Source organism: Mus musculus, chromosome 18 (genome assembly GCF_000001635.26).
Source record: "Mus musculus strain C57BL/6J chromosome 18, GRCm38.p6 C57BL/6J".
Taxonomy (NCBI): Eukaryota; Metazoa; Chordata; class Mammalia; order Rodentia; family Muridae; genus Mus; species Mus musculus.
This window is the reverse complement of record NC_000084.6, coordinates 4,563,926-4,708,104: the sequence shown is the minus strand read 5'-3', so window position 1 is coordinate 4,708,104 and position 144,179 is coordinate 4,563,926. Positions and strand designations below refer to the sequence as shown.

The 144,179-nt window shown below is 44.6% G+C and overlaps 1 protein-coding gene across 3 annotated transcripts; it reads right to left on the bottom strand.

The window, feature by feature from the left end:
• Positions 1 to 25,235: 25,235 nt before the first annotated feature.
• On the bottom strand, positions 25,236 to 117,313 carry Jcad (junctional cadherin 5 associated). Of its 3 annotated transcripts, none has more exons than XM_006525904.3 (4): positions 117,247 to 117,313; positions 58,700 to 59,030; positions 31,938 to 35,590; positions 25,236 to 27,879 (listed from the first exon to the last, which is right to left on the bottom strand). In XM_006525904.3, the coding sequence occupies exons 2-4, from the start codon at positions 58,972 to 58,974 to the stop codon at positions 27,845 to 27,847; spliced, it is 3,963 nt and encodes a 1,320-aa protein (XP_006525967.1). In that variant the 5' UTR covers positions 58,975 to 59,030; positions 117,247 to 117,313; the 3' UTR covers positions 25,236 to 27,844. The 3 variants fall into 3 exon arrangements, with proteins under 3 accessions (XP_006525967.1, NP_001075432.1, XP_006525966.1); NM_001081963.1 differs by lacking the exon at positions 117,247 to 117,313 and adding an exon at positions 73,074 to 73,176; XM_006525903.3 differs by lacking the exon at positions 117,247 to 117,313 and adding an exon at positions 71,219 to 71,565.
• Between the last annotated feature and the right edge of the window lie 26,866 nt (positions 117,314 to 144,179).

The window sequence follows — 144,179 nt, the reverse complement described above, 5'->3', positions numbered from 1 at the left end:
ATAAAGTCATTTTGTTGCTACTTCATAACAGTAATTTTTTATTGTTATGAATCTTAATGTAAACATTTCGGATTTCTGATGTTCTTAGGAGGCCCCTGTGAAAGGGGCGTTCAACCCACAGACTAAGGTGCTCTTGACTTCCATTACTGACTGAGGGCCAGGAACCCACAGACTCAAGACATTGAAGTAGAGGAGAGAGGCGCGTAGGGGCACTGAAAAGCCCTACATAAGAAAAGTCGTATTTTCATGAAACATTATAAAGACACTCAAGGATCCATGATAAAATACCAAAAATTTAAACATAAACAGGTTCATAAGTACATTCACCAGAATATGAACCAGAGAGTGCCCAGTTATTGTTGGCAGAGATGGAGAGAGTAAACACGAGGAAACTCTATACAATGGCTTCACATCAAGGGCTAGACTCACAGCCATGGAGGTCTGTGGTCAGGGCATGCTGGGCTCTCAGCCCTCACAAGCATCAGCTACAGACCCAGAAAGCACTATTCAAACAGACCTCTTCCTCTCCGGCCTCTGACCTCAGTCACACACACACACACACACACACACACACACACAACATGTGCCAAGGGGAAGAGAGGCCCCTTGGTCTTGCAAACTTTATATGCCCCAGTACATGGAAAACACCAGAGCCAAGAAGTGGGAGTGGGTGGGTAGGGGAGCCGGGTGGGGGAGGATATAGAGAACTTTCAGGATAGCATTTGAAATGTAAATCAAGTAAATACCTAATAAAAATTGGAAGAAAAAATGGACTATACCTCTGATACTGTAAACCAGCCACAATGAAATGTTTTCTTTTATAAGAGTTGCCTTGGTCATGGTGTTTCTTCACAGCAATAAAACCCTAACTAACACACAAACTATCTCTGAATGTCATTGACTGCTGGTGATGACTTTCTAGGGAGCTCCATTTTCAGGAATGCTGTCCTTCAAGGAAAATGGCCAAGATGTACCTTTTATAAGTCACGTTTCAGTGCTTACCTTATAATAAATCATAGAATGATGGGCCATTGTCCATTGCTCTAACAAAGTACCCGTTCACAGGAAGCAAAGGGGGGGGGGGAGGTCACGATAGCGTAAAGGGAAGCAACGAGGAAGCAGTACTGAAAGAGGGCTCCTCTGTCATTTAGTCAGCAGCATCGTTACTGTTGAGTTTGAGGTGCTGCTCTCCACTGAGCCTCCTCATTGCCTTATCTCACAGGAAGTAGAACTGCTACGAGGTTCTCCAGACTCCCATGTTACACCAACTCCACTGCTCCCTCTAAGACCCGCCTCTTTGCCCTTTGGCTTGGGTTGCAGCAAGACTAAATTGAGGGTGTGGAGATAGTCAGGGTCTGCTCACCAAGCAGAAAGCAGAACAGAAAAGTTCAAGCACATGTATATAAGAGAAGCAAATGTCTCTCTGTGGGAGAGTCAAAGGCTGGCCAGTCTGTGCACGCAGAACTGTGCCAAGCACTGGAGTGGTTCGTAAGCATAAGCTATAGAGACAGGGAGAGGGTGATTCACATAATATTACCACCAAGCCAGCAGCCCTGGGAATAAAAGTGACAGATGCCAGCTCCTTCAGTACAAGAATCCCCCTCAACACATTTTTGTTCATTTTCACTACACATCTAGGTTATGTTTTATTAGTACATGATTACATAAACGCAGACCCCTTGGGTGTCTTGAATGAGCCATCTGGGCTGTGTAGGTGACACAGGGTCATCTCCCACCTGGAGGAATTTCAAGCATGTAAGTCATGAATGGCCACTCTCCTCTCAAACTGACTTCATGTGTCTCCTGATGGGACACAGTGGGAAAGCACATGCTGCCTTTCCAAGAAGGCTGAAGGAGGCCTTGCCCTGGAACATGGACACACCTGAAATGTGGCCATTCCATAAGAAAGCTGAGGTGGGCTTCTTAGAGAAATGTCCTGAGGTTTGATGTCATAATGGCCCAAGTTGAAGAGCAGGAAGGAAACCCACCTTTTCAGGTCTGTGACTGGGACCTTCAAACTGTACTTTTGAGAGGTAGATTATCAGCAGAAAACAACTTAGAAATAGTTTGCTATTTATATTTGTAGATGGCATGGGGTTTTCAGAAAATGAAGTGGAAAAAAAATCAAAGATTTAGTCATGTAGAACCGGAAGCTTATATAGTATTATAACAAGGAACGATAAATCCTTGGGCTTAACAACAAAAATGTGTTAAGGGGGATTCTTGTAGTGAAGGAGCTGGCATCTGACAAGGAAAAGGGAGGAAGGATGTGAGTTAGGTGGAAGAGGCTGCGGACATCCAGGGGACACTGGTGGGAGGTAAGAGCTTCTTTAGAAGGCAAGTGCTCTCTGCTTGAACTGAGGAAGCCATGCTTCTCCTGGAGAATATGTATCCTCCATTTACTTACTTGTTATTTTACAAGGTCCCAGGTAGCCCTGAGCTAACTGTGCAACTAAAGATGTTCCTGAGCTCTTGATCTCCCAGGTGCTTTAGAGCTGAGTTTTGGTAGAAAGGAGGGGGCAGGGATGTCTGCTTCGACTTGGTGTTTCTTCAGATCCTATCAGCTGCAAATAATCAATGTGTTAAACTGACATCTTATGGGATGCTGTGTTCTGATATCCTTCAGAGCATACAAGACGAAGCAGCAACCATAGAACAGACATTGGGGAAGGGGTTGGGGAGAGGAAGAAATGGGGACAGGGGTGGGGGAGGAAGAAAGAGAACCAGTAAAATGGCTTAGCAGGTAAAATCATTTGCTGCACAATTCTGATGGATTCAGCCCCCAGGACCCATCAAGGAAGTTGAGAGCCAACTCCAAAGTTTTATTGTTTGACCTCCACACTCATGTTGTGGCACACACACACACACACACACACACACACACACACACAAACACAAACACACACACACAAACACTCACACATACACACATACATAGACACACACACTCACACACACATACACACACACATACACACACACACACACCACCAGCAGCAGCACCACTACCAACAACAATAAATTTAAAAACTAAAAGGAAAAAGGAAAAGATGAAAGTAAAGGAGGAAGGATGAAAGAAAGGAAAGAAATATGGGGGAAGGAGGAAAGAAGATAAGCAAAGAACTGTCATATTAAAACAAAATCAGCATGTCACCCAAACATAGTGGGAAGCTTTGATTAAACAGATTTAAATGACATGACTTAAGACTGTTTGGGTCTTTGGCTCATTGCATGAGTGTGTGCAGGTATGCCTGTGTGTATGTGCACGTGTCCATGAGCATACATGTGCATGTGCACGGGCTTGTGAGTGTGTGTGCATGAGTATGCGTGTGTGTGAGTGTGAAATGCCTCCACGAGATCCATCTGTAAGGCATCTTCTCAATTAGTGATCAAGGGAGGAGGTCCCCTTGTGGGTGGTGCCATCTCTGAGTTGGTAGTCTTGGTTCTGTAAGAGAGCAGGCTGAGCAAGCCAGGGGAAGCAAACCAGTAAAGAACATCCCTCCATGGCCTCTGCATCAGCTCCTGCTTGATTTCTAGTCCTGACTTCCTTGGTGATGAACAGCAGTATGGAAGTGTAAGCTGAATAAACCCTTTCCTCCCCAATTGCTTCTTGATCATGATGTTTGTGCAGGAATAGAAACCCTGACTAAGACGAATTGGTACCAGCATAGTGGGGTATTCCTGTGACAACCTGACCATGTTTTGGGGAGGACTGTGGAAGGACTTTGGAACTTTGGGCCAGAAGATCCATTCAGTGTTAAGAACTCTGTCAGATGTTGTGTAGGAGCTTGAAAGATAATGTTGAGAACAGTGTAGAAGATGGAGACCTGGTTTGTGAAATTTCAGAGGGAAGATTAAAGACTCTTTTCAGGGCCAATGCTATTTTGATTGTGAAGATTCTGTGGTTCTGGTTAGCTGGGGATGAAGAATCGGCTGTGATTAACAGATACCAGAACTACTAAAGCAAAACCTTTGCATTACTGGAACTATTGATGCTGGTTAGCTGGAGCTAAGAAATTAGCGGTGATTAAGAAGAGAGCAGCATCACTGAGGTGAAATCTTCTGGGAAGTGTTTTCTGAGAGCACAGAGGCTGTGTTCCAGATATAGCCAAGGTTGTACCTTGTGCTGTGGCTGGACTTGATAATGTGTAAGACTCACCCAAGTGGTATTGGTTTTGAAGGCATGAAGGGGTCATGAAGAGCAGCTGAGGCTTGGCACTGTGAGAAGCCATGGAATGCCATTGGTGAAGGTGCAGCCTCAGTAGCAATTGATGTTCCAGGACTGAAGGTGTCATGCAAAGGAGTTGAGGCTTAGCACCATGAAGAGAGCCTGAGAGAGGCTATTGGTGAAGCCTAGTTACAGCCAAAGACAGCAGCATTTTGGATATGTCATGAATGACTACCAAGAACGGCAGCAGCAGTGGAGTACAGGCATCTGGAGCCTAAAGGACAAGGTGTGTGCCACAAAGGGCAGAGATGGAGAAGTGATCCAAGCCCTTGGAGGAGCCCAGAAGATTGTGAGTAAATCCCAGAGATTGGACAGTTGGAGTTTGATTTTGCTTTTCATTGTGACTGTGCCCTGATGCTTTTCCCTCTTGAAGGAAGTATTTTAGTGGAACCCTCAGTTAAGAGACTTTTAATTGTAAAGACTTTGGATTTTAAGAGAGAGTGAAATTTTAAGAATTTGCAAAGACTGTGGGACTTTTAAAGTTATTTAGATCTTGGGGATAAATGAGAAACTAAGGGTTGAGGTTTAATAGTGATGTGTTTGTGTGTCAAGTTGACAAGGGGTCAATTGTACTGGTTAGTTTTGTGTCAACTTGATACAGGCTGGAGTTATCACAGAGAAAGGAGCTTCAGTTGAGGAAATGCCTCCATGAGATCCATCTGTAAGGCATTTTCTCAATTAGTGATCAAGGGGGGAGGTCCCCTTATGGGTAGTACCATCTCTGGGCTGGTAGTCTTGGTTCTATAAGAGAGCAGGCTGAGCAAGCCAGGGGAAGCAAACCAGTAAAGAACATCCCTCCATGGCTTCTGCATCAGCTCCTGCTTTCTGACCTGCATGAGTTCCAGTCCTGACTTCCTTGGTGATGAACAGCAGTATGAAAGTGTAAGCTGAATAAACCCTTTCCTCCCCAACTTGCTTCTTGGTCATGATGTTTGTTCAGGAATAGAAATCCTTACTAAGACAGAGGCTAAGAAGCACACTCTTTTCTAAGATTCCTTTTCCCCTTTCCTTTCTTTTTCTTTCTTTTTCTTTTCTTTTTTTTTTTTTTTTTCTGAGACAGAGTTTCACTGTTCAGTTTCGACTGGCTTTGAATTTGAGATCCCAATTGCTGGGATTAGAGGTATTCAGGCCCATGCTTTTCTATTTCAAAAGTTGACCCAAGAGCCAAAGCAGGCTCAGTGGGCACTGTTCTCATAAAGAGGCAGCCAAGAGAGAGGAAGACACTAACTACTTGGTTCTTCACAGAAAGGGAGACATATGTGAGCATTGGCTACCAGTCCTTTCAGTGTTGTTGCCAGTGAGTGTTGACCACGACACAAAAATCCTGCTGTCCCAGCCAGCACCTAGATTGCACTTGCGGCCCACAGCTCACTCTCTATAGGACAAGAGACTAGTAATACTGGCCATTTAATGTGAGTGAGGCTCCCCTCCCTACATCCTACATTTCTCTCTCATTAATAACGGCCTCTGCTAACTCAGATTGTTCAAACACCCATGTGACTTGGCCATGACTGTGTCCTGCAGTTTCTCAACTCAGTTCTCTGGGGTAAAGGAGTCATCAAGGCCTCTGCTCAGCAATGACTCACCCCCTTCTAAAGCTGAGCAGAAATAACTGTAAGAAGCTATTGTCTTGCTTACTTTTCTTGTTATACTGACAAAAGTGAGGAGGGACAGTTATTTTGGTTCCCAGTTTGAGGGCACTGTGGCTGGGAGCCTGAGGTTGCTGGTCACAAGGTATCTGCAGTGGGGAGCACAGAGCAATGAGTGCGGTTGATAGGGTCTCTATATCCTTAGTATTCAGTCTACGTATACAGTCTGGAGGGATGGTTCCAGCTCAGCTGTTCTCTCTCTGTTCACACCATGACAGCAGCAATTCTTATAAAGGAAAACATCTAATTATGGCAGGCTTATAGTTTCAGAGATTTAGTTCATTGAAATCATGGTGGGAAGCATGGCAGCATGCTGGCAGACATGGTGCTGGAGAAGGAGCTGAGAGTTCTCATTCTGGATCTGCAGGCAGCAGGAAGAACAGAAACCCTGGACTTGGAGTGGGTTTTCTAGATGCACAGATGTTGGGAGCCGCGCCCACATTCGCCGTTACAAGATGGCGCTGACAGCTGTGTTCTAAGTGGTAAACAAATAATCTGCGCATGTGCCGAGGGTGGTTCTCCACTCCATGTGCTCTGCCTTCCCCGTGACGTCAACTCGGCCGATGGGCTGCAGCCAATCAGGGAGTGACACGTCCTAGGCGAAGGATAATTCTCCTTAATAGGGACGGGGTTTCGTTTTCTCTCTCTCTTGCTTCTTACACTCTTGCTCCTGAAGATGTAAGCAATAAAGTTTTGCCGCAGAAGATTCTGGTTTGCTGTGTTCTTCCTGGCCGGGCGTGAGAACGCGGTTAATAACAATTGGTGCCGAAACCCGGGACGAGAAAAAACTCGGGACTGGCGCAAGGAAGATCCCTCATTCCAGAACCAGAACTGCAGGTCGCGGTAATAAAGGTTCCCGTAAAGCAGACTGTTAAGAAGGATTCAACTGTATGAATTCAGAACTTTTCAGCTGGGGAACGAGAGTACCAGTGAGTACAGCTTTACGAGGTAAGTCTGGTCTTGAACTTTCTAAGGAAATTCAAGACAGTCTATCAGAAGTAAAGTGGAATATGTTTGGCCTTGAATTTTTTCTAATGTTAGGAGCCCTTTTGTTCCTTTTCACATGTTATCAAGTGATTAAGATAGGGCTGAAAATTCTAGAGGAAATTCAGGACAAGCTATCAGAAGTAAAGTGGGGAGAGAGAGTAGGAACAAAGAGGAAATATGGTACACAAAATAAGTATACAGGCCTTTCCAAGGGTCTTGAACCCGAGGAAAAGTTAAGGTTAGGTAGGAATACCTGGAGAGAGATTAGAAGAAAAAGAGGAAAAAGGGAAAAGAAGAAAGATCAATTAGCGGAGGTCTCTAGGAAAAGGAGCCTGTGCTCATCGCTGGATGGGCTCGGGGAGCCAGCTCTTGGTAGCTCTGAATCAGATGATGAATTCTCCTCTGAAGAAACAGACTGGGAGGAAGAAGCAGCTCATTATGAGAAAAAAGGGTACCAGCCAGGTAAAGTGCTAGCTAATCAGTTAAGGAAGCCAAAAGCGGCTGGCGAAGGCCAGTTTGCTGATTGGCCTCAGGGCAGTCGGCTTCAAGGTCCGCCCTATGCGGAGTCCCCGCCCTGCGTAGTGCGTCAGCCCTGCGCAGAGAGACAATGCGCAGAGAGGCAGTGCGCAGACTCATTCATTCCCAGAGAGGAACAAAGGAAAATACAACAGGCATTTCCGGTCTTTGAAGGAGCCGAGGGTGGGCGTGTCCACGCTCCGGTAGAATACTTACAGATTAAAGAGCTTGCCGAGTCGGTCCGTAAATATGGAACCAATGCTAATTTTACCTTGGTGCAGTTAGACAGGCTTGCCGGCATGGCACTAACTCCTGCCGACTGGCAAACGGTTGTAAAAGCCGCTCTCCCTAGTATGGGCAAATATATGGAATGGAGAGCTCTTTGGCATGAAACTGCACAAGCGCAGGCCCGAGCAAACGCAGCTGCTTTGACTCCAGAGCAGAGAGATTGGACTTTTGACTTGTTAACGGGTCAGGGAGCTTATTCTGCTGATCAAACAAACTACCATTGGGGAGCTTATGCCCAAGTTTCCTCCACGGCTATTAGGGCCTGGAAGGCGCTCTCCCGAGCAGGTGAAACCACTGGTCAATTAACAAAAGTTGTCCAGGGACCTCAGGAGTCCTTCTCAGATTTTGTGGCCAGAATGACAGAGGCAGCAGAGCGTATTTTTGGAGATTCAGAGCAAGCCGCGCCTCTGGTAGAACAGCTAATCTATGAGCAAGCCACAAAGGAGTGCCGAGCGGCCATAGCCCCAAGAAAGAACAAAGGCTTACAAGACTGGCTCAGGGTCTGTCGAGAGCTTGGGGGACCTCTCAGCAATGCAGGTTTAGCGGCTGCCATCCTTCAATCCCAAAACCGCTCCATGGGCAGAAATAATCAGAGGACATGTTTTAACTGCGGAAAGCCTGGGCATTTTAAGAAAGATTGCAGAGCTCCAGATAAACAGGGAGGGACTCTCACTCTTTGCTCTAAGTGTGGCAAGGGTTATCATAGAGCTGACCAGTGTCGCTCTGTGAGGGATATAAAGGGCAGAATCCTTCCCCCACCTGATAGTCAATCAGCTTATGTGCCAAAAAACGGGTCATCGGGCCCTCGGTCCCAGGGCCCTCAAAGATATGGGAACCGGTTTGTCAGGACCCAGGAAGCAGTCAGAGAGGCGACCCAGGAAGACCCACAAGGGTGGACCTGCGTGCCGCCTCCGACTTCCTATTAATGCCTCAAATGAGTATTCAGCCGGTGCCAGTGGAGCCTATACCATCCTTGCCCCCGGGAACCATGGGCCTTATTCTCGGCCGGGGTTCACTCACCTTGCAGGGCTTAGTAGTCCACCCTGGAGTTATGGATTGTCAACATTCCCCTGAAATACAGGTCCTGTGCTCAAGCCCTAAGGGCGTTTTTTCTATTAGTAAAGGAGATAGGATAGCTCAGCTGCTGCTCCTCCCTGATAATACCAGGGAAAAATCTGCAGGACCTGAGATAAAGAAGATGGGCTCCTCAGGAAATGATTCTGCCTATTTGGTTGTATCTTTGAATGATAGACCTAAGCTCCGCCTTAAGATTAATGGAAAAGAGTTTGAAGGCATCCTTGATACCGGAGCAGATAAAAGTATAATCTCTACACATTGGTGGCCCAAAGCGTGGCCCACCACAGAGTCATCTCATTCATTACAGGGCCTAGGTTATCAATCATGTCCCACTATAAGCTCCATTGCCTTGACGTGGGAATCCTCTGAAGGGCAGCAAGGGAAATTCATACCTTATGTGCTCCCACTCCCGGTTAACCTCTGGGGAAGGGATATTATGCAGCATTTGGGCCTTATTTTGTCCAATGAAAACGCCCCATCGGGAGGGTATTCAGCTAAAGCAAAAAATATCATGACAAAGATGGGTTATAAAGAAGGAAAAGGGTTAGGACATCAAGAACAGGGAATGTCCAATAGTCCTACAATGTGCCAACTTTATGTGCAAGAAGCTCTTTTGCCAGTGAGGGAACAATTCCCCTCTTTAATTTTGCTCCTTTACATGGATGACATCCTCCTGTGCCATAAAGACCTTACCATGCTACAAAAGGCATATCCTTTTCTACTTAAAACTTTAAGTCAGTGGGGTTTACAGATAGCCACAGAAAAGGTCCAAATTTCTGATACAGGACAATTCTTGGGCTCTGTGGTGTCCCCAGATAAGATTGTGCCCCAAAAGGTAGAGATAAGAAGAGATCACCTCCATACCTTAAATGATTTTCAAAAGCTGTTGGGAGATATTAATTGGCTCAGACCTTTTTTAAAGATTCCTTCTGCTGAGTTAAGGCCTTTGTTTGGTATTTTAGAAGGAGATCCTCATATCTCCTCCCCTAGGACTCTTACTCTAGCTGCTAACCAGGCCTTACAAAAAGTGGAAAATGCCTTACAGAATGCGCAATTACAACGTATTGAGGATTCGCAGCCTTTCAGTTTGTGTGTCTTTAAGACAGCACAATTGCCAACTGCAGTTTTGTGGCAGAATGGGCCATTGTTGTGGATCCATCCAAACGTATCCCCAGCTAAAATAATAGATTGGTATCCTGATGCAATTGCACAGCTTGCCCTTAAAGGTCTAAAAGCAGCAATCACCCACTTTGGGCGAAGTCCATATCTTTTAATTGTACCTTATACCGCTGCACAGGTTCAAACCTTGGCAGCCACATCTAATGATTGGGCAGTTTTAGTTACCTCCTTTTCAGGAAAAATAGATAACCATTATCCAAAGCATCCAATCTTACAGTTTGCCCAAAATCAATCTGTTGTGTTTCCACAAATAACAGTAAGAAACCCACTTAAAAATGGGATTGTGGTATATACTGATGGATCAAAAACTGGCATAGGTGCCTATGTGGCTAATGGTAAAGTGGTATCCAAACAGTATAATGAAATTTCACCTCAAGTGGTAGAATGTTTAGTGGTTTTAGAAGTTTTAAAAACCTTTTTAGAACCCCTTAATATTGTGTCAGATTCCTGTTATGTGGTTAATGCAGTAAATCTTTTAGAAGTGGCTGGAGTGATTAAGCCTTCCAGTAGAGTTGCCAATATTTTTCAGCAAATACAATTAGTTTTGTTATCTAGAAGATTTCCTGTTTATATTACTCATGTTAGAGCCCATTCAGGCCTACCTGGCCCCATGGCTCTGGGAAATGATTTGGCAGATAAGGCCACTAAAGTGGTGGCTGCTGCCCTATCATCCCCGGTAGAGGCTGCAAGAAATTTTCATAACAATTTTCATGTGACGGCTGAAACATTACGCAGTCGTTTCTCCCTGACAAGAAAAGAAGCCCGTGACATTGTTACTCAATGTCAAAGCTGCTGTGAGTTCTTGCCAGTTCCTCATGTGGGAATTAACCCACGCGGTATTCGACCTCTACAGGTCTGGCAAATGGATGTTACACATGTTTCTTCCTTTGGAAAACTTCAATATCTCCATGTGTCCATTGACACATGTTCTGGCATCATGTTTGCTTCTCCGTTAACCGGAGAAAAAGCCTCACATGTGATTCAACATTGCCTTGAGGCATGGAGTGCTTGGGGGAAACCCAAACTCCTTAAGACTGATAATGGACCAGCTTATACGTCTCAAAAATTCCAACAGTTCTGCCGTCAGATGGACGTGACCCACCTGACTGGACTTCCATACAACCCTCAAGGACAGGGTATTGTTGAGCGTGCGCATCGCACCCTCAAAACCTATCTTATAAAACAGAAGAGGGGAATTGAAGAGATTTTACCCCGAGCACCAAGAGTGTCTGTGTCTTTGGCACTCTTTACACTCAATTTTTTAAATATTGATGCTCATGGCCATACTGCGGCTGAACGTCATTGTACAGAGCCAGATAGGCCCAATGAGATGGTTAAATGGAAAAATGTCCTTGATAATAAATGGTATGGCCCGGATCCTATTTTGATAAGATCCAGGGGAGCTATCTGTGTTTTCCCACAGAATGAAGACAACCCATTTTGGATACCAGAAAGACTCACCCGAAAAATCCAGACTGACCAAGGGAATACTAATGTCCCTCGTCTTGGTGATGTCCAGGGCGTCAATAATAAAGAGAGAGCAGCGTTGGGGGATAATGTCGATATTTCCACTCCCAATGACGGTGATGTATAATGCTCAAGTATTCTCCTGCTTTTTTACCACTAACTGGGAACTGGGTTTGGCCTTAATTCAGACAGCCTTGGCTCTGTCTGGACAGGTCCAGACGACTGACACCATTAACACTTTGTCAGCCTCAGTGACTACAGTCATAGATGAACAGGCCTCAGCTAATGTCAAGATACAGGGAGGTCTCATGCTGGTTAATCAACTCATAGATCTTGTCCAGATACAACTAGATGTATTATGACAAATAACTCAGCAGGGATGTGAACAAAAGTTTCCGGGATTGTGTGTTACTTCCATTCAGTATGAGAAATTTACTAGGACAGCTAATTTGTCAAAAAGTCTTTTTCAGTATATGTTACAGAATTGGACGGCTGAATTTGAACAGATCCCTTCGGGAATTGAGACTTCAGGTCAACTCCACGCGCTTGGACCTGTCCCTGACCAAAGGATTACCCAATTGGATCTCCTCAGCATTTTCTTTCTTTAAAAAATGGGTGGGATTAATATTATTTGGAGATACACTTTGCTGTGGATTAGTGTTGCTTCTTTGATTGGTCTGTAAGCTTAAGGCCCAAACTAGGAGAGACAAGGTGGTTATTGCCCAGGCGCTTGCAGGACTAGAACATGGAGCTTCCCCTGATATATCTATGCTTAGGCAATAGGTCGCTGGCCACTCAGCTCTTATATCCCATGAGGCTAGTCTCATTGCACGGGATAGAGTGAGTGTGCTTCAGCAGCCCGAGAGAGTTGCACGGCTAAGCACTGCAGTAGAAAGGCTCTGCGGCATATATGAGCCTATTCTAGGGAGACATGTCATCTTTCAAGAAGGTTGAGTGTCCAAGTGTCCTTCTCTCCAGGCAAAACGACACGGGAGCAGGTCAGGGTTGCTCTGGGTAAAAGCCTGTGAGCCTAAGAGCTAATCCTGTACATGGCTCCTTTACCTACACACTGGGGATTTGACCTCTATCTCCACTCTCATTAATATGGGTGGCCTATTTGCTCTTATTAAAAGGAAAGGGGGAGATGTTGGGAGCCGCGCCCACATTCGCCGTTACAAGATGGCGCTGACAGCTGTGTTCTAAGTGGTAAACAAATAATCTGCGCATGTGCCGAGGGTGGTTCTCCACTCCATGTGCTCTGCCTTCCCCGTGACGTCAACTCGGCCAATGGGCTGCAGCCAATCAGGGAGTGACACGTCCTAGGCGAAGGATAATTCTCCTTAATAGGGACGGGGTTTCGTTTTCTCTCTCTCTTGCTTCTTACACTCTTGCTCCTGAAGATGTAAGCAATAAAGTTTTGCCGCAGAAGATTCTGGTTTGCTGTGTTCTTCCTGGCCGGGCGTGAGAACGCGGTTAATAACACACATTTCCTCCAACAAAGTCACACCTTCTAATCTTTTAAACAGTGCCACTTCCTGGTGACCAAATATTTAAATCTATGAGCCTATGGGAGCCATTCTCATTCAAACTATCACACTTGGTAACTCTAAATCCATTCAAATTGACCATAAAGATTAACCATCAGAGTTACCAAGATGTTGCCTAGTCCCCTAGTTCTTAGAAGCAAGACTCGGAAGACAGCTTTTAGACAGGCCCCTAACAGGAGAGTAACAATGCCCTGCCTTGCTTTGGGGTGCTTGCAATTCTCACCCACCCATAACTGCAGACATCCTATGTGTGCCTGGTGTATAAAAGACCCATGTCTCAAAATAAAAATGTAAAAGTACATCCCTAGTTGTACTGGCTAGTTTTGTGTCAACTTGACACAGCTGGGATTATCACAGAGAAAGGAGCTTCAGTTGAGGAAATGCCTCCATGAGATCCAACTCTAAGGCATTTTCTCAATTAGTGATCAAGGGGGAAAGGCCCCTTGTGGGTGGGACCATCTCTGGGCTGGTAGTCTTGGGTTCTATAAGAGAGCAGGCTGAGCAAGCCAGGGGAAGCAAGCCAGTAAAGAACATCCCTCCATGGCCTCTGCATCGGCTCCTGCTTTCTGACCTGCTTGAGTTCCAGTCCTGCATCCTTTGGTGATCAAAATGTAAGCCGAATAAACCCTTTCCTCCCCAACTTGCTTCTTGGTCATGATATTTGTGCAGGAATAGAAACCCTGACTAAGACACTAGTGTAGGTGGATGCCTGTCTGAACCTGTACACTAAAGCTTTCTGATGCTTCCCCCTTATCCTGGGCATCCATTACTTCACATGTCTCCTAGGAAAGGATGGAAGGCAGCATGTCAGCAGAGCACTCTATCAACAGGGGAGGAAGACGCAGCTCATATTTACACGGTGAACAGCTACAATCCACTCTTGAGGCAATGTCTTGCACCAACCTGCAGTAAGTCCAAATAAGATAATCTTGGTCAGGGCACTGGGACTGTGACATCAAGGAGTTGCCCAACACCCTCCTTGTTTGTTTTCTTTCCTTTTCTAATCCCATCCCCTTTTTGTTACAGTCTTACATGGCTCAGGCTAATTTTGAGTTCTCTAGACAGCAGAGATTGTCCTTGAATGTGATCATCTTGCCTCCAACTTCTATCCCCCTAAATTCTGGGATTAAGGTCTACATCACCCTGCCTGGGTCAAGGCACAGGGTCTTTCCATCTTTAGCCTGCCTGACTCAAAGCAGTGGCAATAGCAGCATATTTAACCTGCTCAAATTTAAGTAAAGCTATAAAGGAACTGTAGGAGATTCTGAATCTGCCCTTTCATTGCTCTCAGGAAACTAATGTCCACAGGAGAATCATTAGTTTAAGGTCAGCATAAGCTCCGTGGACCTTGTCTAAAACCCAAATAAGTAACTAACAGCCTATGCCTCGGAGCAGGAGTTTTGGGGGCAGATACTTCTGTCTGTCTTATGTATTGTGGGATGTTGCATGTCATCTGAACTTCAGCCACTAGATCACATCAGGAGTCCCACTACAGTCATAATCAAAACTATCTCAAGATGTCAAATGCGTTATGAATTGCAAATTACCCAAGGATGATATGAGAGTGGGAATCAGCCCTGTTGTACGATGTCTCAGAGCCTGGGGCCTTTCATTTGACAGGAGCACCTTGGATGAGACCAAAACACATTTTCTTCTGTATATAGAAAGCTGTCCCACATTGGGCTCTTATCGTAGAGTGCTTTCCAAGGATCACCTTGGCTGTATGTCAGTTTCATCTGAGGCTTTAGTTTTGGAGGCTAATCCATCAGTGGGGTTTGGCCCCCTTTGCAGCGACTCTACTGCTCCTGGAATTTCAGGAAAGACTGGTAGGATTCAGTGTCTTGTGACCGACCACGTGGGCTGCAGAAGGGTGGAGTAGCACAGTGTAGAGCATATGTACAGAACTTCCTCAGCCAATGAGTGTGTGCAGGTGATGGCTGTGCTGCTATAACAGAGAGAGCAAGAGGATGGAGCCTTGAGAAACATGGGCATTCATTTCATCTCATGCAGCAGCAGCAGCATATCCTGGGGCTGGCTCTGTTGAGCTGGTGAGAACTCTGAGGGTTACTGCATGGTCCTGTGTGTCCCAGGCGTGACTCCATCATCTCCCGGTGCTGTATTTGGCTAAGGGATGAAGGCAGGTCATAAAATATCACCAAAGGCCAGAGGAGAGAGAAAGACAGAGACAGAAAGGAGCAATTTTCTCTCCTGCTCACAATCCCTAGGTGACACCTAGGTACCAAGCCACACTTGGTCACAAGAAAGATGGTCATTTCGACTTTAAGTGGGCACCTGGGAGTTTGAGGAGAAAGGATCAGGGAAGGAAACTGATTTCTACTAAATGGGAGAATGCAAATCAAATCCCAAAGGAATCAATCACCATTCAGAAAAGGCCAATGCATAATAAAATAGCTTCTATAAATTGTACCAGACTTCTTCAACCCTTCCGTCCATCCTAGACTTGGGATCACAGTGTTCAGATTCTGTATGTAGGAATCTTGAAACTTCCTGAGGCGAGACGCCTCAGGTGAGTCCTTTGAAAATAGAGTTGGAATTTCCCTCTCTAATTTTCAGAGGGGGCTCTCTAAGAACGCAAAGGTATGGTTGAAAGCGGCATATCACTTGTGGCACGTGGCACAGAGCTGAACAACAGACTGACTGATGTATACTTCCTCAACTCTCCCTGTAAGTTGGAACTTGCTATACCAAAAGCTCATTAAAACAGGAAAAATCCAGCCTTGAACCACCTTATAAACATATGTGTTTATATCCATAAACAACCGGCAACCTCAGCCTTAATCAGAAACCTTCACTTTGCAAAACAATGATGGATTGCAGAGACATTTATACCACTCCCCCCACTGAGCACTATTGTTGACACATTTCCTAGAGATAGAGTCAGGTAAGGGGGTGTTAACAGTTGCAAAATTCATAGTGTATATACACACAGGCACACACACCTCAGCATAAATATTCAGTATACAAGGCAGTTCAGTGTAACCCCTGTGACACACAATCGTTACTACAACACACAGTACACATGCACATAAGGCCTTCACACACTAAACCCACACCCTGAGCTTGAGGGATCTCATGTAGCATTTTTAGGAACCATCCAGCAGGGGACAGCATTGCAAAGGCTTTAAAGAGCATCCTAATACCCACAGGTAACAGGCAAGAAGGCTTAGGATGCCCACTATGACATTCAGGGCACTGTGTCTATTGGCTTCTATCAATGAAGAAAGAAGAGATAGTTTTGTTGTTTTCCAAGACTAAATTTCTTTTGGGGGTAGAGGGGTGCAGGCCTGTAAATGCCAGCACTCTAGAGGCTGAAGCAGGACAATAGGACAATCAAAAGGTCTAAGACAACCTGGGACAAGTTAGACCCTGTCTCAGAATGCCCATACTAGGGCTAGTAAGATGGCCTAGTGAGCAAAGGTACTTGCAGTCAAGCCTGACAGCCTGAGTTTGATCCCTGGGTTCCACAAGGTAAAAGGAGAGAACCAATTCCTACAAGTTGTCCTGTGGCTTGCTGTGGCTCACATGTGCACACATACAAAATAAATAAAATATGGAATAAAAATTTTTGACTCAAGACTAAAATTCTTCAAGAGAGAAGAAAGAAGACTTCATCCAGAGTTCTCCGTGCCACATCCAGCTTTACCCCTGTCCTGGGCTCTGATGCCCAGCAAGTTGCCCAGCTCTGGCTCTTTTCTCTCACATGATCTGCCTCCTAAACAGAATAGTCCATTATAAACAGGGTATACTCCAAGGAAGAGCTACACATACAATGGAACCCTCTAGCGATGGCATTCTGCAAGGTAAAAGCAACACAAAATTGATTTAGTAACAGACTTCAGCCCAATGCACTGAAAACAGAATTCCCAGGTGCAGTGTGATTTACCTCCCTTGGTCACATGATTTAGACCCATGCATGTCTGCACACTCAGCACTTTCCTAGCTGGGATGGCCACATCACTCGTCCCAGCCATCACCATCTTAGATGTTGCAGACCCAGAGATCCAAACCCGGGACCTTACAGCCTGTTTGCCTCATCTAAGCAGAGATTGGAGAGATGGCTGAGTGGGTGAAGTGCTTGCTGCTGCCCATGCTGTGTAAGTATGAAGACTGGAGTTCAAGTCCTCAGGACATATTTAGAAGCTGAGCATGATAGTATGTATGTGTAATCCTAGATTCCTTGTGGTGAGATGGGAGACAGAGGCAGGGGGATTCTTTGGAGCTTGAGGGCTGGCTAGCCTCATGTACAAAGCAGCAAATAAGAGATCCTGTCTCACATAAGGTGAGAACTGACCCCTAATGTGTCCTCTGACATTGATACATGCACCACAGCAATACATACACAAATATACAGATCCGAATATTTACATATTTTTGGAAGTAAAAGCCAATCAAGTGTTCACAAAATTAATCCCACTCTGAAAGTTTGATGTTATCATGCAACCATCAAACCCAGCCTAGCCTCTGTCTTCTCTCTTCAAATGTGTAAGCCCATTCTACACACACACACACACACACACACACACACACACACACACACACACAGTCTGAGGCATGGGACAGCCATGACAGTCTGACTCCAGGTCATCTGTCCCTTTCTTGTCCTCTGTGCCTGTGACATTTGCAAATGCCCCTTAGGAGATTTCCATCACTTTGTTCTTCTACATCCTGGGAGAGCCTTTTCCTCATTGCTGTTCCTCCGGGGCTGTGTTTTGTCAGCCTGGGCACTGGGGGGTGAGCATCTGTAATCCCTTTTGGTTGTTGAGAGAGCACGGTTGAACAAAGTAAACCACAGTGCCCTACCAGGCTGGCCTCCTGTGACATCACAGCCAGCCTCCCGAAGCTCACCTCTTAAGGGTCTGCAGCACATCTCAATTGCTCTAGCTGGGAACCAGACTTTCTCCACATGGTTCTTTGGGGACACTACCCAAACTACAGGAAGTCTCTTGTCCTGTTTAGCAGGATGGCTACATACAGACTAACACTGAGCACTTGCCGGGACACTGCGCTAAGCCCCTCCTGTACACTGTCAATCCCTGGATTTCCTTTCTATACATGTCTCCCAGCAGTACGCAGTAAATGGCCAAAGTCCCACTCCCTAAAATCTCTATCTGGCTGTAAGACAAAGATATGCTTACAACTGAGGACACACTTCCCTGGTGTAGTGTGTCGTCTGAACACAGGCAGGAGTCCCAGAACAGGCACCTTTGTTCTGTGTTAAGACTGTTGTGGCCAAACTCCTGCCAGGGGTGGGATCTTTAGTCAAGCCTGGGAGCTTGGAAGACAAGCAGCTAGCTTGGCCACATGCTCATCTGACACGAGCACACACTGCCCTCTAGTGTTTACATGCAGCCGGCCTCCTCCTCTGTGCTGGGTGCTGGAGGCAGTAGCCCTCCTCTCCCCAGGGTCTGCAGGGGGTCCCCACTGTCCAACTGAAGAACTCTCCACTTCCCAGTGTCTCTCCTTTATGAAATAGCCTGGCTTCCGTGTGTTGCACAGGACTGCTGTTCACCTTCAGAAATTCTGCTCTACAGACCAGATGTTTCCTCTGGAGGCGGTTTTTTGTACCATTTCTTGATACCTGTCATCTCTGAAGGCAGCTGTCCTGTTTACTTATTGTCAATTTGTCACAAGCTAGAGTCATTAGAGAAGAGGGAACTTCAGTTGAGGAAATGCCTCACTAGATTCGCCTGTGGACAGACTTGTGGACTATTCTATTAAGGATTGATGTGAGAGGGCCTAGCTCACTGTGGGCAGTGCTACCAATGGCAGGTGGTCCTGGGCCACAAAAGAAAGCTGGATGAGCAGGGTAGGCCATGAGGACTAAGCTAGAAAGCGAAACTCTGCTATGGCCCCTGCTTCAGTTCCTGCCTCCAGGTTCCTGCTTTGAGTTCCTGCCCTGACATCTCTCAATGGACTCTGATATTGAGTCAATTAAAACCTTTCTTCCTCAAGTTGCTTCTTGGTCGTGGTGTTTTATCAGAGGAAAGAAACCATAGCCAACGACACCAGGTATCCCAATGGCTCTCTGTTAGTAACCTAAAGGGGTAAGAGTCCATCGCCATCCTGGCAGGGACACAGGGCAGCAGGCTCCAGGCATGGCTATAAACACAACTCAAATGATCATCAATAAGTTGAGAGCACAAACTCAAAATGGTGCAAATCTTTAAACTCTCAACACGGTCCCCAGTGGCATACCTCTTCCAGCAAGGTGTCCCCAAATAGGACCACCAAGGAATAAGCATTTAAATGCCAGGGTCTGTGAGGTATTTATCATTCAAACCACACACTGTCTATATGGCTTGACAAATGGCTGCATTTTCAACTTAGATTCCACAAATTCAAATGCATGTCCTGGTCTCCATAGACCAAGAATTTCTTAATGCTGGATATAGTGCTCTCAGGTTACTGTGGCACTTGAGAGTCTGAGGCAGGACTGCTCCATGGCTATATAACAAGACTCTTCCTTGAAGCGTGTGTGTGTGTGTGTGTGTGTGTGTGTGTGTGTGTGTGTGTGTGTATCTATATGTCTGTGTGCATTCATGCTTGTGTGTGTGCATGTGTGTGTCTGTGTGTGTGCATGCATGCTTGTGTATGTATGCATGTGTGTGTGCATTCATGCTTGAGTGTGTGCATGTATGTATGCACATTTGTGTCTGTGTGTGTGTGAGTATGCATGTGCATGTGTCTGTGTGTCTGCATGTGTATCTGCATGTGTGTGTATATGTGTGTGTGTGAGTGTGTGTGTGTTTGTGTTTCAGAAGCAATCTACTGGTTAGCAGCTCTCTCTCTCTCTCTCTCTCTCTCTCTCTCTCTCTCTCTCTCAAGTTGATGGCAACAGGAGAAACCCAGACCAGGCACAAAGTGGTCAAAGTGTTCGATAAGCCCCACTTGGCCATGCATCTTCCATTTCTTCATGTGACACTGTTTCAGTATTGTGATACAGGACCCTCACAACAAGCAAGGGCTCTGACATTTGAATTGTTGCTTGACCAAGAAATAAATGAAGCCACTGAGGTGTCTGTTGGAAGCACGCAAAGTAAATCATGATGGCCGCTGTAAACGAAGCATTTGACAGAATTTACGGTGTGTCCTGGAACGCACAGGATGGAGCTGAGCAAGATACAATATAGGTGCAATTCTGATCGTCAAGAAGTCCTCAGGGAAAAACGTCTTTGCAGAAAAGCCACTTATAAACTTTGGTGTAAACTGTGTAACCCAAGCTCATTCATCCAAGCTCACACATAAAAGGCCTCTCCCAAAGACAGAGGTCTAAGACAGACCTAGGCTCTTGTTGTTCTTGCCTAGTTTAAGACAGAAAGGGTGAGACACCCAGGCAAGATGATGCATCCATCAGCATGCATGTTCTTCAGGGCAACTAGGGAGGTGGGTGGCTCAGTGACAGAACACTTAGTTAGCATAGGGCTCCGCGTCCTAGGGAAAGAGGTGGGAAGTGAAGGGGAGAAGGAAGAGAGCATGAGTGAACGCTATGGCCGTCTGTCCATACTTCTTTTCTCAGCAGCAGGGAGAGCTTTCCTTTTCATTTCTAAGTTTCTCAGGTTTAAGGTCAAACTTCATAAATATAACTTCTACTTCTGCAAAATTAGTGACCTCACAGAGCAGTTTAAAAGACAGTGACTCCTCTGGTCTGTTGCCATAATGTGAAGTGTTCATCATTTAGAAGCACCATCATCAAATATCTACATTGCTTCTGGGGTCCTGGGGCTTGGAGGTCTGGGTGAAGCAGCATTCAGGATGCTGGCTGGTTATCCGAAGTTCTGTCCAGTGATGAAGACCCCTGCCCAGTGTAAGCTGGTCCACAGAACTGCTTGAAGTTTTTTGTGACACAGCAGCTGGATTCCCTCAGCTTGAAGTTTTGAAGTGAGCAAGGTGAAAGCCAGCCTTTTTTTTTTGTTTGTTTGTTTGTGGTCATGATTTGCCTTTAGAATTCATGCACCAATATTTTGTGTCTTTCATGTCATTTGCAAAGTTTGGCCTTGTTCACTATTCACAATAACCAGGTTGTGGAATCAAACTAACTATCCATTAGTGAAAGCATGGATAAAAGAGGTATATATACAACAGAGTATTATTCAGCCAAAAAGAATAAGCCCTGCTGTTTACAGCAAGGTGAGTGGAATCTCGTTATACATGAAGTAAGCCAGACTCAAAAGGATATCTTTCACATGCATAAAAAGGCTAGGTGTGGTATTCACACCTTTAATCCAAATACTCTGGAGGCAGAGGCAGCTAGAGCTCTGTGAGTTTGGGGTCAACCTGATCTAACTAGTAAGTCCCATGCCAGCCAAGACTACACAATGAGACTCTGTCTCCAAAACCAATCAACCAACCCACCCACCCAACAACCAACCAACCAACCAAATCCCAAAAGATGCAAAGGCTGAGCGGTGATTAGAGAAATGGAGAGAAAAACAAGAAAGGGAAGATAAGCAAATAATGGGGGCTGGGCTTGCAATCCCAGTGCAGGAGGCTGAGACAGAAAGATGACAAACAAGTTCAAAGCCAGCATGGCCTAAATTGTAAGATTTATTTATTTATTTATTTATTTTTTTGGTATGGACCCTCTAACTTCCTAAAAACCCCAAAGATATTCTGATAACAAAGATTTAAGTGGTTTAATCAAAGTCACGTAAATTAATGCTAGGTGTGATGGTTTGTATATTCTTGCACCAGGAAGTGGCACCATTTGGAAATGTGGCCTTGTTGGAATAGGTGTGACCTGGTTGGAGTAAGTGTGCCACTGTGGGTGTGGGCTTAATACTCTCACCCTAGGTGCCTGGAAGTAAGTCTTCCACTAGCAGCCTTTGGATGAAGATGTAGAACTCTCAGCTCTGCCTGTGCCATGCCTGCCTGGATACTGCCATGCTCCCACCTTGATGATAATGGACTGAACCTCTGAACCTGTAAGCCAGCCCCAATTAAATGTTGTTTTTATAAGACAAGGCAAGTCTTATGGTCTTGGTGTCTGTTCACAGCAGTAAAACCCTAAGTAAGACACTAGGTTTTGTCTCTAACTGCATCCAAAGACATCACTCTATACTGAAAAAAAAAAATCCTAAGCCACTGTTATAGGAACTAGAACTGCAACCTCCTGATGACTCCATAGTGTTCAAAGGGAAAGGGCTCTGGGCCTTCAGGGACTGGATGGGCTAATGGATGTGACCTCTGCTTTTCTCTCCAACTCTGGGTCTCTTCTCTGGTCAGTCCACTTGACTCACACATGACCAGTGGCCTGTTTGTGTCCCACAGTCCCTGTGATCTGCAGTGGCAGGTGCTCAGAGATGGCACTTTCACCCAGGACTATTCCTTGCCTTCAGTGAAACACTGCCGAAAGTGTGTTTGTCTCTGAGTATGATTGGGTTTCAGGCACCCGTCTCACCAACTTTCCCCAGAGCCTGGCACAATTCTCCTCTGCCCTACTGGCCAATCAGTGTCCAATTTCCCCAGAGAAATTATGACAAACCTGTTAGGTCCCAGGCAATACCTATGGCTACTGTCTTCATTAGTGACAGAACATTGGCTGTCCACAATGGTGCCCAGCTAAACAGATCTTCCCAGTCAAGGCCTGAACTTAGAAGTGTGGTGCTTCCTGGGAAACTTTTTTTTTTTTTAAGGGAATTGATTAATCTGGGAGGAGAATTAATTCTTCTCAACAGCTACCTAGGAAGAATTGGTGATAGGTGGTATGCTAATAACCTTTTTGGCCCCATGAAGTTCTTTTAGGATGGAAGCTACTATATAAGAATTCTGGACCAGAATCATCATTGAATCAACATGCCAGGCCTAGCTGCTTATACTGCTTATACTGTTTGGCCTTTGTACTTCCTAATTATAGGGGTCCTCCTTTTCTCTTCTTAGGGTGCTGGAAGCTAAGATGACCAGCACGAATGTGGTTATAGATGCAGGCTTAGGGCCTTGCTCTGCTGCCAGCAGGGCACCCTTTCTGAGTCCACTTGGTGTCCCATTAGACTAGTCCACAGATATGATATACACAGTAAGGAACTGATAGTTTGTTTCTTTGTCTTCACCTTCTCTTCACATTGTATGTTTGATTTTAAATACCCCAACCAAGTGCTAGGTAGATAAAGGCAGAGGATCCCTCTGCAGAAATTGAACCTGCCATCTTAGGCTTGGACTGTTTCAGTAGGGCTGAACTGTGTAGAAATGCTAGCAGCCAAGACTAAAGGAAGAACAGAACATAGAAAGTGAAGAAAAGAAACAGCAAATGGAGTGTCTGGGCTCTCCCACTGAAACCAAACCAGGGGCTACTGGACCACCACTGTTCCTCAATGATAGCTGCCTCCAGAGCCCTACAACATTTACAGCCTGTAGACTACTGGCTGAACACCCAGGAAAGAAGCCACACATGGGGTCGGAGCAAGCCTCACTTAGGAAGTCCGAGGGGAGCATCTCTGCACGTAAAAGCATGTGAGGACCTCACACTTCACATCCAGGAGGGGCTCTCTATGGAGGCCACCGATTGCTGTGCTGTGGGCTGCAGCCAGACTTGTAAACACCGTCCACACCCTGTTCTGTCTGAAGAGAAACCATGGGCAAAATCGATCTCATGGGGGGCCTGGGAGAGTGAAAGGACCCCCCTAGTTGAGGGAACAACAGCAGGGCTCCAGTCCTGGGAGGTAGACCTGAAATTCCTGTCTTCTTCTCGGCCTCTCTGACAGGCTAAGGATCCCTATGAATTCTAGGCTTATCCAAAATGAGTCATCCAATCTCAGACCTGGAAAGAACCATCAGACATTCAATCCCCTTCTCCCATTTCTGGGTGGTGGCCAAGTTCGAGGCCTGCAAATTGTTCTCTGCCTGCCACAGAGAGAGGTATAGGGTGGGATTTCCAGTCCCTGGGAGTTGTATTTCATTTCATAGTGCTGCATTGGTAAAGGGACTTTTTATTTGTACCTTAATCTGTGAATTAAATTATCAAGCTAGTGGGGGAAAGGCCTTACTTTGTGAACAGAAATTTTGGATGGCCTCCAAGGCCTAAAACATTCAAGCTACACACACACACACACACACACCAAGGCAGAGAGGAAAGCAGCCTGGAAATGTCAATGGGAGAGACCGAGTTCTAGCTAGAAAGGAAGAATGTATTTCTATTTTAAATTGTTATTACATTTTCCTGCGTGTGTGCATATGTGTGCATATGTGTGCAGGCCAGAAGCCAAATTGTGGGAGTAAGTTCTCTTTTCATTAAGTGTCCCAGGGATTGAACTCAGATCATCAGGTTTGGGGGCAAGAATCTTTCTCTCTAATCATCTCCTTGTCCCATTGCATTTATTTGTATAGTGTGTGTGTGTGTGTGTGTGTGTGTGTGTGTATGGTGTCCCACAGCACATGTGTGGGAGCCAGAGGACAATTTGCAGGAGTGAGTTATTTCCTTCTACCATACTGGTCACAGAAATTGAAGTTAGGTCATTGGGCTCATTGGCAAGCACTTTTACCCACAGAGGCATATCTCCACCCCCCGTTTTTAAATTTTTATTCTTAAATTCAGGAACAGCAGCTTGGTTTATTGGTCTATCTATGGAACATGAAGTCTCCATCTGCTTGCAGAACAGTCATTCTGGGCAGGCAGAACCCCTGAAAAAAACCAAAACAAACAAACAAACCACTGAGGGAGCCTGCATGCTGTCCTAAAGGACCTTTGTCCGTAACACCGAAACTTGGCTACATTTTCCATGCCACCCACTCAGGCAAGGCCTGCTTCTATGTCCCATGCATCTATCCTAGCAGGAAAGGTAGATAAGAGAGCTAAGAATTGACCAGAGGAAGACTGGTCCTATGGTGGTGTCTGATCGTTTTCCTTTTCTAATTGAGGGTCAGAGTGGACCAAACCCCATTCTGGGACAGTCAAAGGCCATTTGGAATGTGTCTCTTAGAGCCTGTCCCGAGCCAAATTCTCTTCCCACACACAGGTGTTCAGAACAGTCTAAAACAATGCAGAAAGAAAACGGATCCACAGCTATAACAGCTTCAGCACGACCCACCCCCTGCTTTCAGCCGATCCCGGAGACCGTGCGCCCTAACACTAACAACTGTTAGTTCACCAGACCTCTGCTGCTCTCACCACTTTGGAACCACTGGACTGGCAGTGGTGTATTATCTAATCATTTCAAACAAACAATAAATTCTGGGAGCCATGGGGTGACACCTGCCTGTGCTGTTACTGATCCTTCTGTGGGTTTCAACTCTGTGAGACCCTAAATCCACCGTCCCAGTAAAGAAGACACAATACCAAAGAGGTGATGCACAATCAGGGTCTTTATTAATAAAGGAAATATGTATTTATAATTATGGAAATAATCCTGATGGTCCCTCCCAGGAACTGGTTGCATCTTTAGAGGTTTCCCAGGGCTTACAGAAACACAACTGAATGTGTAAATATTCATTAGAATAAGTAAAATATCTCATTTTCAGTCCTTCAGGAAATTTCCCCCGAAGAGGCCAAAGACAACCACCTCACTATCATGTCTTTAAGTTCTGAAACAACCACAGGCACAATTCCTCCTATACTTTTTAGCTCAAATGGTTGAAATTAGAATTTTTAATTTCACAAACTCCAAATTATTGAATACCAACATGTGTAATGAGAAAAATAATTACAAACACAGAATATGGAAGACTTTTTTTTCCACCAAAAGTCATGGGCACATCTGAAATTTACATAGGAAATGGTGGTTTGTATTGACCTTAAGACCTCAGCAAAATCATTTTTGGTCAGATATACATTACCTAGGAATATGAAAAGTTGTAGTCAAAATTTCAAGTTTCTAAGTTTAACGTTACTACTTCCTTCCAAAAGATTTGCTTATGGGCTAGAATATGGAAAACTTAAGTTAATCTATAATAGTCACTATGTGACTGACCAGCTGTGGGGAAGTATGATGCGATCTCAAACAAGACAAAATGGAAGTGCAGCTTGTTCCAGACTGAGATACATAAGGCACAACAGCTTTCCTTCAGGATCCTTCTCTCTGTCCTAGAGTCTTCAGACGGTAGCAGGTTATGTGACAGGAAGTCAGTACAGCACCAGTATGTACACAGGTACACAGGCGTGCACTGGGGTCTTCACATGTATACACATGCACACAGACACTAGTATACTTTAGCCTTCACTGGCCCCTCGCAGATGATTCAACCACCATTGCAAACCACTCACCTGTTTGTCCACTGCCCCAGGGAGATTTACAGCTCAAACCCCTCCCTACGTGAGCCAAGCTTTGGACAAGGACGGCCATGAGAAACAGGTTCAAATCAAGACTGTAGATGTGTGCATCTGGGAAGGTGTATCGAGACTACTTGGACTCTGCTTTGTGTAGTCCAGTCAGTGCATGTGAGGTTCTTAGGAAATAAAATGATATGGTGGAGATAAGAGACTGTGAAAGTCCTGTTTGAACTTAGGACCAGAGGACTGACCAGCCATGGGCTCATACTGCAGGAATTTGGCATGTCAGAAAATGTCTAAATGTCTCAAAAAATTAATCGAGAAAGAGAGGTGGAGGGTGAGGGGAAGAAAAGAGGAAAGGACAGGGGAAGAGGTAAGAGGGGAAGGAAGGGGACAAAGGCTTTGGAAAATATTAGTTAACAAAAACCTTTCACAGGCAGAAGGGTGAAATGCCACAAAATACACGAACTCTGCAGGCCAATCAATAGTGGAAACACGGGCCCCTTTATACTTCCGTCATGGTATGTGTGCACATAGAATGCCACCTAGGTACTGATCCCAAGCACTTTTCAGAATATGCAAGATTAACTAGTCATTCTAGACAAAAATATATGTTTCTTTAAAGGAGCAAGGCAGTAGGCAGGAGAAACGTCTCTTCTCGGGGAAGATTCCCCATAGGAATACAAAGGCAGAAGTATGGGGGTTGGCAAGTCTAGTGGACATGGATGCAAAATGACCGTGAAGTTGGTTGATTTCGAGAGCGGTATCTTCAAATGTACTCTCACAGCTCTGTCTGTGCAAATATCTTTATGAGAGCTAATGAACATGTGATTGGTCTTCAATGACATTGGGAAACACAGTGAAAAGGAACAGAGCTGACATTGGAGCAGGGACAAAGGCTTTAGAGCCAAGGTGGGCCCTCTTGGGTCCCTCACACACATAGGGATAGACTCTTAAATAAAATAGCACTTCCTTAAAAATCTGCCACCTAAGAACTGTTTATATACCATAGAAAAATAGCAATTTTATAAAAAGAAATATAGTTATTTTGTTAGCATGGTCTATTTTAGAACAGCAATTATTTTTCATATAAAGAATATCTAAACATTCACACAGAAGGTAAAACCTAGGGAAGACTGAGTGCAAAGCTGAGCGAGCACAGCACGTTTGCCTTGAAACCAAGTGGAGTGGGTAAGTTACAGCGAGTGCGAGCCTTCAGGAACACCAAGACGCGATTCTGAGTTCACAGCAGTTAACTCACACCTAACTCCAAGCTGCCGAAGGGTTAGTAATAAAAATGGGTCATTCTTACTCACTCGCTCGCTCACTCACTCACTCACTCGCTCATTCACTCGCTCGCTCACTCACTCACTCACTTACTCACTCGCTCACTCACATTCCCCTTACACTCAAAGTGTCCAAACTCCTAGGCCACACTCCTAACCACCTGGAAGGGAATTGATGTAAATACTCTGTTCTAAATATAGGGATTACATATCCATGCTATAGAGACAGATGGTGTCAGCAGATCACTGCTTTATCTTCGTAACAATTCTGTAGGGGTGGCAGGCAAAGGAGGAGCCGGGACACTGCAAACCCCACAGTTTCCAGCTTCTGCCTGAGCAAGACAGGTGGGCCAACCAGAGAGCTTTCCACTAGCAGGTGGTGGGGGCTCCACCAGCAGCCATCACACCCTCTCCACTCGGCTTGGATCATAGGAATCTGCAAACAAGAGAGACGAAAGGTCAGGGGGGGACATTCATCTGCCATAGTTTATGTTCAATCTTAAGGCCACAAGTAGAGAACTAAACTCACATGTATAGAAAACTGATTTTTAGACACATCAGCCAACTTATTTCACTAAGGAGTCGACAGCTGGGGTGTTTTCAGGGAACAGGCACCATCATTACCAAATACAGACAGCTATTCAGTTTATTGATAGCCCTTCCTGATTCTCAAAGTACAATATAAACAATAATAAATTTACTGACTCTTAACCAGCATTAATGCCCTGGCCTAATGCCGATTCTTTTTGTTGTTTTCTTTGTGTGTGAGAGAGAGTGTGTGTGAAAGTATGTATATATGTGCACACACTTGTGTTCCAGGAGAGGCCAGAGACTGATGGTGGCTACTGGATATCTTCTCAATTGCTTTCATATTGTTCTTAATTTTGTCCCTGTATGACCACTGTAGTTTCTGAGGTGAGGTCTCCTGCTGAAGCTGGAGCTCACTGGTTTGTCTCACCTGGCTGACCATTGATCATTACAAATCCACCGTCTCTGCTGCCGCAGCACTGAGCTCATAGGCACGCAGGCTTTAGGGCTGTGGAGTTCTGAACTCAGTACTCTGCACTCCTATGCCTCCCCTCAATCCAATGACAGCATCTTTATGAACAAATTCCTCCCTTTGAGGTTTGGGGAAACTCAACTGTCAAGTGCATGGCTAGCAAGAAGAGCTTTCCTCTCTCTAGCTGCCACCAGCCAACAGGTAGGGCCAGGACCAGTTACTCAAACTGAGCCCAGATGACATGAATTTCTTGAATGGAAGGAACACCATAGAAAGGGACAATAACTCCAAGCTGCCACTGGGATGGGCAATGTGGACAGTCTGACCCTTGGAACCCTGGAGACTGAGGCTCACCTCTGTGCCTCTGTCATAGCCTTATGACATGTTCCCTGCCTTAGCATTCCTAAATTTTTAAGAAAAAAAAATCGATGAATCTGTAAGAGTACAAGATAGCCTTGAAAAAGTAGAGATCCATGAAGGGTCTATGCCCCAACGTGGGGGAATGCCAAGGCCAGGAAGTAGGAGTGGGTGGGATGGTGAGCAGGGACATGGAGGAGGGGATAAGGGGAGGGGGTTTGCAGAAGGGAAACCAGGAAAGAGGATAACATTTGAAATGTAAATAAAGAAAAATATCTAAGTAAAAAAAAAATGTAGAGATCCCTCAAAAAATATAAACAGAAATAGAACTATTACAAAATCCAGCACTCTCACTACCGGGAAAGACAATCAGTCAGGATGTCTACATCCATGCTTGCTGTGTGTTGTGTGAAGAGGTAGAACAGCCCAAATGTCTGACAACTGATGAGTGAGGAGAGAAACGCTTTGTACATACAAATGTCCGCACAGTGAACTACTATTTAGCATCAAAAAGGAGCACTCTTGTCATTCACAGTGGCACAGATGATGAATTGTGGGGACACTGTGCTAAGTTGAGAGAGTACACAGTGTGATGTCACATGTGCGTTTGTTTTTATATTAGACCTGTAGGAAATAGCTTCTAGGAGCTGGGGTTGGGGTAGAGAGGAGACAGTAGAAAGAGTATAAAGTTGCAACTGTAAGGTGTCTTGAGGTTAGCACATCACAGGGGACGTAGTTAACAGAGCACACATGCACTTGAACTCTGCCAAGAGGCTGGGCACTGATGGATATGTTAATTAGCATGATTCTCATACTTCGCACACAATCTACAGTCACTCAAACATTATGTGCATCCTAAAGATGCACATAAGTGGGTAGGCTCTTACCCACTTACCGTCAAAACCTCAACGAGGACTGAAAAATCACAGCAAGGCTTACCATAGCCTAGAAGATGATTTTTAAAAATCAGGAATGGTACATTTTTACAGAAAACAATGCTCTGAAATGTACCATGATGTCCAACGATGGGTGTCCATCCCATCTCCTGCAGCCTAAGGTTTCACCATGTGCTGCTCCAGCTGGCTGGCACATATCTGGATGCTAGGCACTATGATGGTGAAAACTAAGACCATGCTGGGAGCAGTGTGTAGGAGCAACACAAGGAGGGACAGGCTGGCACTCAGGGGTGCCACTGAGCCTGCTCACTGATGGAGTGACTGTCCCAGACCCATCTGGCTAAAGGAAGTAGAGTTCCCATGACTTAAGACCTCTTGACACCACACTAGAAGACAGTCAGAGCTCAGTGCTGTACTTGGGGATCAAGGATGCTGCTTCTCATGTGCTGAGGATACAGTGGGCAGTCACCAGTGGAGGAAAATGCCACACTCCAAACAAGCCTCAGACTGCACAGGCACCTGGAATTGAACCAGTACCACACAATGTCCCTCAATCCCAAGACCCAAAATTGAAGCCCCCAAATACAGGGAGCCATGGAAAGAACTCTCTATAACACTGGGTTTCTCACAACCACTCTAGGGATTGAATGACCCCTTTCACAGGGGTCGCCTAAAACCATATCAGATATTTAATTATGATTCATAACAGTAGCAAAATTACAGCTATGAAGTAGCTATGAAATAATCTCATGGTTGGAGATCACCACAACATGAAGAATGTATTAAAGGGCAGCAGCATTAGGAAGGTTGAGAACCACTGTTCTAGAATAATACGTTCTGTAGCTCATAGACAGGCTAGGTCCAACAAAACTAGTCTGAGCCATCTGATGTTATTTTAAAATTTATGGTAAATACATTAAAACACATTGAAAAGAAACAGGTGAAATTATCTTTAATAATTTACTTTATTTCACCAAATATATCAAAAATATATTCACTAAATATGTCTAGAATATTATATCACGTAAAGATGTAACATTTAAATGTAAAATTTTCAAAATATTTCAGATTTTCTGAATTGAAGTTTCAAAACCTGGGTGTGTATTTTATACCTATACAACTGTGCCAGGGGGCTCTGACGCCCTCCTCTGACCTCTGTAGGTACTACACACATGTACAAAAGCATCACATGCAGAGAAAACACCCACACATGTAAAATAAAAATAAATGAGTGTGAATGAGTTGGGAAGTGGGAAGGGTCCTGAAGCAGTTGGAGAAGGGGAAACTAATCAGAATAAATTGTATGAAAAAAAGCTTGGGTGTGTTGGCACTCACCTTTAATCCTGGCACTCAGAAGGCAGAGGGTGGTGGATCTCCACAAGTCTGAGACCAGCCTGGACCACATAGAGAAACCTCATCTCAGAAAGGAAGAAAGAAAGGAAGGAAGGAAGGAAGGAAGGAAGGAAGGAAGGAAGGAAGGAAGGAAGGAAGGAAGGAAGGAAGGAAGAAAAAAAGAAAGAAAGAAAGAAAGAAAGAAAGAAAGAAAGAAAGGAAAAGAAAAAAGAAAGAGAAAAAGAAAAAAGAAAAGGAAAGGGAAGGGAGGGGAGGGGAGGGGAGGGGAGGGGAGGGGAGGGAAGAACCATCAGGGTCATTTGCATGGCTGTCTATTATTTTGGAAGAGAACAAGCTTAGAAATGTATCTGCAGCACATGCAGAGGTCTGAGTTGTTTATAAGGATAATTCTATATAGCTGCTTTCCTTGCCAATTTGAATGACACAGTCATTTAAAATACATGATAAGATCTTGATTCTTAATTGAGAAAACTGGGTAATTTTTTGAAAGTGAGTTCATTTTAAAGTACTCATTATTCGTGTGCCTGTGTGAAGATCCACAGCTCTGTAGAGCAGGTTCTCTCCTGTGACCTTTACCCAGATCCCAGAGATGGGGCTCAGCCACCAAACTTGCCCAGCAAATGCCCTGGCCTGCTGGAAGCCTTGCCACACACTCTTTTAAATTTTTAATTGAGGACATCTTGCTATGTAGCCCGGGCTGGCCTTCAAGTTCTTCCTGTGTCAGACTCCTAAATACAAAGATGGCAAGTGTGTGCCACCAGGCCTGCATGAAAAATCATCCTATGAAACTTTTTTATTGCCAGCGTTGAGGTGAGGATACCCATGCTTCTAATAATCACACAACTCCAAACTAACGCCAAGCACCTGCCCTCCAGCCCAGCTCCTTACCTGCACACCACAAGTCTTGGTCTGACATCTTGTCCCTCGGCACTTCGGGGTGTCCGTTTTCATTCTGAGAGACAGAGGGCAGGTGCCCTGCTTGCCAGGCTTCGTCTTTACCACCCAGGGAAGTAAGGCCTTCTGAAAGCCAGGCTGAACTTTTGATGACCTTTAAGGGGTCAGGCTCCTCCACGGAGTCAGCGCTCTTGGAGCTCAGACACCTCATCTGAGACAAGGAGTTGACCTCCCTCATTCTTATCAAGTGAACAGAGTCTGCCTTTTTTGGGGGTGATACCAGTTTTTCTTGTAAGTTCTCAACCACTTTGGAAGGGTTTCTGAGCCTCTTTTCAGGACCCACCACATTTGTGGACTTTTCCATGAAATGGAACAGAGTGGACTTGAAGGGTGCTTTCGCCTCCTCATCCTTTTTCCCAGGCTCAGGACTGGTGGCCTGGCTTGTAGGGAAGCCATCCACATCTGAGCATATAGAAGCCTGGGGGGCCCTTTCTCCTACAAAAAGAGGACTCTCAGTCCAGCCACACTTCCTCCTGCCATAGAAGGCGTCAGTGGCCACTTTGGGCCCCACTGGTAGTGCCAAGCTGTGTGATGAGTCCTCTCTGGATGAACTTGGGTTGCAGGCACTTGCATCAGGCTCAGGAAGCTGGCTTTGTTCTGTTCTCCTGGCACTTGGCAGAAGGGACTCCACGGCCACCTCTATGCCCAGGATCCTCTCTGCCCTTTCCTGCAGAGACTCACTTGGAAGGACTTCCACGGTGTTCTCTAAATCCAGACACTCTAATTTATAGGCATTCTGTTCTTGTCCCAGTGTGAGCTCTAAAGACCGAAAGTCTGGTGTTGAGTGGCCTCGATATTTGTCAGCCAGTGGCAGAAGGACACAGGGTAGGACCTCTGTGTCCCCACCATTACCCACCTGTGTGGGAGTCTCTCTGCCCAGCTGCACAGACCCTACAGCATCGCCGAATTTGGTGAGTTCTTGACTTCCTCTTGGTTCTGACAGACAGTATAAAGGGGCTGCTTTTGTGTCAATGGGTGCAATCCTGCTCACAGGCCTTGGGCTAAAGTCTCGCTCACACATCCCATTCAAATCCTCCTGGCTTTTCTGCTCTGCAGTCAGGCTTCCATCTGCCCATTGGACTGGAACACCTCTGCTGCCTTCCTCCTGTGATGGGCCCAGGGACTGTGGATGGACACTTGAGTGGCCAGGCTTTGGTTCTTCATTCCAGCTCTGTGAGTCATTAAGTCTTCTATCTGGGGAAGCTACATTCTCCAGCGCCAGCCCTGCAGGCTGCTGTGCTGTTCTAGTTCCCTGGAGAGCCCAGGACTTGGTTCTGGAATCTGCACAGTCCTCTGGCTGTTCTGCCTCACTGTCCTCACTACCACTACCACCATGGCTTTCTTCCTCTTCCTGAAGTTCCTTGTTAAAACTTTCTAACTGACTTATCAAATCCCAGGGCCGCCGGCTAACTGGTTTCAAGAGAAACTGACCGAAGAGTTGTGTGCTATTGCACTGGCCTGTTGTGGACTCCCCCTTCACCACCTCTGGCTTGGGAACAGGGTTGGCACCAGGGAGCTGGTCAGAGGTCCCTTTGGACATAGATGCCTGGTTTATGGCTGAGGAAGTCCTTGAGAAAGCACTGTTTCGAGACGGGCTAAGGGACGTTTGTCCTTGGAGGTGAGGTACACTGGGCTTCTGATTTTGATCACTGAATGCTAAGGCTGTATGGAGGCATACTTCGGAGGCAGTGGTATCTGGGCATGTTGGGGTCGGAGCTACATTGCTGGCCTCTCCTGGCTTTGTGGCAGGGAGGAGCTGTGAGCTTTTGGAGTCTTCATGGAAACTGGTTTGGGTCTGTTGATCTCTGTATTGGTGTCCTGGCCAAGGGCTGGAAGCCTGAAGTTCTTTGGGTTTGATGAGATGGAGGATTCTGGGGTCATCAATTTGGCCATCTTCTGACTCCCTCAGACCTTGCCTTGGAGATGTTCTTCTCCAAGCCATGCTTCCCATGAGGGCTTGCAGCTCCAGGTCAGTGGAAGACATACTCAGCAGACTCTGCTCCTGCAGGGCTGAACCCTGGCACAGCCCTCGGGTCTTATCAGCAACCAGCTTAAAGTCATTGTTGTTTGTATCCGTAGCTAGCACAAGTGACTCAGATTTAACTGGGATGGAGACCAAACAAAATATAGTTGCGTTACTTTTCTTCTTTGAACTTTTCTTGCTCTGAACCCCAGTTTCAAACTTTCTGAGCTTAGTGTAGGTTTTGCAGGTACCCTCACTCTGTGGCTGTGGTGAAGAGGCATGGCCTTCTGCCTTGATGTCTGTCACATTAGTTGTTAATCCGCCCATGACATGATGCTCTGTTTGGCCATGGAAGCCTCCAGGTCCAATGCCCAGGGGGAGCTGGCCCTGCAGCCACCGGGGACTGGAATGGACAAAGGCAGAGCTCTGCTCATTGACTGGTGAAGGCGTTGGGCCCCGTGGTACCGAAGGGGCATCATCGTACTGTCTTTTCCCAATGGCTGGCTCTTGGGTAGTGAGTAAACCAGGGTTATAGGATGTATCATCAAGCTTTGCCTCTTCATAGAATTCTGGGGGCTGAGCTAGTTTGATATGTCGGATCCGTGGATCATCAAATGGAATGTACTGAATAGAACCCCCATGGGTGGCAATAGGATAGGGTTGTGGAGGAAGACCTTGCGGAGGAGAGCCAGGCATTGCATCATAGAGATCCCTAGCTGCAAGAGAGCCAGAAGGAAGTGGACAGCTGGTCTCAGGTTTCTCAGGTACTTGCTGCTGACTCTGGTTGCTGCTCACATGCCTGGGCACAGGATCTTCAAGGTATGGGTTTGGAATGTGCTGAGGGGGTGACCTATATGAAGGTGGAGGCACATACACTGGGGGCTCCAAGCCAGGATCCAGCATACCCAACTCATGGCTGGGATCCTTACTTCTTGTTGGGTAGGAGCCACGTGGGTCCCTGTGCTGGTGGTCCTGAAATCCACCTTCTCCCCTGGGCTGTGAGTGAGAGCTATAACACGGAGTCTTAAGGGGTTTCCCAAACTTAGGCCTGGGAAAAGGGCCTGAGGAGCTAGCCTTCTCAAGGTTCCTCATGGGTTCCGAAGGGGATGGGAAGCTAGGAGGATATGGTGGCACTTTTGGGACACCTGTTATGTGACCATCATGTAGTGGAACAGGAATTTCTGTGAAATTCAGGCTCTTAGGAGAAAGAGCTCGGGGCAATGACTGGGATTTTTTTCTGTTCTGAGACGTGTGCTCCCCATGAACAAATGGGTACAGACCCTCGAACTTTTCCTGGGGCCTTTTCCGTCCATCCCCATCGGATGCCTGCCTCCCTAACTCCCTTGGCTTCTTCCAGCTTTCCAAGCTCATGTCCTGCATTCTCAGCTCTTCTTCCCAGATGGCATTCTTCATCACATGCTCTGTCCTTCCTGCAACTTCCCACAGATTCTCTCTCACATGGACGGGCAGACTGTAAGCCTGAGCCATTCCTCTGCTTTCCAGTTCTTTCCAGTCCCTGGGACACAGGGAGCCACTGCCCTCCTGTCTTCCTCTGCTCCAGTAGATGTCGTCTCTACCACTTTGGGGCTGAGAGGACCATGCTAAGGAGGGTTGATTTAAAAACCTGCAAAACAGAGAGGCAGATGTTATGTAAGACAAATGCACCCTCATCTGCTACAGTGATCAGTGCTCAAGGTTAAACTTGGGTTACCACCTTTGAAACATTGGTCCCTATGGTGGTTTGAATAAGAACAGTCTCCCACCCCCATAGGCTCATATAATTGAATGTTTAGCACCAGGAAGTGGCATTATTTGAAAGGATTAAAAGGATTAGGAGCTGCAGTCTGGGAGGGAGTGCACCACTAGGGTGACCTTTGGGGTTTCAAAAGCCTATGACTAGGCCAGAAGCTGTTTGTCTGTCTCTGTCTGTCCACCTAAGGATCAGGATGTAGTTTTCAGCTACTGCTCCAATGTCAGCCTGAAGGCATGCTTCCTACCATAATGATAACGGACTAAACCTTTGAAACTATAAGTCAGCCCCCAATTGAATACTTTCTTCCATTAGTCATGGTGTTTCTTCACAGCAATAAAACAGTGAGTAAGACAGTCTCCAACTGCAGGACTTTGCCAGCTAGAAAGAAAACACATCCTACCAGTCATGGTTGGGAGACAGCCTGTGTACTGTCATCAAGAGCCAAGTGACAGCAGCAGGCTATCCACAGAACACCAGGGATGCTGGCTGTACTAGAGAGGACACAAGTCTCAGAGCTTTAAAACACCTGAATTTAGGGAGCACCTGGAGGAGGAATATTCTCCCTGCAGTCCTAGACCACAGGCCAGGAATGGCCCAGACTAACTGAGCAATCTGAGAGAGTCTGATCTTCAAAGCACTGCATTACAACACAGATCAGAATCACTGGTGTTGGGGAGAGAGGGCATACTTCCAGGTCTCAGGGTCCCCATTCCCAGTCATGCTCTGTGTAACTGGATAGGGTACCATATTATACATGGGTTACATTCCCATAGGGTGATGCTACTCCAAGTCTTGGGAACTTAAATTGCTGGGGAATGCACATCTGAATCTAGGGAATTTTAAAGTCCTAATGCCCAGGAGTATCTTCAGAATATGGGCCCTTGGGATAACCTGGCACCAGAACCTTTAGATTTTCTCTGCAAATGAGAATCAATACACATCATGGGTGTATGTGTGCATGTGTGAACTCATGTGGGTATGTGAACTCCTGTGTGTATGCATGCATGTGCAGTGTGTGAGAGATAGTGTGTCTGTGTGTGAGAATTTGTGTGGGTTTGTGAACTCCTGTGTGTGTGTGTGTGCATGTGTACATGTGGGCATGTGTGAACTCTGTGTGTATGTGTGTGCATATGTGAACTCATGTGGGTGTGTGAACTCCTGTGTGTATGCATGCATGTGCAGTGTGTGTGAGATAGTGTGTGTGTGTGTGTGTGTGTGTGTGAACTCGTGTGCGTGTATATGCATGCACTCGAGCGCAGGAGCATGTGTATATGCATGTATATGGGGTTAAGGTTGATGTAGGGAATGCTCCCCATTGCTCTCCCCCTCACTCCCCCATGCTTGCAGGCATGGCTTGTCTTGCTAGTCAGTTAGGTCCGGGTATCCCCACTCTCAGCCTTTGAAGGCTGAATTGTGAGCAGTCCACCACAGCCACACGGCATTTCCTTGTGCTAGGGATCTGAACTCTTGTTTCTCAAGCCTGCAGGGCAAATGCTTTAACTGCTGAGCCACCTCCTCCCCCTTCCCAGGAGACTCTTACTCTCAGGTAATGCTTCTAAGTGGAGAGGTGAGGACTTTTTACTGCATGCTAGTTTCTTTTAAAGTCTTTAAAAAACCAAACCTACCAGTGGGGGCTAGAGAGATGTGGCTGTGGCTGTGGCCAAGAGCACTTGCTGCTCTTGGAGAGGATCCCGGCACCCATGTGGTAGCTTACAGCTGGCTGCAACTCCAGGTCCAGAGGATTTGATGCCCTTTTCTGGCCTTTCTAAGCACCTTTCTAGGTGAGCATACATACACTCAAGCCGCCCCCCCCCCGCCCCAACACACACACAGAAGCAAACGAACACCCCCAAATCAAAAATTACCAATGCCTAGGGCCCACTTCCAGATATGTGGATTTGATTGGTCTATGGAGGAGTCCAAAGTGATTATATTTCAAATCTTCCCAAATGACTCCAGTCTGCACCCAGGGGATTAGATCACAGTTTTAAAGCAACTGAAGATAGCACTGAGCAGCGCTGCTTGCTGAGCACAGGTTACAGATACTCCCCACAAAAGACCAGGGCTGGACACAGCACAGAAAAGCTGCTCCCTGCAAGGTGCTCAGGAAAGTCAGCTGTGCTGATCAGCCAAACGGAAGAATGTTCACACTCTAATGTCATTGTTTTAACAACATAAATAAAATATATTCCTTGTTGAAATTAATTGGAAGAACATGCACAAGGACCAAACCCAGACACCATGAGCCATCATCCCAGAGGCTGTGTGAGGGCCTGGGGTTGTGCAGGCCTCTCATCCTGTGCACCTTCCTAGAGCACGGCGGGGTGGGGGTGGGGGGTCAAGGGTCAAGCAGTGGGTGGCACTGGTTCTTTGTTGGCTGCCTGCCATGTTCACCATGTGTTCCCACACACCCACCTAAGCTTCGGGAGCAATGGCCATCATTCCCCTCTCAGGAGGAGTCTGAGGCACAGAAGTAACTTAACAGTAACATGATCTGACATTTGTGCTGTGCGATGCACAGTGATAAGTGTGCCAAATAAGTTACTTCACTTATACTCTACCAACACCACTATCTTCTTCTTTGCATGGCAAGAAAACCAAGCTACAGAAAGATTAATCAACTTTCCCAAATTATAACATTTGCAAAAATCTGGGGAAGAAATTCACCAGAAAAAGGAAAGCTGAAAACCCAACCAACTCACCACTGTACTCGACTTTTAGTCATTATTAGAGTTTTTGCTATATTTTGTTTTGATTATTAATTTTGTTGATACAAGGTCTCAGGCAGTATAGTCTAGTCTTGAATTCCTGATCTTTGTGTGTCTTCTTCCCAAGAGCTGGGACTACAGGCACAGACCAACAAATCTGTGATCACTGCATTTTATTTCCTCCATTTTAAGATAAATTGCATCCAGAATTCAATTGTGATGGATATATGGTAAGCCAGTAATACACACATGATTTGACCAGTGTCAACTGTTCATGTGGATTCTGTTCTAACATACTTTGAGGAACACTTTATCCACTAACCCTTGATGTAAGTAAGCCTCAGCTCGTTGAGAATAAATCCTTACAAGACGAATGAGTAGATGCTGGACGATGCTGTCAGATCAACCCTAGATAAGCCGCACCAATGTAGAGTTCCACCAGGTATGTGGCACACAGATGGGCTTGCACAACTGTTTCTTTCGGCTCTACTTATAATTATTTTTTCCTCGTGAGATAAGTGAAATCAACTTCTCATTATTTTAGTTAGCATTGTTCTGATTAATGCCCTGCCCCTGCTGTAGTCACGTATTCTCCCAACATCAGTCTTGGAGGTACAGCAGAGTGAAGACCATGGGGCCTGGGAGGGACTCAAAAGCCACAGTCCTGCTGACTACTGCACATGAAAACATGAAGGTCTAGGAATGGATGGAGAACACAGTTGTTATGCAAGTAGTCTTGGTAAAGCTGTATGTTACTAGTCTTCCTTGGGAGTAACTTCTCTGCCTCAAAGAGCAGAGTCAGTGTCCAAATAACTGACAAAGCAGCTACTATCTGCATGGCTTAGCCATTTTTGGAGGTCAAGGGTGTCTCACTGTGAGGCCTACATGCTTCTGCCTTTGCTGCTTAGTGTAGGCTGCCAATCTTTTAGCTGCTTTCTAAATCGTGTTCTTCACACTAGCTTGGCTTGGGTTCTACAAGGACTCATCTCTTTGAAATCCACTGCTAGTGGCCTACTTGAATGCCCCCTACCCATGCTGGTGAGCCAGCTGGGTAGTTCTAGAAGCTACAGTCCTACCCTGATGAACCTGCAAGACACATCAACCTAAGTGTCTGTCAGTGATACTGGCTGGAGGGCGGCAGACTGTTGTAAAATACCCTCCGAGGTGCAGTATGACACTTCTTGCAACATTCAGACTGAGCTGGCATGGAATGGAACAAGGACATGAGTGACTATAAGCTTGCAGCAGACACAGCCTTCTGCCCTCTGAGGTTCCTGACAGGGAGGGTCTTCATCTCCTATCATTCTTACTCCTCAGTGGTCTCACCATGTTCTATGGTGCCTGACTTTGTATAGGAAGCCACAGTGTGGCTTTGTGGTGAGCATGCCTTGTGCTTAGGGAGAGGCTGAGACCTCAAGGCACTATTGTGCATGCCTGTGCCATGGCCATGACCAAACGACAGATAAACATGACATAAACAGGGCAAGAATACAGACTGTGACTTCCTAGTGATGTGATGTGGTCAGTTTCCAATTTATGTAAAAAAAAAAAAATGCTATCATTCTCATTTTGTCAAAACTAATCAAAATCACTAAGCATTCTGGGTTAAATTTATTTGCACAGTACACCCAAATCCCAAGTTACAGAAAATGCAGGTCCATCTGGGAGATTTTAAACAATCTATTTTCTTTTTGTAATTTTAATTATGTTTGAATGTGTACATGCTACATGGGTACAGGTGTTCACAGGACAGAAGATGGTGTTGGACCCCCTTTAGTTAGGCCATTGTGGGCAGCAAAAAGTGGCTGCTAGGAACAGACTCAGGTCACAGGTGCTCTAACTGTGTGGCCAGCCCCCAGACTTACAAATAATCCATTTTAAATATCAGTCCACATGGCACAGACAACAGTGAAGCATTCCTGGACACAGCAGTGCACACCTAAAACCCCAGTACTTGGAAGTCTGAAGCAGAAGGATTTAGAATTCTAGGTAAGACATGACTACAGTGAGACTCTGTCTCAAAACACCAAACCAAGGAGCAGGGTAGGACTCAGTAAGTCACAATGCTTGCTGCCAAGCCCGATGACCTAAGTTTGATTGTTAGAAACCACACAGTGGAAATAGAAATCCAACTCCTGAAAGCTGTCCTCCACCACACACACACACACACACACAAGTATGCATGGGAGTGCACACATGTCCACACCAATAACTATCAATTATTTAGCAACTGTCTACTTTGAACTTAGCCTTAGCCAGGCCAGGCCAGGCATCAGAAGAACCCACCCAGGGGTTGTTCTGTAGTACCCCCTTCAGACAAATCACCAATTGCATCTTCTCTACAAGCTTTGAAAGAACTACTCTGTACTACATAAATCAAGTGCTACCTCAAATGGCTTCAAAGCTACAAGGATATTCACTAATGCTTTTGAAAAAAACAAGTTGAGATCAAATTTTTCTTTAAAAAATAAAAAACTAAAGATTCAACACAGAAATGTTTACAATGGACTCTGTATAAACCTGCAGGGCACACTGATGGTCAGTGTGAGCAGATGATACCCTCCATGCACAAACACTGAAAGCCCGGGGGAAAAGTCACACAGGGCTATGCCAAGCTCCCAGAGGATGGGGCATGAGGAGGCAGTGTGAGCCTCTGTAACAGTCTCACATTATCATGGGTCAGAGTCAGGAAGCCAATAGCATCACTGATAAACTGCCTGGAAAATATTTGAAATACAAACATTTGAAAAATAACATGTCTAAAGGAAATTGGCAGGCCTACTCCCAGGTTCTACAAGGCAATTAAGAGGAAAGTTAGGAGGAGTCTGTGTTCCTCACATGACTCCTTTTCACCAGAGAAAAGACTCAACTCCACTGTGTTCTACGGCATGTAGGACCAAATGTATGGTTTTATGCACAATAGCACTGAGCATAGCCCCAGCCTGTCCTTTAGAATGTTTCTCTTTATTCTGTGTGACTGTGTATATATGTGGATATGTACATGCAACCGTATATGTGTGGACATCAAAGGACAACTGTGGGAGTCAGTTTTTCCCTCTCTCATGTGTGTTCCTGGGATTAAACCCAGGTCAGCAGGCTTGGTGGCAGGTGCCTTTACCCTTTATTCACTGTGTCACCTTGCTGGGGCACCCTATCTTCTTTTAAAGAGTAAGTCTTAAAGCTAGGAAACGGGTTCAGCATCTGGGTTAAAGCACTTGCTGAGTAAGCATGGAGACCAGGGTTACATACATAAATGCATGGTAGAGGTGGCAGCCTGCCTGTAATCCCACTGGTAGGGAGTCAGAGCAAGAGATCCACAGGACAAGCTGGTTATCTAGACTAGAGAATCTGTGTTCACATGAGAGACCTGCCTCAATATATAAGGTGGAAACTGATCAAGGGTGACACATGATGCCAACCCTTAGCTTCTGTATATACATACATATGTACCCTTGCACAATGCCCCCCAACATACATACATACATACATACATACATACATGCATGCACATATATACGTGCACACATACAGGTATGATGCACATATGTAGCTATGCACACACATGCATGTACACTTACATACATACATATACATACATGGACACACACATATATGCACACATATAGACATGCATGCACACATACCACACATACAATCTAATAACAAAAGGTGAGTCACTTAGAATGGAAGCAGTGATTTTAATGGCTGTCACATGCTCTGATAGGATTATCGGCTCAGTGCATTCCACGGCCATTATGACTGACTTGTGACCATCTGGACACAGGATGTTAGGTGAGTTTAGCTGAGGAGTGCTGCCTTGTAGACTGACCTGGAGTGCTCTGTGCAAAGGGAAACATGAGCACTCTAGTCCCCTCTCCTTGTTCCATGAACATCATCCTGAACCTGACCATTGGGTGTCCAGTCAGTTGTCCTTCCATGTAGAGATCAGGGTGGGGATGTGTGATGATTTGTATGTGTTTAGCCAGGGAGTGGCACAATATTTCAGGGTGTGGCCTTCTTGGAGAAGGTGTGTTACTGTGGGAGTGGGCTTTAATACCCTAGTCCTAGTTGCTTGGAAGTCAATATTCTGCTAGCAGCCTTCAGATGAAGATGTAGAACTCTCAGCTCTGCCTGTAACATGCCTGCCTGGATGCTGCCATGTTCCTGCCTTGATGATAATGGACTGAAACTGTGAATCTGTAAGCCAGCCCCAATTAAATGTCATCCTTATAAGAGTTGCCTTGGTCATGGTGTCTGTTCACAGTAGTAAAACCCTAACTAAGACAGGATGGGAGTTCCCATAGTGATACATACATCTCCTGGTTCAATGGTGGCTTCTTGGTTTCCACAAGTGTCACCTGGTAGTACTGCAATCTACTGTTAAAGATCACCTGTATGTTCTGGACCGGGATAGCTGCAGCCACAGCCTATTCCTTCAAGTGATCTTCCTCCTTCCTAAGGGGTCAGTGGTTTGCAGCTAGCTGGATAAACTAAACATAAAGGTCATAAGCATCCATGCCTGCTCCTCCTAGAGTGGCAGAGGGTAGGTATCACTTCACAGTCTGTTCACATTTACCAGCCCCAGCATTAGGTACACAGCAAACTTTTGTGATGGGGTCCACCATCTACCCCTGTAGAATTTGATACAGGCCTGGAAGCTTATGATTTAATTTTTCAGCATGTTGTAGGCATTCAGTATATCACACAGCAAGTGGCCCTCCAACACAGAAGAGCAAATGGAAGGAAGAAACAGAATGTGGGGAGAACACAAAGACTGAAGGAAGTGTAGAGGCTAGCATGAATTAAAAATCAGTCAGATGGTCTGGTGGTAGTGGTGGTGGCGGCTCATGCCTTTAATCTCAGCACATGGGAGGCAGCTCTCTGAGTTAAAGGCCAGCTTGATCTATAGAGTGAGTTCCAGGACAGCCAGGGCTACACAGAGAAACCCTGTCTTGAAACAAACAAAACACACACAAAAATTAGTTGGATAAACAAGATAAGGCTGCTGCATAAGCTAACAGACTATCCCACTGTCCAGCTAGTGTACCTGGAAAGCTGTGTGGGCACTGTTCTAAGGAGAAAGGCTACCAATGGCTCCATACTGCTAGGCCTGGTTTTCACAATGTCAGCAATGGCTGCTATCACAGAGTGCCTAAAGTGCCTAATGACATTTGCAATATCTTTGCTTGCTTTTTAGTTGTATATGTTTAGACTTTCAAAGGATGCTAATTGTAGTGGCTATTCCTGGTTGTCAACTTGACAATATTTGGAATGAACTACAATCCGGAATTGGAAGGCTCACCAGTGACCCTTATCTGGAGGCTTGGAGATCCTTATCTGGATCTTGGTTTGAAGATCTTGAGCCATAGTGGCTATGGATTCCAGAAGATTGAATCTCCGAGTTAAGGAACACACCTTTAATCTGGGCTATGCCTTTCATCTGGGATTAAAGGTGTGGTGGAACACACCTTTAATCTGGGCTACACCTTTTGCTGGAGACAATATAAGGACATTGGAAGAAGGGAGTCTAGCTCTTGCTCTTGCTCCTTCGCCTGCTTGCTGCGTGAGACTGAGTAACTGCTAGATCCTTGGACTTCCATTCACAGCTGCGACTGAACCATTGTTGGGAATTGGGCTGCCGACTGTAAGTCATCAATAAATTCCTTTACTATTTAGAAATTATCCATAAGTTCTATGACTCTAGAGAACCCTGACTAATACAGAAGTTGGTACCAGGAGTGGTTCTAGAGTAACAGAAGTACAAGGATGAATCTTTTAAAATACTGGAACTGGCTTGTTGATCCACCAGCACTTTCAAATATTGAAACCTCTCCAGATTCTCTCCCTCCTGGGAGCTCAGAGAATTTTGAAGACCCATGGTTGAAACTATATTCCGAACTTAAAGAAGCTAATGCCCTTGATTTTCTTAATGAATTAGGTGATTCAGTGCACAAAGCTTTCTACAAGATGGGGAAAAAATCGAAAAATGATTTTACTGGCTGGCTGCTCTTAGTATCTGTGGAAAAAATGATGAATGAAAGGAAGGAGTTGTGTGATAAAATCGAAAGGCTCCAGACACAAGTAAACGATCTAAAAGTTGCTAAGTGTGTCCTTGAGGAGAATCTTCTCTCTTGTAGCAATAGAGCTCAAGTTGCAGAAAATCAAACAGAAACTCTCATTGTAAGGTTGGCTGAACTACAGAGAAAATTCAAGTCTCAGCCTCAGAGTGTGTCGACAGTTAAAGTAAGGGCTCTAATTGGCAAAGAATGGGATCCTACAACATGGGACGGGGATGTGTGGGAAGACCATGTTGAAGCTGAGAATTTTGAATCCTCAGATTCTCAAGGGTTTGCCCCACCTGAGGAAGTAGTACCCTCAGCCCCACCTCTTGAAATAATGCCTTCCCCACATGAGGAAATTAATTTTGCAGAGTCTGCTCACGGCCCACCAATAGTTTCTTCTAGACCTGTAACCAGACTCAAAGCAAAACAGGCTCCTAGAGGGGAGGTAGAAAGTATAGTCCATGAGGAAATTCGCTACACTACTAAGGAGCTTAATGAGTTTGCTAATTCATTCAAGCAGAAACCTGGTGAATATGTGTGGGAATGGATTTTAAGGGTGTGGGATAAGGGTGGAAGGAACATAAAACTAGAGCAGGCTGAGTTTATTGACATGGGTCCTCTGAGTAGAGATTCTAGGTTTAATACGGAAGCTCGCATAGTTAAAAAAGGTGTCAAAAGTTTGTTTGAATGGTTGGCTGAGGTGTTTATCAAAAGATGGCCTACTGGAAATGACTTGGAGATGCCTGATATTCCGTGGCTTAGTGTTGATGAAGGGATTTTAAGACTTAGGGAAATTGCAATGCTAGAGTGGATATATTGTGTAAAGCATAATTGTCCACAATGGGAAGGTCCAGAAGATATGCCTTTCACCAGCTCTATAAGACGCAAATTGGTGAGAGGGGCACCAGCACATTTGAAGGGTTTTGTTCTTTCCCTTTTCCTTGTGCCAGATCTTAGCATTGGAGATGCTTCTGCTCAATTAGATGAATTAAATTCACTGGGTTTAGTTGGATCCCGAGGTAACAAGGGCCAGGTGGCAGCATTGAATCGCCGGAGACAAGGTGATCCTAGTTATTATAATGGACAGCGTAGACAAAAGAATGTTTATAATAACATACCCAGTAATGGTCAGCACAGGAGAGGTGAAATTTATAATGGCATGACTCGCTTGGACCTTTGGTACTGGCTAATCAATCATGGTGTTTCCAGGAATGAAATACATAGGAAGCCTACTGCATATTTGTTTGATCTGTATAAGCAGAAAAATTCTCAAACAAATGAAAGAAAGGCTACATTAGATCGTGGTAAACAGCAATCTCGGCCAGTGAATCAATTTCCAGACTTGAGACAGTTTGCAGATCCGGAACCCCTTGAATGAAGGGGTGGCCAGGTTCCTCTGAGGAAGGATCTTGATAAGACACTCAAAGGTTTTGCTGTTACCCTTTCTCCAGTTCTTCCCCAGAGGGACCTACGGCCTTTTACAAGGGTAACTGTACACTGGGGAAAAGGAAATAATCAGACTTTTCGGGGTCTGCTGGATACTGGTTCTGAGTTGACACTGATTCCAGGGGATCCCAAGAAACATTGTGGCCCTCCAGTTAAAGTAGGGGCTTATGGAGGGCAGGTGATTAATGGAGTTTTGACTGATGTCCGACTCACAGTAGGTCCAGTAGGTCCCCGGACACATCCTGTGGTGATTTCCCCAGTTCCAGAATGTATAATTGGGATAGATATACTCAGAAATTGGCAGAATTCTCATATTGGTTCCCTGAACTGTAGAGTGAGGGCTATTATGGTTGGAAAGGCCAAATGGAAGCCTTTAGAGTTGCCATTGCCAAAGAAAATAGTGAATCAAAAACAGTATCGTATTCCTGGAGGAATTGCTGAAATTACTGCCACTATCAAGGACTTGAAAGATGCAGGGGTGGTGGTTCCCACCACATCTCCGTTTAACTCTCCTATCTGGCCAGTGCAGAAAACAGATGGATCATGGAGAATGACAGTTGATTATCGAAAACTAAATCAGGTAGTAACTCCAATTGCAGCTGCTGTACCAGATGTAGTTTCGTTACTTGAGCAAATTAACACATCTCCGGGCACCTGGTATGCGGCTATTGATCTGGCAAATGCCTTTTTCTCAGTACCTGTCCATAAGGACCACCGGAAGCAATTTGCTTTCAGTTGGCAAGGCCAACAGTATACCTTCACAGTTTTGCCTCAAGGATATATTAACTCTCCTGCCCTGTGTCATAATTTAGTTAGAAGGGATCTTGATCGTTTGGATCTTCCACAAAATATCACATTGGTGCACTATATTGATGACATTATGCTGATTGGACTAAGTGAGCAGGAAGTAGCAACCACTTTGGACTCATTGGTAACACATATGCGTATCAGAGGATGGGAAATAAATCCAACCAAAATTCAAGGACCATCTACTTCAGTGAAATTCTTAGGAGTCCAGTGGTGTGGGGCATGCAGAGATATTCCTTCTAAGGTAAAAGATAAGTTATTGCACCTGGCCCCTCCTACAACCAAGAAAGAAGCACAACGTTTAGTGGGTCTATTTGGATTCTGGAGACAACACATCCCTCACTTGGGTGTGTTACTTAGGCCTATTTACCAAGTGACTCGGAAAGCTGCTAGCTTTGTGTGGGGCCTGGAACAGGAGAAGGCCCTTCAACAGGTCCAGGCTGCTGTGCAGGCTGCTCTACCACTTGGACCATATGACCCAGCAGACCCGATGGTACTTGAGGTGTCTGTGGCTGATAGAGATGCTGTTTGGAGCCTCTGGCAGGCCCCTGTAGGTGAATCACAGAAAAGACCTTTGGGATTTTGGAGCAAAGCTCTACCATCATCTGCAGACAACTATTCTCCCTTTGAAAAACAGCTCTTGGCCTGCTATTGGGCCTTAGTGGAAACTGAACGTTTGACAATAGGACACCAAGTTACTATGCGACCTGAACTACCCATCATGAGCTGGGTACTATCAGACCCTGCAAGTCATAAAGTGGGACGCGCACAGCAGCAGTCTATTATCAAATGGAAGTGGTATATACGTGATCGGGCCAGAGCAGGTCCTGAAGGCACAAGCAAGTTACATGAAGAAGTTGCTCAAATGCCTATGGTTTCTACTCCTGTTACAATGCCATCTGCTGCCAAGCATGCACCTATAGCCTCATGGGGTGTTCCCTATGATCAACTGACCGAAGAGGAGAAGACTAGAGCCTGGTTTACTGATGGCTCTGCACGTTATGCAGGCACCACCCAGAAGTGGACAGCTGCAGCATTACAACCCCTTTCTGGGACAACCTTGAAAGACACAGGTGAAGGGAAATCTTCACAGTGGGCAGAACTTCGGGCAGTACACATGGTATTACAGTTTGTTTGCAAGAAGAAATGGCCAGATGTACGATTATACACTGACTCATGGGCTGTAGCCAATGGATTGGCTGGATGGTCAGGGACTTGGAAAGATCACAATTGGAAAATTGGTGAGAAAGACATCTGGGGAAGAAGTATGTGGATAGATCTCTCCAAATGGGCAAAGGATGTGAAGATATTTGTGTCCCATGTAAATGCTCACCAAAAGGTGACTTCAGCTGAGGAGGAGTTCAATAATCAAGTGGATAAGATGACCCGTTCTGTGGACAATCAGCCTCTCTCCCCAGCCATCCCTGTCATTGCTCAATGGGCACATGAACAAAGTGGCCATGGTGGTCGAGATGGAGGTTATGCTTGGGCTCAGCAACATGGGCTTCCACTCACCAAGGCTGACCTGGCTACAGCTGCTGCTGATTGCCAGATCTGCCAACAGCAGAAACCAACACTGAGCCCCAGATATGGCACCATTCCTCGAGGTGACCAGCCAGCAACCTGGTGGCAGGTTGACTACATTGGACCACTTCCTTCGTGGAAAGGACAGCGTTTTGTTCTTACTGGAGTAGATACTTATTCTGGTTATGGATTTGCCTTTCCTGCACGTAATGCCTCTGCTAAAACCACCATTCACGGACTGACAGAATGCCTCATCTATCGTCATGGTATTCCACACAGTATTGCTTCTGACCAAGGAACTCATTTCACAGCCAGAGAAGTACGACAGTGGGCTCACGATCATGGAATTCACTGGTCTTACCACATTCCCCATCATCCTGAAGCAGCTGGGCTGATAGAAAGATGGAATGGCCTTTTGAAGACGCAGTTACAGCGCCAATTAGGTGGTAACAGCTTGGAAGGCTGGGGCAGAGTTCTTCAGAAGGCAGTATATGCTTTGAATCAGCGCTCGATATATGGTACAGTTTCACCCATAGCCAGGATTCATGGGTCCAGGAATCAAGGGGTGGAAAACGGAATAGTTCCACTTACTATCACTCCTAGTGACCCTCTAGGAAAATTTTTGCTTCCTGTCCCCATAACTCTAGGTTCTGCTGGCTTAGAAGTTTTGGCTCCAGAGAGGGGAGTGCTCCTACCAGGAGCTACAACAAACATTTCATTGAACTGGAAGCTCAGACTTCCCCCTGGTCATTTTGGGCTTCTAATGCCCTTAAACCAACAGGCTAAAAAAGGAATAACAGTGTTAGGAGGGGTGATAGATCCAGATTACCATGGGGAAATTGGATTACCTCTTCACAATGGTGGTAAGCAAGATTATGTCTGGAGTGCAGGAGATCCCTTAGGGCGTCTCTTAGTACTACCATGTCCTGTGATTAAAGTCAATGGGAAACTACAACAGCCTAATCCAAGCAGGATGACAAAGGACGCAGACCCATCAGGAATGAAGGTATGGGTCAATCCTCCAGGAAAAGAGCCAAGACCTGCTGAGGTGCTGGCTGAAGGTGAAGGAAATACAGAATGGGTAGTAGAGGAAGGTAGTTATAAATACCAATTAAGGCCACGTAACCAGTTGCAGAAACGAGGATTATAAAGTAATATGAATGCCCATTGTAAATTTACTAATGCGTTTGCGATTGTACGAGGGATAGTTATATCATGTTAGGCGTATTTACAACCTTGTTATTGTTTCATGTGAACATGAGATATTATTTGTGTCAAGTTGACAAGGGGTGGATTGTAGTGGCTATTCCTGGTTGTCAACTTGACAATATTTGGAATGAACTACAATCCGGAATTGGAAGGCTCACCAGTGACCCTTATCTGGAGGCTTGGAGATCCTTATCTGGATCTTGGTTTGAAGATCTTGAGCCATAGTGGCTATGGATTCCAGAAGATTGAATCTCCGAGTTAAGGAACACACCTTTAATCTGGGCTATGCCTTTCATCTGGGATTAAAGGTGTGGTGGAACACACCTTTAATCTGGGCTACACCTTTTGCTGGAGACAATATAAGGACATTGGAAGAAGGGAGTCTAGCTCTTGCTCTTGCTCCTTCGCCTGCTTGCTGCGTGAGACTGAGTAACTGCTAGATCCTTGGACTTCCATTCACAGCTGCGACTGAACCATTGTTGGGAATTGGGCTGCCGACTGTAAGTCATCAATAAATTCCTTTACTATTTAGAAATTATCCATAAGTTCTATGACTCTAGAGAACCCTGACTAATACACTAATTGTAGACATCTAAATGAGGAGCGAGGGAGATCTATTCAATGGTCTCAGATAGTCCATTTAGTAGTTCTCAATGGCAATTTTGGGGAGTGCCTTTTGCTAATACCTGCATAAAGGCGGTGGAAGCCAGTTAGCAACACCACAGGCTGTAGCATCCTGTGCAGGAGCCTGGGCTCCATCAAGAGTAGCTCAGAAGAGGAACAGTACAGGCACTTGGAATCCACCCCTGCCATAGTGCTAAGGGCCACAGTGTCTCTTCCACACTGAGCTAGCACCGGACTTCAACTGCTCTCATTTGAGTGCCAAGCCTTTTCTGAATCACCTCCTTGCCTGGTAGAGCAGTATCAGGATAACAATCCTGATTAAGTGAGATGGCTAAACAGGTATAGACCCCACCGAGCCTGGCCGCCTGAGTTAGTTCCCGGGTCCCACATGGTGGATACCAAGCCTGGCCGCCTGAGTTAGTTCCCGGGTCCCACATGGTGGAGGGACAGAGCTGGCAGCAGGTCTCTGACTTCACTCACATGCTGGGACACACCCCAATACCACAAAATAAATAAGTAGGCTTTTTTAAAATGTAAAACCGAGAATCAGTAGAGAGGGTAGCAATACAGGCCTGAGAGGTAGTAAAAGAAAAACAGTTTGCAGAGCACTGGGCTGGCGGCTGACACACAGAGTGGGCTCAGTGTGTGTGCATCAAGTCTGTCATCTTGCATAAACACTTTTTGAGAGTGTTCCTAAGAGAAGAGGGTCTGCCCCAGCTCTGAGTCATGCTAGCTATTTAAGGGTCCCTTCATCTATGGATGAAATGGCAGGGGCGGAAGGGAAGGAGGTGCTTTATGGACTTCCTTACTGCAGAAGCAGTCATCCCACGAGGAATGTGCCGGGGCTCCTATGCCCACAGGAATGCCAATGGCAGAGCACTGCTTCTAGACACGCCCTCGCAGGGCGATCGCAGATATCTCTAGCGCCTGAGCACTGGCTCCCTGGCCACATCAGCAGGGACTCATGGCTGATTCTGCTTCCCCTTTGGAGCCTTTCACAGCTGGTGCTGGTAAGGAAGGTGACCAGGTACCAGGAGTGTGAGCCTTCTGCCCCGGCTTACAAAGGATGGCACGGGTTTTAAGTGTCAGAATCACAACTTTCTAAATGTGCACAGCTGCTAAATCCTTAACCTCCACACCTCCGATGCCTCCCTCTATGCAGACACAGTAACAATTCTGCCTCTGGGAGCTCCAAGGGAGGAGAGATCAGGTGGAATGCAAAATGTTTCACATAGTACCTAACAGAGAATATGGTTTATTACTAACTACTACTAACCTAGTTGTGATAAATTCTTGGTGGACAGGTAATGTCGACACTCTTTCTTCTATCCCAGGGAAAGAAGCACAAGCAAGCACAGAGGGAGGGAGGAAGTCGGAGTGCCGTCAGGAGCTGATGGCTATTTTAGTACGTTTTCTTTTTTCTCGGTTGTAATCATCCTTAGGCCTTGACAATAGCAGGAACCAATGATCCGGCTGAGTGTATAGCAAGATGCTGCCCTCCCCAGCACAACTGGTCGCTAAGGAAGAAGCTACACCCATTTTCCACAGGACAATGCAGAGCAAACCAGTGTTTGGTTTATTAAAACAAAACAGGAAGGGCAACCGTCCACCCATCTGCTCTCAGGTAAATGCAATAGGTAAGGCAGACTATTCCAGAGTAACTACTTCCTCAAATTGGAATTAATACTTTTTTTTTTTTACCGAGTCAGACTTTCTTGAGCAGTAAGTATAGTCTATTCAGTGCCACTGAAGACATGAAAGAACACTCTAGCTTCTCACTTCTACCCATTTCAAGCAGCCTCCCTGCCTCCAGGTCCTCATCCTCACTCACTCAGCTGCTGAGTGGGTGTGTGGGCCTTCCCTCTTTCCAATCCAGTTCTTTAGCAGCTGAGCTCACAGCAGGCAGAGTACAGAAGAAGTGCAAGACAGGATCACACCGAGACCTTAGGGCTATAAGGTCTCTAGGGTACCCTAGAGGCCACCTACAGCCATTGCTGAGCTGCATGCCACCTGGGTTTTCTTTGTTCTCCTAAAGAATTTAGTACAGTCCTCCCGAGGGCATAATAGTGATCCTCTTGCTTAGCTGCCCACTCGCTCACCTCCTACCTAGACTGACCAGGGGCCTTTCCTACCTCTCTATCTTAGCCAGAACTCTAGCTAAGAGCAACCCTCCCATGGACCTGGACTAAGCCTCTTGGTGCAGCTGCAGCTCTCAAAACACAGGAAGGTCTCTGGAAGTCCTTCCTTGCTACTATGTTTCTGCAAGACGCTGGTTCAAGGATTTAACCATCACCCCCAGCAGCAGCAGCAGCAGCACCACCACCACCACCACCACCACCACCACCCTTGTTGAGCAAATTCTGTAGCCAAAGGAAATGTGGCAGCGTGGGTGGGAGGTACTGGTAGCACAGGTGCTTCCCCAGAAAGTGAGCGAGTGCCTTCGAGGAGAGGGCAGGAGAGACCTGGGACTCGGCTAGCATAAGAGCATGTTAGCTCAGCATTGTCCCCTGGGAAAAGGCTGAGATACAGCACCCTGTGCTGAAAAAAATGAAGCAAGCCCATAAGATAAAGTGTGTGGGCTTAGAATTTTGGAAAGAGAAAGAGAGACATAGAAGCTGGTGTTAAATTTAAGCATTTACTCATTTCTTTTAAAGATAACCATTATAAGTATGATGTGAGAGAAGCTGAAAAAAAAAAGAAAAAAAAGAACTGTTTAAAAATACCCAGTAGCACCAGTGAGAATGGATGTTTATCCACCTGTTCTAAACCAGCCAGGACAAGAGCCTGGAGCGGCATCAGAGGCATCCTCAGTTGCTCAGTCTCTAATTAGTCATGGTGCTGTTGCTGCAGGATAATCACAAGTTAGTCTCACAGTAACTGACAGATGAGAAAGAAAGAAAGAAAGAAAGAAAGAAAGAAAGAAAGAAAGAAAGAAAGAAAGAAAGAAAGAGAGAAAGGGGGAGGGAGGGAGGGGGGGAGGGGAGAAAGGGAGAGGGAGGGAGGGGGAGGGAGAAATAAAGAAGGGAAGAAAGAAGAACTTCCAAGTGAAGCAAAGCAGAGCCTATTGTGGGGTGACGTTCAGATTCAAATCTCTGTGCTGTTTATTCACAGCTTGCAACTTCCTCTGATTCCACTATTCCACAGGAAACACATTAAGGAAACCCGTGAAGACTGATAACAGCCTTCACATATTTGAATGGGAGCTAAGGAAGCATGAAGCTTCGTCTATGGTGTCCCACCCATTTCGCTGTGTGCTATATATGTATGTGCACCAATGAATGGGTGAGCTCATGCATGTATGTGCTGATGTGTGTAGACCATGCATGTGTGATTATACATGTGTTCTTGTGTGTGTGTGTGTGCTCATGTGTGTGTGCACTGTAGTTGTGCCCACATGTATGTGCTCCTAAATGTGTGTGATCATTCACAAGGCAAGAAAGCTTGGGATGTGGCCTATGAGTTTTTGTTCTGTTTAAGTCACTTTCAGTGGAGCCTGATAGTCACCTGGGAAGAGGGCACCTCAACTGAAGAATCGCTTCCATCAGATTGCCCTGTAGGCATGTTTGTGTAGCATATTTTTTTTTTATTGTTGATTGATGTAAGAAGGCCTAGCCCAATGTGGGCTGTGCTGCCCTTGGAAAGGTGGGCCTGGACTATATAAAAACGTAGCTGAATATGGGCTTGGGAGTAAGCCAGTAAGCAGTTCTCTGTGGTCCCTGTCTTAGTTTCCGCCTTTGGGTTCTTTGTGAATCTCTGCTCTGACTCCATTTGATGATATAAGGGTCCCAGTGAGTGTTCCTTAGCCTCTAGGGTAGCTCTCTGAGAAGGGCATGATACATGAACAGGGAAAATGCCAGGTAATGGGTATATGAACCAGGTTTCTGCAGAGTGATGTGAGCATCTGTGTCTGGGTAGTCTTCCTTGTTTGCTTGCCACTCAGACAGAATGTCTGACAAAAGCAACTAAGCAGCCAAAAGATTTCTCAGCTCATAGTTTATCATGGGGTGCCATGGGGACATTCAGATGGCAGCAGGGGCATGAGATGACTCACTTCCTCCATGTGACCTCACCTCTTAAAAGTCCCACAGCCTCCCAAAGCAGTGCCACATGTAGAGATTAAGTGCTCAAACACATAAGCCTGCCAAAAGACATTCCATACTCAGAGCACAGCAGGGCCATACGCTCAGTGTCTCATGGCCTGTAAGCTGCCCTCATCATGGCTCACTATGGGAACTAAAACCTCCACGGCTCATTGGCTGCTGCAGGGGACGTACCCTGAAGTACTTGCTGCTGCCCAACACCAGACACGATTTTCTCAAAATTTACAGAGATACAGATGTCATGCAGCTGTGGGCCCTGCTGTTAAACCATGTCATAGTCAGCTTCAGTTGTCAACTTAACTCAAACCTAGAGTTATCTGGGAAGATGGCACCTCACATTGCCTCTATCAGATTGCCCCGTGGGCATGTTTGTGTTGATTGATATAAGAAGGCCTAGCCCAGTGTGGACTGAGCCTTGAGGAGGTGAGCCTGGACTATACAAAAAAGTAGCAGAATATGGCTTGGGAGTAAGCCAGTATGCAGTTCTCCTCTGTGATCTCTGCCCTGACTCCTTTTGATGATGTAAGATGTAATAGATCCTTTTCTCCTAAGGCTTTTTTATTTTATTTTTTTGTCATGGTGTTGTATCACAGTAATAGAAAGCATACTTAGGACAACCATTATGGAACAGAAACCTGGAACCTGTTTCTGGGGCATAGTCACTGTCCACATGAGGAAGGGCCTGCCCAGCAAAGGGGATTGCACAAAACCAAGAGCCAAGGCTATCCACAAGGAGAGACAGGATGAATAATTCCTCTAGTAAGGCTATATAAACTTATGAGGTTTAGGCTAGCTAGCAGACCAGATTGCTGTGGGTCTTGGAGGTTATTTTACTTCAGGCTATAGCCCCATAGGTCTGTGCTCTGTCGAACAGGATGTGAAACAAGCTGTGCCAAAAACTTACACTGTCGTGGTCCAGCCTCTCAACTCCATGGCAGTATCACCATTATGTATACTGTGCTCTCTGGACTGTGATGCAAAATAAGCCCTCCTTCAAGTTGCAGTGCCACAGGGGAGAGGATGGTGGCCACTTCAGCTGCCTAGCTGGGAAGTCAACCCTCCTCTTCTTTCTTACCATGGAACCTAAGCCTGCCAGTCTCAATGCAGGCAAGACCGTCACCTATCCCAGAAGTCTGACATGCTGACATACTTAGATAAATGCCTGGACATCATAGTGCCAGACTAGCATGGTGACTTTGTTAAAGAATGAATATTTATGAAGCAAAAGCGCCAGCAATAGGGTTGCCGATAGAGCAGATAAGGTATCGGCCTTCAGGACAAGGCAATCCCAGAGGCTGGGAGGCCATGCTAGAGAATTCAGGGAGAGAAAGTTCCTATGGGGCTGACCTGCAGAAGTGGTACTGGGAAGGCAGAGTCTCCTGTGGGCAACAGGAAAGCCTGGAGAGTAGGTGAGGAATCAGTTGTGACTAAGCCAGGCCAGGGCCCTGGCAGCAGGAAAGGCAGGCTGGTCAGGAAGGAGGCAGCTACAGGGCCTACTGTGAAACCAGGGTCACATCATGGCAAGGGAGCCAGGCTGGCCATTGAGAATGGTCACACAGTTGGGGCTTAGAGCCTATTTTCTATGCTGTCCAGCTATAGAAGCAGAATCCCAGACATTGAGCTTCAGAAAGCAAGTTATCTCTTGTCACTAATTTGGATAAACTGCACATGTGTGAACTGACTCTTGGCCCCATCTTTGCCACTTGAACATAAAAGCTTCTTAGCAAGTTCACACATCCCTTCACCTCTGTTTCCCAGAACTGTTAATCATTCCTGTCTTGACTGTTCAGTATAACTTGATCTAAAAGTGGTGAGAGCTCTGGGCAATGTCTTCAAGGTTAGGAAACAAGTACCTTGCACGTTTGCTAATTACATCTAGAGAAGCCCTTGATTGATGTTTCAGCTGAGTGCCAGGCTGTAGGCAACTCTTGCTTGCATTGATACATATAACTGAACAATGTCCACAGACAAGCAGAACTGTACACATTATCTAATGCAGTTATTAGCATGCATCCCTTCAGTGCCTACTGAGAGGAAGGGACCCAGTCATACCTTCCCAAGAGGGTAGAGGACACAAGGTGAAGGCAGTCAGCACTTAGCAGCTGGAGGAAGAGCTCACAGGCTGAGGGCTCTCACACTGGAAGTGTGACCAGGACCTTCACTGATGCAGGGTGGCAGCCACAGATACTCAGCTTCTAGTATCCCTCCATTGCTACCCAGAGTAGCCCTTGACAAGCCACCAACACTCTCCAGGCCTCCTGCTCGTCCTCTATGAAACAACATCGCTGCCCTGCTTGTGTCTCTACAAGCTGGCAAAATAAAACAGCTGGCCTTCATGCTCACTCTGAGGTTCCACATGCACTGGCCTCTACCTTTCCAAGAATGGTAGCCAGGTGCTGTGGGCCTAACTCAAGATGTAGGGACAATGACAACACATAGGTCAGTCCTTAGCCAGAGGGGAGACACTAGAGGAGCCTTGTGATTTGCCCAGCCTCCTTACAGCTTGGAATTCAACATCCAGAGCCCCATGTGCCCAGGAGACCTGGGGATCAGCTCAGCAGAGGCCACTGTTGGGACAGAACCAGTTACAAGCCCACAGATGCACTTGTCAAGAGACCAGAGGCTGGCAGCTGGTAGAACATCATTTAGTCATTCGGATGCAGGATTTGCAAGTGCTGTGGTGTGCTTGGTTTCATCTTTAGGTTGAACTGTTTGAGTTGTTCAATACTGGCACCCACTTACTTCCCCCCAAAGCAACATCTTCTTGATGAGGAAACACTTCCTATGACATGCCTCCTAGTTTTCAGTATCATTTGGCTACCAATGGAAGAAGGTGCCTTTTCAGGTCATCCAGGGATACCTGCATGGGCAGGGGTTTCTGCACACACATTGCATTTTCTCTTTCTACTCTATAAGGTACCCTTTTCTCCAAGAGCCACTATTCGCTTTCTGGGTTGATCAGTAAATCTCAGCAACACACAGAAGAGAAGTCGTTGTCGTCCACGTGAAAACACACCAGTGTGACACACAGCTAGTCATCTGATCACCTCACTCACAACACAGAGGCTACTTACAAGAGACTGTGCCTACTTGCATAGGGTTGGGAAGGGGTATCTGGTGGGTCTCAGGAGTTTGCTCCTATACAAAGGAAGGGAAAACCCTGAGTCCAGTGTTCAAAAGGGTTCTCTAAATCAAAAAAGCAGTTCAAAAAAAAAAGTGTGTGCAGTTCAAACTCTGTAGGAAATGGAAGAAACTGGTGTCCAGGCCAACCTTGGTGCCTTGTGATTCAAGCTGAAAGAAAGACAGATGCAGCCTTAAAGCAGAAAGAAGAGAAGGCAGGAGAAAATCAAGCCCAAGTTTGCCTGGCAGTAAAGTTCTCATATGAACTCCCCTCCAGAAACCGCCAGCTAGAATGTTTCCAGAGGAGCATGGATGGCAAGCCCAAGAAGTAGCCCACAAAGGTTTGACTTTTGAAGAGCAAGGTTAAGAAAGCCCTTCCTAGCCTTGCAGCATTGGCGTCCCTCCTGAGCCCACCCAAGTGGTTAATGTAAAGAATGCCTGCCTTTACTATACAAGGCAGGAAGAGCCCTGCATGCTTCTGTGTTGCCCACCATTCAAGGCATTGAATACTCTTCAAACAAAGCCCCTTCCATCGCTATCTGGAAGCTGGGGCCCAACTAGGAAAAGGTTTTCTCTTGAAGAGTGACCTATGACCACAGACGGCTAATTCTTACCCATTCATTTAACTTAATGCCATGTTTATTTCTTTGGACCCTAGCTTCTGTCACTTTGTCACCTCTGGCTGGTTACAGCCAGCCCCAGAGTACACTGCACACCCAGAACTCTGCTTTCTATATACTTTTACTTTCCCAAGATAAGCACTGTTTGATGAAGGGATGACACTGGTTTCAGGACTCCTCTGCATGGTGGCTGAATTCCTGTTCTTACCAGCATTCTCCTGCCAACCTCCCACCCCCATTTTCTTTCATAAGGAACCACACACACAGGTATAGTTGTGCTCAGATGGGACAACCATTACAGGGACAACATCGGTGCAAAGGCAAGATGGGTCAAATGCTACAGGTGAACATGTAAACAGAGGAGCACGTGCTCCCTTCCAACTCCCTGAACTCTACATGCTACTTTTAAAGTACATGGCACTCTTGTGTCGGGTGGCATGAACGAGCTCTACAAAGCTCCAGGATGCTTCCTATTGGCCAAGCACTTTAAAAAAGAAGAAAATCAGAGCCAGGAGATGCTGTGCTTGCCTTGATGAGACTGTTTATGGGGGCTGGGGGGATGCAGGTCTGCTACGCAGCTCTGTGCTGACTACCACCAGACCTCAGATCCCAAATGTAGGCCAAGCAAAATTCAGCCCCATCTTTTACTCTCTTTCTCTCTCTCCCAACCCAGCCAAACAGGAAGAGTTGATTTACTTACATATAACCCAATGTCAAACTCCCAAGTCAAAAGAAAACTCTGGGTCAACTCAAAGCTTACCGTGCCTCAGGAGTTCTAGAAGTGCTTTGGTGCTCCCTGTGGCCTCTTGGCCTGCTGATGCGGTTTTCAGAGTTGCTCACGTGTCCTGTCCCCAGGGATGTCCTACTGTGCGTATGGGCTGTAGCGCCATCCTTGTACCCATTCAATAGGCCTTGGCCAGCTCGGGGTCCTGTCCTTGTCGACCTGCATCTCTCTGATTTGTCCTCACATGGTGCTGCGGCATCTCGGGCTGGTTTGTATCCATGAGAAATCAGGAGATCTTCCACACTATACATGCTGCAGCGTCATCAAACCTCAAAAGCTTCAACCATCACGGTGGCAGGACCCATCACTGGAAGGACAACAAAGAGCTGCATTTATGAACAGTCCCTTACCTGTACCAAGTGGACACCCACCCTCCTCAGCATCCACATGGAAAAGGTGCGATGCACTTGCTGTGCCACCCAAAGTCAGCATCCAGGTCCTTCCAGAAGAGGCCAGCAGGGTACAACACTTTACAGCAGGAAGTGCTGCCACATCTGCAGGTCATACTTTCTGGTGCCAATCTTTTAGCACTCTGGAGGCAAAGGCAGGAGGTGTTCAAGGCTTTCCAGGGACAGATGTCTAGACCTTGTTTTTAAAAGATGGGATGTCACTATGTAGCTTAGGTTCACCTTGAGAATTTAGAATCCTCCTGCCTCCAGTTTTCAAGCATGGGAATCACAGGCATGTGCTACCAGACCAGCTTGGGTCCATGCAAAACTTGTGACTTAAATCTCTTCTCAATGATTCTGTACAGTTTTCCATCTCTCATCCAAGGGTGGCCACAGACAAATTTGGCCCAGAGACCAGCATATTTAAAAGCTTACCCTATGTTAATGACTAGACCAGTGGTTCTTACCCTTCCTAATGCGGAGACCCCTTGATACAGTTCCTCATGTTGTGGTGACCTCAAACATAGAATTATTTTTGTTGCTATTTCATAACTATAATTTCACTACTATTATGGATTATAATGTAAATATCTGTTTTCTGGTGGTCTTAGAAGACCCCCGTGAAGAGTCATTCAACCCCACAAAAGGGTCATGACCCATGGGTTGAGAACCACTGGACTAAAGGCAAGAAGATCAAAGAAAGGGAATGAAGAGATTCAGTGAGGTCAGAGCAGGTGGAGTTGCCATTCACCAAGACTGGGTATAGCCCTGACCTGGGCTCCATGGCTCAGAAATGCATGCTGGCCAGTGTGCAGGTGTGAGAAAGATGCCTGCCAATGGGAACTCTGCCTGGGCCCTGCACTGTTCTGCTGACCACTGGGCACACGACACCCCCTGGAACACACAAGGAGAGCCACCTCCGGTCAGCCTGTGGATGGTCACACTTTGTAGGTCTACAACTGTCCATGGTGTCCATCTAATTTTTGAAGGTTGGAAAGCTTTGGAAGTTAGTGTCCTCATGGAAAAATCCCTGCCACCATTCCTGCCACCACTTTATGGTTTGTGGGGAGTCACAAATAGGTCATTCACATATATAGCAAAGAGGGGTTGTGGGAACAAGCCTAAGTTCAAGTCAACTTAGCAAGGACCTTGGCTAAGGACTAGAAAGAAGGGATCATGGCACAATTCAGGCTGTTTGGATGTGGGAGAAGGCTATTTAGCCAAGGATTTGTGATGGCTCCAGCCCCAGCATCCAGCACTTGATATGCTTCCCGGGAATGCTTGTTGAATGGACCCACAGATGAGCGAGTCACTAGCACACTGCTTGGAAGAAGAGTTTGGAGTTAGACAGATACACTGTATAGGTCGATATGGGAGTGGAAATGTGGCACTTTAAGCAGACTCTGGGTGTGGTGACCTCAGGAGTAAAATCGTGGCTTAGAGACAGACTGGTGGCCCATAAAGGCCCCATGCCCGTGAGTCTGCAACTTCATATGGAGATGCCTGTAGTGTAACCCTTCCTCACAAAATTGTCATGTGGGCTACTGTCTTACTGGAGTCTGGTAAGTCATCCCAACCCTTTGCACTACAGTCATATTCAGAAAGCCCTCAATGGGACAACAACCCACACTAAGGCATATGTCTTTCAGAAGAGATCCAGCTTCATCAAAGCCAGAGTGATCTCAGATGACTGAGGTCAAGGGAGCTCCGACGTCAGAAGTCTTATCTGTCTTTCTCTCTGGGGCCTGCAACTCACAGCAAATGGGAGTAGAGCGCAGGCTTCAGTGCCCAGGGTGGAGCCAAGGGCCTATCCACAGGCCTTACTCATAATCCCGAAGGCCCCACCACCATGCAGGTTCATGGAAGACCTCTGCCCCTTAGGTATACTCTTCACAGCTTAGCCTCTGCCTCATCTCCATATCCATGTGAGCACTGACCCCTCTTCTCATGAGTTTCTGTACACTATTATTCTGACACCTGATGCATTTGGCTAGCTTCTTTGATGTCACTCTGATTTACAATGGGATGGGCTGCATTAAGAGGCAGCAGTTCTCTGCTATAAACACATTATCTGCAGTGGCCTCTAAGACAGACAGCTGAAGAAGGGGCTCAGGCACCCAAGGAGTTTCTATTTCCTTCTAGTTCTGGGATACCAACATTGCCAGTCAGGGGCATTAAACAGTATCCCTCATGCACCACTCGAGGTGGCTATAAAGACAAATACATGATAAAACCTGACCTGCACAGAGGCTCTCACTGTCATCAAAGCTGTTTTGTAACCTGCAAAGTTGAGAGTATAAACACCACAGTGTTAGACACACTCCAGGGCTGGTGAGCTACCCTTTTCAGATGTGGTCCTTGGAGTGGGTAAGGAACCACCCCAAGCTTTCCTACATGCACAATGGAAGCAAACCATCTTCCCAGCTTCCTGGACTGTTCCGGAAGCCAGTAAGAACACATACACATCAGACAGATGCTGTGCCACACTGTCCATTTTCACCTTTGCCATTTTTGTCTCTTTTGATATCATTTAGTATATTGCTCATGATTTCCAACCTCATCCTCACTTGGTATCAGGGCATACTCAGCCTCTTCAAGTAACCAAGAAGAAAATATTGCTTTGGAAGAAGGAAACATTAAGAAGTATTTCCTAGGAGCACAGAATCCACCAAGCTTTCTGAACTAATAATGAAGAACACACATTCTCTGTCTGTAAGGACCTTACTGTCTGGCTGAACAGACAGTAGGAGAGCAGACAACTGAAACTAGGCATGTGTGTGTCAGAGACATGCTAGGAGCTTCCCCCTCCCCCCATGGGGTTACAGCTCCTTGACATGGATGAAAGCAGGGTGACTGGAAAGAGACCCTGTCCAGTCTCAAGGGATTGAGAAGGCCTCTGGAAGATTCTTTCTTAGTCAACACAAAACACTGCCCAGATTGTAGTTAGTATTATTTTGCAACCAGTCCATTCAATACATTTCTTCCTAGTCAGGCATGGTGGTTCATTCCTCAGCACCCAGGAAACTGAGACAGAGGACTGTCCTAAGTTTAAGGCCAGCCTGGGCTATCTAGCAAATTCTAGGTCAGCTTGGGATGCAATGTTGAGTCCTGTCTCAAACAAACAGAAAAAAGGATTTTTTTTTCTTTTTTGTCTCATGGAAGGGTTTGAGAGTGAGATATCACTAACAGGCTCTTGTGTTTTGGACACCTTTCTCCAATTGTTGGTGTTATTTTGAGAGGCACTGTGGGGCCTGTAAGGAATGAGGAATAATATGCAGTGAGCCCAGTGGGTTATAGTCCCACCCACTCTGGCTGGAGTTTTCTGTTCCCTGACCCACCATGATTCTTGTGCACCTGCGGCTGCATGCTGCTACTGCCATGGTGGAGTATGTCCTGAGGAGCATGGCTCAGTTATTCTCCCTTAGGTCACAGCAATGAGATTAGTAACTAATATATTTTATTTTCTTGAAGTAAGCACTCATATGGAAATATCTAAGAAAGTGATCAAGACAGCTACTAGTCTTAGCTACTTACCTACTAAATCACTTCACAAACCACTTGTTTGAAAAACACCATGTGGATGTCATCCCTCTGATGGTCAGGGTGCAAGGCAACGATCTCCCAGGTATGGTCAATAGTTCGATAGGAATTTCTCCATGAGAAATCCCTTGGCCTAACAAGTCCCTTGCTATCCTCTCAACAGCAAACAGAGTTGTTCCACGTACCCAAATTTGGCTTTTTATGGATGGCACAGCCACCACATGCTGCTGCTTTTCTGATCTTCAGAGTACACCTGGAGGAAGAATCAATTCTGTCCTCACTCTGTGAGGACACTGAAGCTTGAAGCTGAGGGTCCCTGACCACTTAACAGCACAGCTAGCATGCAGCTGAGCGTACTTCACTCTGGTGTCTGGCTTAAGAAGGCCACCAAGAAGTTTTATGTGTCTGCATCTGTTGGGCTTTTCTGTTCCAACATTCCTTGAGGAACTCCACCACAATGGAAGCTGATCATCTAGTGAAGGGACTTGTGACCCAGGGACCCTGTCATTGGGGGATGGGAGTTCAGCTGTTTCTCATCTCAGAGAGAATCTATTGCACATGTCTGTTTCAGCAGCAGAGGTGAAGGGCAGATATGAAGTGTGCTTGTGACATCAGAAAGCCACATGCTTTCATGTGTTAGGTGGTCTTCATATCCAAGCTTCAATTTCCCAATATGTAAATGGATCTGCCATCTCTGACCCCAAGAGAGAATGGGAGGCTGTAGACTTAGTCATTGCTGCTAGGCTCCAAGATATCCCTGTGTAGACAAGAGGAATCAGGGGTGATCTGACAAGGACAAGCTAGCTTAGTGAACTCCTCATGAGCCCTTCAGTCCTGTGCCCTTCCCAAGTTTGCTCTTGCACAACTTGGCCTAAGTCAAATAAGCCTTTCACTAAAACAAACATTGTAAGGCTACACACACAAAGAAGGGAAACTGTTCTGTAAGACTTCTCTGTTCGTGTATAAAAAGGTTTATGCTGAGCATGTAATTAATATTCTAAGAATAGTTAAGATAATGCAAACTTTGGGGATTTCATTCCTGTTTTCTATACATTTAAAACTTAGATTTTAAAGGCCACTGTAGCAAGCTGGAGTGATGGCTCATCAGTTAAGAGCAGTGACAGCTCCCTCACTCTGTGAGAGCACACTGAAGCTTGAACCTGAGGGTCGCTGACCACCACTGACTGGCACAGTCAGCATGCAGCCTCTTCTGGAGGACCTGGCATGGTACACATGTGGTGGAGACATACATATGGGCAAAATACTTCACACACATAAAATAAAAATAAATACATCTTTTTAAAAAGATGAAGACAGGTGTAGCCCTCGGGAAACATAAGCAAGAGGGTCTGTGCATGGTCAAGGCCAGCTAGAGCCACATAGTGAGAGAGTATGTCAGAAGGAAGAAGGGGTGAAGGAGGGAGGGAGGAGGGAAGAAGGAAGAAAAGAGAAAGAAATAGAAAGAAGAGGAGGAGGAGGAAGAAGAAAAGGAAGAAAAGAAAGAAGAGGAAGAAAAGAAAGAAGAGGAAGAGAAGGAAGAGGAAGAGAAAGAGGAGGGGGAGGAGAAGAGAAGGGGGGAAGATGAGGAAGAGGAGGAGGAAGAGGAGTAGGAGGAGAAAGAGGAGGGGGAAGAGGGGGAGGATGAGGAAGAGGAGGAGGAGGAAGAAAAGAAAGGACAAGCAAAATCCCAGAGAGCAAACCTTCTATCTCAATGGACAACAAACACAGAAACCAAATCAACACTGAGTCGGAAGGAAGGCCAGCTTTAGCCCCAACATCCTTTGTTTACTGCTATAGGACTGATTTAAATTATGCTTTCATGAGATGGTACCAAAAAAGAAACACGTATTAGTATGCAGGGTATCATTTAGGTGGAGAAGGGAGGTGAGCTAGAGAAGTCAGGAGGCTGCGGAGCCAGGGTTCCTTTCTGGGCTTTGTGACTCACTCAGGAGATGTAGCTTACATCTTACCATCCCCGTGTTTCCCTTGGGAATGTTTGTGACTAGCCATGAACTAACTATTCTAAACAACTCCAGTAGGTCCACAACACATTCATAATTAATGTATTTTTTACTGTCCTTGTCCCATAACCCCAATAAACTCTACACAAAAAGACATACCCATGTCAGGTGCCTCACAACTGCCTGTAACTCCAGCTCTGTGAAATCTAACTGTTCTGGCCTCCAAAGGCACCTACAATCACATGCCCTCACCAATACATGCACACACACACATGCATACATATATTTTAAAATAATGAAAATACTTTGAAAATAATAATAAACCTGAGAGGGGACACACATGAACCTTGTATTGTAAGTGTGCAATCCCTGGACACCAGAGAGATGATAGAACGGACACAGTGAGTGACTGCCAGGTGACAGAGACTATATTTGCTGCCTAGTTTTCCTTTGAATTCCCAGGAAGAACCTAATGTAGACTTGGCTATTTACGCTTCATAAATAAGGGTTCTAAGGTTGTATGTCCAAGGTTGCACAATTTCTAGGTGGCAGCCCTGAGATTTTCCCAGGTCTGTCTAGGATGGAAGTTCAGGCTAACCTTTAGATCCCACCACTTATATCTCCCTTCCTACCATTAACCAGATTCCTGATTTACCAAATAATGCATGAACACAGATAAGGAAGGAGAAAGATGTGGTGGCACCGGCTGACAACTGCATTTAAAAGAACCCCTGCTTTACTGCTTAGCATGAAGGAGGCTCCTGTTGCTCTCCACACATAACCATTTCTCACTTGACTGTCTCCAGGGCATTGATCAATACTCGTGCAAATTGATAGATACTCAACAAAGTGAATTACTTGGAAATATACTGTTCAACATCAGGCCACTTAAGTCACCATGGGTTTCAGCTTCTTCCTAAGTAAGCCCATTAAGTAAAACCGAAAAAAAGCACACGAACCAGGACATCCAGGCCAGACAAGAAAGGGGGCAGCACCAAGAGCCCTGCATTCTTACAGGAAACAAGAGCATCCGCCTGGAAACAGCCACTGCTACCTGTGATGCTGACAATCTGGAAGGAACGGTCAGTGGGCTTGAGGAAATAGGGCTGTGGGATGGTGAACCTGATGGGAAAGGGAAGGAGCAGAGTGCCTGAGGAAGGGCAGAACAGCAGCTACAAAGCCACTCCCTGGGAGAGAGGGAACAGGAGTAAGCTTGCAAGCAGGGGGAAATCCATGCATTTTACACTAATGTAGCTAAGTCAACAGTCAAAACATTTGTAGATAGTATTATTGTTTCAGGAGATAATAATTTATTTTTGATGCAACCAACCTGTGCTGGCTAGTTTTATGTCAACTTGACACAAACCAGAGTCAATAGAGAGGAGAAAGTGTCATTTGAGAAAATGCCTCCATCAGATTAAGTAGGCAGCTTTGTAGGCATTTTCTTAGTTAGTGATTGATGTGGGAGGGCCCTGTCTGGTGCCCCTGGGCTGGTGGTCCTGGATTCTGTAAGAAAGCAGTCTTAACAAGCCTCGGAGAGCAAGTCAGTAAGCAGCACCCTCTATCACCTCTGTACCAGCTCTTACCTCTAGGTCCCTACACCGCTTGAGTTCCTGCCCTCACTGCTTTTGATGGAGAACTATGAATGAAATAAGCCCTTTCCTCCCCAACAACTAAGGGACCACCCATTCCCAAAATTTTCGTTTTCCTCCCAATAACTATGAATAAATTTTTTCTATCAAACTTCTTTTTTTTTTTTGTCCCTCCAAAGTAGCTGAGTGAGACTACTTAGACCAGTGATTCTCAACCTGTGGGTCGTGACCCCTTTGGCAACCCTCTGTGTCCAAAACCATTTACATTATAATTCATAACAACTGCAAAATTACAGTTATGAAGTAGCAATGACAATATTTTGTTTTGTTTTGTTTTTCAAGACAGGGTTTCTCTGTGTAGCCCTGGCTGTCCTGGAACTCACTCTGTAGACCAGGCTGGCCTCGAACTCAAATCTGCCTGCCTCTGCCTCCCAAGTGCTGGGATTAAAGGCGTGCACCACCACCGCCTGGCGACAATAATTTTATGGTTGGGATTGGTACAGCATTAGGAAGATTGAGAGCTATTGACTCAGACCAACTTATTTCTCAGTTCTAAATCATCTGTATCCTTAATATTCAAATGTCTGAATTATAAAATAGGAAGCTGCAGATAACAATGTCCTTGCATTAGGACAGAGCACTGCTTATAACCCCTGTGTTAGCACAAGTATAGGGGTGTGGTGAAAGAGAGTGTGTGTCTATATGTGAGTATGTGACTTGTGTGTGAGAGAGAAAGCGTGTGTGTGCGAGAGAGGAGAGTATGTTAGTGTGTGAGTTGTGTGGTTCATAATATATGTATATGAGAAAGAATCTATATGGGAGTATCTGAGTGTATGAATTGTATATGTTTAGTTTGAAAGAGTTGAGTGTGTGTACAAGATGTGTGTGTGTGTGATTTATATGTTTTGTGTGTGTGAGTGTGTCTGTGTGTGTGTGTGTCTGTCTGTGTGTGTATGTCCCGATGGATCCTGGGACATTGCAGAAGAAAAGCAGGGCTTTAGATCCCAGAAAGAGCACAGTGAACAACTTTAGCTCTTCACAGCTAGGGAATTCAGGACCTCCCTCCAACCTGCCTCTCATGTGATGAACAACACTATTTTTCCCAGTCAGCTGAACACAGAAAAAAAAAGTACAGTGTGTGGCCATGACATGGAACAAAGCTAAATAGGTCATACGCAGATAGACCCTCTGACCTTAGCCTCATTAGCACCCACGCAGAGGCCACACCAGAGAGCAGAGGCAAATGGCCTTACAGTGAACACAAGCAACCAGCAGTTCTCCATTCCAAACAGCACTCTTGCTCCAGCCTATATTCAATAGTATGCTTATTTAGCGTGGGGTACGTCAGATACTAGGTGTGCTGGCTCTGGGCACTGGAGAAGATAAAGATGAACCCTTCATGGTGAGGACGCTACACTGTTGGTGGTATTACTTCAATTATGCAAAGTCCCATCACTTGGAGCACAGAGCAGCAAATGGATGACATTTAAAAGTTACCAATTTCTTCTCATTTGTAAAAATAACAATATTCTATTTTTGTATTTATAGTCATAAATCTTCCCAAGACAGGGAAGGGAACAGAATATCAATAAACTCATTACCAAAACCAGAACTTTTCTCTAATTTTGTATTAGAATACGACCTGAATATTAAAAGACAAATGCTTGATTAAAAACCTGAGAGAATTCATTCATCTAAACATCAAAAAATAAAAATCAAATTGTTGAAGACATACAAATTAAACCAAATTGTGACCAACCACACCCCCAGATTATCAAAGCTTAAAAAATACATAAGTTTTATTCATGTGCATGTGTACAAGTATATGTGCCTTCAGAGTTCCAGAAGGGGGTGTTCTAGAAGCAAGCCACCTGTTACGGGGGCTGGGAATTCTGGATCTTCTGCAAGACCAAGACACTCTTTACACTGCTGAGATCTCTCTCCAGTTTCATACATTTGCAAAAGCATGCTTGCTGCTGAGGACGATATAGAACTCTATGTGTGTGCAAATGGATAGTTCCTTATCTACCAGTGGTTACGAGCCACAACTGATGATACCTGCCTTTAATTACAGCCAATGGGAGGCGGAGCCAAGAAGGACTGGCAAGTCAGCCTAGACAACACAGCTAGATTCTATTATAGTCAAGTAAGGCAAGCATGGGTACACCCTATGGACTACAGTTTCATTTCTTGGGACCCATTCTAATGACATAAGCAGAGGTGCATACATATAAATTCAATGCTATGTATACAAGTTATATTCATGAAAGTATGCTGAATTAAATGTCTGTTTAGTAGGACATTAAATACATGGGAGGGTTGAAGTTTGCATAAACATGTGTAAAATTGTATTTTCAGCTATCTGAGGCACAGAAAAGTGTCACAGCTGACATGGGGGTAGAGAACTGAATTTGGATTCTCTGCAAGAGCTGTGTGTGTTTTTAACCACTGAGCCATTTCTCCAGCCTGGTGTACTAGTTTATCATTAAAGCAGTTCCCATATAGTCATTACACAGAACTTGGTTGCACATTACACTGTGACTTAAACTATATCTATGTAAGTTATTAGTTTAATATGATCACTTATATTGTCAGTATGGAATAATATAGCTCCTAACACAGCTCACCACTGACAAAATTGATTTTTCAAAACTTTAATAGTCTGATAAATGAACAGCTGTTTGTCTGGTTTCTTGTAATTTTTGGTTTGTATTCTAGTTTTAAAAAAAACTTTAAAATAAAGTATTATTAGGTACAATTAACTGTATGCATCTTTGAAAATATGTCTCATATCAGAAAGAATCAATGACCATAAAAGAAATGGTGGAAAAAAAGAATAAGAAACTAAGAAATGATATGAGGTTCTACTATATGGCAAGTGTCCCATTTGTCAAAGGCTCCTCATCTGTTTCCTGAAGCCTCAAGTCATCTGCTCTGATGCTGAAACCCAACACAAGATGACAACTTGAAAGCAATGCCTCCCTCTCAAAGATACTCCCAAACTCCTCGGCTGTGTCCATGACATTCCACACTTAAGATGTAATTGGTCCCTTAAACTGTTGGCAGTTCAGTGTAAATATTTCCTCAACTGACAATGTGTAGGTCTAACTATATAATTAATATACAACAAAGTGCTGTTTTTAAACAAGGGGTAAATAGGCAAGACAGGAAAAAAAAAGCCAGAATGGGATACGTCGTTAAGGATAAGTGCATTTGTAAAGCTTTCTCCTCCAGTGGTGGAAGTGTGTTTTATCATGAACAAGAAGTCTGTCAGTGCCCTCGCTAATCCTAATTATTAAATAAATAACTGCACAGTTCTGTTTTAAGTCCTGAGAGAAGTTCTTACAAACTTGTTTCCATAGCTCCCAGTGCGATGACCTCCATGGCAGGGCACTCTCAGGTTGTCCAACTTAGGGAAGCCGAGAAGCACACACACACTCAGTGCGAGTAATTGTTTGGGTAAGACAAGCATCATTGAACTGACTTTTCTTAAGGTGACAAGAAAAAAAAAACAGATAGAAAACTGGTTTAAGGTTTTTAAAATGTCTTGGAACGCTGTTAATGGCGGTGAGTGGGACTGGTGCTAAGTGGTTTTTAAAGGAAAAGGGAACACAATGTCAAATGTCATGTGCTTAATTTTTAAAACAAGTATTGCCTCTTCTAATTCTCCATTTCCTTTTTCTACTATTAAGGTCAGAGGGGACACACACACACACACACACACATACACAGAAACACTCATACATACACATTGACACACACGTGTTTATACACAGACACATGCACACAAACAACACACTTGTGCATGTACATGAACATACCCAGACATGCACATACACATATATACACAAAACATACACAAACACACATTCATACACATACACACAACACACACACACACACACACACACACACACACACACACAGGCCTTTTCTTTCACCTCTAAGTTCTGTGTCACACAATTAGTACTTTGGTCACCTCACTCCAGTTTTATGAGACCCTAAGAACCTCAGTAACATTTCTGAAAGATTACATGTCATTAAGAAAAGACAAAAACAAGTCAATTTTTGTTTGATTTTGTTTGTTTGTTTGTTTGTTTGTTTTGTTTTGTTTTTTAACCCTCTGGAACTTGTTGTTGTTTGGGGGGAAATATAAAGTCTGTAATAGTTTGAAAATTTCTAATTTCATATCATCTCGCCAACTGTCCCAGGACAGCTTTGATTACACTTTTAGTGATTAGCTGTTTTTTTTTTTTAATTTTTAAAATATCTCCAGACTAAAAAGGCAGCAATGTTTTATAAAAATGTGAACGCTCAAATTATTTCATGTAATTTTTACTTACTAATTATAAAAGTCATGAAGTTATTTCAAAAGTTGCAAAACATTGCAAAACTCAGTTATTCAGTAAAAGAAAGAAGATAGTTCCCAGTGACCTCGCGTGATCGTGGGGTCAGTTGCTGGTTCCGCACCTCCCCAGCAGATGCTGGCTTCCATTCTTATTTCCTGACATCTTTCACATATATCTTGGTGCCTGCTCATAACAGTATGGCTATGCAGAAGAGCCAGGCTACAAAGCATAACACAGCCAGACTCATAAGAAGGTACCTGACAATACATTTTTTGTGTAGCTAAATCACATCATCTATAGAAAGTTGTCAGGAAATGTATTTATAGAAAATAAAAGTGATAAATATGTTTTAAACAAGATCCTTCAAATCAAATGAAAATTACTATAATCAGGGGATGAGGCTCTATTCTGTGTTAAAGGATGTAGCAAAGAGCCCAAGGTAGGCCTTTCTTTTCCAGGATTCTGGATTGAACAAACTGGGGTGTCTCAGCATTCATCACCAAGGGGTAAACTAACATCTGCTATAACCAAAAGAAACTGCAGCTAGGGTTTAGCCTCAGCCGAGGGGGAGTTCAGAGATAAAGTCTTGGCTTATCAAGTAAAACACACAACAGAACAATCATTTTAGCCCAACACTATGTTCTAAACTCTCCAGATTAATTACCTTCAAGTCTCGCCAAGCTCATTAACACAGAAACTGGCCTCCGACCATGTTCCCTGTTCACTGTTCCTCCAAAGGAAGATGCCTCTCCCAGCAGACAGGGACTCTGGATCTGCGGGAGCGTTAACTCCAGAACTTCAGTGCTCACAGTATATACAGGACTTATCTCTAAATTGCATCCCACAAAGCAGATTTCTAATATCTTCTTAGATGTGCCTTTTTTAAGGTGAAAAACTGACCTGTATCTATTTTTCTTGTATATCTCCAAAGGCCAGTTAACATTTTATACAGTGGGAACGATACCCAGCTTGCCTCTGGAAGCCGTGACCTCTCGAATGAGTTATCAGATAACTCTGATGAGCCTGTCAAGCCCTCCAGAGCTTGTGGCTGCTCAGGCGTGGCCTGTGTTCCAAGTGGCTGGAAAAACAAACTTCTCCCTCCCCTGCACCAGACTTCTGCTCCCCTATCTCCCTAAGTCTCTTGAGCTCCCTGGGCCCTCACCTCCCAGTATCAGCAGCACAGGCTCTGCAGGAGGAAGGACCACAGATTAAAGGCCTGTGTTCAACAAATACTTGCTTGCCCACTGCAGTGGGAGTCAAAGTTTGCCCCATTGTGCTCTGCCCAGAATAACAGGGAAAAACTTTCAGGAAACTTGTTCAAGAGGTGATAAAGAATTAGACCAAGGAAAGACCAAAGACACAGAATATTTTGGAAAACCAAGGAAATGTCTCAAATTCCCAATTTCACAGAAAAAGTCCAAACAACTCCTATGAAATGGAACCTCCATAATACTCCCAGAGTCCTCTGTAGGTGTTCCTGTTGTGTTAGTCTCAATCCAGCCATCTAAAATTCTAAAACCACCTGGCAAAGACTGGTTCCTGGAGTTTTACCTACTCCGTGCTTACCCCCACTGAATCTAGTCCACTTTTTCCTATGTATCTCACATACAGAGTATTTCTGGGTGCCAGAATCCCACCTCTCACCTCCCCCTCAGGACTCCTCCCATCTTCTAACGTTCAGTTCCAATCCCTAGATTATCTTTGCTTCTCTAAAAAAAGCAAAGATCCAAAGAAAGAAAACACGAGTCTGTAGGAGAAACAGATTAAACTGTCCCAGACAGGAAAAGCCTAGGAGTTGTGTGGTCCAGCCAGGGCCGGCCTCGCAGACTTGGGCAGGGAGACCACAAGAGAGCGTGGATGAGACCCGGCCAGGGCACGGCCGGGCTGTGCTGACTGAAGTTCCCCGCCAGATATTTTCCTCCCCAAGAGGAGCCCGAGGCACTCAGCCTCCTGGGCCAGACACAAGAGGGTACGGGTGCAGCAGAGGCTGGGGTCCCGGGGTCCGGGGTCCCGGGTCACCAGGGCTGGGGATGGTGCGAGGAGGCTCTGCTGGTCTGGGCGTGGGGGTGCGGGCGGCTCCATCCCGTTGAGCCGCTTAGCGGACTGCCAGCCACTCCCCGGCGGGTGGTGGGGCCGGGCCGGGACCGGAGCGGGCGCGGCCACTCCCGTTGTCCCACCGCGGGTCCCGCGGGCCAGGGCGTCGTGGGAACCCGGACTGTCAGTCCTGGAATGGAGGGTCCGCCGGGTTGAGGCGCGGGACGAGGGGGAGACCCACGCGAGACCCGCGCTCTCTGGAGCCAACATCAGCCGGGCCTCCTCCCCACTCCGGGCACCTGAACTGCGGCCGCCGCCCTCGGGACCCGGACTGGGCTGCAACCCGCTGCGCGGGCGTCCCCTCACGCCAAGACAGGGACCCAACAATATCCGGGCTAGAGAAGTTGGGGGCGCGCGCGGGAGGCTGAGGCGGGGCCCGCGGGACGCCGTGGGAGCGACCCAAACGGACGGCTGCCAGGACTTACCGACCGGTTCCCGCATACTGTCCCGCGCCACAGCCGCTGCCGCTTCGCCCGGCGGGGACCAGCACGAGCCACCCAGCCTGCTACTACCGGGTGGAGCATGCTCGGAGCACACTCGCATGCCCCGCCCTCCGCCCCGCACAGTCCCGCCCACCGCCCAGCATCGCTCCGCCCACCGCCTGACTTGGTTCCTTCCCTCCTTAGGGAGCAGGCTTCTGAAGGGAGAAGGCTGCACCTGGATCCAGGCTGGGACAAGTGCTTCAGGAACAAGGAACAGCGCAGCTGGCACAGGGCTGTCCATCCTTTCCCCTCTTCTCCTGTCACTGTGTTTGGACCGTGTCAACCCTGGGCAAATGTCCATATACACAGGAACATATATACACTTATATTAAGTCACTCGCTAATACATACAAACATCCATATACTGACACACGCACGCGCACACACACACACACACACACACACTCACACGATGGCATGAAAGGCAGAAAGCAGTGATACGACAGCCTAATCTTTTAATGATTAGGTGCCATGGGAGCTCTACTATCCCATCCTCTTTGGAGAGGCGAGGAAGACAAATGTGGGGAAGGATTTGCCACATGCAGGCTGTGGACATAGTAGGTGTCTGGTAGGACACTTCAGGCCCTGCTGAATATTTCCTGATGCCAGCCTGGGTCCTTGTTTCTTTCTTGCAACATCAGGGCAGAGAGCTCAAAGCACTGTTCAGACTTAGTGGGTGACGTTCAAACCTTGGAGAGCAAAGAGAGGACTTCAAATGGCAAAGTTACTGAGGATTAGAGAGAGTGCAGGGACATTGGCCAGATCCAGATCCACTAGGGCAATGGACCAATTGTTTTGCCACTTATTATGAAGTCATCATGCAGGGATGGATTGTTTCAATAGTGAATGCCAATGCCAACTCAATGAACTCAGAAATGTGTGTTGGAGGGCACTGTTTTAATCAGGGTTCTCTAAAAAGGAACCTAATAAACCACAAAAGGAATCTAAAAAGTTCCACATATACATTTGGTTGCTTACATGCTTTGGTCTGAGTAATCCAACATCATCTGTTTCCTGACAGATCTGGTAGTTGTTCAGCCTACAGTACTGAATGTCTCAGCTGTCCCATAGTGATGCTGGACTTCCAGATAGGTCCTAGAAAGCTTCAGATGTTTTGGTCTACATTGGAATCCTGAAGAAGGAGGTTCTCAAACCACCGAAGAAATGGATCAAAAGAACAGGACAGATGAATTGTCCATTGAGACTGACGGCAAGCAGGCAAAAAGCAAAAGCTTCCTTCCTCCATGTCCTTTTTTGTGACCTGCCACCAGAAGCTGTGTCCAGATTTAGGATGGAACTTCTGATTTCAAATGATCCAACCAAGAAAAATCCCTTACAGGTGTGCCTATCTGCTTGAGTTAATTCCATGTGTGGTCAAGTTGACAACCAAGATTAGGCTCTGAACGAACACAACCACAAGTACCTCTTTTCTAAGCCCATGATCACAAATGTGTGTGTATCCACAGACTCTGTGTAGAGTACCTATATCTTTGTTGCACTTATTTGCTTCTGTCTTACCCACATGGAGACAAACACTCTGCAAGACTGTTTATCAGCCATTGAACTGAAATCAAGATGTGTCTTCCCAGAGAACAACATGGTGTTGTTGAATTTCTGGCTCAACTCCACCAAAGTTTCATAATGGAGCTAAGATGCCATACAGTTGCAGTAGAAAAGCAACATTGATAAGATACCAAGACACTGAACCAAAAAGGAAGAAATAAGAATGTTTTGGCAGAAAGACTGGTAAGGCACATTTAATTAGGAAAAGTAGTGAGACTAAAATCCTTCCATTCAAAAGAAGGCAACTTCACAATTTCATGGATTTTTGTATTTCCTAGACTCTCCTGGACCCCTCTCCAAGTCTTTAGCTTCATCGTTATTCACTCCAGTGCATTGTAGCAAGGCCTTACTTAGGCCATGTTTTACACAAGAAAGAGAAGGAAAACTATTAGGAGGGGAGAGAGCAGTAGCATGGGTGGCGGTGGAGTTGGGGAGAGGGTCAAGATCAGAGGTGGGGAGACTTTGAAAAAGAAAAAGATGAGTGTGAATGGGCCATCATCAAACAACAGGCATAAGGAGACCAGGGATCGTGACAAGTGGTGGGGACAGTCTCTTCGGCTAATTTTCACACTGGCCACCAGTGTGTAGACATGCTGTGATACAATAAGTATCTAGAGCTTGAACTCAAGCACTCAGGAGGCTGAGGCAGGAGGATGATTAGTTCAAGTCAGCCTGACTCCATGACAAGACCCTGTCTCAAAGACAAATAAACACATAAGTAAAAAGCAAACAGTCTGTGAAAATATTTATAAAAACAAGTATATGTAAATATGCATGTTTTATATGCACATTTATATGCACACACATGTTTGTGGTTACGGTTTTATATTGAAGACCATTTCTTCATAAGGCAGATCTTGGCAATTCAGAAAATACCTTTATATATTTTATTTTGACCCTAAAAGGACTAGCTTGCCTTCTCCTAAACTCCCAGGTTCCCAGTCATCACTTTCCAGAATCTTCAGCTCCTTTTCTCTCATCTACTTGATGTTGGAGGATAAAAACATAAAGGGAAACAGCCACTGGCTTTGTATTGTAAAATATAGAATTTTGTGGAAAAGAATTTTCATAACAATAGTGCTATAAACATAGGCTAGAGAGCACATGCTCACCCAGCCCGGACGCTCGGTGTCCCCACCTTCCTCTAAATCCTGGATAAGAGGTTTTACAGACTCAGGAAGGAACTTAGATTATTGAGTCATGGGACAGATGTGCATTGACCAGAGAAAGAATACTTAAGAAGGAAATTTAAAAAAAAAAAAAAAGAACAAATTCTGTTTCTTTAATTCAATTTCTTTTTAAGCACTTAGGACAACTCTCCCATGCCCTTTCTTTGGGGCTCTTCTCTGATGGCCACAAAGTGTTCTTTGGTTAATTTAGATACTGTTTTTCCCCTTTAGTCTATAAAACACTACCAAGTGTCATATTTATTTGAAAAGACTAATGTCCTTGATAAAAAATTGATTTATCTGTTGACTTGTAGAAAGGCAAGCAATCATGGTTATGAACAGAGAAGAAAGCGTTTTGTGTCAACAATACCATAAAAATTGATTAGATACTGATATGTGTTACAGTAATTCCTCATTACTCTTTACTATAAACTAGATATCAGTTTCCCTGGAAGGTTCTCTAGTCCCACTAAAAGGCTTGGTTAATAGATTCCTGGGATTTATTGACAAGGGGCATAACCAGAGTCTTTTTGTTTGTGTGTTTCTGTACTTCAAGTATCCAGATCACTTCTAAACAGCAAATTTGAGAGACAAGGCCCAGGAACAAAATTGGAAATACCTACTTTGGCGGTTTGAATATGTTTGGCCCAGACAGTGGCAATATGAGGAGATTGTTGGAGTAGGCCTTGTTGGAGTAGGTGTGGCCTTGTTGGAGGAAGTGTGTCACTGTGGGGTGTGGCTTGAGGCCGTCCTCCTAGCTGCCTGGAAATCAGTCTTCTGTTTGTCTTCAGAACAAGATGTAGAACTCTCAGCTCCTCCAGCACCATGCCTGCCTAGACACTGCCATGCTTCCTGCCATGATGATAATGGACTGAACCTCAGAGCCAGTAAGCCAGCCCCAATTAAATGTTGTCCCTTATAAGAGTTGTCTTGGTCATGGTGTCTCTTCACAGCAATGGAAATTCTAATTAACAAATCTGACATCTGTGAGCCCATAGGTTTGATCTCCAGACCCAGGGGGCAAACAAACAAACTACAAAAAAAAAAACTTGTGTTGAAAATCTAGCAGAATGATTGGCATTTAACACACACTGAGAATTCATAGCCATTGGCATCACCGTGTGAGCACACAGTCCCACAGCATCACCGTGTGAGCACACAGTGTCCCACAGCACTGTCTTCCTTGTTGACTTAGACCTAACACTGAAACATAATTCACGAACTTCGGCGTAAGAAAAAATAAACACTTTTCAATTATAGATTAAACAATTGAATCTTCATGGTTATTCCAGGAGGTTTAAGAAAAAAACATTAATTATTAATTATTGGTTATTAATTATTGGTTATCTGGGTGTCAGATTTTTCCCATATAGGGCTACACATTAATAATAGAAAACAGCCTCTTCCTTGCTCCCAGATTCTGTCAACATTCACCACAGCAGAGTTGCTGTTGACTAGAGGTAGATGGGACATTCCAAGCACCTATGGCCTGCACTCTGTCACTCCTTGTCAGATTCTTAAGAAAAACCCTTGAGTGCTGGTCTCCTGGGAATGGTTGTGTCTAGCTGGTGTCCCACTGGGACAGAGAGATGTCAGCATAGCTTTTAGAGAGCAGAGGTGTGATCAGCATTTGAGGGGTACCTCAGGCTCCTCATTCTCTTCTCATACCAGCCACTTGAGAATCAATCAAAACTAATTCCGTACTTTTTAAGTGCACGCGACTTTATTTTTTAAATAAGAAGTATGTGGGAGTCTGCAAGATGACTCAGTAGGTGAGGGCTCCTGCTGTCAATCCTGACGACCTGGGTTTGATCCCAGATCACACAGTAGAAGAAATGAACTGGTTCCAGGAAGTTGTTCTCTGACCTCGCTGTGGAATGCACACACATGTGCACACACAAACAGGAAAATAAATGCAAATAAAAATTAAAATGGGAATCATGTGACCAGCTGAAGGGAGCTGGCTGACTGGGCAGTGGTAAAATGCTCACCAAGTATTCTTGAGACCCTGGGGTTCATCCCCAGCACTGCAAACAAACAAAGACCTTGAATAATAATCTGGAGCCAAGTAATTAAAAACAAACAAACAAACAACCTTCTTAGCTGGGAATGTTCACAGAATTCTTGCCCTCAATTCAGTCTCCAGACCTGCAAAAACCTAATGTGAAGAAGGTTACTTATATATAGTCCCAGGAAGTAAAAACTGGAAGATCAGAAGGTCACAGTCATCCTTGGGCTATCTTTTACTACATAGTGAATTGGAGGTCATCCTGGGCTACAGGAGGCCCCATGTCTAAACAAACAAACAAACAAACAAACAAATAACCAAAAAAGGGAAAGAATATTTGACAGGTTTGTTAGATCTGTGACATAAAGCAAGACACAGATGACATGAAGGTGGAAGAGTCAAGCAGTGGGTGTTACTTTTCCTTAGTCTCTCTGGCCGGCCAGCCTGTCCATATTCGTGAGCACTGCACACTTCTGGAGCTGTTTGATACTGAATTATTCTACGTAAGCACTGGAAAGGAGATTATCCTTTAGAAGAAGTTTCCATCCCATTACTTATCTTTCTCTCAAAACCATATACGGCAATCTATGGAAGCTGTGTATTAATCAGCTGTGTCCATCACTGTGACAAACTACCAGAGACAATAAACTTTGATACACAGAAAGGGTTTACTTTGCCTCCTGGCTTCAGCTCATCATCAATTGGCTCTGTTGGTTTTTAACCCTTTCTAAGGCAGAATAGCGTGAAAGGTAGTGTACTGTGAAGCAAAACTTCCCAAGTCATGGCGACTTGAGGCCAAACGAGAGAGGGGAGGGGCCAGGTCTTAGTGGCCCAACTCCTTTCTTCCAGGCCTCACTTACTGTTTTAGTTAGAGGTTGCATTGTTGTGAAGAGACACAATGACCAAGGCAACTCTTATAAAGGAAAACATTTAATTGGGGCTAGCTTACAGGTTCAGAGGTTCAGTCCGTTATTATCAAGGAAGGCGCATGGCATTTTCCAGGCAGGCATGGCACTAGAGAAGGAACTGAGAGTTCTACATCTTGTCTCAAAGGGAATCACAAGGAGACTGACTTCCAGGCAACTAGGAAGAGTGTCTCAAAGCTACCCCCACAGTGACACACTTCCTCCAACAAGGCCACACCTTCTAATATTGCCACTTCCTGGGTCAGGCATATACAAACCACCACACCTGCCAAAAGTTTCACCATGCCAGTAGCATCATTGGCTGGTGCCTACTTCCTCAACACATGAGACTTTGGATCATATTTAAGGTCCAGAAATCCAGTAGCATTTCAGCATGCCCACCTTGGATTTTCCTTTTTTATTTCTTTCCCACTTTTTTAAAAAACATATATGTGAACGTGTGTGTGTGTGTGTGTGTGTGTGTGTGTGTGTGTATGTGTTTGGAATACATGTGCACATGTTCACATGCTTGCACATAGAGTGTGCTGGTTGGTTTTGTCAACTTGACACTTAACTGTGAAGAGGAACCTCAATTGAGAAAAAAATGCCTCCATTACATTGCCTATAGGCAAGTCTGTAGGGCATCTTCTTAATTAATGATTGATGTGGGAGGGCCCAGCCCACTGTGAGTGGTGCCATTCCTAGGCAGGTAGTCCTTCGTGGTTTGAGAAAGCAGGTTGAGCAAGCCAGAAAGCAGCTTTCCTCCATGGCCCTTGCTTAGTTCCTGCCTCCAGTGTCCTGCCTTGAGTTCCTGCTCTGGCTTCTCCCACTGATAAATTATAAAGCATATAAGCCAAACTAACTCCCTTCTCCCCAAGCTGCTTCTGCTTGTGATATTTATTTCAGATGTACAGTGCCCTATTCTGTAGAAAGTCCTTATTCTGAACTACACACCATGCCTAACCAAGGGTTTCCCTGCAGTAAATCAAGCTAGGTCAGGTGCCAGACAGCTCAGAGCAACTAAGTCCCAAATCTCTCTGAAATGATGCTAAGTAACTAACGACCAGGGAGCCATCCCCTGCCTGGCCAAGCCTTTTAGAAGGAAGCCCCAGGAAAAGCTGATGTCAGGCCAGTCCCTAGAAGTTTCTACCTTCTGACTGACCCAGAGTTTTCCTGTGATCCCGAAGAACTCAGTGTGCCTCTCACGTGATCCTTTTCTGTCACATTAACCTTTTGGTACCACCATCAGTCACCCTCATTAAAATAAGATCCAGGATAGGAAGTGGAAGAGTGCTGTGCCTGCTTGCTGTATGAGGCCCTGGGTTCAATCCCCAGAATAAAAACAAATCAAGACAACAAAAATAAGTGGGCAAATAAACAACAGTAACAAACATTCTTAAGTTACTACCAGGGACCAGTCAGGTTACCCAAGCAAAGCCCAATGGAAGCCCTTTCAGAAAATGTTTACATTTAAATTCTTTGTCAGTCCATTTTGAATCTTTGTTGTATGGGGGGGGGGGGGGGCGAGGGGAAGGTGAGTAGCAGGAGAAATGGCTCAGTGGCTAAGCATACATATTCCTCTTTCAGAGGACCCAAGTTTAATTTCCAGCACCCACATCAAATGGCTCACAACCACTTGTAACACCAAGAGTACCCACACCCCTGGGCTCTGTGGTCACCTGTACTCATGTGCATATACCCCCACATAGACACACCTGTATACTTTAGAAAAAATAATTTAAAACTAAATTTAAAAATTGTGGAGCTGTGTTCCTCTTTGAGCCAGCTCACTGTTCTCTCATTGACTTCTTGTGAGCCTGGATGCTGTGTATATAAAGAAACTGCATGCTAGTTGTGTGTTCTGTTTACTGTAACAACAACAAATCACATTTTCTAAACAAAAATACTGCATGAATAAGAGATGATTAGCATCTGGGTAGTGGTGGTGCACACCTTTAATCCCAGCACTTGGGAGGCAGAGGCAGGTGGATTTCTGAGTTCAAGGCCAGCCTGGTCTACAGAGTGAGTTCCAGGACAGCCAGGGCTACACAGAGAAACCCTATCTCACAAAAACAAAAAACAAAAAGAGAGGGGGGGGGGGAAGAGAGAGAGAGAGAGAGAGAGAGAGAGAGAGAGAGAGAGAGAGAGAGTTAGCAGTTTGTAGAAAGGCAGCTGGTACATATGGAACATGACTGAGCAAGAGTGATAAATTGAGTGAAAGGGGACTTTCACCATTAAGAGTTACAAAAATAACAGTAAATCTGTGTGCAGGTTCTTATCTGGCTGAGTTAAGCTCTCTGAGCTCCAGCTAGCTGTGTCAATGTTTCCTTTGCTCTGCTCCTCTCCCTTCTCCTGATCACTGGCTGCATTCTTCGCTATCAGCAACTGATACACTCCTACTGGATGCTTCCTTTCTGCTTGTAGCCTCCATCTATGCGTAGATACCTGTAGCAATTTCCTGAAGGGATGCTTTAAAAGCAGGTCAGCCAGAGCTGCAGGCGCTTCTTGGTTTTCCTGGTTAAAGTGTGGATTCATTCTTTGCTGTGTAGTTTTAGAACCTCCCCTATATTTTTTGTTGTCTGGAATGTGAACTAGAACTTTGCTAAAATCATCAAATACCTAGAGGTTAGCATAACTAACAAGTCCCTGCTGTAGTGTTGAATCCCCTACCACCCCTCTTTCCCTCAGTAGGCAGGAGACCCTGGAGCCATCCTCGGGTGTGACTTTGGACTATAACACAGCCAAATAGACACCTTTTCTGTGGGCAGTCCTGCTTCATTCATACTCAGTAGGCCCATATAAAGCTGAGGTTATTATAATGTTCATATTTCAAGGATTTATTTATCACGTTTAAAGTTAGGTATAAGTGTGCTGGAGATAGAAGTGGCTTCAGGTTAGAAGATGGTGTCATATGTCCTAGAGCTGAAGTTGCATGCAGTTGTGAGCCCAATGTGGATTCTGGGAACCAAATTAGGTCCTTTGCAAAAGTGGCATGTGCTGTGAGCTACTGAGCTACATCCAGCCTTTGGGTTCTACATTTTAAAGGCTGACTTAAAGTATAGAGTACTCCCGAGATACTAATTCATTCATTCATTCATTCATTCATTCATTCATTTGTTGGTAACAGCCTTGAGTTCTCTTTCCAGGAACAATAATAGTAACAACAACAACAAAGACACATCTATTTTCTTTCCTAAATTTTTAAATCACATTTATTTATTTTAATGTGTATGGGGTATATAATTACATGCCATGTCATATATGGCAGATAGGAGGACACCTGTGGGAGTCAGCTCTTTCCTTCCACCATATGGGTTCCAGAGACTAAACTCAAGTTTTCAGGCTGGGCAAGAAGTGCTTTTATGTGGTGAGTCATTTGTTGGCCCAAGACAGGTACATTTCTTACATGCAATTTTATATACTAATATAAGCACAATAAAAGGAATCCCACAGGTACTAATGTTACTGCTTTGAGAAAATAAATATCTGCTGCTGGTATTAAAAGTGCTTACCCATGGCCAAGTGATGGTGGTGGTGCCGTTGGTAGTTGCATACCTTTAGTCCTAGCACTTGGGAGGCAGAGCCCTGCAAATCTCTGAGTTCAAGCTCAGCCTGGTCTAGAGAGTGAGTTCGAGGACAGCCAGAACTACACAGAAAAAACCCATCTCCAAAACCAAAAAGAAAAAAAGAAGTGCTTACTCAGCATTTATAGTAAAGATCATGAAAGATCTTTAACTCTGCAGCTACCGACCACCACTATTCAGTAATGCTTATGTATCTAACCTCCCCCCACCCTCTGCAGTAACACACTCCTTTTCCTGCTACCCCAAACACTCTTACAGCAAGATTCTGTGCAAGCATGTGCGCCCTGCAAGCATTCTCCTGAGCATAAGACCCAGGCACAGTGCCGCCTGCCCTTTGCAAGTTAAGCCATTGAGACTAGAAAAGTCCTGGAAAGGGCTCATGAGGATCCCTGGGCAGATGGTGGCTGCTGGGAAAGGGGAGGTCATTTTTCTTGAGCGGGGCAGCCACTGTGAGTTGTTCATGAAGTAGTAAATAACTACATCCATGCTTATGCAGGCAGCTCAGTAGATGAGTGGAGAGGGGGCAAGAGAATAGGAAGTAGACTGATTGGAAGAAGGGGCTCTGAGGGCATGTGAGGGGGATGAGAGGAGTCAGTAGGATGAATATGATCACTGTATATAAATATATGAAAATGTCAGTGAATAAATAAAAATAAGTTTTAAAAGAAAGAAAGACTAGAAGTGCCATAGTCAACTCTGCTAAATCATGGATCAGTAAACATAGGGACTATTTGGAAAAACAATAGTGGTGACTAGCTAAAGGCTTACAAATCTGCATCTTCAAAGTCTTGGATTCTGGTGTACACATAAGCCACAGCTTGTGACCAGTTCCAGTCAGAGCTTGTCATCAGAAGGTGCTCTTAGATTCTTAACCCCCAACCCCACTGGGGGAGCTGAGTGCGGTCCAGCATCACATGTTCCCTGTTGCCAGGCACCTTTGCTGGCATCTGATGATGGGGGAGAAGCATGATCATGCAGGCTCATCCATTTCCCCTTGGATTGCAATGCTGATGACGACTTTCTGTCTTTAGACAGATCAATTTAGATGTTCAAGCCTCAATTTCCGTAGGTAACAAGAAACCACAGACTTTACACAGACACACTCAGTACAGAGCTGGTGTGCCCTTAGTGTGGCCATCTTTGTGTAGCACCTTCCTAGAGATTTATGGCAAAGAATGGGAGCCCTGAAGCACCTGGCACATCACAGCACAGTGCTGGTGGTGGTGAATCGTCAATCTCTAGAAACTTAATGACACTTTTAAGCACCATTCTCTCATGGGGCTCATGGGGGGAAATTACGTCTTTTTGCTTTTAACCCTTCTTCCAGCTCTATACGGAATTGAACCCAAGGCCTTATCCATGTCTGGTAAATGTTCTACCACTAAGCGACATCCCAAAACTTTCTTATATCTTTTATTTTGAGACAGGGTCTCACTAACCTGTCTAGACTAGCCTTCAACTCATAGTGCAGCCCAAACTGGCTTTGAATTCAGTCTGTCCTTTTCAGCCTTTTGAATGGCTGGAATCACAAATATAAGCCACCAGGGCTATGGCTCAGAAACTACTATATTCATTTGCTTTTTTGTAGGAAAAAAAGTTACAACAATAACATAATTAACAAGTCTTAGAAGAGACCATTTCATTTGGCCTTGGAAAGCAAGATTGTCGATATCATTTTCCCTTCCTTCTCCCCTCCCTCCCTCCCTCCCTCCCTCCCTCCCTCCCTCCCTCCCTTCTTTCCTTTCTCCTACCACCTGCGTTTTGAAACTGGACCTCACACCCATCCCAGACTAGACTGGAACTGCCATACTGGCCACTGCCTCCCTCATGCTGAGATTACAAGCATGCTTCCCTTTCTTTTCTGATAGAATATACTGTGTGCATCTTCAGGTCAAAACAAAGCATTGTGGCTCTTTAAACCCTCTCAAAAGAGCATAGAGGGTTGTGCCTGCATCCTAAAAGACACAATATTTAGAGCTACCTCCATTCTGCCACCCAAACAGCACAGTTCCCAAAATAGCACTTTAATAAAAGGACCCCTATTTAATGTGAGATATGGAGTCTCAGGGCTTAATCTGAGTGTGTGTGTGTGTGTGTGTGTGTGTGTGTGTGTGTGTGTGTGTGTTTGTGTGTACAGTACATGTGCCACAGTGTATGAACAGGGTGTATGAACAAGGCAGTAAAACTAGCTTGCAGAATTCAGATAAGACTGATAAATGTGTTGTAATTCCTGGAAATGCTATGATCATAGCTAGGGTGAAGATCAGTGACAGAGTACTTGTCTGGGATGCTCCAGGACATGGCTTTGATCCATGGCACTGTAGACAAAGCATGTTTCTGGGGGCACGTATCTTCTTTTGAATGATTGCACACAGCACACTGGAGATAAGAGTGTACTTCATAGCTTCTTACCTTTCCTGGTGCATGGGAGAATTTCAAGCAGGTCATGTTAAAAGTAATGTGACCATGTTTTAAATGCATTGAAGTTTCCTCTGTTTCAAATTCAAGTATTCCCCATGTGCCTTGAACCAAATTCTCTGGCCTGAATGCTCAAAAGAGCCAGCTTGGCTATCAATGCCTGGCTCCCATTGGTTCCTGGGCTGTGCATACGTGGGTTGTACAAACTGCACATTGGTGGATCATGAAGGCAGGGTGCTGATGTGCACATACATGCCTGCATCTCCCCAGCAGAGCAGGATAATGATTTCCATGGAAAGGCAATGCAATCTGAAGCTGTGTTCACGTCCAGGTGCTAGTGATAGCCAGGGAAGAAGCCGGGAAGGCCTTATTAGAGACCTTTTACTTCAGCCGTGAAGGTGACTTTTTACTTTAGCCATTGAAGGTGACTTTTTTCCTGGAGGAAGTGACACTTTTCATCCCCACTCCAGACTAGTTTTTACAGGTTTCTTTGTTATATTAAATTCTGTTGGTGTGGAACTGAAACCAATATAGACTTCTAGGAACTGTCAAATTCTGTGTGAGGAAACGGCTTTGGAATGCAGAATGGGAAGGGTTGGGGTTGTCCTGACCTCTGAAGTAAGTATCCCTTGGCCATGCAGAGTTGACACAATGGATGCCAGGAAGAATCCCTTTTGTGTGAACTTCTAACAGGCTCAATTACACACTGTCTGTGTCTCTAGTTCTCATTACCTTTCTAACTCTGATGACACTTCACACAACTTAATCACAGCATCCTTGGTTTCATGGTCATGTTTGTCCCAGGTACCCTGGGAAATTATACTTTATACTATGGGTGAGATGCTGGCTAAGGAGATGGAGCACTTAGCTTTCTCCAACTATTAGATTTTTAAAATTATTTCCATTACAGTGTGTGTTTGGGGGCATGGTATGGAAAGTAATTGGAAGTTAGAGTACCGCCTTTGGGAGTTAGCTCTCTGCTTCCACCAAGTAAGTCCCAGGGATTGAAATCAGGTCACCAGGCTTAGTGGCAAGCACCTCTACCTGCCAAGCCATCCCTGGCACCTTCAAGGATTAGATTCTCGTCCGTGGTTGTACTCTAAGGCCACTCTGGGACATTCATTCATTCAGGCCAGAAATCCCATCATGAAGTCAAGCAGCATCTCGTGGGAAAGGCCAAATACCAAATACAAGTGGGGGCCATCCTGGGAGAACCATGCTGTCAGATTAGAGAGCAGCTCGGAGAAGAGCCTGGCCTGAGCAGTAAGAGGAAACACATTGGAAAAGTGAGTGAGGGTTTTGCTTGGTGAGTGTCTGAGCTAGAAGTCCCTCCAGAGAAAGAAACCAGCAGAGTCGAAGGTGCTGCCACACTGCGCCAGCCCCGCCTTGCTCCAGAGCTGCGGGGGGGGGGGGGGGGGGGCGTTCTCTCCAAAGTGTAACACTTCCCTCCTAATGCTCCCACTTGTTTTTAATCTCCTAGACTAGGATAACAGCTCCCTGGTGCAGGCGTGTTTTCACTTCTAATTTACAAATATGGTTCAAATGGGATGTTTTAAGCATTTGGTATATGCTACAGTTTGAATCCCAAAGGCCAGAGCCATGCTTTGAACAGTAAGAGGTGATCACTGAAAGAGGTGGGGCTGAGTGGGGAGGTCCATAGATGGTTTGGAGACTCCCTGTAGAGTAGGGGTTGGGGACGGTGCCCAGTCTCTGTCCCATGTCTTTAACCCCGGCTTATTCTGTGAGTGTTCTGCTCCACCACCCTTTCCCGCCACAATATGCCATCTCACCACAGACCAAAAGCACTGGGGAAACCAAATGTTGAACCAGAGCCTTTCAAACCACGTGGTGGCACATTCCTTTAATCCCAACACTCAGAGATAGAGGAATATCTGTGAGTTCAAAGCCAGCCTAGTCTATTTAGTTGGCTCCAGGATGGCTAGAGCTACATATGAGATGCTGTGAGAAAATAAAAACAACAACAACAACAACAAAAAAAAAAACCTATGAATCCAAGGAAGCTTTTTTCCAGGTTAAAGCCGCCTAACAGAGCACTCATACTGAGATCAGCTATTTCTTACTAGAATGAGATCAGCAACACTTCACTCTATCCATGTACTCAGAGCAGCCAGGCAAAGGGAGCGCTGGCTGCAGAAGCCTAGTTTCATCTTGTAAACAGCCAAGGCTTCGGGTCACACCCTGCCATGTAAGGGGAGGGATTCCCTTTTCCATGAGGAATGTATACCTGTCAGGGCTGTTGGGTTATGCCTATCCCAATTTCACCAAGACATTGTGAAGGCCTTGCAGCTAGGGTTAAAGGCCTGAGCGTAGTCCTGGTTAGAATGCCATTGCTGATCATTAAAGTCTAAATTAAACTGGTGAGATGGGATTGACTGACAGCCTGCTATCCTCATCTTCACAGGAATCAGAACCCGCTTGTGAGCAAAGCCATCACCCATGTCAAGGGCAGAAACAAAGGGTGGTGGAGGTGGAGGAGAATCAGCAGAACGTCTGATTGTTCAAGCATGTTTTATTAATTTTAAAAGATTTCTCCCAGGAGAAGGGTCCCAGCCTCTGCACAACACACCTGCCCAGGGCAGGCAGAAAAGTGGGTTTATGCTGCAATGAATTTACAGTCTAGGAAGTCATTTGAGCAGCAGTATACATTAACAGTACTTCAATAAAACCCTCTTTCCGGAAGCAAATGTCTACTCTTGTAAGGTCCTGATACATTCATAGACGATACATTCATAGATTTCCTAGCCAGGGAAAAACAAGTTTGCAGACTCCACCCTGGGCCGAAGATTCTAGATGGAACTGAGACACCTCAGTCCTTAGCAAGGACCTGAGCAAATAAAATTTAGCTTTTAGCCTTTCAGTTTTTCCCTGTTTAACCATTTTAAGATTATACATTACCAGCACTCAGTACACTCACAATGCTGTTCGGTGCATGCATGGTGTTGTACCGCCTCAGCTCTGTCCATTTCCAGAAAAACTTCATTATCCCCAACAGAAACTTTGCCCATTAGCCAATAGCTCCATGGTCTTGCCTCTCATCCAGACCCTGGTCTACTGTCTCCTGTCTGTAAAATTATCTACTCTATATCCCTCATACAACCAGAATAATGTTCCTCCCATTTGATATCTTATTTGGCATAGTATCTTCAAGGCTGGTGTCTGTAATTCACTCCTTTTTAGGGCTAAATAATATGTCATCTTATTTATCCACCTATCTGTTGGTAGACAAAGTCTCTCTCCCCATTTTGGTAGGTATTGTGATTGATGCTACCATATGCATTGTATTTGTGTGTGTTATGTAAGCGCTGAGTCTGCTACAATGAGCAAATGTCTGTTTGGAGGCACCACCTGCAATTCCTTTGGGTATATACTGGCAGCGGAATTGCATATGGGACTTCTATGTTTAACTCTTGCAGAAGCTGCCAAGCTGCTTTCTGAAGCAGCTGCACCCGTTTACAGTCCCATCAGCCCTGGAGGGTTCCAGTCACCCCGCATTCCTGCCAGCAGTAGTCGTGCTGTGTTTTGCCCTTTAAACCGCCATCAGACTAGCTATGAGAGAAACTAGGTGGGCTTTCATTTCTATCCCATACGTTTTTTAATTGAGCCACTAAGAATGCTGCTGACTTTTCCTCTCACTCCTGGTAGCTCCCCTGGCACAAAGTACAGGGAAGGCTTGTTTCCTGACAAGCCTCAGGGCTGCACTCTGGGGATGTCAGCTTGTAACTGGCATACCCTACTTGTAACTGTCCTGAGCCCCACACCACACAGAGATGAATTGAGAATGTAGCAAGGCGGAGGGCACCTTGCACGTTTTACAGGACAGGATGAAGGGGTGATTCTTTTTAAAATATAGCAGCATCAGAAAGCTGCCTTAGTGTCAACAGCTACGTCTTCTATCCAGCCTATCCGATCCAGTCTCCTATCTGCCTATATGAAGTCTAAGAGTCTCATGACTGTCTGAACACAGGGACAAAACACCCACCCAGGCCACGAGCCTTTTGAGGAAGAATTTGATTGCTTTGAGCTGTCAGGAAGATCAGTAAATTACACCTAGGGTGACTGGAAAGAAAGAGATCAGGAGGCATCAATCACACAAGCCCTTCCTCTAATGATTGGTCCATGGCAACAGACCTCCTTTATGCCTTGACATAAAAAGGTCACAGACCAGACCAGACTGCATTTCTCTTGGGAATAAGCCATAATGGAGCTGCTGCTGGCATCTCTCATTGATGATGCTCCAGAGGAAAGTAGGTGCTGCTGATTCTGGGGCTGATACTGGTGGGCATCAGGAGGAAGAAGTCATGGTCCATGCTCTCAGGTAGAGCAGCAATAAAGGACCATCAGATGACATCATCCGTGTGTATGTATGCTCCGGAAGGTGAGAACTTTATTTGATGCCATGTAGGTAGAGGGAAGAAGAGCTGTAGCAGCAAAGGTTCCACAATACTGGCTGGCTTGAGGCTTCGTACTTGGATACAGACCATCAGCAGTGAAACTGCCCTTTGTCTGCCACTCTGGCCGAGGTTCCAGATCTACCTTATCAGTGGGTCAGGAAGAGCTATGAGTACAGAGGCTGCAGAGACAGATCTTGGAATCACAGAGGAGCAGATTTCACCTTCAAAATCCCACTACTAGGACTAAGTATCGTGGTGAACACCTTTAATCCTAGCTATTCTGAGGCAGAGGCAAGCGGGTCTCTATGAGTTTAGTGGCAACTTGGTCTAGAAAGTGAGTTGCAGACCAGCTAAGATCACATAGTTGGTCCCTGTCTCAGAATAAATAATAAAATAAAGAATAATTTTAAGAAGCCCCAAACTTATCATTAGTGACCCTAGGTTCCAAACGGTAGGAACATTCTAAAGGTTCCAAAACCTTCAAAACAGCATTACAAGGTGAATATCGAGCATGGCAATATTAGCCCAAGAGGGATCATTCACAATGAAACCATTATTGTTTGTAAGGAATATCATTTCCAAGAGATTAAAAAAAAAACCATTAATGGTCTGCATATTTGCCACTGTCCCTGGCTGCCAAGAGCTTCCCTGACAACTTCTTCCAGGAAATTCCTTCCAATACAAACTGCTTCAGGATCCAGTACACAGCTTTCAAGATGAGAATTCTGAGGGTGCAAGACTTTCTTTTCCTCTCACTGAATAACCATCAGACCAGTGGGCAGTGTCCAGGTCCTTCCTTTGCCTTAATCTAGGGATCAGCTGCTCAGCTCAGGGAACTCCTCAAGGAAGTCACTCTTCACGCTTGCCCTCTGCCAGATGTTCTTTCTTGTTCTTGCTCTTTGGGGTAGTTTGAAATGTTAAATAACCAAGGAATGGTGATAATGTCAGAACAGATTTGACCTCAATTATTTTCATTACCTAGTCTTATAAGCCACGGAAACTTTTTAAAAATTGGGAGAAGGGGTAAACATGATATCCAGTGGTCTGGCTTTCATAAGTCCTGAGAAATATAAATGTATCAGAGCCATCTATCACATACCCAATACCTAGTATTGTCTCTAAAAAAGTGTTTCTGCCCAGCTGCCCTCTCGTCTTTCATGTTATATGTCATGTGACCCACCACTTCTGAGGCTTCCAGCTTTAAGTCAAATTCAGCCCCCACTCTCCTGCTGTTTCCTCCTCTCAAAGCCAGAAAAGGCTGAATCTGGTGTCTATATCCTTCCAGCCTAGCCCTTCCTACACATTCTGCAATTCTGGCAATACTTTCCCATCTGGAGGCTGCTCTTCACTCTTCCTGACTTCATCATATAGTTCTTGCAGTGTGAGTCTGTCGGATGAAAAGCTTGTTCGGAACAACCCACTCCCACTGCTCTGCAAATTAACAAGAAGCCTTTGCCTGTCCAGGTTCCCAGACCCCAAGTGTCCTACAGTGAGTTTCCTAACCCCAGGTTCTACAGATGACCAGTCTCTGCGTCCTTGGAGGACATCTCCACCTCTCATCACTCTGTAGTTATCCCCCAACCAGCTTCTCTTCAGGCCATCCCCCCACAGACTGCCCCTCTCTGCACCACCCTCCTGCACTCCCCCCCAATTGCCCAGCATGAGGCCCCAGCATGCTTTCCTTCAGCTGCCCAGCCAGTCAGCACCAGCATCTTTGTACCCTTGGTGCCAGCTGCTCAGCTAGCTACCTAAGTGCTACTTGCATATGACACCAGGAGTCTTCCAAGACTTGCTCTCAGCTTAGAAGAGGAAGGGAACAAATTCTTTTTTTTTCTAGCAGAGCAGCCCTATTTCAGATTTGCATCAACCAAACCCCTGGCAGAATAATGGATCACAGGCTGGCCAGAGGCGTCTTATCAATGCCCATCCTGGCTTTCCAGGTGAAGGCAGATGCACCCTGAGGTTGAACTTAATTAAAGGGCATCTGCGTCACTTGGGAGTGATAAAACATTATTGACACCTCAGAGTTCACACTATTACTAGATGAGTTAGACAAAGGACAAAAAGGAACTGGACAAAAGGCAGCTATACTTTGGTATTTTCTATATCAGTAAGCTGGTAGCTGGGGGTAGCATGTGATATCTAGAACTGGCAAAACTGATTTGAACTATCTTGGCTGATGTCACATGGAATATTTAATTGGATCACAACTCCTGAAGAAGTTGAAGAGACAAGTCAAGTAAACTAAGGCACAGAGCTGGATCAGAGCCTAAGGTTCAAATCCCCCCGACCTTCAGACTGTGTTCATCTGGACCATAGTGGCTCCTGCAGTAAGTGGATCCCATTTAGGAGCTATGATCATGTTCCCAACCCTAGCATTGCCTAAAACTCTGTTGCAGTCCGGCATTCTTCTGCTTATAGAGGTAGTAAATGTGTGTCTCCCTGGAGGGTCAGCGGCGGGTATAGGAATTTCTTCACTTGCTAAAATGTAAACTTAGCTACAGTGTTTAAATATCATCTCTTTGTGTTTAACTGTAACTGTGCCTTTATCTTTTGTTCTTGGGAATAAGTAATTATGAATATATATATATATTTATATAACCCCACACACAATAGAAATGATAGAAACATTAAAAAGTGCCATGGGAACAGATGGTAGTTTTAGAACAAAACAGATCATTAGCTGTCAAACCCAGTTTTCCATAGGATAAAAAATAGAATGGGTTCCCAGGTGGTGCTAAGAAAAGCTCCCACTTATTCTAATATCTTAGAATATGGATTCTTTTGTTTCACAAAAGATATGGGAAGCCCTATGACAACTCACAATTAATTAATGTCACAAATGACAAAAAGGAAAATAAAATGTTTATCTTATCAAATGATGTGAAACTTAATTCAAACAATGCATCTAGAAGTGGTATACTTGACTTGGGACCAAATGGCACACATTTTCAGATAAGTATAGCTTTCCTGTCTCCATTCACAAAAGGGAGAAATGAGCTCCCATTTTATTAGAATATTTTTGTGACTAGAGAAGCATTTATCATCCTTACAGATAAAGGAAATAGTTTTTTTTTCCCAAGGCCAGACACTGTTTCAAGTAAGAACAGGAACTGAGAGTCAAGTCCCTGATCCAACTCCTTTCTCCGACCTCCACCAATGCTAAGCAGCCATTTCCCAACAGGATGCATTCCCAGACACTCCTACCAGAGTGGCTGTACATGTGTATCCATGCAGCTTCGCTTACCGTTTTGATGAACAACTTCACATGTATGCATGCATTCATGTGTGCAGGGAAGAAGTTGATGCTATGTGCACACCTCATTTAGTCCCTGATATTGGCCTCTGGCTCCCATATACCCATGCATACACCTACAGTATGTACACACACATACACACTGTTAAGGAAAAGGAACTGCTAGGACCAAAGTCTGCTTCCCACGAGCCTCTTCTTCTGACTTGAACCTCTCTTCCCCAAGGTTGGTGGAGTCTGTGTGAGTTGCACAGAGAGAACACTGCTCAGAGCAGGAAACAGAGTCTACTCCTGAGTTTGAGATGGACTGCATTGGGCAATCCAACTGAGAGTATGGATCTATGTGTTTGTCGATGTTTCCAGGATATTAGCAGGCCCATGATGAAGCTCTGTTTATTTGGAATGTGTTTTACCCTTGAGTTTCCAATGCTGCATTTTGCATGTAACATCCATGGCCCTGATCTTTGTGCTGGGCCAGCCTATGTGAAGATCTAACTCCTCTGTTAAAGAAAGTGTTCTATTGCTTTGTTCCTATTGATTACTTCCATAGCAAGGCAATTTTCTGAAAGTCATACAGCAATGGTAGTGTCTTGAGAATTCTTGTATGACCCTTTTAGACAGACTGGACTGGCCCAACATCAGTTTTCTGAGTGGGCCATAACTTTTCATCTCTATACTTTGAAGTCACACAGCAGATTCCTCAGTTTTGGCAGCTATTTGCCTGCTATAGGACTCCTGTTGTCCAGCAGAAACAACGGAATAGGGACAGCTGATCAGCCCTCGTGTTTGAGGCTCAACTACTATGTTTTGGATAGAATTCAATTGTACCCCTCAAGGCTTCAGGTGTTGACATTCAGTCCCCACTGTGAGCACATCTCACGTATCTCATTGCAGCAATGGAAAGCTGACTAACAGGAGCATTGAATAGGATCCTGGTTCCTCCTATTAAGAATAACATAGCGGGGTTGGGGATTTAGCTCAGTGGTAGAGTGCTTGCCTAGCAAGCGCAAGGCCCTGGGTTCGGTCCTCAGCTCTGGAAAAAAAAGAAAAAAAAAAAAAAGAATAACATAGAGAAGCAAAGTCATGTTCCAGATTCTTCTCCACTCCTTGTATCTTTTTGCAAGAGAGGCAGTGGTGCCTGATTTACAAGTCTGAGACAACGAGCTGAGCATACTCAGCCAGCATCCTCCTCCTCCTCCTCCTTCTCTTTGAATCAACACACATTCTTGACAAGTTCTCTAAGTTATGGAGCATTCGTTTTTGTTGTTGGCTAGGAAAGCCTGTCTATTGAGAAGTTGGATGGTTAATATTCATTGCCAAATTGACAGTATCTAGAATTACCCAGGAGAGAGGCCTCTAGGCATACCTGTGAGGGATTATCTGGATTAAGCTATCCCCTGAGAGAATGTCTAGGAAGAATTATCTTCACTATGTTCAATGACTAGGAAAACTATCTCAGCTGTAGGCAGGGCAGTTCCTGGATTATGGAAAGAGAGAAAGTGAGCCACGCACCCCCTTGTTTCTGCTTCTTGACCGTGCGTGCCATGTGACCAGCTCCCTCATACTCACTCTGCTGTGACTCCCTGCCACAGCAGTCTGTAACCACAGGCTGCACCTTTCTCCCTGTTATCAGGGTACTTAACACAACAAAGGGAAAGGACCTAACACAACAATTAAGTCCACTGTTTTGTTTATTTTTGTTTTTCTGAGACAGGGTCTCACTATGTCACTCTAGCTGACCTGAGATTCACTATGTAACTATATAAACTAGGCTGGCCTTGAAGTCAGAGATCGGCCTCCCTCTGCCACCAGAGTGCTGGGATTAAGATATGTGCCACCCAAAGATATATGCCTGGCTCAAGGCCCATTGTTGTTGTTGTTTTTAAAGTAAACTTAAATGTCATTCTCCATTTCTTTCTACTGATGGCTGAAAAAGTGTGTCTGACTTAGAAACATGGTGTCGGAAAGCCTAGTTGACTACTTGGCATTGTTCTGCGGAACGGTTCTATCAGAAAAACAATTTCCTGACTCAACTCATTCTGAATGTGGGAGAGGAAAATGGGGGTAGAGAGGCTAAAGGGGTTATTCATTCCTCCCCATTGGGAAAGGGTCAAATTAATGCCTGGAACTTTTTCTAGATATTAGTAACTTCTTACTTAACATTAGTGAAGGTAGAGAACAGTTCTAATGAAAATATTCAAAGTAACCTGGGCACAAAATTATAAATAGAAAGGCTATTTTAGAGTTGATCCCACTTCAAACTCCCAAAGAGGTCATTAAGTGTTAGAATTAAAAAAAAAAAAAAAAAAAAAAAAAAAACAGGCAAACATTCTGACCGCCAGAAACTCGAGGAGCAGCAAGTTTTAGAAGTTCTAGCACATGCTAGTGTTCTCTGCGTCTACGGGTTCTCACTCACGCCTTTACCAGAGCAAGACCAACAGTCAGCCAGCTTAGCATCATGCTCTAAAAGATAGGTTTAGATATGGCAAGATAAAGGCCCTGATTTGATTTCAGGATCTTGTTTAAAGCATAATAAAATTCAAAAATACAATGATACAAAGGCAGGGCCTGGATGAAGCCCATTTGTTTTTTTAGACATGGCATGGGGAGAAGAAGACAAACATGGAGAAGAAGCTCCTATGCCAAGGAGGGGCACGTGAGAAGCATGGCCAGCAGGCGGCCCCAGGGATCTAAATGTCTAGTCTGCACGGGTAATCTGTCAAGCGTGGCTAACAGAGGGTTGACATTTCCTTGACTCTTTTGGGGTTCTACGATGGATACAATGAGTTGGGGGTTGTGAGGTGTTGAGCCCTAGGCTGGACTGAGGTGGGATTCCAGGCCAGCTTCCATGTCCTTGATAAAGTTATCTGTCTATACAATAAGGAAGACAAAGGGCCTGGATGGCCTTCTTCCATCCATACTGAGCCTGGCCTCCATCCGACAGTGGACCTGAACAGTGGTGTGGTACTGAAGCCCCTGCTAGGAAGCAGAGCTCAGGAAGGGGCCTCATCCTCCAGCATCCAAAAGGCCACCTCTTTCCTCCCCACCTGCTTGGGCTGCACCATTTGGCAGCCACTTTCTGAATGACTGCTGTGCTTCCATCTGCCAAATCCCAGCAGAACATCAGGGATGAGAGATGTGCCGCTTGTGTGGATGCTCCCCCACTTTTTTTTCTTCTATTTTTAAAATAATGACTGCCTACGGGCAGAAATATTGGAAGACCTTTTTGGAAACCCCTTCTGTAACACATGGGAGCAGCTAGAGTTCACTGGGTAGTTGTAGTCACAACAGCCAAGGGTCATCATTATTCTCTTAGCCTGGGTTATCTGATTTATTCCAAGTGGGAAGAACTCATTGCAGATGAGTTACCACTTGGAATAGAATAACAGATGTCAGATATCTAGTGAACAGTAGGCTTTTCTGCATTTTGAGGTTTTTTAAAATATATAGATGCTCTCTGTACTGGCTGGTTTTGTGTCAACTTGACACAGCTGGAGTTATCACAGAGAAAGGAGCTTCAGGTGAGGAAGTGCCTCCATGAGAACCAGCTGTAAGGCATTTTCTCAATTAGTGATCAAGGGGGAAAGGCCCCTTGTGGGTGGAACCATCTCTGGGCTGATAGTCCTGGGTTCTATAAGAAAGCAAGCTGAGCAAGCCAGGGGAAGCAAGCCAGGGGGCGCAAGCCAGTAAAGAACATCCCTTCATGGCTTCTGCATCAGCTCCTGCTGGCTAACCTGCTTGAGTTCCAGTCTTGACTTCCTTTGGTGATGAACAGCAGTGTGGAAGTGTAAGCTGAATAACCTTTCCTCCCCAACTTGCTTCTTTGTTTGTGCAGGAAAACCCTAACTAAGATCTCTCTCTCTCTCTCTCTCTCTCTCTCTCTCTCTCTCTCTCTCACACACACACACACACACACACACACTTAGACACTCTTATGCACACACTTCTATACACACTCACACAATACAACTTTGCTATATATGTTATGCATAGCACACAAAGACACAATTATTTTAAAATACATTTAAAATTGCCACTTTTGCTATGACTCTTGTTTATGAAAACAGTCAAAAAGATTACATATATAACCTGGTTAAATTTTACATAAAATGGGAGAATATCTGAGTTTCACTGGGTGTTATTTAGCTATGTGCTGCCATCCTTAGTTTAAGAAGAGATGTATTTTTCAAGCTGCAAAGCAGAGCTGTGTGATAAATGGTATTCTGCAGAATCCTTTGTGTCAAAAGCTAGCAACACCCCCAAATGCCCCGGAATCTATAAAGATCTAAAACACGATTCTCCTTACTTGCAGCTTGGGGAACCTTTTAGGATAAGGTATTTTCAGAATTGATAGACAGCTGCCTGAGGATGAGTGGGTAGAAGAAGGAGGGGAATGTGAACCCCTGCAATTTCTTCTCATCTTCTCCCAAATGCTTTTCCACATTCACCCAGAGGTCTGAATTCACACTAGACACTGAATGCTATCAGAGAGGGGGACACACACCTAGAATCCTCACTCTTGGGGGAACCTGAGGCCAGAGGAGTGAGAGTTTGATGTCAGTCTGGGCTACATAACAAGACTGTCCACCAAAGGAAACAAACAAAACTATTGAAATTCAATACAGTAAAGCAAAGCCTTCATGGCTGTCAGATGGTACATGGGTAAGAAAATGAGGGCCTGAAATCAAGTCATCAGCACCCACATACAAGCTGGGCATGACCATGCATGCCTGTGACCCTAGCATTGGGGGGTAGAAATGACTGGATCCTGATGGCATAGCTAAAGCATAGAGCTCCAGGCTCAGTAAGAGACCCTCCCACAAAAATTAGGAGGGAGAAATGCTAGAGAAGGACATGTAACATACTGCCCTGGCCTCCCTAAGGGCAGGCAGAGGCCATGGCATGTGTTTATACTCCATGCCCCAACATATACTCAAAGCAATGACAACAATGCCTGAGAGTCAGTAAGATAAATGCAAACTTTTGTTACATAGCTATCCCCACAAGCTGGGAGGATGAGCTATTATCAGCTCAAGGTTGGCTTCTTCCTTAATGAACATACTATCATATCTGGCAGAAAACATTAAAGCCAAGCTCCAAGGCAAGGTTAGAAATGCTAGCCTGGAGTGGGTGCCACTTTGGAAAACACAGAGTACAGGGCCTGGTTGCAGGGAGCTTGGCCCAGCCAAGCTCATTAATCTTGTTTTATTCAGACCGTGAGTGTGCAGGCTTGTCCCCACCCACCATTTACACGCCAGAGGAGGAACAATATATGAGGAGTTAAAAGTGGGGAGGGTGTTGACGAGCTCAGCAATATGATTTCTGACAGTTGTCTGGCATAATTAAAAAAATTGTTAAACAGAGCTGGGGGAGGGGTGGGCTTCAAAACTACATGTGCTTCTGAACAAAACTCTAATGACATGCCTTCATTTCTGCCTTCATTTCTCTTTAAAGAAAGCTATTTTCAAAAGCTAGGCAGAGACTTGGCTAAAGATAGGTGGCAGGGACACATGGGAGCTGAGGTCAGAGTTGCTCTAAAGGCTGTAGGAGGTAAGAGGGAGGAAAGACACAAAGACATGATCACCTGCTTGAATTCCCTCATGGTAATGATATTTTTAACTCTGCTCAAGTTGTTAAAAGTCAATGTACTTTGGGGCTACATTCAAAACACACATACTCTGCCACACATTGGAATCCCTTGGAAGGAGAAAGAAAAATGGGGATGGAGAAGAGAGGCTGGATAGGGGAGTCAAGTATCCTTTATTATGGAGACCAGTGCTGAAGAGAGTGGGAGTGGGTGTCAAGGCAGGCAGGCACATGCTCTTGTGTACCCAACGCTCATGGAGCTCAGTATCAGGATGGCAAAGCTCTGGGTGCTTCTAAGGCAGTCATGGTCCTAAGAATCCTACCCACTCACCCTGCTGAGAGTAGCTGGCAGGCCTAAGTGAACAATGTCAAGATCCTCGCCTTCAGCACAAGGTCAGGTACTCTCTGTCAGGCAGGGCACATGAGTGATGTGGAGTCTTCCAGAAACAAGTATCCTCTTGCCTGTGGGTGGGACTCATAACTACACTGAAGTCAGCACAGTGGATCTGGGCATTTGAAGACTTATCAGTCCAAGCTTTGATTGCCTCTGAACAACCCTGACAACAGTGACAAGTCATCACTGAGGCCCAATGAACAGGGTTGTGAAAGCCAAGCTTGGGAAAGACAGCAAGACATTTAGTTATGAAGCCTGGCTCCATATCATGGTTTCCTGCCCAGAAGCTCTAATGAAGTGCTGTTGAGAAATGGGACATCACGGAGTAGTAAACATGTCTCCACCACTATTTATCCACCAGAGATGCCTATCTTGGAGACTTGGCACCTAGTGTTTAAGGGGTGAAGCATATTGGGAGGAGAATGGTCATGACCACCTTTGTGTTGGGATGGTACCAGTCTCAGAATGAGCAAGTCTAATAGGGATGGGTTAGATTCTTCAGTGGGTTATGATAGAACAATGACCCTTCTTCCTTGCTCTCTGCCTGCCCTGTGGCATTTCCCACTGAGAGTCAGTCCATCCCTCTATCATGCAGCTGGATGTTCTCATCAAAGGTCCAAGTGGACCACCCAACTTTAGACTTTCAGCCTTCCAAACTGTAAGCTAAATAAACCTCTTTTCTAATAAAATACTCAGAATTCTGTTAGAGCAATATAAAATGGGCTGAGTCCCTAAAGAAAACTTATGCTAATTTTGGAAGTGAAAAGGATGCAAAATGTTCTCAGCCAGGAGTTTTGCCAGAAAATAGATATTTTACATAAGTTAAAAAATAATGTACTAAGTATAATTATCTTTTTTTCTATTTATTATTATTATATATGTGGGCACATGATGCAAGTGTGGGGGGGGGGAGTATATGCTATGGTGCACATGTGTAAATCAAAGGACAATTTTGTCAAGTTAGTTCTCTCCTTCCACCTTTATGTGTGCTCCATGGATTAAACTCAGGTTGTTGGGCTTGCATGGAAATTGTCCTTACTTGATGAGCCATTTCTCCTTCCCCTTTAACTATAACTTAAAAACTTGTTGAGTCTGGGAGAAGTTAGGGAAGGGGTGGAAAAACAAACAAAGCCTTGAAGATATTAGTATGAAGGATGCTACAGAAGAACTTGCAAAGGTGCAATCTGGACCACTTGTGGATATTGAATCAACAGGCCTGTTCACAGTGCTATGTTCAGTGTAGATACCAAGATCGCACAACAAAAAGAGTGGTTTAAATGTTGATAAACAAACTGTTGTCTAATAGATTTTCTATGTAGATTCTTATAGTGTATTAGTATAGTTTCTATGTAGATTCTTATAGTGTATTAGTAGTATAGTATAGTTCTGACAGTGAAGTAATTCTACTCACAATATTATTACCACATGCAAGGGACTTTCTGAATGTTGGTTCTGAAGACATAGAACTGCCGTGTCAACGAAATCGGTGATGTGTTCACCTGCCTATAAAGAGGAGACAGAAATAATCTCGAAGCTGGCCCCACTGGGACCATGGAAACTAATAGAAAGAAACTGGGAGTCTAGTTTTTAGGGATGTTCAATGTCTTCCATTTTCAGGCTCCTGCAACTACATATTGAGCTGTAGTCACTGGAGTTTTACAGGTACCACTCGAGCAAAGCTCTGATGGATCACAAATTTAGCAAGTATTCAGACATCCACATTCTATAAAATAAGCTCTGGAACCAGGCATTGTTATCATAATCCCAACACTCAGGAGAGTCTTGATCTTGAGGCTAGCCTAGACTGCCTAGCAAGGCCTTATCTCAAAACTGAAACAAGCCATTGGGTATAGTGATAATTTAGGAATTTTGGTTTCTTTGAAAAACACAGAAATATTATAAGAATATTTTTTCATTTTAATCCCAGGTATGAGGATATGGGACTGCTTCAGATTGTCCACAGCAGCTGACTATGATTTGCCCTTTCTGTAGCAGGGGTGTGATTTTGTCAGCTGCAGATAGTTTCTGCAGTGGTGTGACATTTGGAAATCTGGGGACTTTTCAGAGGGTACATAAATGCTAGGTATGGTGGGTTGGTTGTTATTGGTCATGCTTTGTTAAGTAGTCATGCACAAAGGAGAAACAAGAAGAAGCAATTAGATATCCTGACAGCAAAGATGAAACTTCCCCCAGGAGCATGATGTCCCTAATCAGCAGGAAGTAGTCTAGCAATAATATCGCCCCCTTTTCCCTCTATACTTTTCTCTCTCTTATCTAGTGTTAAGAGGTTTAAGTGATGGAAGAGGGATGGAGAAGAGTAGAAGAAAAGAGAACCCACAAGGTGGCCAAAGGCAGGTTACAACCAGGATGACTTGGAGGGTAAATGTACTTGGTTGCTGAGTTCAGTCTCTAGTACCCACATGTTGGAAAGCAAGAACAAACTCCCACCAAGATGTCCTCTGACTTCCAGATTCATTCATTGGCATGTGTACACTCTCTCCCACAATAAATAAATATAAATTTAGAGAAAATACAGAAACAAAAAAGAGCAAAGTAAACTCTTAAAGTCCTTGTCTATGGCTAATGTTGGTTTGTTGATTGCTTACATTTGCCTGGGACTCATTGAGGATCTGAGGAGCTCTGCAACTTCAGGGGCACTACACTACTTTTTGCTAAGCCCACAAGAACTCACCACATGTGTTACAACTGCCACCCTCTGAACAGAAAGACTGGCATCCTTTTAGCTCCATTAGGAGCTTCCTCATCAATCACAAGAGGATTTTCATTAATGGAAGCAGACATGGTAGCCCACTCCAGTATTTAGGAATCAGAGGCAGGATAGGTCTAGCCTGGGCTAATAGTGAGTCCCTCTTTTAGAAAAGAGGCGGGGAGGGAAGAAGTGCTTCTGGAGCTGCTTATAGGGAGCTAATAATGTCACTATGTACAGACATTCACCGTCTTGGGAGTAGAGGATTTTTACTGTGGTCTGTGTTTGCCCTTGCGAAACTGAGCCCTACTGTCTGGCAGAGGGGAAGTTAGCTCTCATACTGCCCTAGACTAAAAAACATGGTCTTTCCTGTGTAGATGCCAGCCATCCACTCCTCCCTTCTCTTCCTATGCACCTCCATATTTAGTCTGGCTGTCAACATCAGTATGTGCCCCCACCTCAAACTCAGGAAGGTATGGCCATTTCCCATCTCTGCCTCCTCTACTGTCTCTGAAAGAAGCACACTGAACCTCATCTGCAAGGAGAACATCTAGTTCCCAGGTAAATGATTGCATTTAATTCATCTCTGTAGGATGCTGGCTCCAATGATTTGGATTTAAGTTTAAGGTACATTTGAGCTGGTACCCTGGTGGCCATGATGTGATTCTAGGAGCCCTTCTCCCAGCATCCCTTTTGACTCTGAGCCCTTGTCTGGCTGATCCCACCCCCGTTTTTCTCCTGCACTGAACTTACACTTCTCAGTTTGATGGGTAAGTCTGTGGCTCTTCTCTTTTGAAGTTATTCTCTCATCACTTTGCTTCTACTCAATTTGGCTGATAAAGAGTTATCAGTTATTAAAGTTGATTTGCCCTGGGGGAGTAAGTTCTGTTTTTTTTCAATAAGTTAATCTTGGATCAGCTCTGTAGCTTTGGTAATGATGTCACTGCCCCAGCCTTGGGTGCTTTGTCTATGTGGCTAAACAGGAGCACACTACCCAACTCGTCTCATTTGTAAATTTATATTCCCATCATACCTGGTGTGACTTTAACCTTGGGATGCATGTGTGTATTTAATCTTCTACCCATTTGTATTGCATGTGTCCTGGAAGCTAAAATTTTACCTTGATGTGTTTTCTGTTCTTGGTTGATAGTATCTGTGATGGTTAGCTTCAACTGTCAAGTTTCTACAACCTAGAACCACCTGGAAAGATAGTCTAAATGAAAGATTGCTTACACTTTGTTAGCCTATGGCCATGCCTGTGGTGGATTGTCTTAAGTTAATTGATATAGAAAAATAGCACTCATATCTATCACCTTGCACAAAAATAAACTACAAATAAACCATAAAAAAAGAAAGAAAGACACAGCATACTGTTGACAGCACCATTCCCTAGGCAAAGGACCCTAAAGTGTATTAGAATGAAGAATTCAAGAAAGTGTGTATGTGTTCACTCCTTTCTGCTGTCGACTTTGGAGATGGTGTAATTGGCTGCCTGAGTTCCTGCTTTGATTTCACCCCAGCAATAAACTGTAACAGGACATTGTAAGATGAAATCACTTTCTTTCTTCTCACATTGCTTTTCCTTAGCACTTTTCATCACAGCAACAGAAATGAGACTAGAACAGCATCCCAGGCTTGAATACCAGGTAAGCCAAGGCTATATCCCAGCCAAGGCCCAAGTCTTAGTCATTTCTGTATCATGGAGGCCTGGGGCATGAAAGATACTCAGAAAGTCCTTAGAGAAACTCATATTAGCAGTTCCTAAGTTCCTAAGGGAGAAACCTTGAAGTGGCCTGGAATCCCAGCCTTGTCCTAGGTCAGAGTATATCCTTGGAGCAGGATGGTGAAGAACAATCAAGTTAGAAACTTGAATTGGAACTGTTAGAACTCTTGGGCCAGTTCATCCCACAGTCCTTGTGCAAAGCTTCTGCCTATCTCTTTCTATTTGTTTTATTTTTCCAGATAGATAAAATTGTCTACTTTCTCTGGAAAAAAAAGCAAATATCTCTTACATTTATGATACATCTTATATTGTCTATCAGAAAATCAGACAAACCTGTGTTCCACTTTTTCTCTTGCAATCAGTCAAAGGCAGGATTCAGTCCACAGGAATCATGCAGGTACCACAGAAGCTGCTGTGGGGATGCCCTTTCGGATTCACTGGAATCTGGACTCCTGATGTACTACTGCCAGCTCCAATTCTGGACCTTAGCTTCCTCACCTGCCAGGTGTAAAAAGGCTTCAACTAGCAGAGTCATAACACAGATCAGTGCTTATGATAAACTCCATCCTTAGGATGGTGATGGGGGTCTTATTCTCAAGCTGGTACTTAACAACAGTCAAGCAATTACTTATGTGTTATTCATGACACCTCGGCATGACTTTCAAATGGCATTCAACTGGAATAACTTCCTTCCATCTATTCTTATTTGCTATTCTGAGCTCAGAATGGGGGATGAATTTTCTTAAGAAAAATGAAAAGAAAAATCTCTTGTACTGGGCTTATGAACCTGGCCTACTGAGGTGGAGGGGTGAGTGGACCAATGTTTGGTTAGGTCATGGAATTTCTCAAGCCATTAAGTCTGCTGGCATGTATGTGACATCCAGCTATTTGGAGACACCGTGGGAAGGTGAGTCAGGCAAGTGCTCTGATTCTTCAGTGAGCAACTGTAGAATTTTAATTAGCTTTGAGTCCATTCTCTGCTGAAAATAGCAGAACTCTGAGGATTTCTTCAATAGCAGTACAGTAATTATAACAGTTCTGCAAGGACTAATTTACAGGATGTATTTTTGTAAGCTTAGTGGAACAAGAAAGGCCATATCCAGCTCTGTTCTTGCTTTATGCCTAGACTTGTTGTCAAGTGGATGCTTAACAGGATTGGTGCCAGTAGTAAGGATCACTTGGCTCATGCTCTTTGCAATATGCTAAAACAGGACTGTTCAACCAGATTTTCCACAAACATAAAAATGTGATTCTTGTGCCACCTAACACTGTGGCTATTAGCCACATGTGGCCCACCAGAACTTGAAATGGAGTTAGTTGTAACTGATGTCTTAATTCTTAACTGCATTCAAATTTAATAAGCTGAAATTTACAGAGCCATATGTGGCTAGTAGGTATTTCGTAGGACACACATCACTGAGATGCCTAGTGGGGTCCCACTCAAGATACATTACCTGGATGGTCAAGAACCAGCCAGACCTTGGAACAACCCACATGTTTTCCCTACTGAAGAAGTCTTCCCAAACCTGTGCATCTTGGAGTAGCAGAAGCAAACTAATTAGTTTCCTTCACTTTTTAATCTGACATCAGATTGGACATATCTATTTAGAAACAGTAAAATACATTGACAAAAGCCCCAGAGTAAATTATTTGAAAGGGAGAAAGAGTCTAGAATTTCTTGACATAAGAACAGGGGCTTCTTAGTTCAAAAAGATCACATTTGATGTTCTGGACAGCCAATAGAATGTAGACTTTAGGGATGGGTGTTTCAATGGAGGATATGGAGACAATGGACAAACCTAATTCAGACCCATCGAAGTCACAGAGACATGGACATGTGAGTTTCAGCCATCTGGGGCATATACCTACTGGTCCCATCTTAACTCCACAAGAAGAAACTATAGCAACTCATGATGTCCGTCCTACTGCTCTTTGGGATAGAACCTCACATATTTGTTTTTGTCTTTGGGTGTGCCTGAGACAGCTCGATCTACTCTCCATGCCTCATTTTACCTTCTGTTCTCCAGATCTACTGCGTATCCTTCTGTTTCCAGGAGAACTCACCATCCATCTCCCCCACAACTTCTCTCTTAGAGGATTCTTCCACCTACCCTCTTCCTTGGCTGTCTCTCAGACACCCTCAGGTCTCTGGTACTTGAAAAGCTTCTGGAGCTCGTCCTCGCATTAGTATTGCTTTCATCTGACTTCCAACCCTTCAGCCTCTGCTTCATATACACCTCCACTAGGAGTCTTTCCTCATCTGCAAACACCAAGCAAGCAGGGTTGGGTCTGACCTGTTTCATTCATCTTTATAATCTCTGAGCCTGAAGAGTGCCCAATAAAGATAGATGAAAAAAATGAATGAATTCTATTTCCTGACACTTCCACATCTTTCCAAAACTTCTCTAGTCTCTGAGATGACGCATATTCTCTTAAAGCACCATCCCAAAGTTCTTACTGTCCAATAATGCATTGTCACGAAGCCTCAGCTTGAAATTCCACCCACATCTCTCTTCTCCATTCCTTTTACCTCACAGCCTTGGAATTTTCCCGTTTCCCTGAAAGTTAAGCCCAGAGAGCTCCTGTTGGCAGGCTGGCGTGCAGCTGTGGCCCTGTCCTTGGCAATGTTACTGTCTTCCTGTTTTTGCTGCCTCCCATGGTCCTGTCCTTGGCAGTGTTGCTGCCTTCGTGCCTCCTTCACTTGCGCTTCCTGGGAGCCCGTGACCTCCACAAGTACTTTATCTTTGGCCTGTCCGTAGTCTTAGAAACTCTTAATTTTTTTTCCTTTTTTTTTTCCCTCTTTCTTCCTCTAAATTTCTTTGTTAAAGAAATTTCTTTGAAAATGGGAATGAAACCTAAACTCAGTTCTGGCTCTCCCCAGCCCCAATCCATTTGAAACACAAACATCATCACAAAGGAAGGTCACAGCCAAACATTGCTGAGCCTTTGGAAGAGCCCTCCCCAATCCACACTTTCTCTGAGGAAATCAGGATAAAAATTGATCTTCTTTTTCTTCTCCCAGATGCAATGCCACATGTGTCTCTTTCTTTAGGATGTTTCTTCACCAAACCTATGGCTTTCTCTTTTAAATAGGGCTTGTTCCTTACCAAATCTTAATATCAATTACTATTCTCCCACTTGTTTTCTGTTTCTGTGTTTTGAGATGGGCTATCATTCTGTAGCCTAGGCTAGCCTCTACTCATAGTGATCCTTCTGCCTCAACTTTCTGGGATTATAGGGCCTGAACTACCAAACCCAGCATTATGGTTTTCTTTACTGTCCTTTAATCACTTACTATGTGCTGGACACTCTTCTAGAGAAATGGAATGAGAAGGATATGGAAAAGACCCCATCCCAGCAGAGGCTCACAGTATGTGGAAAGGGAACACACTGGGGATTGAAGCCAAGTCATTATGCTTATTAGGCAAGTGCTCTGCCACTTAGATACACCCTCATCCCTAGAGATTACATTTTATGGGGAATAGGTATGATATATACATAGTGGAATGTACCCACATATGTGTGTGGTATGTGTATTTGTAATGATTTTAATATATGGTATAAATGCTATAAAAATTTAAAAACTAACGCTATCCTAGCACAGTATTCATGGTAGAAATTATATCCTTGTTAGAGTCTAGTCATGTCATGCTATATTAAAAATTATTATTTTCAATGGGTCGGGTTCCTTCCTGTCTGTGCCAGCACTGGGCCACCTTGGACCTGAACTCAGTGGACAGTACCATGGTCCCCAGAGGAATCTCCACCCCACAGGCTCCCTAGCATTCCCAGGATCTTAGGATCACTGGTGAGTAGAACACAACATCTGTTCCAACAGAACCAGGGGTGCCTGGGGACACCTGGAGCACAGACACAGGAACCCCACCAGACCAATGGCTCAGGTTCCTTCTGGTTGGCACTGGTCTACCTTGGTTTCAAACTCAGAGTACAGACCCATGGTCCCCAGAGGAGGTACCACTTCCAGGCACTCTAATATGCCCAGAATCTTAGGACCCCAGGAACCAAGGATGCAAGGAGCTTGGTCACACCAGGATCTCAGGGTCTCAGAGGAAGCTTGACTGCCAAGAACCCTGACACAGCCAGAATCTCAATATCACAGGGTCCCAGAATCACAGGATCACAAAAAAAAAAAGATGAGAAGTTTGATTCAATTGGGATTACAGGAAGGACAAGCTCTGATCAGATATATCGAAGGCAGGGAGCAACTGAGATAATCAGATGGCAGGAGGCAGGCATAAGAACAGAAGCAACAGAAACTAAGGTTACTTGGCATCATCAGAACCCAACTCTCCCACCATAGCAAGTCCTGGATACACTATCACACCAGAAAAACAAGATATAGATCTAAAGTCACTTCTCATGATGATGATGGAGGACTATAAAAAGAACATAAATAACTCCCTTAAAGAAATACAGGAGAACACATCCAAACAGGAGAAAGAATTGAACAAAACCATCCAGGATCTAAAAATTGAAGTAGAAATAATAAAGGAATCACAAAGGGAGACAACACTGGAGATAGAAAACCTAGGAAATAAGTCAGAAGACATAGATGCAAGCATAACAAACAGAATACAAGAGATAGAAGAGAGAATCTCAGGTGTAGAAGATACCATAGAATACATTGACACAACAATCAAAATGTGAAATGCTCTAGAACAAAGGAAGCAAATTAACCTAAGAAGAGTAGACAACAGGAAATAGTCAAACTCGGGGCTGAAATCAACCAAGTGGAAACAAAAAGAACTATACAAAGAATCAACCAAACCAGGAGCTGGTTCTTTGAGAAAATCATCAAGATAGATTAAACCCTTAGCTATACTAACTAGAGGGCACAGGGACAGTATTCTAATTAACAAGATCAGAAATGAAAAGGGAGACATAACAACAGAATCTGAGGAAATCCAAAACATCATCAGATCCTACTAGAAAAGCCTATACTCAACACTAGAAAACCTGAATGAAATGGACAATTTCCTAGACAGATACCAGGTACCAAAGTTAAATCAGAATTAGACTAATGATCTAAACAGTCCCAAATTCCCTAAAGAAATAGAAACAGTCATTAATATTCTCCCAACCAAAAAAAGCCCAGGACCAGATGGGTTTAGTGCAGAGTTCAACCAGATCTTCAAAGAAGACCTAATTCCAATTCTCCTCAACCTAATCCACAAAATAGAAACAGAAGGTACTCTACCCAACTCATTCTATGAAGCCACAATTACTCTGATACCTAAACCACACAAAGACCCGACAAAGAAGGAGAACTTCAGACCAATTTCCCTTATGAATATTGATGCAAAAATACTCAGTAAAATTCTCACAAAGTGAATCCAAGAACACATCAAAACGATCAACTATCATAATCAAGTTGGCCTCATCCCAGGGATGCAGGGATAGTTCAATATATGGAAAATCATCAATCTAATCCACTATATAAACAAACTCAAAAACAAAAACTACATGATCATCTCATTAGATTCTGAGAAAGCATTTGACAAAATCCAACACCTATTCATGATAAAAGTATTAGAGAGATCAGGAATTCAAGGCCCATACCTAAACATAATAAAAGCAATATACAGCAAACCAGTAGGCAACATCAAACTAAATGGTGAGAAACTGGAAGCAATCCCACTAAAATCAGTGACTAGACAAGGCTGCCCACTCTTTCCCTACATATTCAATATAGTACTTGAAGTTCTAGCCAGAGCAATTAGACAGCAAAAGGAGATCAAAGGAATACAAATTGGAAAAGAACTCAAAATATTATTATTTGCAGATGATATGATAGTATGTATAAGTGACCCCCAAAATTCCACCGTAGAACTCCTAAACGTGATAAACAATTTCAGCAAAGTAGCTGGATATAAAATTAATTCAAACCAATCAGTGGCCTTTCTCTAAACAAAGGATAAACAAGCTGAGAAAGAAATTAGGAAACCAACACCCTTCAAAATAGTCACAAATAATATAAAATACCTTGGTGTGACTCTAACCAAACAAGTGAAAGATCTGTATGATAAGAACTTCAAGTTTCTGAATAAAGAAATTGAAGAAGATCTCTGAAAATGGAAAGATCTCCCATGCTCATGGATTAGCAGGATTAATATAGTTCAAATGGCCATCCTGTGGAAAGCAATCTACAGATTCAATGCAATCCCCATCAAAATTCCAATTCAGTTCTTCACAGAGTTAGAAAGGGCAATTTGCAAATTCATCTGGAATAACCAACAGTTAGAATAGCAAAAACTATTCTCAACAATAAAAGAACCTCTAGTGGAATCACCAACCCTGACCTCAAGCTGTACTACAGAGCAATTGTGATAACAAACAAACAAACAAACAAACACAACAACAAAAAACAACAAACAACAAGAAACAAAACAAAACAAAAAAACTGCATGTTGCAGTGATTGACAGATAGATCAATTGAATAGAATTGAAGACCCAGAAATGAACCCACACACCTATGGTCACTTGACCTTTGACAAAGGAGCTAAAACTATCCAGTGGAAAGAAGACAGCATTTTCAACAAATGGTGCTGGCTCAACTGGCAATTAGCATGCAGAAGAATGTGAATTAATCCATTCTTATCTCCTCAAGTGTAACTGGATCAAGGAACTCCACAAAAAACAGAGACACTGAAGAAAGGAAGAAAGGGGGAAGAGCCTCAAAGATATGGGCACAGGGGGAAAATTCCTGCACAGAACAGCAATGGCTTGTGCTGTAAGATCAAGAATCGACAAATGGGACCTCATAAAATTGCAAAGCTTCTGTAAGGCAAAAGACACTGTCAATAAGACAAAAAGGCCACCAACAGATTGGGAAAGGATCTTTACCAATCCTAAACCAGATAGGGGACTAATATCCAATATATATAAAGAACTCAAGAAGATGGACTCCAGAAAATCAAATAACCATATTTTAAAATGGGTTACAGAGTTAAACAAAGAATTCTCAACTGAGGAACATCAAATAGCTGAGAAGCACCTAAAAATTGCTCAACCTTAATCATCAGGGAAATGCAAATCAAAACAGCCCTGAGATTACACCTCACACCTGTCAGAATGGCTAAGATCAAAAACTCAGGTGACATCAGATGCTTGTGAGGTTGTGGAGAAAGAGGAACACTCCTCCATTGCTGGTGGGATTGCAAGCTGGTAAAACCACTCTGGAAATCAGTTTGGCAGTTCCTCTGAAAATTGGACATAGTTCTATGGTAAGATCCAGCAATGCTCCTCCTGGGCATATACCAAGAAGATGCTCCAACTTGTAATAAGGACACATGCTCCACTATGTTCATAGCAGCCTTATTTAAAATAGCCAGAAGCTGGAAAGGACCCAGATGTCCCTCAACAGAGGAATGGATACAGAAAATGTGGTACATTTACACAATGGCATACCACTCAGCTCTTAAAAACAATGAATTCATGAAATTCTTAGATAAATAGACAGATTTGGAGGATATCATCCTAAGTGAGGTAACCCAATCACAAAAGAACACACATGATATGCACTCACTGATAAGTGGATATTAGCCCAGAAGCTCAGAATACCCAAGATATAATTTGCAAAACACATAAAACTCAAGGAGAAGGAAGACCAAAGTATGGACACTTTCATCCTTCTTAGAAGAGGGAACAAAATACCCACAGAAGGAGATACAGAGACAAAATTTGGAGCAGAGACTGAAGGAATTATCATCCAGAGCCTGGGGACCCATCCCATAAACAACCACCAAACCCAGACACTACTGCAGATGCCAACAAGAGCTTGTTGACAGGAGCCTGCTATAGCTGGCTCTGCCAGTGCTTGACTAATACAGGAGTGGATGCTCAAAGTCATCCATTAGATGGAGCATAGGTTCCCCAATGATGGAGTTAGAGAAAGTACCCAAGGAGCTGAAGGGGTTTGCAACCCCCATAGGAGGAACAACAATATGAACTAACCAGTAACCCCAGAGCTCCCTGGACTAAACCACCAATCAAAGAAAACACATGGTGGGACTCTTGTCTCTAGCTACATATGTAGCAGAGGATGGCCTAGTCCGTTATCAATGGGAGGAGAGGTCCTTGGTCCTATGAAGGTTCTATGCCCCAGTATAGGGGAATGCCTGGGCCAGGAAGCGGGAGTGGGTGGATTGGGGAGCAGAGGGAGAGGGGAGAGGATAGGGCATTTTAAGAGGAGAAAATAGGAGAGGAGATAACATTTGAAATGTAAATAAAGAAAATATCTAATAATAAAAAATCTGAATGGCACCTTTCAAGTGTCTTAAAAAGCACTAGAGATCTTAAACTTCATGCTGCTACCCTCCTCTTAAAGAGTCCCCTCAAATGTATTATATCTGGAATCATTATGATCAAATAAACTAAAATACATTAAAAACAACAAAAAACAAAAAATTCTTAGTTTTTTTAGTTTTAAAGGAACAATTACACACTCATTTACTATACAGATAGCTGTGAGGGATCTACTCAGGACAAGATACTTGCATGCATATGAATTTGCAGGGGAGGAAAGGAACCTTTTCTTTTTTGTTTTATATGTCTCACTGTCTCCCTCTCATTCTCTCTCTCAAACACACACACGCACACACACACACACACACGCACACACACACGCACACACACATTCCTGCTGTTGTTACCCATGAATTCAGTTCAACAAACCTCTGCTGCTTGGTTATGTACCAAATAACTAACAAATGACTTTGGGATGGATACTCAGCAATGAGCAGGATCTGCTTTCAATTCTGAGGAGTTTGCTGTGCGACATAGGATTTACCATTCCAAGTGAGGCAGTCTGGGGCTCTACTAAGGTAGCTAGGAACTGGAATGTACCCAAAGAGCATCCCTCCCCAGTCCTGATTGGTTCTCCCACAAGGGGATTTTAGGAGAAAGGATCTCCAGCAAATGGAAGAAGACCCTCGGGGCTCTGGGATGAAGAAACTTATGGGGTTGAAAAGCTGTATTAAGGAAGGAAGTGGAAAGCAGCCTTGGACTCTGGCTCATTCAGACACAGACTTTTGGAGAGAAGAAAGGCTTAATTAGAAGCAAGGTCTGTGTCTACACTCGTGGGACAGAGAAGAGCAGCTGGTAGCTGCTGCAGGACAGCAGCCGGGTTCTGTTCTGGGAGGTTCACCTAGGATAATGACAGCTCATATGGATTGGATGTGCTGAGGGCTGTGCAGAGAGCTCTGCATGCCTGCTGTGAGGAGGTTTGAGTCTCTATTTAATAGCTGGGGGATTGAGGCTTAGAGAGGTGACATCACTTGCTAAGAGGCATGAAGGAGGACTGCCTAGGCTCATGCTATCCTAAACATACCCTCAAAGCTATGTTGCCTTGAATAGATGAAGCCCACTGGTAATAAGTTCTTGAGGGGGGAACGCTTGGTGAAAGGTGGCTTTGTAGTATCTGCATTAAAGCTGTTATAGAAAATGATGGAGAGAATACAAAAGCAGAGGCTCCTGTGGCTACTAGACCTGCAGCTGCGACTTTAACCCCCCAGACCTGTCTCTGACATTCATGGTCTAAAGTCTCATCTCTAGTCAATATATGTTTGAAACAATATAATTTAATACTAAATTATAAAGTATAAGACTATAAAAATAGTAAAGCAAGCCTATTATAAAATAATTCACATAATGCCTGGAAGCCTAATACCGGTGCAGTGTTTGTTCTGTATCTTTCATTTACAGTGAGCAGGTTAGCAGTGACAGTACTAGATGCTCTCATTGTATGTGTAAACATTAAAGGCTATGTCACTGTTTCTGTGTCACAAGTCAGCCTAGTGACTGACACCTTATATCTGGAATTGGCTCTAATCTAGCCTGATGATAGATATTACCTCTTTTAAGTGTTTATTTCCTAGAGGCAACATCTAGAAAGAACAACCACTCCCCAAGACAAGACGGCCTCTGCCACTGAGACCCCAATCCATGTTCCTGTCCCAACACAGAACCATAATTAGGAAGGTGTCACTTTAAAGAGATACAGGTGATAGGTACAGGCAAGTATACTCTGTGGACATTGTTACCACAAAGTCCACATAAACATAAGTTCAGAGTGCAACCTAAATGAACACAAACTAAATGTTTGCCTATTGGATTTTCCATTCTCATCTTCTGGTTGGGCATGCAAAGGAAGGGCCTCAGCTCAAGTGCAGGGAGACCACAGCTGCACATGCAGAGCCTGGTATCCCACCATCCCAGCATCTGTTTCTCTGTCTTCTCTTCTATGGTTACTGACTGTCTCTGTGGCAGTTCTGACACTCTCAAGACTCAAGATTATAGACAAGGTCTTGCCTGTCCCTCCTGGTTGTACTGTTCATGGCTTCTACAAATGTGTTAGGCAAATGGACATATCAATAGCAACTAAATTAAAGCAGAAAACACATTAGCTTTCTTCATAAATAAATACAATTTTATGTTTTAATATTTCAAATAAAAATAAGATTTAATTTAAATTTTAACCAGATTTAAAAGAATGATGCTGTTTTATTATAGTAATGAAATGATCTCATTAGATCATTTTGTGACTTTTAAGCATTTTAGGTTTAACTAACATACTTTACACGTGGCATATTCTGTATATTTTGACGTTTTTCAGAAGTTCTTAATCTCCTTAGATATAAAACTGATATCTCAGCAAGAGGAACGTAGGGTCAGGGAAAGGAGGATGAGTGGACAGAGGGGAAGCCCTGCCATTTCAGAGTGGACAAACCCTTCATATATACTATTGAATTGCTTGAAGTTCAACTCCAGAAACTTTTACCAATCTATTTAATGAGCGTGCCTCCCTACCCATAAGTGCCATTCTCCTGCCTAGGACAGCTTTGTTAGTTAGCTATATTCCTCAAATAGTCAAGAGCTCTGTCCTAAGAGGGGAGTCATGATATCAGGGGTGACTGCCCTCTCTGGCCTTCAGGCACCCTGTGTGTGTCCTCGTGACTAGGATACCTTTGCTGTGGGAAGATGAACACTGTGTGAGACGGAGGCCCAGGCAGCAAACAATGTAACACTCGCTGAGAGGAAGCTCCTGAAAGGAAGCCAGCCTGGACTGAAGCACTCAGTTTTCTCGTGAGTACACTCTTGGTGTCCACAGTCAGAGGAAGATGGCTCCAGCCTCCCTCCTCCCTCCCTAGAGTCCCCCATTCTTGTCTCCTCACATCCTAAGCTCTCTATAAGCATAGAGCCGCACGTGATCCACCCCTGTGATGTGAACACTGAAGCCTCTTGTCTTCTCAAACACCCACCCACCTTCCCTTTCCCCTGCTCCTGGCTTTCCTTCCAAAGAAAAGTGCTATCATCACTACCCTGGCCCCACCCTGCTCCCCATGGCAGAAAGTTGGAGTTATCTCTGATAGACACTCCCACAAACGACTCCTAAACTTGGATTTTTCCTCCACTGTCTCCCTCTTCATTTTTTTTTTTCTCCCGCTATGCTTTGCTGCTGCCTGAGGCCTGGCTCTCATCACCTCAGCTCTCCATGAACTAGAGCCATCTCTCTGCCACAGACTCTGCCATTGCAGCAGAGCAGTGGGTGGAGGGTGGAGGTGGGAGGACCCATCAACAAGCGAGGGCAGATGAGGACTGTGGGGTGGGCCATCTGAGATTCCCCTGCCCTAAACTGTGCATCTGCTTTCAGCATGCATGGTCCTAGGACCAGGACTCATCAACAACCCTCATATTCCTCTTGTTTACTCTGTTCATATATAGAGAGACTCTATCATAAGCACTGTAATAAGGATGGAGTTACAACAATGTTCACAAGAACTGCCTTGTCTGTGGACAGCTTATGCCATCTTAGGCTTACATAGATGTTGTTTTGTTTACTTAAACATGGATGTTTAAGAAAAAATAAAGCCAGAGAAATGAAAGTAAACTCAGTGGGACAAATAACTAAGACACAGGACAAGATGCTCATGGTTACTTGGAAAATGCAATTCCAATCCACAGTGAGATGCCACGCCACACCCACCAGGAAGGCAGGATTGGAGAGAAAGGAGAAAGTGAGTGTTTACAACAGGAATGTGGGGGAAGTAGAGTCCTCCCACAGCAGTGGTGGGGAAGTGAAGACAGATTGGTTGGTCCTCAAAAAAAAAAAAAAAAAATAAACATAGAATTACCATATGATCCTGCATTTCCACTCCTACATGTGTGTCCAAAAGAACTGAAATTATGTGTTCATGTGAAATCTCACACACTTGTGTTTACAATACCACTATCCACAACAGCTAAAGGGTAGAGACAGCCAAAAGACAACAAACAGCTGAACGGTCCAACAAATGGAATGTACCTGTGCCACGAAATACCAGCCAGCCAAAGAGCACAGCAGAATGCTGGCACACGCTGTACCATGAATGAAGGTTAGAAATACAGCAAGCAGTCTGGGGTGTCACTTAGTGGGAGGCCTCTTGCCTGCCATGTGTGAGGCTCCTACTTCCGTCCCAGCACTACAGAAATGAAGAGTTAAGTCAAATCAATCAGACACAGAGGCAGATAAGGAAGGATCCTACTCAAAGGAAGAAAGCCCAGAGGAATAGAAAGATTAGTGGTGGCTAGCATGGGCAGGGACAGGATGAGACCAAGCAACCAGTCAGTGAGCATAAGGCCTCCTTTGGAGGCTATGGAAATGCTCTAGAACCAGATAATAGAAATGGTTACATGAAATTATGAACATACTAAGTGCAACTAAGTTACCCACTTGGCAAAAATGGTAAATTACACTTTATAAGCATCTTATCACAATGTTTCAAGGAAGTTAATGAGACTAGTCAAAGGGTATTCTCGGAATAGAGCACTCTTCCAGGAAGCTTAGCTGATGAAGTAGGATTTGTGTAGAGCCCTGAGGCAGGAGGGGATGAGTCAGCTTCAGAGAGGAAGCAGGAGCCCAGGACACAGGCAGCTTCTGCTCAGCTCCATCACTGTCTCACTTTGTTCCCTCACAGTGGTGTCCCCCGCCCTCAGCCCCTCTCCTCTATAGGCCGTCGCTTTCCCTTTTGCCTACCCACAACAGGCCTTCAGCTAACATCCCAAGTACTTTAACTGTGCCTTATCAGCAGACGGGCCTCCTCTGGCCCTTGGTGCAATGTCTGGCCCTTGTAGTCTCAGCCCAGGGACTACTACAGCTGCTGCAAGTGACGGTTACAGGCTGAGGCTTAGAGCCCTGACTCTACTGTTCATCCTTTTCCGAGCAGGGCCTGGGATGCTCCTGTAAAATGAAGACTATTGAGAATAGCCTTGGTGATTTCAGGGTGCTTGGCTTAGTACCTGGTGCACGAGGAGGTCTAAGTGATGCTGAGGTGCAGATGCTTCAACTTCATCTACATTCTGTGGCCCAAAAGTCAAGGAATTAGGCTGCATTCCCTGGCACTGGTTGGCAATGTTGAATGCATGTAGGTGGAAGTCGAGTGCATAACACGTACTGAGGTTGGGGCTGATGTTCTCAGAAGCTGCCTTCCCTGCACCTGTGATGGCATCTCAGCACAGAGCAGGGAACGAGATTAGTCGACAACCAACTGATTGATTGAACTGGATCTAGCAGCTAGTAGGAATGAAATTTTCTTCAAGTGAGAGGCGGTGGCGGAGAGGAGAAGAAGTGAAGGGAGAGAGAGAGAGAGAATGAGAATGAGCCAGTGAATACCTTATTCAGTCAGTGAGACATGGTGACAGATTTCATAGGCAGAGAGGTTTACAAAAGAAGGGAGAGGGTGGTGGCAAGTTTTTCAGAAGAAATGGCCCATCTGGCAGATGACTCATCCTTTTCTCTCAAAAGAAAGTAGTGGTTGGTATTCAGAGAAAATGTTAACACAAGTTACCATACACTTCAGACACATCTCTAATCTATCATTGGAGAGGGCTGTAAGTTTAAGAATTACTCAAATAGAACACACAAGAACAGATTTCACATTTAAAAATGGAATAAGATTTTAAAAATGGAATAAGTAGTGCCCAACTGCTTAAAGAGAAACAGCAAGGGAAAGAGAACTGGTCATCATATTCAATGAGTGACTAGGAGCCATATCTGGAAGGTCTAGCCATGTGACCAGTCCCAGGGCCAGCACACCAGGCAGAGGAATAGCCAGAAGCCAGCAAAGCTTACCCTGGCTATGTGTGACTGACACAACCAGCTCTGTCTCTACAGAGAACACACTACAGTTTTCTCTTCACAAGATTTGTGTCTTTATTCCTCATTCAGAGAAATAGAAACAAGCCCTTTCATCAGGAGAAGCTAGAGAGCAGCAGCTTCTTCCAAACTCTGTTTTCATAATTAGCTTTTCAACAAAACAAGGAAAGCAATGAGCATGCATGAGGTTTGGGCTGGGCTGGGCTGGGCTGGGCTGGGCTGGGCTGGGCTGGGGTGTTTACCTGAGGAGAATGCTGATCCTCCGAGTGAATCTACTGTTTCTTCAGAAGCCACAGGAAGATTTTGCTAAGAGTTTTCTAAATCCAAAATCTGCCTCTGGTAGAAGGAAGCTTCTATGTATGAGCTCAGAATAGAGGCTGTTATTTTACCCACGTGGCTAGTCAGTAGGAGGAGGGTTGGGGGATGAGGCTCCTTGGCACATAGGTGCCATCCACCTCCAGAGAACAGAATTCTCTTATCAAGTGTGAGGCTAGGCGGGGATTCGAAGAACCCTTGAGCCAACTTTTCCTAAATGAGGGATTCAAATAGCCTTTTTTTAAAAAGGCGAGGTGGCACAATGGTATGTCTCGCCAAATTGTTTATGAAGAAGCCCAGGGCTAAACTGGACTGCCTGGATGTGGAGTCCTAACTCAGGACTCTAGAAGTCAAATATTTTTTCAGCTTTTCTGCTAAAAACAACAACAACAACAAAAACAAACAAACAAAACAAAAACAAAACAAAACAAAACAACCCGATCTTTAGCAATAGATAGCAAAGGAGCAGGACCAAGTCACACATTTGCTGTACAAAAAGGTTGGCCTGCAGAAGGGCGTGAGTGGTCAAAGGGGTGTGTGTGTGTGTGTGTGTGTGTGTGTGTGTGTGTGTGTGTTCATTACCTCCTAAACAATTCATGAAGCAGAGTGACAGCCTTGTCTTGGGTCAGAGTCCCTCTGCCTTGGGATTTTGGCAAATGCAAACACTGCCTTTGAACTTGAAGGAAGATGATTTACAGCACACAGAATGAACAGCAAGAAGCCAGCCTTCTGAAATGACCAAGGCACCTCTCCAGGCAGCCCGGCCAGATGCCGAAGGGTTTAATTCCACTTTCGGAGAAACCCAGCGGTGCTCCTGTTAAGCAGGGCCATAGCTCTGTTTTATACAGAGGCTTTCATCGCAAGGGAATTGGAGATGCTTTTGTACCACAATGTAAATTATCATGGGCACAATCACTACAGGGAGGAAATGTGTTCCCTGTCTAGAGACTGCTGCCCAGTCCCAGCCAGTCAGTGGGGAGAAGGGGTGAGTAGCAGGATGGGTGGGCAGGTGCCACCCAAAAGGAAACATGGTGCCTGCACTTCTAAACATGTTTCTTTCTCTACAGAGTCGAAAGGGACCTCTTCAGCTATGTCTCAGCTTCCACCTCAGTCACTCTCTGACCTTACCTGGCAGCCTCTTTCTAAACCTACCCCAAGGTACAAACTCATATTGTGCCCTCAGAAAGGAGGTAGTAAACTAAAAGATAAATGAAGAGTCTCCATTTTGTCCCACCAGGGCAAGGCTTGTTCTTGGACCAAAGGACAGTCATAGCCTGCTTTTGTGTGGGAAATTTTGTCAGCAGCCATAGCCATTCACAGTTGCCATCCTCAGAAGGATACATGGGACTTGTCGAAATCCACAAGTCTCTGATGCAAAAAATGGGGTGGCACCAGCATAGAGCCTCTGCATCGATAGCATCATACACCCTGTAAACCACTTCTGCATGGCTTACAGGTATGTGCAATGTGCTGAGTGCTCACACTCACTGCTTATGGAATAATGGCAGAAAAACTTCTGGATATGCTCAGTAGAGATGCGAATTTTTAAAAAGCTTATTACAATATTTGTTTGTTTGTATGTGCACTGGTTTTGTTTGCTTGGCTTTGTCTTTTTGTTTTATTTTGAGAGAGAGTCTCTCTATACAGCACTGGCTGTCTTGAAACTAGACCAGGTTAGCCTTGGATCTACAGAGATCTGCTTACATTTGCTTTCTGAGTGCTGGGACTAAAGCTTTGTGCCACCACTCCTGGCCAGTGAGGGTTGTTTTTTAATGCACTGTTTTTGTTTTTAAAGAATACAATGAGGAATGGGGGTGGTTCTTCTATCATCCCCAAAGATGACACTGTGGACAAAACACATGCCTCTAACACCAACGTCCAGTAAAGCCCTGTGCCTCCAGCTTCTCTATTCCTTTACCCAAGAGCCTCTTTTACAGAGATCGCTGTCTAGCCATGCAGATACATCCTGCCTAGCTTCATGCCCAAGAAGGTACCATGGAAACATTAAGGCCATGCCCAGGAACAAGCAGTATTCTCTTCTTTGAAGCCCTCTCTGGTCCATTCCAGATCATTTGGGTGCCCCCCTTATTATGTTCTTGTTTTTCTTGTAGTTCTTAGCTGCACCATTGTACCTATTTGTCTTTCTAACTGGACCATTTCCTTCCTAACAGGAGAAACTCTGGCCTTCTGGAGGATGTGTGAAATGTTCCAGAGTAGCCTGGGCTATCTGGTAAATGTAAGGCTAGCCTGAGCAACACAGGAAACTGTGTCTTTAAAAGAAGAAGGAAGAGGAATAAGGAGAGGAGGAGGAAGGAAAACCCATCATACCAATGTTTATATTTTAGCCCACCACTCCCCAGAACCCAGTGCAATACAAGATCAGGAAGGAGCGCTCGGCCAATGGTGATTACAGGAAAAATCCAGCTAGCCTCGTTCTACAAACAGCCTCAAGGGAAATGAACTAGAAGATTTTTTCTGCACAGCTTCATTCTGTCTCTGAGCAGTCTTCCAAGTGAGTGAATTGGGATTTCTCTTTGTAGTCCCTGGCCCTAGGTGGGGCTTTAACACATTCTTGTATTAGTTGGCTATCTAATCTTGGAAGAAGGAGAGAATCTAATACTGTGTAAGAGCTCTGAAGGATGTAGTGTCTGGTACAAGGGATACAACACAGCTACTGACTTCCCTTATGACTCTAAGATGTGGGGATGACCCAGGTTCTCTGGTATGATGCCAGTAGAAGACAAGGCTGCTAAGGGAGGTAGCTAGCCCTGTCAATCCAGGACATGAAAGGCCATCCCCATCATGGTAGGTGTCATTAGTACCTGTGGTGGTTTGAATGAAAGTGACTTCAAAAGACTAGTGTGTGAATGCTTGGCACTTAGAGAGTGGCACCATTAGGAGGTGTGGTCTTGTTGGAGGAAGTGTGTCACTGTGGGAGTGGCTTTTGAGGTCTTAGAGGCTCAAGCCTGGACAATGAGTTACCATCACTTCCTGTTATCTGTAGATCCAATTCTCCAACACTCTGTCTGCCCATATGCTGCCATGCTTCCTGTCATGATGATAATGGATTGAAGTTCAGAACTTTACCCCAGTTAACATTTTTTCCTAAGAGTTGCCATGGTCATGGTGTCTCTTCACAGCAATAAAACCCTAGTTAAGAGAGTATCAGATCATTTTGTGGGTGGTGCTATCAGTCCCCTCACTGTTATCCAGAGTCATGAGTGAAGCAATACCTGGAAATCCTGGGCCAAGGTTGGGTGTAGATCACATGTGGGACCATCTGACATCTGGTGAACAAACAACCTTCCACTGGTAAATTTGAACTTATCCACACTAAGTCTCCTCCCCCAGAGGAGCAGCCAAGGGCTGCACTGTGATACACACTGCAGAAGCCACAACTCAGTGAAAGTTAGGAGCTAGAAATGGGTCAAAAATACTCTTGGATAGGTTGGGAACACATGGTGGGAGATATCAGCCCTCTGAGGCCGCCACAAGGAACATTAGCCTAGTGTACTGTCCAGTGTCTTCTAGGAAAATCCAGGAGCCTGGCGCTGCTTCTGCAGGGACAGTGCACCAGTGTCTGCTGAGTCATATATATAGAGTGTCATATATATACAGTGTCTGCTGAGTCATATATATAGAGACCCATGGTCTCTAAGGCACACTGATACCCTTACCAAATCATATTTTAGAGTTAAACTACTTAAGAGGACCATCTCCAACTAAGAGACAGATGAACATGACTGAGGTATAGACTTGAAGCTTTTTATCCTGGTGCTGAGGTTCCATCCTATGACTGTGCATGTTCAGGTAGCTTTCTACCACTGTTCTCCTCACTCAGCCTCAGTGTGTGTGTGTGTGTGTGTGTGTGTTACATGTGCATGGCTGTGTTCAGTGAGTGTGTGCATGTGGAGGCAAGTGGAAAATAACTGCTGTCTTCTATCACTCTGCTTTATTACCTTAAAACAAGGTCTCACTCTGAACAGGGAGCTTTGACATTTTGGTAAGCCAGGCTGGCTGGCCAGAGAGTAAGCCCTCTGTATCTGCCTATCTCTTTCTCACTGTGCTGGAGTAATAGACATGCAGGGTCACATCTATTTTTGTCTGGTAGTTTACTTGAGTACCAGGGATTTGAACTCAGGTACTCATACAGAGCAGGTAATCTTAGCCACTGAGCTTAGTATCATTTCTTAAGCAAAACCTTCTTGTCTACCTTGTCCATGGAAAAGCTTTTTCTTGTGATTTTGTGTAGCCCCTGGCTGTGTGTGTGTGTGTGTGTGTGTGTGTGTGTGTGTGTGTGTGTGTGTGTGTGTGTGTGTTTGTGTCATGGCTTTTCTGACACTGGTTTTCAGTCCTGTTTCACCATCAATGAGCTCTGATACAAATTGACAGGTGAGCATGAGGGAAAAGTCGGGGTACACCCCTCCACTTGCCTTGCTCAGTGTCCCCAGTAGGGCTGCAACCTCTCATTTCTAACTTTGCTCTTCTAGGAAGGCTACTGGGTATAGCTTCTGCAAGATGGCTCTGGGTCTATCATTTTGTTGTTGTGGGTAGTGGTGACTCCCACCATTGCTCATTTTTAATTACTTCACTTACTTTAATTACCTCATTACCCCGTTTACCATCTAGTTTCTTCCACTGTCTGTGTACCAACTACTACGTGAGGTGTACTCTGTCTTCAGAAGTTAGTGAGGTCCCAGTTTTCCTGGTTGCCCCTGATGCACAGTGCTTATCTGCCACATCTGCTCCAGGATGCAGAGGTGCTGCATGCCCACTGGTTGACACAGGACTGTTCATGCTCTGTGGGATAGATTTGTCCTTGAATGAGACCCCATCTGCAGAGTTGCCTACAATGAGGGAAGGGTAAGCATGGTAGTTATGTAACTCTTCTGGCCTTTTCTGAGAACAAGAAACTGTTCAAAGAGATTTGTGGATGGAAAAAGTCATTAGAAGCAGCAGTTATATCCTGGACCTGGCAAATCAAGCAAGAAAAAAAAAAAAAAAGAATGGATCAGTTTGTAAGAAACTTGTAAAATTTGCCTGGCTTTTAGAAAAATAAGAAAAGCAAAACAACAAAACAAAACAAAACCTCTCAGGAACACTTTTCCCTCTATCTCATGATAGGAAAGAGAGGTTCTGCATGCAAGGTATTCATTACGGCATTATTTATTGAAAAAGCCCAGAAACCTGGAGTAAAAATAATAATAATAATAATGCTTCCCTTCATGGTACATTTTACCCCACTGGATGGCTTTCAAGTAGTGGGAACAACTATAAAGAGAAGTAGCAGCTTAGGCCTTCATATACACAGGCAACAGAAGCTGATGATACTACCCCACCTCCATCACAGGCATTGAAAACTGCCAGTGCCTAAGCATAAACTGGAAGGGCTCTGGAGAAGTGGGAGGTTGAGAAGGTGATGAGAAGCTGGGTGGTGCTCTTTATAAAGTCATCTTTGTTTCTGTAAGGATGTCTGTATGACCAACATTCTCCCTCCCCTTCTCATTCCCTTCCCCTCTTTCCTCCCTACCTCCCCTCCTCATCCAGAACAAAGAAGAGAGTGGAAAAGGACAGGTGGGAATCCATGGCAGAAAACCATCAAGGTCTGGGACACATAGAAAGGACAATAAAGATAGAATATAGGTTTAAGAAGAAAAGAAGTAATTCTGCCAGGTATATAATACAGAACTTTAGCAATTCTATAGTGTCTATATAGAAACAGGAACACAGGGATTTATTTTTATCTTTAGATATATTTTTATTAGTCCTCTGAGAATTTCATACATATATACAATGTATTTTGATCAGGCATACCTCCTACTTCCCCTCCAACTCTTTCTAGAACTTCCTGAAATGGCCCTGTCCCAACTTCAGTATGCTTTTTAAAAAGCTTCCTGAGTCTAGTTCTCAATGCTTGCATATGGATACCTGGCATGTGGGAAGCCACATCTACCAGAAGCCACATCTCTGCAGAAAGGATTCTTCCATTGCCAGCAGCCATCAACTGCCAATAACTCCTCAGCTGGTTGGGGTGGGAGGTGTGCCTTTCTCAGTCACTCTGGGATGCTGACCAGCTTGATGCTATGTGGGCCCTGTGCAGACACAGATGCTATGACTTCCATACATAGATTGGGACTTTATTATGTTATTTATTGATTGATTGGTTTTAGTTTCTTGTTCAGTATTAGGAATTGAGCTCAGGGCCTTGCACATGCTAGTCAAGAGCTCTATCATGGAGCTATATTCCAAGTCCAGGATTTATTTATTTAGGATTTTTGAGAGATTCCCCTGTGTGGACTATGCTGGTCTGGAACTCATACTGGCCCTCCTGCTTCTGCCTCCTTGCAGTTAGATGCTTGGCTGACCACCCTAGACTGAAAAGCAAAGAATTTGAAGTTGCAGCTTGCATTTTCAATACTTTGCAGACACCTCCTGTGGCTGGTGGGGCTTCTTTCTTACCATAGTTACCAGATGAAGATGCTGAAGCGAGAGGATGCTAAAACTCTGCTCAACCTCACAATCTAGAAGGGCAGAGCTGGGCTGGAAGCATCTGGAACCTCAAGGCCCGCACACTGGCCTCCACTTTAGGATAGCTTCTAAGTAAGCTAATTAAGATGGCGTCTTTATCAGCTGACTGGAAAGAAGAAGGGGATTAATGGGAGTGAGTAGGGACATTCAAGGTAATGGGGGGATGAATGTGATCAAAATACATTATATACATGTATGAAATGTTGAAATGAAGCTCATTATTATGCATGATTAATATATGCTAATAAAAAGAAGACTAAGGAAAAGATGGCAGTTTATCAAAGCCAGGGCCCCAACACATAGTCTGTTCCTTCCACTGGTGAAGGGTCTCTTACTTTTCACCAGTGAGGCTTCCTGCCCTGTTCTCACTGCTGACAGAGACGAGCGAGTGGATTCCCCTATTCCCTAGGAAGCACTGCACATAGAATCAATGCAAACAATGCTGCAGTGGGAGAACCTACTCAGAGGGCAGGTGCTGGACTGATGCAGTGTGCAGGATTCCCCAATGTCTAACACATTAAAATATCTACCTAGTTAGCATCCTATCAGAGGGAGACTGAGACATGAGGATCTCAAGTTCAAGTGTGTTTGAAATCATCTGGAACTGCACAGTGAGACTCTACCACAAAAAGAAAGATACAAAGTAGAAGAAAAAGAAGACTGGCTAATAGTAGGACCAGGAATCACAGTATGAACCTAACTGACTGGGATTCAAAACCACCCCATAATAAACTCTCCTTTAGAACTGAGAAACAACAGAGTCTCTCTCCTCTTCCCCTTCTTCCCCTTCCCCTTCCCCTTCCCCTTCTCCTTCCCCTTCCCCTTCCTCTTCCAAAGTTAAATATTGCCTAGTTCTAAGTAACCTCTGTGATTCCTTTTTAGCCTATACTGCATAAGGACTCAATTACAGTTTCTTAGAGGGGTTAATTTTTTTCTATTAGATCAGTTGCTGGACAGTGTTTGCATACGGGCAGCTGGTCCCTGCTCAAGTCCCCAGTAAGGTGCAGCTTGCTGCTGGACCCCGCAAATACTTGGATACCCTAAACCCAGAGGGCACTGAAGTGTGTATTTCCAGATACAGCATATGTTACCACCACTACCCATTTGTTTGTTCATTGGCAGGTACTTATTGAATACCTGCTGTATACCAAGCCTGTAGACATAGTAAGTTCCTCATGAAATTTTAAATTCTTCATGGTCAACTCTTTCTACAAAGCTCATTGAAGCTCATGGCTGGTCATTCATTTAGAAATTGGTTCTTCTGTCCAGCCTTGTGAATTGCTTTTTATGATTGGTTTTATGGCTCTTCTATCAGAAGTCCTCTATAGGATGAGAATTTTATTAATAAATTCATTAATTTTGAATCTTCAGGGTCTACTCGGTACATTGCCTATCAGATTGTCAGCAAATGGTTTTATTGATTTTAGTATCATGTTATTCTAGTAATTTAAAACAAAAGGTTATGACATAGGAAGTGAAATTTGGTGCCTTTGGATTGAGACAAATTTGCCATGTGTTTGAAAATTTTAAAGCATGCCCAAGACAGGACATTAGTGACAGATTAGTATGAGTGCAGGCAAGTATCTGAGAAAATCTGGCTATGTGGTCCTACAGCCTAGGGTATGCTCCATAAGTGAATAGATACTTGGCCAGTCATTAGAGTGAAATGCACACTAGTTACTGAGGCATGATGGGTACAGTTATAGTAATAATTAGGCATTGTTCTTCCTGAGGATATAAAAGCATAACATAAGCAAAGCTGTTGCTAAGCACTGATCTGAGTAGAATTGTTCCTCTGTGTTGATCAAGGAAAAGGACTATCTTTCAAAGAAGGGGGTGGAAATGTGCTGCAAATGAACCTCAATTGGGTCCTCGATCTGCAGGAAAATGGGGTTCTGGTAGTTACAGACAATCAAGGAGTTGGCACGGATGAAAAACAAATACGAACACAAGGGAGTGGTATCTGAATGTATTTTCTCAAAGCAAGCACCAGTGTTATGATACAGAAGAAAAACAAGAAGGCTAAGCGAATACATCCATCAAAGTACACTGGTTCTTAACACAAAACAAAGAAAGTGCATACATAAAAAGATGGCGGGAGCCAGGCCATGTTTACAACTGAGAATAGGAATAACCCTTGATTAAGATCAGATAAACACAGAAGCCAGATGAATGCTCTGATGTAATGCTAGTCTATTGTTAAACCCACCACCAGGGGTCCTTTAGTAAATACCTGATTATACTATTCCTCTGGGCCTAGTGAAAAACCTGCACCAGGGGAATTCCTTTCTACTAACCCTTTCATGAATAATACTACAACCCACCTATTTCCTAGGCCATTGTGTATTCCTGTGTATGGGTGTGACTCAGCTATTGTCCTAAGTAATTACTATGTAGACTAGCCCTGAGCTTTTCTAGCTCTGTTCTTTGTAATGCCTAATTAGTTTCACTGTCTCTACTAGAAGTGAATTTGAATGTTACTGAATAGGTAACATTCTTACTGAATTCCAAGCTCAGGGTCAGCTTCAAGGACTACCTAGTACATTGGTGAAGACCAGGGAGTAAAAATCCAGGGTGTAAAGTTCAACATGATTTAAGTATTTGTAAAATCATTACTTGGAAGCACCTATAATACAAGAAAGCACACAGATCCATACACCCAACTAATGCAAGGACAGAATTTGAGTATATGTGCTGTGGGAATGCCAATGTTCTAGGAGGCTAAGTTTCTGTGAAACTCTGCCTCAGGACTGCTTTCAGGTTTCCAGGCCTGTCATGCGAGTCACTACTGGAGTGGCTGTAGCAGGAATGAAAGCTGCCAAGTATGACCATTTTTAACTGTCACCTTGACACAACCTTGAATCATCTGGGAGTTGTCTTCACTGAGGAATTGTCTTGATCAGGATGCCTGTAGAGTAAGTGTCTTGGTTATTAAATTGATATGCTAAGCCTAGGCCAAGATGGGCAGTCACCATTCCCAAGGCAGAGGGTCCTGCATTGTATCAAGAGAGGTAAACAAGCAAGCAGGCCCCATACATTCTTTTCTTTCTATCTTTAACTATAGATTTGACAAGCCTAGATATTGAGCTCCTGCCACTGTAACTTTTCTATTATGAAGGCTTATAACATGGGATTATAAGATTAACAATTCTATAGGATGAGTTCTCTCCTAAATTGCTTTTTTTTTTAATCAGGATATTTTATCACAGCATCTTAAATGAAACTAGAATATGGTGCTGGTTAGTTTTCTTCAACTTGACCCAAAGTTAAACATACTTAGGAAGAAAGATTTCAATTGAACTTTCTCCATCAAATTGATCTGTGGCCATGTCTGTGGGATATTTTTTGATTGTTAATTGGTAAAGGATGGCCTGTACAAAAAAGTAGGTGCTGAGCAAGCCGAGGGAAGGAAGTGAATACTTATCCATGATCTCTGCTTTAGTTCCTGCCTTCAGCTTCCTGCCTTGAGCTCCTGTCCCAACTTCCCTCAATTATGGTCTGTAGCCTGGAAGAGCAAATAAACCCTATCTCCTCAAGTTTCTTTGGTTCTAATGTTTATTACAGCAACAGAAACCAAACTAGAACAAACCCCAACGAAAGTCCTTGCTGTTTCAATTAGCTTGGTGGAGAACACCTGCAATACTGCCTTCTGGAGGCAGAGGCAGGAGGATTGGGGGCCAGCTTAAGCAACAAAGTGAGATTCTGTTTTTAAAAACAAACAAAAAACAACAAAATAGATTAACCAATAAGTTTTAATCTGGAGGTGGATGTGCTATAGTATATAAGAATGAAGATGTGGGGTCCTAAATGTATGGGTACCATAGTACCAGATCTTCTCTTTGACTCTGGTAGTATGCCCTTAGAGCCTTCTTTAGGGAAAAAGCCTTCTTGTTTGTGGAACTAAGCCTGACTTTGGTGACTCTGCTTTTCTCATCGAACTTCCCTCCAATAGTTGCCTTGCAAATGTATCATGGGAATTTTCCTACAGGCTTTGACCTCCTGGGAGCTTTTGAGACTTGGCATCCATTGGCCTAAAAATCTTCCTAAGACTCCATACTAGAAGCTGGAGAGAAGAAGTCAGCCCTTAGTTCTCCCTCAGGGATTTGTAGTTAAGCAACAATTTGTACATAAAGCAAGGAGAAAAGGATAATGAGCCTTGGTGGGTCTAGGTACTGTTTCAGATGCTTCAGATGTGGGAATAATAGAAAGGAAGAAATAGGGTCAGTCAGCAATATCCCAGAAATGATACTTGAGGAAGCAGAGAGTGGACCAGGTGATTGGATGGACCACATATGGAAGCTACTGGAAATAAAACTGAGTTATAGATTCGCAGCCAGTGACTCTGTAATCCCCTTTTAAGAACACTGCTCACAAAAAGGTAGACTGATGAAATATGGGACTTGAGTCAACAGTTCCCAACCAAGCTGAAAATTGAAGAGACTGTAATTATTGATTTGACTTCACAGTGCCCCCTCCTTCCCTATGTCTCCCAAAGGTTCATTAGAATGACATCCAGGCCTGAAATAGACCGAGTTTCTCCTCTGTGTGGTTCTGAACCTATCTAGAGTTTCCAACTCCAAGATGAGATGTACTTGATTGAGGTTAAAGGTTCCATGAACCACATTTGCATGCTATACTCAAGAGATGTACAGACACACATATGGCTGTGTCTACCTGGGAATTTGGCAGAAAGAAAGCTTACCCTGTGCTCACTATCCTTGCTGTGGCACAGTGGAGGGACATTTAGGAGACATGTGATGGTGTAGCTGATATATTAGATTCAATATTCCCCCTCAAGAAGCTCCATTGGTTCATGGTACTTTAAAATGAGTCAGATTTAGCTGTGAGAATCCAGCACAGTGGACAGGTTCAAAAAGAACTTAACATCACCTCCTGGTAAGAAGTAGAAAAAAATGAGGCACTGGAAGAAGGCAAGTGGTGAGCTTAGCTGAGGTGTGGAGCGATTGTCTAGTGAGTTTCATCACAGCAGTGGAAAGACACATGAAGACAAAATTGACATCCACCCACAGCCATAGAATCAGCAAAGACTGTCATCCTTGTGGTTTTGATTTTTAAGAGTGACATACAGAAATAGAACAATGCAATTAGGCAATAAAAGGAGCTGCAGAGAGCTGAGTATGGTGGTCACCCACCTATAACTCCAGCACTTGATGTGGAGGCAGGGGGATTAGGAGTTTGAGGTGATCCTGGGGAATATAACCAGACCTTAAAACAAAGAAGAGGATGAAGAAGCCACAGTAGCAGCAGGAAAGACAAAGAAGTTGGTAAAATACTTGCCATGAGGGTGTAAGGATCTTCATGAGGTCCAGCTCTGCTGCAGTACACAATTAAAGAGAAGAAGAAAAAGTAGAAAAAGAGGGAGATGAGAAGGAGGAGGAAGAAGGAAAGGAAGAGAAGGAGGAAGAGGAGGAGGAAGAGGAGGAGGAAGAGGAGGAGGAGAAGAAGAGAAACAGCAGAAGAAAAACAGCAAAATGCACACTCAAGGAAAATAAGGTGGAAAGTGAGTGATTAAGGAAGACATGATGAAGATCTGAGGCCTCCACAAGCAACATACAAGCATAATGTAAGCAGAGAGAGGAGAGAGAAGCGGGGTCAGTATAGGAGGGCCAGCAGCAGCAGAGGAGAAGGACAGCACCCCAGAAAAGGAGCCAATTCCAGTTCTTCCCAGGGAGGAAAATGGGCAGAAGTCTGATTTTATGGAGTGTTTAGGTACAAGAGAGCTATTGTAAGCAGAAAGGGACTTTTCTGTTCTTGCTCTTCTCCGACAATGGATAGCTCTCATTTGCAGGGGGTGATATATATACTTTCTGCTAGAGCTCCAATGTAGGACCTTGGATATACTCGATGGAGTCTCTACTGCTAACCCAGTCCCAGCCCAGCCCCATGTCCTATGCCACTCCGTGGACACTGCCTCCAGCTCTTCCTGAGGGAATGGGTGGAGTCTCTTCTTTTTGAAACAGTCAAGATGAGCACAAGCACATTCCAGAGGGGAAGAGAGAGGAGCTGGGAGTATGACACCCCTTGAAGATCTGGCAATGTAGGCTCTGTTGTCTGTCCCATCAGAATCAAAAGGGAGTTTTATATTAGTGCCAACAGAAGCCAGTCTTCACCCCTACCTACTCACACCCTGGGCCTATGTGGACTCTAGCCTTTCTGTCCATGTCTTCATTTGGCTGTCACTACAATCCCATGAAGCAGGGTACTGTCTCATGCGCAGGCTACTCAGTAGTTCAGACTCATACATGGGGAGGGCTGGGACTCGCTTAGAGCACTGGAGTACATTTCTGAGTGCCCTGTGCTAATCCTCCAGGAGAGCCCATGCTTCCACTCCAGCCTACTGCTGCTGTTTGAAATGCTGGGAATGGAGTGAAGAGCCCTATGCATGCTAGACAAGCTTTCTACTGTGAGCTAGGTCCCCATCCTTCATTTCCAGTTTTTATCTCATTTCCATCTCTGACTCATTGTGCTTTAGGGAGGCAGGAAGGAGGTGTTATAATCCTTAACTTGAAATGTTTCTGTGTGTATTTTTAAAGCTTCATTAAAGTTTAATTGCTCACTATAAATATATTTATAGTCCACAATGAGATGTTTTGATGTATGTACACATTGTAAAATCATTAATCAAGCTAATTAATTTGTCCACCAATTCAGATGCTTGCTTTATTATTGTGGTAAGAGCATTTGAGACCTACTCTTGCAGTCGTTTTAAATTATGCAGCATGCTGTTATTAACAATGGTTATCAATAAAATCTAGCTCTTGAACTTATTTTTGTCCTTGACCAACATCCTTCCAATACTCACTGGCTTGATGTCCCAGTGGCCATGTGCTCCTTGGAGGTCCACTTCTTAAAATGTCACATATAAGAAAGAATAGTGAGGGGCTGAAGAGATACTGCAGTGATTAAGAGCTTAAGAGCACTTCCTGCTCTTGGGGAAGACCAGGTTCAGCTCCCAGCATCCACATGGGGTGGCCCACAACCTCATTTCCCAGAGATCTGATGTCTTCGTCCAGACCCTTGGATACCATAGTGCATGTTGTGCACATAAATTCAAGAAGGCACACAAATAAACAGATATTTTTAAAATCTTTAAAATGAAAGAAAGAACATGTGATATGGGGGTGGTGAAAAGCTCTTGCCACAAAGCCTGACAACTGGAGTTCAGTTCCTTTCACCCAGATGGTAGAAGTGGATTCCCACAAGTTGTTTTTTACCTCTGTGTGCGTACTGAGGCATAAGCAAGTGTGTCTGTGTGCATGGGTGCTCACATGTGCTCTCCCATGCATTAAATTAAATAAATGAAAGAATAAATAAATTCAACAAAAATACAATGCACAAGCCAGGTGTAATGGTTCATACTTGTAATCCCAGAAGTCAGTGGGCTGAGGTAGAGGGATTACCTCAAGGTCAAGGACAGCCTGAGCAATTTAGCAAGACTGTATCTCAAAGTAAAAAAGAAATAAATAGAAAGGAAGGAAGGAAGGAAGGAAGGAAGGGAGGGAGGGAGGAAGGAAGGAAGGAAAAGAAAGAGTATGTGATTTCTGTCCTTCTCTAACTGACATACAATCACCCAGTGTCTTCCAGTTTCATCCATGCTATTACAGTGATTATATTTTATATTTTATTCTTTATACATCTTAAAGCTTATGGTTGTGCTGGGTGCTGTGGTATATGCTTGTAAGCCAAGGATCTACAGGTTGAGGCCAGAGGATTTTGAGTTTGAGCTCAGCCTGGGTTTATCAATGAGACAGCCTGTCTCAAGAAGAGGGAGAGGGAGAGGGAGAGGGAGAGGGAGAAGGAGAGGGAGAAGGAGAGTGTTGAAGGCCTTGGCTTGGGGCAGTAGGTCAGTGCTGTGCACTCCAGTGTATATCCTGGAGCAGCAGGCCATAGTGCCCGGATCCTCAGGACACAGCCTGGAGCAGTAGGGTCTTGGAAGGTGAAAGGTCTTGGGCCACCTCCTGACTCTATCTTTGGATCCACTTTGTGCTGTGAGCTAGAAAGCAAAATTGTCATTAATTTATCATTTAGCTCCTACTGCTGTGCTCCAGCAAAAACTCAAGGTAGAAATCAATTCTTAGTTTCAGACAAGCCAGTAGCCGTCCTCTCAAGATCACCAAAGGGCTTTGGCCATGTTAATAGTCACTAATAGGTTGCTGCAGCTAACTTAACCCTCATCCAATTTCAGAAATACTCAGACAAGTTGAGTGTGAGAGAGAAGCACTCTGGTGGCTGCTGGGAGGTTTGGTTTTAGTTTTGTCATTGTTTTGACCAGACAACCAATAAGAAGCTATTTAAGGGAGGACAGGTTTATTTTGGCTCCTGGTTCAGATGGTAGGGAAGGCATGGCATTGGGAATGCCAGAGGGACCCCAGCCCATGGGAAGGTGTGGCATGTTCCTCATGGTTCTTTGTCAGCAGTAAACCCTATGGAAACACTGCAGTCAGACCCAGAGCTGTGCTAGTGCACTCGAAGCTTCTTAACCCAGCCCAGGTGACTCCTGAGATTCGCCTTCACAGGTGCTCCCACTCTTCCAGTAGAGGGAATCTTCCAGGTTGCGGTGAGCATGGGAAAGCAGACAGGGCAAGAAAGAGCAAGGAGCTTTAAGCCCAATGACGGTTTCCCTCAGCCAGAGACAATACACAGCAGTGTACTGGCCCCTTGGATGGTTCCAGAAAACAGATCGGAATGTGAAGGCTTTTCATCAAGGCATCTCTGAGCCTGGACCATGATACCTTGATTCTAATTTTGTGTGATTATAATTCTCAGAGTCTCCTTCCCGACATGAGAAGGAGAAAACTGCTTGAGACATGGGAACATCAGTCCTGGACCACTTACCTCAGCATCTCTTACTCTGCCTGAAAAACCTTCACATGGAGCCACTGTAAGTCACCAGGTCAGGACTAGAGTCTTCACAATTTAGCAAAGTGACAGACAGAAATGATGGGTAGCAAGAGAGCATAGAAAAGCCCAGAAAAGATGCTTGGCATCACAGAACTACAAACATAAGTTCTTCACATTTATTTCAATCCTTTGAGAACTTCGGAGATGACACAGTTTTACACACACACACACACACACACACACACACACACACACACACACACACACACACCACGATGTGATGTTCAGGGTAATTTCCACAGACACTTGGAATCCCAGCTGTGGATGTGGGAAGGGCAAAGAATCCCTGCCCACACTAGACATGCTATCTTAGAGAAGGCTGAGGGCTGGGCTGGCCCTGTGAGCTTTTCATCTTCACAGACGTCCGTTCTTGCAATCAGATTGGGAAAGCCAGCTGTCTTTGGAAAGAGACCTAGCCTGGGTTCCAGTTCACAGCTAACTAGCAAACTGACTTTTACCCAAAACTAGTATGAATAACAGTGCTTGTATTGTATTGTATTGCATTGTATTGTATTGTATTGTATTGTATGATTTCTTCTAGTAAAAAAAAATCTGTCATCTATCTATCTATCTATCTATCTATCTATCTATCTATCTGCTCAGCACAGTGCTAGCATATGCATCTCTGCTTGAGATATATTAGATAGGGGCATACCTAGCTATAAATGCTACCCACCCAGAGATAGCAAATGAGATTAAGGGACATCATTGGTAGAGCCCAGAAACAACAGAAACCATGGTAGTCCTCAGGTGAGGTCTCTCCATCTGTCTCACACCTGCACATTGTTTTCAGAGTGATAAGCATGCCTATAAATGTCCATCTTGATGAAAGAGATGCCTGGGAGGGAGTTTCCAATCCAGGGGCAATTAATCTGACTAGAAAATTTTAAGCAACAGAGAAGTCTGTCTCATTAGAAGCCACATGTGCAGATATGGCAGCCAACCTGAGACCTTTGTTGCAGATCCACATGTCAAGTTGCTGGAGAAGTACATTAAAAGGAAGAAATATGTCCTAAGAAATATCTTTCAGCCAGTTGGAAACTGTCTCTTCCAGGGCACCCTGGCTCCCTCACAGCCACATCTTTATCTCCACAAAGATGAGTAAACAAGTCCCAAGAACAAGAGAAATACCACACAAGCTTTTATGTCTTTCGCCTTGGGTATAGCCAGGCATAGTCCATTGGCCATGTTCTTCCTGTTCTCCCTTTGTGTCTAAGACAATCATAGGTTAGGCTCCTGGGAGAGCATCAAAGTACAGGGAAGAGAATGGAGGGAATTCTGAAGGCCTTGGAGTGGCTGGTGTCTAGCCCAGTTGGTAGAGCTCACGCTCAAGTCCTCACAGGGCTGTGGGACCCATTCCATGACCAGACAAACTAACAAGTGCCTTGTAGAGGGGAAAGGAGGAAATTACTCTGTAGAATGCTTATTTTCTGGTTCCAGGCACTTAGAATTTCTATGCCTATGATTTTCTGGCTCCAACATGGACTATAGGCAACTACAAAACAATGTGAGCCTAAAGCCAACTTAATGTACCCTACAGTAAGAAAAGCCATGTTGCTTACTGACAGCAGGCAAAGGAAGATGCCAGCCAACCCCAGTTTGATGCCAGACTTTGGCCTTCATCAGGTGGTGGTAAACTGTCCACATGTGTGTGCAGATCACTCATATGTAGAACATAAAGCATGCAACTGGGAACCATGGAGGAGTAGGGCCATCATTTATCTGAAATATGCTTTAATTCTGATTTGTCTCTTTAAGGCAGTTTTATGTGATCTGATTTCCTACCTTGAAAATAGTTGTGGGTTAAAATCAAAGGAGGACAAGAGACAAGAATAGCTTTGTGCTGAGTCTGTCCAGTTGCAGACCTCTGTTGGGGTATCAACTGGCCACCATAACTTTATAATGTTGGGACATTTAGATATAATATCCTAGCTGGGTGTCTGTGAACCTTCTGTACTGCAGATCACAGTCTGTAGATTGGTTGTTCAGGATTGGCTCAGCTGAGCCCTTGCACACTGGAGACCCATGTGAGGCAAGACAGGCCAAGTTCATCTGCATACTCTACACATCCACGTAAGCCTAGAGATTCCCAGAAGCACTGATGGCAGAGAGGCCTCTGGCAAGGATACTGTGTGGACCCTGTCAGACACCCACACAGACAAGGCACCACTGAGGCTCCTGGATGTTCCCACCTGATGGTAGTAGTGACAATTTGGGGATTTTTGTTCCTTTAAAATCATAAAAATATTATAAGTGTTTTCATTTTAATTCCTGGTGTGGGGATATGGGATTGTTTCTCAGACTGACCACAGCAGCTGACTATGTTTTGCCTAGTGCTCTAGCAGAGGCATAGTTCTGCCAGCTGCAGATAGTTTCTATGATTGTGTGATGTCTGAAATTCTGGGAACTTTTCAGAGGATATGTAAATGCCAGGGCCCCATAGGCAGGGTTGGTGGTTGTTGGTCATTTAGGGAGGTTGGTTGCAGTTTGTTAGTAGCCATGCTCAAAGAAGAAACAAAGAAAAAGAAATTAGATTTAGGGATCTCTCCTGCCTTCTCTCCCTCCCTGCATCCCTCTCTCCCTCCCTCCTACCCTATTTCTCTGTCCCTCAGTGTCTCCTTTCTCTCCTATCTAGTGATAGAGTATGAAACCTGGGAGATAAAGGGTGAGATAAAGAAGAACCCACTTAGAAGCAAAGGCTGGCTACAAAGGGTCCATGTGTATTATTAGTTACTTTTCTGTGGCTGAGATAAATTACCATGAGCAAAGCTTAGAAGAGAAAAAGGTCTATTTTTTCTTTCAGTTTCAGAGGGATGGAGTCCATTGTGGTAGGGAATGCATGGCAGCAGAAGGAGGGAGCTGGGTGACCACATTTCATCCACCCAGGAAGCAGAGACAAAGAACAGGAAGTGATTCAAAGCTGAACACCTCAGAACACACTCCTAGTCTCCTACTTCCTCCAGAAAGACTCCACCTCTAAGGGTTCCATAACCTCCCCAAACAGTGCCACTAACTAGGGACAAAGTGTGCAAACATATGCTTCTAAAGTGAACATTTCCCATTCAACCCATCACAATGGGCAGAGAATGAACACTTTGGCCAGGGATTGGAGCCCAGCACAGTGTGCTCAGGGAGTATTGTCTCTTCAAAGTCTCACTCCTCCCTACAACACCCTAGAAGCTAGCCTAAGCTCAAAAGGCACAGGCACAGACATACACTTTTAAGTAAGGGTGGCTCATAGGATGTAAGTTGGGATGCTGTATGCCTGGCGATCAGGAGCCACCCCAGAATACTCTACATGCCACATGTACATAACCATTGAAGTCTACATATACATATCATATACCATACCATCCATATCACATACACACACAACCCATACGTGAGTGGAATGCATATAACACATGCACATACATGTGCATAAAAGTACATATACACAAATCAAACAGGAAGACACATTTTGTATGTATATCACATGCACACCCATTATCACATGAGTTATGTATGCCATATCACATATATGTATGACACACATCATACACATGCCATGTACAGCAACATATACATGCCACTCACACATTGTATGTATACCATACAAGATGTTTTACATATGCATGCAAATGCACATGCCACATACTACACATCATCCACACTTCTGAGATTACAGTTCTAATTGAGATGGGAATAGCCAGCTTCAATGAAGGTGACATCATCCCAGGCTCTGGGGACCCAGACTGAATGAAAAAGAGAGAGAGAGAGCAGGAAAGAATTTGTAGTTCTCTGCTCCCTGATTGGACACAGTGCATCCTCCTGTGCCTGCCACCATGCTTGCCCTGAAATGATTGACTGCTCCCAAAAGTGTGAGCCAAAATAAACTCTTGTTTCTTAGATGCTTTTGTCAGTGTTTGGTTGCAGCAGTGAGGCAAGTAACAAATACATGTAGCACAGTGCATATACCAAGTATACCCACATATACCCAGTGTACCCACATGTACCCAGTGCACCCACATGTACCCAGTGTATCCACATATATCCAGTGTACTTTCATGTACCCAGTGTACCCACATGTACCCAGTGTAACCACATATATCCAGTGTACCCACATGTACCCAGTGTACCCACATGTATCCAGTGTACCCACATGTATCCAGTGTGCCCACATGTACCCAGTATACCCACATGTATCCAGTGTACCCACATGTATCCAGTGTGCCCACATGTATCCAGTGTATCCACATGCATCCAGTGTGCCCACATGTACCTAGTGTATAGCACATGTATCCAGTGTATGGCACATGTACCCAGTGTGCCCACATGTACCCAGTGTACCCACATGTACCCAGAGTGCCCACATGTATCCAGTGTACCCACATGTATCCAGTGCATAGCACATGTAGTGTGCCCACATGTACCCGGTGTACCCAGATGTATCCAGTATACACATATACCCAGTATACACATGTACCCACATGTATCCAGTGCATAGCACATGTACCCACTGTACCCACATGTATCCAGAATACACCACATTTACCCAGCGTACACCATATGTATCCAGTGGGCCTACATGTACCATGTGCCCACACGTATCCAGTGTGCCCACATACACCCAGCGTACACCACATGTACCCAGTGTACTCATATTTACCCAGTATACCCTCATGTGCCCAGCGTACAGCACATGCACCCCTCACCTCGGGCACACACACTACATGTATTGTACCTTGACACATGCCCCCATAATTCCTATCTGAAGCTGACTTTTGGGCATTCAGGTGCTACACACTTTTGATTCATTTCCTACATAGTCCCATTCAGTGAGCAGCAATATGGAAGCCTCAGCAAGCATTTTTTTTCCCAAGAGCTCCAGCTTGTGCTGCCTGTCTGCTATAGCAAGGCTAACAAGCCACTTCTGCCAGCCTGGAGTGAGCCCAAGCAGGGAAAGCAGGTGAGGACACAGGATCAAGCAGAGGTCTGTGTCCTCAAGTCCCAGTCAGGTGATAACTGTCTTACAGGGGACAGAATGTCTGAGGTTACAGGACCAAGAAGACTGGAAGTCCATCATAATAACATCAATAACTAACAGTCACCTTCTCTGAAGGCAAGCATTTGTTGTTGTTTAACATTTATCTTAGTTTTAATCGTGTTCATGTGTATGTGATGTGTATGAAGTATGTGTGTGTGTATGTGAGTGTGTGCAGGTATGTGTGTGAGTATGTGAGAGTGTGTGTGACTGTGTGAGTGTGTAAGGGTGTGTGTATGTATACATATGTGAGAGTGTGTGTGAAGTATGTGTGTGAGTCTTTGAGTATGTGTGTGAGTGTGTATAAGTGTGTGATAGTGTGTGTATATGTGGGAAGTATGTGGGGAGTATGTGTGTGTGAGGGGGTTGATGAGTGTGTGTGTGTGTGTGTGTGTGTGAGAGAGAGAGAGAGAGAGAGAGAGAGAGAGAGAGAGGGAGAGGGAGAGAGAGAGAGAGAGAGAGAGAGAGAGAGAGAGAGAGAGAGAGAAATTGGGGGTGGTTGGTCCTTGGCCATGTCTGTAAGGGATTGTCTTGAGTTAATATTTGAAGGTCCAACCTACTGTGCAGGATCCTTTCCTAGGCAAGGGCTTCTGAAGTGTATAAGGGCAGAAAGATAGAGCTGAGCACAAGCAAGCAAACAGCGGACACACATTCACTTCTCTCCTCTCTGGAATATGGATGTGGTGGGACTCCCTGCTTCAAGCTCCTGAGACTGTGCCTTCCCCACAGTGACGGTCGATAGCCTGGAACTGTGAGCTAAAAGGCTACCTTTTCTCCCCAGGTTACATTCCACCAAGACATTTTGTCACACAACAGAAATGAGACAAGGGAACCTTCCATTGTTCTTCACTTATTTGCTAGGCCTTTCACAGGCCAGGCGCTTTGCTGGAAGTGCGCTGTAGAGCTGGCCACAAGCTCTTGGTTGCTCACACACAGGAAGTAAAGGCGTGCCATGCCCAGGCGGCCTGTCTATGAGCAGCGTGCACAGTGATGGTAAGGCTGGCACAGTTGTGGCCAGCTCCAGCTTTATTCTCTACCTCTGAACTGGACTTCCAAGGTTTCTGCTGCCCTTGGAGAAAGGATGTAGAGTAAAAAGTTCCAGCAGAAATCTAGGGGCAAGATGAAGCAGAAAAATGTGCAACAAAAATTGTTTCTAATTAAATCTGACCTAAACACTTAAACTGTATTATTATCTGGTGAGTTGGACAACAACAACAAATACATCAATATGTCAGTCACAGCCACCAACCTCTCAGGGAATTCACAGAATGCACGCTTGGTTTGAACTGCATTAGCTCTGCACCTGGGTCACTGCTCTGTGCAGTAGTGGAGGCAGTCACTCTTCCCTTGGGGATGCTTTGATCTGAGAGACTTCTGTGTCCTGGAGACTCCCCTGCTTGGTTCAAGAAAACTACCCAAGAATGGTCTCCATGAAACTGCGTCATTGTTGTGACTACCTTATAATATAAGTGTCTCCAAAGCAGCGACACTGCTATTTCCTGTCTCTGGGGAGCCTGGCTGATGATGCTCTAGCAAGATAACACGCTGTTATATTAAGTTAGATATCAGTGGCCAAGTCTGGGGTTAAGGTCACACACAGGCTCAGGAGACACCAATCCACATGTTTTCAGTTCAAGGTAAATTGTAGGAAGTTCCTTGGAGGCAACTCAGCTAAGAAAAACCCAATCTTTAAGGAAATTTAATTCATTAAGAATAAAAACAAACTCGGAGAAGAGCTGTACAGTGCTACACCTGCATTCCTACAATCTTCCTCTCAGGGCTACTTTAAGGAAGCCTAGAGAGACCTTGCTCTGGTGTAAATATCCCCACTAAAACTCACATTGAAGTTGAATGTGCAGTATTAGGTGCAGTATTAAGGAGTTGGTCCAGCACTGTGGAAATGACTCAGTGGAGAAGGGTTTGCTGCACAAGCATGGGGACCTGCAAACAAATTCCTAGAACCCACATATAAGCCAGACATAGTGGCAGATGCCTGTAACCCAGCACCAGGAGGTAGAGACAGGTAGATCCCAGGGACTCACTGGCCAGGATGTTTTCTTAAAACCACAAATCTCAGATTTAGTGAGATTCTGTCTCAAAAACCAAGATGGAGAAATGATGAAGGAAAACATACTGATAGCAACCTCTTTCCCATCCCGTGTGTGTGTGTGTGTACCTGCACACATATTCACACATGTATATACTACCTCCATCCCCCCTCTCTCTCACACACACATACACACACACACACACACACACACACACACACACACACACACACACCACAAAGGCCATCACCAGATCTCACCTGTTGACCATGAACCTTCCAGGTTTTGGACCAATGCACTGTGTAAACCTCTACTCATTATAAATTACTTAGCACATGACATTCAGTTATAGCAATACAAAGCAGACTAAGACAGATCATTTTCTTTTGAAATCTCTGACTCGAATATGGAGATAAATTCCCTCCATTTGTTCCCCATAATCCAGTTGTCATAGCACTGGGGCACTTTGCTAAACGTTTATGGTCAACAAGAGAAAAGAAGAAAGTAACTGGCCTCAGGCCAGTGTCGCTCCATCATCCTGGAACATCTGCTCACTTATCCTGCCCTCTGCCTGCCTCCAAGAGGCCAAGATCATTTCAGCCTGGAAATGCCATCAGGCAAAGGAGAGAGACATAGCTCCTCCCCAGCACCGTCTCTGTCACCATGGAGCCTCTGGGGTCTTTCGCCTGTCAGTGGGACACCATGCTCTGTCCTGTCCTGTGTATTGTTTCAACTGGTGCTGCAGGTGGAGCCTGGGTTCCCACTCCTGCTGGGCAAGTGCTCTACTGCAGAGCTGCTCCGGACCCTGTGCTTTGATGCTTCTGCAGCTTTCTCTCTACTCACATGTGCTATTGCCCAATGGTGTAAACAGTGAGTTCAACCCTCAGAAACAATGAGTGCACCTCTATTTAGGTTGGGGTGGGTTTCATGGCAACCTCCATAATGGATTGAGTTTCCTTATTGCTGAGTATCAGCAGCTCAGAAGGAGCAATCACATGGTCTGGCAGAGATTTTAACAATAGTTCCATAGTCCTCACTGCAGGGCATGGTACAATGACTTACAACATATTGAGGCTCCAAATGGGCCCAGTGCACCCTGGGTGTTCATTGGTGGGAGATTACTGTCCTCTGGGATAGATTTTTATCAGCACTGCAATATTGGTGGGCATCTCTACTGGTCCAAAGGGCCAGAAAGTCTAACGAAGGCTAAGTAAGCACCAAGTCTAGGTTTAAGCGTGACCCGTGTTCAGACCGCTCAAGAATCCGGAATGGCCTGACCTGGGCCAGCAGATGAACTGTGTGGCCGGAAAGAGTGTCTATGAATCAGAGACAGGCTAAGCTGGAGGGGGACGGGCCAGGGCTTCTTCATCTGAGCTATCCTCACACTCACCCTTCCCAGGATGTTCCTGAATTCCTAGCTCTGCCTTTGCCCCATCCCTGACCTCAGCTTCCAGTCACAAGGGATTGTGCCAGTCTGACATATGTCCACTAGGATCACCACTCAGAAATGATGGAATGACAGAAACTGTTCTCCTTTATTATGTTTAATTATATTTATTTAGTGTGTGTGTGCTCACATATGCCTGCATGTGTGTGTGTGTGTGTGCACACAGGTGTGCATGTATGTGCCTGTGCCTCTGCCACAACATGTCTTTGGAGGTCAGAACAACTTGTAGGACAGTTTCTCTCCTTTCACCTTGTGGGTATCAGAGACTGAACTCATGCTGTCAGACTTGGTGACAAGCATCTTCACCCACTGGGCCACTGTGCTAGCCTTGCCTTCTATTTTTAAAGATACTTAATAATACCTATAAATTTAAAGCACACTCGAGCCTATATCTTCCTGTGTATTCTAGAGTGCACTGCATTTCTTTATCGGGCTGCCAGGAGGGTGCTCCCTACTGGGTTACTAATTACTATTTTTATTACGTTTAAGAGATTTTGTTAAAGTTTTTTGGTGATTTGTTTTGCTTTGTAATTAGACGCTGTGAATGCATTAGAGAGTTTTTAATGTGATCTTGCGATTTTATTTAAAAGTCACATTGAAAAATGAAAGGATTCAAAGGGCAAAAAGAGCTTGGTCTGAGGAGACTGAGGTAGAAAGCGTGTAAGTCCACATGCTTGAGACCAGCCTGGGCAAGAGAACAAGATCCCCATTTCAAAACAACAGCAATGACAATGATGACAGCAGCAACAATAAAATCACATGAAAAGAAACACATATGACCATGAAAGTATCTCAGTGTCTGGGCACTCACCCACCGTGCACAAGTCTCTGAGTCAGTCCATAGCACCACAGAAGGGCAGGCAGCAAGGTAATGATGAGGACGTGACTGTAGGCTCACTCTCTTGACACCTTGTCTGGGAGTCTATGGAATCTACCTAGTGACAGTGAGATATTCTTTACTGTTTCTGTTGTGTTGGCACATGCACGTGCAATCCTGGGTGCTCTGGTTTGCACAGGAACTGGTCTCCAACTGGTAGAAGTGTTGGGGAGGTTGTGGAGCCTTTGACACAAGGGGCCTAGCTAGCCAACATAGGCTGTTAGAACAAGGCTTGAAGGGAACACTGCTTCTGGATCTGTGAAGACCTCTGTTTCCTGGCTCACTACCACGCTGGGACTAATTGCCTCACAGCCCTACCATCCTCAACAAGAGCTGATCCTGCCACGTGCCTTGCCTGGCATGGTAGACTGTGATCAGCCAGTGAGGAAACAAGCCTGTGTTCCATTAGGTTGCTTTTCAGATATTTGCTCACAGAAGGCCAACACAGCAGGTAGGACTGCGTGTGTGTTAGAGCAAACCCAACAGCTACTGGGACACATAAGAGAAAGCAGCTGCCAACTATTAAGTAGATATTAAAGAGGCTTTCAAATATGTAAAACAATATCTCTCTTTCAATTCTTAGAAAAATGTTTTTACATTTTAAAATGTTAAAAGGATAGTATTATCATTGTTAGGATTATTTTAAATAAACACATATTTTAATTTCTTAACAGGGCAAACATCAATAGATGCAGCCTAAGTAGACAGAAGGGTTTTGGAGTATCCAATAGTTTTGAAGATTCTTAAAGGGTCATGAATTTACCAGGCTTAAATGTCTTACTGGACTCAGGGAGAAATTGAAATGCTGGAGCCTGGTCAAGATGAACATCTCACCTACAAAGGCCAGAACAGCATCTGCATACCTACAGGGCTCCCCTGCAGGGCATCTTGCAGCAGGAGTCTGAGGCACTGTGATGATATCAAGGTTGCTCTGAGTCACAGGGACTGTTCTCAAATGTTCTTGGAGCTAAAGTTTTTCAGTCACCATCTTCCCACAGGTGAAGACCATGTCTGCAGCTGGTGCGGGTGTGTCCTAGCGAGTCAAAGAAGATAGATGCTTTTCTCCCTCTAATACTTACCACCTAAGATTATTCATGCCCATTAACGTTTCCCCAAGAAAAGGTTTACATAAGTTTACAGTGAGCACTAAGAAAGCCATGGGCTTAGCAGATAGAAAATGTCACGAGGCTCTGGATTTTGCCTCTTGGTCTACATTGACTTTGTGTTAAACAGTTTCTGTTACTATGACAAATACTGGAAGCAGCCAAATTATAAAGAGGAATGGTGTGTTATGATTTATGGTTTCAGCTTATGCTTGGTTGGCCAGCACACTGCATCATGTCAGAACTCATAATACAGAAAGTGTACCACTCATTGTCAGTCTTGAAGAAAAAGAAAGGAAGCTATCAGTGTTAAGGCTATGCTGTCCACAACATAGCTCCCTCCAACTAGGCCTTGCTTCCTAAAAATCTACCACTTCCAAGTAGTGCCACAGTCTGGGGATGGATCCTTGAGTGCATGACTGATAGGAGAACAGCCCTGTGGGGGTCATTTCAGATCTACTCTGTAACAAACCCATCTGTGTTCCTGATCAGTAGTTTTCAAATCATGACCTCTAGTCCACCATCTTGTTGAGATACCTGTTCTAGCTGGGTGTTGTGGTGCAAGCCTTTGATCCCAGCACTTGGGAGGCAGAGGCCGGTGGATTTCTGAGTTTGAGGCCAGCCTGATCTACAGAGTGAGTTCCGGGACAGCCAGGGCTATACAGAGAAACCCTGCCTCAAACAAACAAACAAACAAACAAAAAACAAACAAACAAACAAGATACCTGTTCTGTGTTCCAGCCTAGCCCAGCTCTTCAGAGGCTCTGGGCTTTCTCAGTCTTCACAGGCAACTGATTGGCTCATGTCTGAGCACATCCTTTAATCAAATGTGAAGAGAGTTGTGCTCTGACACCTTCCCCTTCTCCGAGGATTGGAACACTTTATGCCTTTAATAGGGCTCCTAACCTCAAC

Coding starts and splice junctions, on each gene's coding strand:
- Jcad (XM_006525904.3), bottom strand. CDS start 58,974: ATGTATAGTGTGGAAGATCTCCTGATTTCTCATGGATACAAACCAGCC. Junction 35,591..58,699: donor TCTAGAACTCCTGAGGCACG/GTAAGCTTTGAG, acceptor TCTGTTTTGCAG/GTTTTTAAATCAACCCTCCT. Junction 27,880..31,937: donor CCAAGACTTGTGGTGTGCAG/GTAAGGAGCTGG, acceptor TCTTGTTTGCAG/ATTCCTATGATCCAAGCCGA.